Below are 140044 nucleotides of genomic sequence, written 5' to 3' on the forward strand. Positions count from 1 at the left end.
AATAGTTGTTGTTTACCTTCATGCTATGCCTTGTTAATCAAAAATAACTGTGCCTAATTGAAGACAGACGTTAGCAATATCTTCTCTGGATCACAGAATTTCTCATCACACAAACCACAATGCTCGAATAGAATTATTTTTTATACTCGTACTCTGTCTCGATGTATTTTAACTGTATACTTTGATGTCACGTTCACTTCTGTCATTAGGGTTGGAGAAAAGGAACTTGTTTAATGTATATTGTTAAATAAAATAAAGAAAAACAAATTCATAACTTTTATATGTTTTTATTTATTAAAAATAATTAATAATAATCAATTTGTAAACAAGACGAAATGGTAAATTAAATAATAAGCAGCACATAAAAACTAAGAAAACTATCAGCACATACGAATACGAATCAAAATTATAAAATAATGGTTGACATTGTCCAAAAAACATTTTCATTACAATTTAAGGAGATTTTCGTGAAGTTTACTAAATATTCTTAATGCGTTCTGCTGAAATTGAATGAATTTTGCTCTTTGGAATACATTTAAGTTAAATAAAAAAAAATAAAATAAAAGTAGTAAAATGATTACATTTAATGAGGCACATAAAGAAGAATTTAGTTAAATTTAGTCTGAAAAACAGAAAAATGAGCGTAAGAATTTGTTCAAAGAGAAGAAAAAAAATGCTCGTAATACTTGTCATCACAAAACAATGGTGAACTTTCTAAATACAAATTAAATAATCATCAAACTAGTTGTCAACAATAAAAAATTTGTAGCGCCAGATTTTGTATTTATGCATTTTTTCAATAAGCTTGGCAATTCACACAATAAAATCAACCTATACAACAATTAAATTACAAATTTAAATTATATTTATATATTAATTTAATTAAATAATGTATGAAAATATAAGCATTTGATTTATTGTTTAAAACATATTTTGCACTTGTATTTGTTTTGTATTTTGTTATTGTTGTACCTAAGCCAGTATGACATATGATTTGAATTAACTTTAAATCTTGGTATATGTGTCCAACATATTTAATTTTAATTTTAGTTTCTTATATTTTTTTTTGTGTTTTTTTTTTTTTTGTTTTTATTTTTGTTATTTATATAATCCCTTTTTTATTTTTGTTTTGGCAGTGTTTACAATATTTGTTGTTCTCGCTACAAACAAAACAAAAATATGTACACGTATTTTTCTTTACATATATATTTCTCTTTTTATCTGTTTTTGTGCTTCATAAGTTCTTGAATGACGATTGCCTTCTTTGCTCAGTTTTACTCTTTGTTGCTGCACTAAATTAAATTGCTTAGCTTTGGTAAAATTGTACAATATTTGTTTTGTCAATTAATTAAATGCATATGGAAATAAAAGTATGTGTGTGTGTGTGTGGATTACTTAATAATTAAAAGAAAAGCAAACTATTCCAAACATTACAATTAATTGAAAAAAATATGTATAAACAAGGGCAGCAACATGAACCTTCTTATGGATGCATTGCTTGTGCTCTGCTGTGGTGTGATGTATGCATAGTCTCCTCTAAGAGTTAGAGTTTTATACCAGTTAATCGCCCGGTGTTTTGCATATTGCATGTTGCATGTGATGATGGCACACAGTTGATTTTCAGCTCTCTCTCTATCTATACTTTCGATTTAGATCTCATTTCACATATGGCGCTTCATGTGCAGAGCCAAATGATCTGAGCGCGAAAAGCAGCGATCGCAGTTGCGGCACTTGAACGGTTTGGCTCCGGTGTGTTTTCGATAATGTCGAGTCAGTTCATCGCTTCTGGCAAAACGCCACTCGCAGCCTTCCCAAGAGCATTTGTATGGCTTTTCACCTGCAATGAGACAAAGAGAGAGATTGTTATTAATAAAAGTATTCGACTACAGTCAACTGTGAGATATCCACTACTCATTTTAAGTAAAAGCAAAACAGTGCGGTATTATTCTTACTAAATAATATACTTAAAATATACCAAACGCCATATTTGGTATATCATTTGAAACCAAAGCAGCAAAGACTCGAGTACAAATAATTTTCCAAATAGTAATTATTATTAGTTAATATATAACTTTTAAAATTTGTATCCGATCGTTGTCAAATATTCAGGAATCATAAATACTATAGTTATTATTGTCCATACCAAAAATTATAGCTCTATCTCTTATAGTTTCTGAGATCTGGGAGTTCATATGGACAGACGGACAGACAGACAGAAGGACGTTGATCAAGATTATATATACTTTATGGGTGCCTGTAAGATACTTTTTTTGCCCTTTGAAGCGCCTTACAAACTAGTCGAGTAAATAAATATTTATGAAAACAGTTTCGGGGACTTTAAAAAATATTTAACAAATTCTTGCTGAGTATAATTAAACCTTTGCATACAATTGGGATGCGAGAAATATTTCTTTGGAGATTGCTTTATTCATGCTGTACCATTGTTTGCCCAACAAAATATGCATGAACTGAAGCCAGAGTAAACAGAAGAAATACAGTGCACAAGGCTAGGCAAACACACAAACAACGTAAATTGAAAATAATTAAAAATGAAGAACTAAAAACGAAGGCAGGCAGCCGGAGCAGTGGCTAACATCGATGCCAGGGAAAACGATGTGCCAAAACGCGTATTTCTTTTGCCAACATTTTTGGTGCGTGCCAAAAGCCTCAAAGGATGCGGGAAAATCAGCAGCTAAAGCGCAAAAAGCCAACCAGAGATCCAGCTCTCGACCAGACCCAGCAAAAGCAGTTGCTGCCAGGCAGGCAGTCAGGCAGTCAGGCAGGCTGCCTAGTCGAAAAAGGAAAAGGAAATGCAGAAGTTGTAATTTCACACAAAAGTATAAAACCTAAAAGTGCGCAAAAGAATGGAACACAGCACAGCAGAGAACAGCACAGAACAGCACAGCTGTGCCAGCAACGCAAAAAAAGAAAGAGAAAAAATGGCAAAATTATTTGAGTTTAAAAGACAAACAGCAGCCGAGGCAGGAAATTGCCGCGTTGCCGTCGTCGTCGACGTTTGCTACTGTTGGAGCGAAAGCAAAAGCATAGGAAAAATGGAGCCAGATAACCGACAAAGTAGACGACTGCCAAGAAAAATGCATAAAGCTGAGTGGAAAACTTTGTAACGCACACCACAGCAGCTTAACACATATACACACACACACACACACACACACGTACACGCGTAAAGAGAGACACACATTCGCACGGCTTAAGACTTAATGCATGCGGAAATGTGTGATATTTCCGTGCTCAATTTCACATTATGCACTTGCGGCCAACTTGGTGAAACAAACGACCAAGGCAACGGCCCAGCTTCGAGTCCAACGCTAGCCAACGTTAGCGAACGTTAGCCAACGGCCATCAGCCAAGAGCAGCGGCAAACAGTCAACTGTCGACTGGCGTTCTCTTAATTTCCATTTGTTTACTCTTGCTCCATTGCTTAAATGAGAAGCGCTGTCCAGCGGCGTCGGTGCAAGATAGGAACATTTCTATCCTCTGTATGTGTGTGTGTATGTGTGGGAGTAAGTGAGTGAATGTGTGTGTGTGTGTGTGAGTGTCCTGCCACTTGCACTTTGGCATGTTGTCAGAACTGTGAGCGAGAAATCGAAGCAATGGCTATAAATAAAATGGCTGCCCGGAAAATACAAACACTTCTATGTATATATATATGTGTGTGTGCGTGTTTGTATGTTTGTGTGGTTGGCTGGCTGTTAAAATGCTTTGGCTTTGACTTTTGGCATTTTTTCGAACGCCTTTTGGCTCTGGGCTGTGTAAATCAGCGTCAATTGCACAAAGTGCAGGTCGCACAGATACAAATACGACCCAGGAGTCTCGTATTAAAGTGCATTTCAGCAGCACACATACGAGCTCTGCTCTCGTCCTCTCTCTCTCTCACACACTCTTGTGCACATGCGAGATAAAATATCTACAGAAACAGAGAAACCGCTTGGGCTATTTGGCAAGCAAATGCAACTGAATCGAAAACGAATCGCAATCGCAATCGCAAAACGCTGAGCTGATACCCATTTTGGGGTTGGCTTTGCTGGCGGTCGCTATGCAAGAGATTTTAATTGTTTGCCCAGTGCCACTGTGATTGAGTTTGCCCTATAAATAGGTTACAATGTTTGCCAAACCTACAATAAAACGCCATCATGGCGTATACTCATTTCTTTCTTGTTGGCTTCAAGCATACGACCCACTACACATAGAATTCTTAATCAATGCGATCATATTTAAAGCAATAAATTGGATTAAAGTTGGCTGCTTAAAAGACATTTCGTTCCATTGTCTTGCGCTCGCTCTGCCTCTTTCTCTCTATTGTGTTGCAACCGCAGTGTTAATTTATTGAAGGGAATATAGTTAAAATTTAACCCCGGCTATACATCTCAATACCCACACGTACACGCCTTTCTTACGCTGTTGATAGTTTCAGTTGCAGAAGTGTGCTTATAAATTGTTTCAGGCCGAGAGCAGCTAAAACTGCAGCCGATAGCGTCGGGAGTAGCTTCTTAGCACAGAAAGGCAGAGAGAGAGAGAGAGAGAGAGGGAAAGCCAGTTAATATTTTATAAATTTTGCTAGCGTTGGATTTTAATGTAAGCGGCCAATAGAAAAGAATGCTCCGCCGAGACATGCAACGAATGGGGTAGAAGAAACAGCGCTTTGGTATTCCTTTCATTGCATGCTATTCCTTAACTTTTCTTTCTTTTATGCCCTGTGTGCCTGCCTTGGCTTGACTTGGCTTGCGTTGCCTTCTCGGCTTCTCGGCTTCTGCACTCAACACAATTTTTATGGTCTGTTTGCGTCTTTTCACTTGATTGCACTTGTAATCTTTTCTTGGCTGCAACACTTACCTAACCCCCTACTCCCTCTTTCTCTCCAGCCAAGTATCTGTGAAGCTCTCGTCGTATTTTCAGCTGAAACGCTTAACTAATTGAAATCTTTGGCGCACTGTTCGCATTTAATGGCAATGCGAAAAGCCCTATTATCGATACTAAATGGTAATGTAGCATGGCCATCATATCAATCTGGTCTGGCATTAAATCTACAACTGTTTATTGCTTTTAACAAAATGCAAAAAAAAAATACGATTTAATCCCTGGCTCAAAATTACGATCGCTTTTGTGAGTAAGGTAAAAAGCATTTCCATTTCAATAAAAAAAAACGGCACTCATAAATGCACGATTGGTCACGCTAATCCTGTCGTAAAATATTCACACATTTTTGAGTTGGATCGCTTAATTGTTTGACTAACTAAATGCATGCAAATTGAAAATAGCAGACAGCAGCAGCAAAATAAAATACGTTGCAAACGCTTTCGAAAATCCCAAATCAACTTAATGTATACACCCAACACAATCCCAGCCCCGACACAAACCCAGTCCCTAGCTCAAGTCAGCAAGGCATTTGGGTATTTAAATAATAGGTAGTCATTAATTATTCGCATGGTCCCAGCTACCTTTTTAGCGCGACGAAATTAAAGCAGCGGCTCTAATCAAATTTTTCCCTTAATTTGAGAAAAAAAAGTATACGCAATGTATTACATTTTTCTTTAATTTCATTCACCGTATAGTAGTCAGTCTCCATGGCATCATTAAAATAATTACTTTTTTAGGAAGCGCCACCTTTGACAAGCGTATTTAGATTTTTAAGAGTCGTCGGACACTGAGGTTGCCCTGATGCTTTCGGACAATCAAATGGTTTGATCTCTTTTATATTGCCGTTGGAGAAACCTTTTGCTTTTAATATATTTAGTCTGCCGGGGAACACGTGTAATTAATTATGGCATTTTTATCACAAGTAAGTTAGTTGTGCATGCATTTATTTGAGGAGTAAAACCCTCTGATTTTATCCACACTCAAGGAACGTATCGAAAAAGTTGAGTTGGAAACTTTGTCTTAACACAAATTAACACTTTTACGTACCAACGCGGATGCCTGGTTGGTGTAAGAAAGCAGTAAAACAAGCCAATATGGCAAACTCACACAATAACAGAAATAACAATAACTACAAGTTGTAAGTAAACAAGCCAAACAACAGGGTCTCGTAGTCCAATCAGGCAGGCCAAGACCCCTCTCTGCTCCTGCTTATGCTGTGTTTGTTTAAAAGGTTGTTTGGCTTTTTGATTTTTTTTTTGCTTGTTATTTTGACGAATTAACAAAGCAAAAGTTTTGGCTCTCAAAGATAAACTGTAAATTTTGAGAAAAGCCTTTATAGAAAAATTGTTGACTCTAAAGTATTTTTATGAAATCTCAAGTTGCTCTTTGTTGCTGCTACTCGCAAACAGTTTAACAACAAACGGAAATAGCTTTAAGCCCTGATTGTTAAGTGAAATATTTACGCGCAGCACGTTTTCGCCAAGTTAACTGCTATTTGTGGGCTAAAATTGGATTCAAATTAAATTGGGAAACTGACACACAAAGTTTTTTATTACTTACAAAACTTCCTTCACTCTTTGCGTAAATTAAAAAGATCGAGCGCACAGTCTAGTTTTTTTTTTATTGCTCGCGAGGGTATTAAAAATAAGTATGCAACACTATTTCGATGCCTACTTAAAATGGATTTTAATTTGCATTCTAAAACCCGATGAACACATACCAACAAACACACACACAGGGGGAATATGTGTAAAGGTTGCACAAGAGCACAAATCAATAGATGAGTTCCCCTGCGTGTTCCCTCGTCCTCTTGTCCTGCAGCTCTTATCCTTAAATCTGTGACGCTGAATGTGGCAGCAATAAAATTACATTTCATCGTTCGGTTTTATCTACATACGTATGCGGTAAAGTGTGTGAGTGCGCGTGTTACCAATATTTCATTTTTGAATTATGCGATTTTTATTGAAATTTCAAGCCTCGTCTACTGTCATGCGAGGATGTTTTTGGTTGCTCGCCCGTTGCACTTGACTTTCGGTGTATGTGTTTTTTGGACATCGGTCGCTCGGTTGCCTGTAGGGACACTGGGACGCATTGTCAGCCTACAATGCCACGTGTCACTTGTGTTCTACCCTGTCTGTCTCTCTGTCTGTCTGTCTGTCTGTCTGTCTGTCCGTATGATTGTCTGTCTGTCTGTGTGCTTGTGTTCGGCATTCTGACTCGACGCTTTAGTGTTGTTATGTTGTTGTCGCAGCATTCTGATTTATTAAGGGAAACTTCGTTACCCGTTACCCGTTGTATGTTGGTTTTTGGACAGCAAAATTGCTGAAACCATGGTGCCTAATGAATTAACCATAGAGTCATGTAATGAACACCATTCTCACAATTATGCAAAGTTCTATACATGCATGTATTTAAAGTGTTTGTCGAAACGTACCAGTATGAGTTCTTTGATGCGCTTTCAGATGCGAACTCTTCGTATACACCTTCTTGCAGCCCAGGAATTGGCATTTGTGTATCCGACGTTTCGCGTCCGGACTATGATCGCTGTGATGCTGGCGCGGGTGATGATTTTTGGTAGAAGCTGCAGAGTAGAACATTTGATTAGTACGATACACTAGAAAAGAGAAGGATGCTTATTAATACGCACCAGTTGTGGATTTTTCCGCTCTTGATGTTACTACGGCAATGATTTGAGGTGTCGGTTGCTGCTGTTGTTGTTGCACTTGTGCTGTTGTTGTTGTCGATGGCTGTGGCATTGGTGTTGCATTGCCGGCATTAGAGCTGTTGTTGCTGTTGTCCTTGTTAGCTGCTGCACTGAGCACGGCAGCAACATTGGCATTGCCATTGTTTTGCATTTGTATAACACGTGCGAGGCTGATGCCAGCTGCTCCAGGTGTTCCATTAGCGGTCGTAAGCCGTACGATTGTGCTGCGCGGAATGTTGCTATGGTTGCCCGATGCTGAATCAATGCTGTTGCTACTGCTAGAGGAATTGCTGTTGCTGCTGCTTCCACTATTACTGTTGTTATTGCTGCTGTTGCCACTTGGGCTGCTATTGCTGCTGCTAGACAAACTGTTGCTAGTTGTGTTGCTGGCTTTGCTGAGCGCCTGTGGCGATATGCTTAAGTGTTGTACTGCTAACTGTTGCTGCTGCTGCTGCAGCTGCAACGTTGTGGCCTGCGTCAGTGTTGCATTCTTGGCGCTTGGCATTTGGCTGGTGAAGTGCAGTATGGCGGTTGCGGGTGTGGAGTTTGATGTTGCTGCTGCTGTTGTTGAAGCCTGCTGACGTTGTTGTTGCTGCTGCTGCTGCTGCTGTTGATGCTGTTGCTGGCGCTGTTGTTGCTTAATAAGCGCCGCCAATTCACTGGCATCAATTTGCTGGGATCGCTGTTGTTGTTGTTGTTGCTGTGGCTGTGGCTGCTGCTGTTGCTGTTGTTGCTGCTGGGGGAGCTGTGCATAATTGTGGCTGCGCAGGCTGGACTCGGGCGAGGAGGGCGGCGTCAAGGTGGGCAGAACAAAGTCATGACTCTGACCCAAATGATAATGCCGCTGTGTTTTGGCCTGCACCACACGCACCTTAATTGCCGGCGCTGTGCTGCTGCTTGAACTCAATGTGATGGTGTTGCTGCTGCTACTGCTAATGCTCACACTACTGTTGCTCATGTTGCTGCTACAGCTGCTGTTGCTGTTGCTGCTGCTACTGTTGCTGGTGGGCGTCATATTGCCAGCACTGCCGATGCTCGGATTGGGCGAGATGGCCGATGGTGGTGCAGCGAACAGCACGCCCAGCTTCTCATCACAAGCTAATCCATGGGCCGCATCCTCGTCATCCTCGTCGATGCGCTCCTGCTTCACCAGCACAGCGCAACTCAATGCCTGGGAGCCGCTGCTGTCCCACGATATGCGCGAACAGTTGGACGACACCGATGAGGTCGTCGAGATCGTGTCGAGGCTCTCCTTAATCTTCAGCTCTTCGAGCAGGCGTGCCGGCGTCGAGAATATGTCCCAGGCCGTATCCAGATCCGTGTGCATTTTTTTGTAACTCTGCAACTTTGGCTCGTCGCGCAAATAACGCTCCAGTTCGTAGCATGTCTGTAAAACGAAATAAATTGAATTAGAATTTATTTTAGCGCATAAAAAAGGAAATGAAGTAGATACTATTTAAAAAGTCGCTACACAAAGTTCACTTCTTTCATTGCGCGACTGAATGGAGCCCCTGAAAGTTAATGGCTGTGTGCGCCCTCAATTCAATTTGCCATTAAAATTACAGTGGAACATTTTCGATGCAGCTCAAGAATTTTCAAGCACATTAAGCTGATAATTTAGTGGCTTTTGTCGCAGTTACTCTACTTGCCTTTGTTGTTGTTGGTTTCTCTTACTGTTTCGGTTTCTGTTTCTGTTTTTGCTTTTAGTGGGCTCGCGTAGCCCTGACGCTAATGCATATACAGAAACATAAGTTGTAAATTATATTTTATGCTCATGCGCATTTACAGGTAATCATTTTTCTGCAAATTTATGGCATTGCATACTTTTAGGCGGCAAATTAAGTGCACTTACGTCAGCTATTGGATCATTTTTTTCGCTGCTGCGGTTTTCCATTTCATAAAATAAAAGCTTGCATATAATGCGAAGCTATTTACACAAGTTCTCTGATAGTCAAGTGTTTATCGGTTATCACTTTCAACGCATTAGACCCTACAAGATATTAATACCTTATATCTGACCGCAACTTTTCCGCACAAATATCAGCAACATGTTGCTGCTTTCGACCCCTTTTAGCAAGCAATTTGGGTGGAAAAAAAGGTACGCAGACAACCACTTGAAGGTGCCACAAATTTCAACACCCAGACACACACAGTCTTTGGGGTTTTGGGAAACTGGACACCCCTTTAGTTCAGTTAAATAAATCTTATTAAATGCTATGTAAAAGCGAAAAATCAATGAGTTGGAATAAATAACACAGTTGGTGGCTCAAACTGACATTAAAGTGGAAATTACGCATACCACGAACATTTGCTTAGCTTTGCATTTGCTATTTCGTATGCGAAATATACTCGGTAAATCACTTAAAGTGTTATTTCAAGAAAATAATTGCAACACATAAATTTCTTAACCCTTCCAAGTCGCCAAACAAGTTGCGTGTGCGATTTACGAGTGGTGGAGCGGCAGCAACAATAACAACAGCAACAACAGCAACAACAGCAGCAACAGCAGCAAAAACTATAAATGGTTTATGAATCAGCACTATGGCGTTGGCGTCTCAACACGTTCTAAGGGGTTGGACTAGAGGGTTTTATGAGTGTGGGGGACTAGTGAAGGAGTCGCCGAAGCAAGCTCATGATTAATGTGCGGCTGCTGCACTTAGCTTCCATTTCCTGGCTAGCACCATTTCAGTCAGACAATGCAGTGCAATCTTTTTGCTCGAATCTAAATAAAATGTAAAAATGCATGCACGATGTTGGCGCTGCCGCCGCCATGGGGAATTTGATATATTGTTTAAGTATTCGCTGGGAAAACATGCACAAAACACACGCTGCCCACTTGAAGCGAAACGCAAATAGTATCCAACGAGTAGCCAACTCGTGGCTAAAACCAACACTTTCATCCTGCAGGATGCTATCTGAAATGCCATTTTGAGTTATGTGCCACGCCGCCAAAGGCGCGCGGCAAACAAATCACGTGGCCAACGAGAGGAACAGGTCAAAGATTAGGACGCGACTTTCAAATTGCTCTGGCGGCGAGCCAAAAACAAAAAAAACAAAAACAAAAGTGGAATACGAAAGAGGGCAGCAGGTGGCAGGACGCTTTCAGGTGAGCAGCCAAGCATGGATTAGTCAAGCAAAACATTTTGAATTATTGATTGATTGATGCTTATGTCTGATTAGCTTATAATGGCAAGTGGAAGCCTGTCTGTTCGCCTGAATGAATACGTCAATCTCAGCTTCAAATTATTTTATTTTTCATTTTGAACCAGCAGAAAATATTTGAAGCTACTACTAATAATGATTATATAAATGCTCGAAATAAACATCGATAATATTATATTATGTGTTGTTCCAAGTTCATATATTGACAATAACAAACACAAGCCGAAAGAGAAACTTCCGTTTTGGCTGGTAATCAATATGAATACGCCTGGAAAAGTAGTAAATACAAATGAATATCTTGAGAAGGGGAAGGAATTATCTGCCAGGTCTTAAGAGCTGGTGTCAATATATAAGCTCATTCACTGATGTGTGCCGCAAAAACTTTTTGCGTTCGCATAAAAACATTTTTCCGCAGCTCATTCGTATTTAATAGAAATTTATTTACACTGCTGTTGTGTTATTTTGTTATGTGTTGTGTTGTGCTTTCTTTATCCATGTGAGTGTGTGTGAAACACTTTTGCACACTTTTTGCTAAGAATTTATGTATCAAGTGCTCAACATGGCTGGTAAGGGAGCTATGTCAGGCCAAATGGCAAAATCTATTGCGCAAGTTGGCCAAATAAAAAAAAATCTTAATTTCCTTTACGTCCATTTACCGTATGCCCTGCTGTCACCATATTTTTTCCCTCTCTCTATGTGTGTGTGTGTTTCTGTGCTTGTGTCGTTTCTCGGTCTTAAATTGTGGTTTTCATTTCCGTTTTAACTTTTGTTTTGCGCTTAAGACGATGACAGTTGCGTCGCGACTTACGCGCTACATTAAGCAGCTTCGTTTTGTTTATGTCTTGCTTTTGGTTTTAGTTTTAGTTTCTGTCTTAGCCATTTAACTGTTGTGGTTAATTAATTTCGTCAAACGAATTTAAGAGTGGATTGATTTTGCTATATTCTTGAGTTTTAACTTTGTTAAACAAAGTTGTCTTTGTGCTAAGTTTACTTAATTAAAAAGCACATTCAGTATTTAATTTGATTCATTAAATAACAGTTTTAGAAATGATTTAGTATAAAAGCACAATGCTGAGCAAATAAAATTGAATCGACAACATATTTGCACAAATTGGATCTTCAAAATTGCCACTCACCCACACACACACACACACACACACAAGCTTTTTATTTGGCTTTAAACGCTTGGGATGAAATTAAATTGAATTTAGCCTAGGCAAATACAGTTTGCCATATGCAAACATACATTAGGGGAGAGCGATGGAGTCAGAGTCGGAGGCAAGTGGATTGAAAGGCAGAACATAGAACATAGAACATAGAACATAGAACATATGTGTGCTCAACTGTTTTCCATGCTAATGTTGAATAAAAGCATGCGATTAAATTTAATTATCAGCATGTTTATTAAAATCTACAAAATGTGATATAGCTAAGTCTATCGTGCAATTGGGAGAGATTTTGAGTATTTGCTGGCACACACACACACTCTGAGAAAGCCTGACTGTGGGTAATGTTTGCTTAGGCCCCGCGGGACGCCACGCCCACATATAGAGCGAGACAGTGAGTCGAGTGATAAGGACGGGCGCAACATATTTAATTATGTGTGTAATTGAAAAAGACGCAGCGGCAGTTAAGAAACACGTCGAAGACGCCAACTACGCCAAAAAATCTTGTTAAGGCTATTATGCGGCACATGTCCTGGGCGCTGCTCCGGGATTACGTATACGCCACGTATGTGCGAGTATGTGCATATATGTATGTGTTTGTGTTCGTTTTGTGCCTGTATATTAGAAAGATATTAGCCGACGCCAGCCAGCGGCGACATTGCCTGCGGTTTTCATTTGCTACTCCAAGAAGCATCTGCTAACTTGTCGAAAATTATGCTATACGCCAGCATATACACACTCCCCGATTGTATGTGTGTGTGTGGGCTTGTTGTTTTTGGTATTATGTCATTTAATGAGCCATAATTCCAGAGAGCTTCACTTCATAGGCCCCCCAGGATGTGCGCGGCATTTCTTTTTACTTTTATTTTTCCTCCTTTTCTTATTTTTTGTTTTTGGTTTGCGCCCCTTTTGGGGTTTGCCATTTTGAATGTTTTAATGAACGAAATGTAATGAAATTATGCTGACAATTAATGTCGTCAGCATTTGCCAGTGACCATGCCCTGCAAGCTTGAACCATTTATGAAGCTTTTAGACAGACAGCCAGACTAATAGACATAATCATAGTCGTAGAATTAGAGCTTTAAATATATGCTCGGCTATATTACAAAGTTCATGCCATTAAGATAAGAAAGGAGAATAAATAAGACTTTAATTTCGTTATACAAAAAAAAGAACTTAAGGCTATGTAGTGCAAACTTATAATCGAGTACGTTAAATCTTTTTCTTGTACTTCGGATTTTGTGCATTTTTTTGTATATGTATTATAGTATCAGAGTGTCAACTAAGTGATAGCTCAATGCAAGTACAATGGCAGCAATAAACAGCAACAATATCAGCAAGTCACTTGGCTTGCCAATAACAAAAGGACAGAAACAGGCGATAGGCAGCTGGGCGCTGGGAGCTGGCAACAAGCAAGCGAGAGGTAGTAAATGTTGCAGGATAATTGAATTATTGGCATTATCAGAGCTTTGCACACAATCACGTTCTTGCGCTGTATATATATATATGTGTGTATGTATGTATATCCACTTGAAGTCACATCACAAAGTGCAATGAGTTGATTTACTACTCGGCTCGGCTCCCTTCTTGTCTTTAGATAACTATAGCACGAAGCGTTCTTGGCTTCTTCTCTTCTTCCGCCTTCCGCTTTAAGTTGTTATTGTTGTTGTTGTCTCAGTCACTTATTGTTTTTGTTCTGGCTGCTGGCTGTTGGATGTTGGCTGCTGCATTTGTTGTTTGTTTTGGGGGGCGTAAAGTGCACTTAAAGTGCCACAACATCAGCAGCAATAGCAACTGGCACCCAACTCAAGTGTCTGGCACAAAAAGCGTTGCATAATTTCAGGCATTATGCTAATTTAAAAAGTTGCCGACTGCTCAAGCAACAACAGCAGCGGTAACAACCTTTCTCATAAGTAGTTTGAAACAAGGAAACAGCTGCGAGAAAATGTGGGGGACGGTGGGGGAGGAGTAGAGAAATGAAGCGACCGACGTTGATCACTTTCGCCTTGGAACGGAATTTGCTTTTAAGCAATCGAGAAGCACTTCAAAGCGAGACGAGTGTCACAACGGCAGCGCCTAAAAGTATGCTACGTATAAAAAATGTGGAGCAGCAACAAGGGTTGTTGCTTGGGCTTTGGGTGGTTGGATGGTTGGGTGGCTCTCGCCTGACGCAACTAATGCGACGTACGCGCCGTTGAATTTAAATGAGGAATTAATGCGTACATTATTTCTGGTCGCTTCTCTGGCTGGCTGTGTAGTAGAGTAGTGTAGTCGTAGCCGAAGCCGAAGACTCTCGCTGTAACAACCCCAAAAACCACCAATTTCCTCTTCCCCCTCCTCCTCAACATCCACATCCTTGTAAGTTTGTTCGACTGGTCTCGCCTCTTGTTCTGTTTCGTTCCTTTGCTTTCATTGACTATACAAACAGTTCTTCCAGCTTGACGCCGCATTCATTGTGCGTTCACTTTTCGCCACACACACACACACATAGAGCGTTCGATTTGAGGACACCAGACACCCGGCCATTCTGCTGCCTGCTAAGGTCCTGCACAGATCCTGGGATCTGTCAGAACGCCCTTGTTATTAGCTTTGAACTTAGTTGTCATTTGTGTGTGCCATACACAAATTGCGTCGTTCTTCGTCTTCGTCTTGGTCGTGGCCTCCAGTCTCGTTTACGCTTCACTTTCTCATTTTGTGGCATGTTGCCGCCTTGTTTTGGTGGTGATGGTGATGGTGGTGCTGCTCCTACTCCTGCTGCTGCTTCGGCTTTTTGTTTTTCCATACTGACTAAATGACACTTGGCGCAAATTATAACGCTGATAATGATAATAAACAAATTCTATGTTCTCTTTACCAAGCGCCAACAACTGGCGAGCAAACTCTGCGTCAATCCTGTGAACTTTTGTGTGCCCTTTCCGTACAGGATTTAATAAAGGAATTTGTTGACTTGATATTGCTGAAGTAAGTACAACAACTACTACTACTACTACTATTATTATTAAACACGTTATGCTGTTAATTATATTTACTTTACAGATAAATTAAATGTCCTGACGAGCGATAGAGAAGCCTCTGCCTAAACAATATCATAAGTAATGAAAACCCATCCCGTCGTGTGTGTGCCTAACAAACATTAATGGCAAACGCAACAGCATTTGTAAAACATATACATACAAATTGGAAGAAATGCCTAATAACTGAACACACACTTGCCTCGATTCCTCAGCTCCGCCCTCTGTGTGACAATAAAAACTAATTTTTTGGGGTCACATTAAAAGAGGGATACAATGTAAATGACAAAATAAGCACACACCCGTACACACACGTTCGAAAAAAGCTATTCCAGCAGCTTGGAGAAAAACTGTCGAGACGAGAAAATGTAATTGTGCTTTTCACTTTTTATGGCAGACCCCGAAAAATCCTGAATCCAGAATCCTGCATGCAGTATCCTGAAAAACCCGCACAAGGTAGAACATTCACAATGTCTATTACCCGTACACACACACACACACACAGAGGCATCAAAATGGCTTTTGTGACCATCTCCATCTCCCAGCTGCTTGTCACTTTATATCCCCATGTAAGCAGAAATGTTTGTCTAACATTTTGTGGCTTACAACTATCATGGCTTATGATATTGACCCAAAACATGTTTAACAACGCATTTTATCTGAAGGCAAATTGTTGATTTTATGCTTGTATTTCGTGTGCAATGTGCGTAGCTTGCTATTGCTGTTGCTGTTGTTGCCCTGTATCGATTGCCAGTAAAGATAAATACTAGCAAATTTTAACACAATAGATTTCCCTCTGATAGTTTGCAACGATAGCCAAGAGAAATGCCCTTAATGCCATGGGCTTATATTCTCTGTGTGTGTTTGTGTGCAAGTTGCTTTCAATATTTAATACAAATAATAAAATGGAAGACCAATTTAAATAGTCTTACTACTTGGTAGCAGAAATCATATTGTCAATACCAGACAAGCACTAGTATTATTGATCTTAGAAATGGCTAAATTGCTTTTTCATGCCAAAGAAATTCCAACTTGAATAAATAGTACTTTGCACAATTGGTGTTCAATATAAAAAAAGGTAGGTGAATCTTTTTAACTTTTGCGCAGAGGAAAATTTGCATTATCATTTCGAATTCTATTGCACTTCTAGTGGCAGTTGTTGAATGCGCCGTGTGCCATTAGCTGCACTCCATTACACCAAGCCACCATCAGGACGACGTTTATGTTGTGCAGCAGTAGAAGGAGCTGCTCCTTGCTCCATTTTAATCCATTATTCTGACGACATAAAGATTTAATGAAACGTAAAGCTGAGTAATTGCTGAAAAAGTGCTGACAGCTTACAATAACAACACAGCAACAGCAGCAACAGATGGTTACTGACTGGTGAGTGAGCTACCTGTGGTGCCAAGTGCTCTGTGTGTGTGTGCAAAGAGAGTGAGAGATTTACCTGGCGGGCTGACTGGCTGGCTGGCTGGCTGACTGGCCTCAGCCAGAAACTGAACTCAACTCAACTGTGTGGCATGTATTATTGCTGCTGCTGCTGTTGTCGCTACTGTTCTTGTTGTTGTTGTCATTGTTGTTAGTGTGTTAGTGGCAATGGCAACCTGCTTACGAGTGCTTCAAAAGTATCATCTTGCAGTATTTCCAGATTTATTTGCGGCTCCGTCTAGTGATTTAACCAGAGCTTAACTTCCAAGACTACCAAGACGAAGAGGAAGCCATAGAATGTTGCGTGAGCCGATTGTCACACAATAAAAAAAAACTCAACGTCGCTCGTCCAGAAACAGAAGCGCACAAATGCAACTGGTGATAATGAATGTGCAATAAGAATGCAATACCGAACGGTCAATGAACTCACAAGAGCTTCGCTAACGTTAAAAATAGTCTTGGTACATTTTAAAATACAAGAGTGGCTAATTTCTGATAGCGATCTAGCAATAAAAAATGCATGTACAACTCTAGTACAATTGCAAAACATTGGGCAAAATCACCTTTCAACTCTTAAGCTGCCAAAAAGTAACTGCAGCAGAAGCTTTGCAACTACAAAACCATAAATAAATGTGTGCAAATGTGTTGTTGCTTTGTAGTCCGCTCTGTAGTCAAGTGTCTCCGGCTATTCACAAACTGGCCAAGCTTTGCATGCATTTCGCATTCATTTTTGGGCACTGCGACTGGCCCAGCCAGCAAAAACCATTTCACTAAGCCGCTTAGCCCTTAGCTGGCAACTGGAAACTGGACAACAGGGCAACCCTTGACAGGGACGAGCCGAATATTATGGTTTCGTATGCTGCTACTGCATAGCTATTAAAAAGCAATTGCACAGATGAGATTGAGCCTACTTTCTGGGGCTTTGATTCGGCTACATGTCATGTCTCTAGACTCATGCTTTGTTGTTTTGTGTGTTCAAAATTAACGAGAATTTCCAGACATGTGATGCCTGACATCAAGCAATTTTATAATTATTTACAGCTAAATGATTTCACTGTCTATCTCTGCTGTGGAAAAAAATCAAAAGCAATTGACGGAGTGAAATACTGTTTTTTTCAGAGTGTCAAAGATATTTGTTTTAGCCAATAAACATTTGAAAAACAATCTCTTAGTTCCTCAATTTAAAATTGGAATGATTTTTGTTGCCAGTGTAGAAAATAAAAATAAAATGTATATTCTTTACAAATTCGGAATTATGCTCCTATAGTCTAGCTTTCAAAAGCCCTGATGACCCTACTGTTGTGTCTATAATTGAATGTGGAAACAATGCTTCCAGCTTTTTCTGATATCTACTCTCGTACAAAACAAACAAGGCTGCAAAAAAAAAAAGTGAAAACAAGATAGCAAAATAAAAGAAAAAACCGGAACAGAATGGTTGCTGTCAGTTGTTTTTGCCACGTTCATTCGACCAGCAGCAAAGCTTTTAGTTGCTGCTCTTCGGTTGCTTCGGCTCGTTTCACACATTTTCATTGCATACTTTTCAGCAAATAGGACATGGCTTGCACTCTGGCACAGAGGCAGAGGTACTTGATACGCTCCGTGAAATTCTATTGATACATGGAAAACAAGCCAAGTGAACGAAGTACACTGCAATTTACACATGCTTTTTGTGCTCTAGAAAATAGTTCGAAATAAGTTCTAGTGAAGTGTTTTGAATTTAAAAAAACGAAGCTTATTATAAGAAAATAAAAATGAGTAGATATATAATTCATTATTTGCCGGAACTTTTTTCTTGTGGATCAACAACGCAATATTTGTTATTTGTTATGTACGAGTTTGCAGCAACCCAAGCACATAAAAAGTTAATATATATACACGTACATGACTAAAAAAGGCCGTACTGAAAAAAAGGAAAAAACAGCAACAAACAATATATATATATATATATATATATATATATATATATATATATATATATTTGTGAAAAAAAGAGAACGAAATAACGAAAAAACCGGAAGGAATCCCAAAGCCCAAAGCAAAAAGCCAACTGAGGGACCAGAACACAAAACACAGAGCAGAGAAGACAGACCTAACAGTCCGCACACCACAATGTTGAAAAGGAAGTTGCTTAATTAAAAGCGGATATTAGCAATTACAAGCCGCAGAGCGAGAGAAAATTGTACAGAGTCCGAGTGCTAGTCTGTGTCCGAATACGAATACGAGTCTGTGTGAGTGAGTCTCCAGTTTCATGCCAATGAAACGGAAGTTAACGAAATGCCATTCAATGGCAGCACAGCTCTCTCTATCTCTCTCTCTTACACACTTTCTGTCTCTTTTTCAACGACCAAAATTGAAAAGGAAGAAGTGATAAACAGAAAATTAAAAACGCGTATGCATTGGAACAGCATCATTCAGAGACTGTTGTTTTTGCTGTCACAGCAGCAATTGCTGAACTCTCTCTGAACAAGGCCAAATTAATCTTTAATGTCCATTTTAACCGCAATTTTGTAGGGCTACTGCATTATATATATATATATATATATATATATTGCCCGGATTTTGTTTGTTGTTTTATGTTTTCGGGCATCTTTCTCTCTTCGCGTCTGCTTTCTGCTTTGTGTAACTAGGACGGAGCCCCATTGACAAGAGCCAGAACGACATCATCAAAGCGTCTGCGTAAGTTGGACGAACGTTTTTTTTTATATTCACTTGTAATGACAGTTTCAGTATATTGTAATGGCTGCTGCTTCAATGCCAAAAGTAAGCCACGCGACGCGACGGTTGTCCCTAAACAGAAAAAAGAAACCGCCCCAAAAATAAAAAGGAAACAACAACAGCAAAGAAAAAAAGTTGCCAAAGGTGAGCAGCTTAATTAGGTTATCATTTGGGTTTTCATTCTATTTTTTTTCTGCTTTTTTTGCTGTCGTTTGCCTTGAAAAAACACAACAACAGCAACAACAAAAATGGCGGACCGTAACCGTAGTCGTAACCGTAACGTGAACGTAACGCACCGCCTAATTGTTAATGGGCTTTACAACTCTCTCTCTCTCACTCTGTCTCTGTTGTCCCTCTGCCTGTAGTACGAACGAAACGATTCACTTGGGGCTTTGATTTATGCTGTGACAAATCCTAAAATGAACCAGTCGAATGAAGAATGTATAATTACGCGAAAGCATGTCATTTTGATTTCACCTTGACCCTCTCTATATCTAATTTGAAATCTGTAACTTTTTCAAGTTTCATGCTAATTGGGTGCGTTCCTTAGACACATTTGTCATTTCGCGACTGAGATTAACCAGAGCAATTAATTATTTATTGTAATTAGCATAACGAGAGGTTTGGCAGTAGTTGAAAAAGTTATTCACTTTAATACTATTAAATAATTATTCAAATCATTCTTCTAGATTGCTCCAAGTTCTTTTAATTTTGCAAAATATTCTGGCTTCAAGTTAATTGTCGCCTAACAAATACTAAATGTCATCTGCTCATTCTCAAGTGTCTTTAAACGTAATCCCCATCACAACACTCTCAGCAATTGTCAAATGGTTGCAGGTTGCCTTCACCAACAGCGCCACAAAACCGCCGCCAGCATTTGTTGTAATTGTTGTTTGCCATTTTCGCTGTCGTCCTCGTTGCTGTTGTTGTTGTTGTTGTTAGTCGTGCCAAAATTTCCCACTCGCAAAATTACCTTTTTGCGTTGCACCGCTGTCATGCGGTTGTTATTGCCGCTGCTGCTGCTGCTGCTGCAATTGTTGTTGATGTTGCTGTTGCTGCTGTAGTTGTCGCCGCACTTAATTTATATGGCATTCACATTCGCTGCACATGGAAAACACTAGGGTCGCATCGGTTGAAAATTGTACAAATTTTTGGCACTCGCCTGCATGTGAAGTCGTCGCCAACAAACCAACAACAGTAATAGCAACAACAACAGTAACAAGCAGGCAATTCCCGCTGCGGTTTATTTTGCCACAACAGAAACATAAACAGTAGGTGAGCTTCATGCTAACAATGAAATTTTCTCCAATGCCAACATCATGGTAAAAAGGTAATTACCATAAAAGTGTCCGCTGTAGAGTCGCATTCACATTGTGTTGCTGTTGTCATGGTTCTCTCTCTCCCCCTCTTTCCTCTCTCTCTGTCTCTTTCTCTTTCTCTCAATGCCTACGCATTTTTGACCCAGAATTTGAAATTCTTTTTTGTGTCGGAAGCATTTGCACGTACCAAACGAATGACAACTCCAAAATATTCGCTCAATTAGTCTTTTTGACAATTCATTTCAAATTCTACATGCCAGCGAATAGTGGTCAAAACACTCACACATACACAGAAACGAATGTGAAGCACTCTATTATGCCATGTCCGAGTACTGGAAACTCATTGAAAAGGTGCGGCGAGCTTGATAAGTTTTGTTCGCTTTTGTCTATCTCTCACTCACTGCCTCTCACTCTCTCTTTGATGGGGTCGATCTAGAGACTTTAAATGTTGTTTCCTGTGCAGCAGCAGCAGACGTAGAACAAGTTTATTTTCAATTTACGGAATGCCAACCGAGTTTTACCGCAAATCAATTTTGTGTGCAAAAAATTAAAGTGAGTTCGAGCAGTTCACAGAACTTTCACTCAGTTTTGCTAAATGCAATCAGTGAAATGGCAAATTGCTCAGACAATCATAAAACAATAGCCAACCAACACGACAACAACAAATATATGTATGTGTGTGTGCGAACTCTCATACTCTCCGAGTATATAACTCAGTTGCCCTCAGCACATTTTTTGTTGTTGTTGTTGTTGTCGAGTGAGAGAGGAAACAACCACAAAATTGTTGAATTTAATTTTCATTTTGGACGTATTCCAATTTCATCAACTCAAATAAAAGAGCAGGCTGTGTCCAAATTGCTTTCGCTTGCCCGCTTTGCAGCTACCGTTACGTATGCGTGATATTTGTTAACTGCAATTATGACTGTGATACCCAACCAAAAAAACGACGAGTGTACAACTAACATTTGCTGCTGCTGCTGCGACTGTTGGAAAAAAACAAATACAACAAGGACGTTGGACCATTTGTGGGCTATGAGAGTGGATGCCACATCATTTTCGCTGCCCCACATAATCACATGTATGTGGCTCACGTACATACTTTCAGCTGAGAGTTTTAGCCATGTGAATGTAAATTTGTCCCAACATGAGTGCGACATGCTTCGAATTTATGTTGCAAACGTGCATGCCACATAGTACTCATAACACTGGGTCGATCCCTTCGCTTATTTTGTATAGTAGTTGATATATAGTTGCGTTCGTTATAAAACTTATGACGTAAATTAGGTCTACATTTTGTTATGCGATTTTTTGACGTCCCTTACACTGAAAGATGGAGACTGAGACTGAGGTGGGATTTATTTATTGTCTTCAAGGCTGTTGCATGTTAATGATTATCGATGAATTCAATAATTTCTTGTTATCCATCAAAGTTAACTGCCATTTGTTACTGCTGGTACACATTCAGGTAATTTTGGATATTAGGGAGATTCGTTTTGTGTGTCCGCCTGTTGCAGCCGCTTACGTTATACTCAACCAGCTGTGCAGATTGGTTCCCCATTTGTTTTTCCATCTCCTCCACGCATTCTCTTTGTCTTCTTTGTTTTTCAGCAACATTTTTTTCCATATGGCTACCACTTTGCCATTCGTGCTCGAGTGTGAGGAAGGGATTTTGTGTGCGTTGTCGATGTCGGTTACAATATGTCCCTGTAATTTATTCTCGCTGAAGTGCCATGTGCGAATTATTGTAAGCGATTTGTTGTAAATTCAAGGTATTAAAAGGCTTCGAAGTGCAAACAAATATCGATACAGGGGAAAGTTGAATTCTGTACTGTAAAAAGTTGCTTTAACTTTGAGAATTTTATTGAATTTAAGCTGCAAATTATGCAATTTTAATTTCACAGACATTTGCTACTAAATTCAATAGATAATTGGCTAGCAATCGGCAAGTCATGAAACATAAATTTCTGAATGTAATATTGCTCATAGCTTTCAATTGATTAACAAGTGCATGTTACTTTGAGGGCTGCTCTTCAAACGCACCGCCCCCAATGAAATTGTGTCATTTTCCAAATTTTTGCCCATGGAAAATGAAAATAAATTGTTGGCTAAAAATGGAATTGCACACGCAGAACGAAGAACGGAGAACGGAGAACGCAGAACATAGTTGCAATTTTTGGAATTGCCTGCGGCATGCAGACAATTTGCAGCATCGCATCAAATATGCAATAAATCTAGCTGGTAAATCAACAATAAGAATAACTGCAAACCAGTTTCCATACATAAAACAATCTGCTATTGAAATTGTAACTGAGCTTTGCTGCCTCCTGTATGTGTGTGTGTGTGCCTTAGTATGTGTGTGTGTTTGGCATGTACCGAGTCGAGCCCTAATCTGATTTACCATAAAGTACAAAATGCACAACTTGTTTTTATGGGGCGCAAACACCGTTGCATAAGCCAGGGCGTCAGCAACTAACAAAATGTCGAACGAACGTAAGAGAAACTCTTATTTTGTGCACGGCATTTATTTGTTGACATTTTTATTTAGTTCAACATGCATTTTTATTACTTATCTGAATATTGTAACGAGTATTATTTACATATATTGTTGTTGTTACTGCTGTTGCGCCGCTTATGCATGCATAAAACATCATCTGCAGCAGTAAAAGTTAGTTGGTTTTTTGGGAGCTTGCAGTTTATTTAGCTTCGATCTACAAAGTAAACGCACACTGAGATTTTATGTCAATTTGTTTATTTTCTTTGCCTCAATATCTGCTGAATATCATAGGCCAACCATCTAATTGCAAGTTTATTGTTGTTTCAATTTAAATGCATTGTATTTATTTATGTATTTGACAATGTTTACTTATGATGCGGTAGGTAATTATATGTTATATATTTTGCATATACAACAATCACACAATCACAACTAAGTAAGAATAATATTTACAATGACTGACAATCTGGTATATTTTGCACTCTATGATTTTGAATGTAGTATATGAATATAACAAATATAGTCCTTGGAAAGTTTTTCGTATTTATGCGGTAAAATAAATACCGTGCTGTTTTGCTTTCATTAAAAACGTGTAAAGGGTATTTCTAAGTCGAGCACCCTCGACTGTAGCTTTCTTACTTGTTTTTAAATACCTTTAATTCCACCGCTTTAACTTGAGAATCTCAGTGGTCAAGGCTGGCGGAAATATTGAGATAATTTGTAAAAATCTAGTTGGCTGGCAACTCAAAACGAGAAAGATAAGTATTAACCACAGGCCACAGCCGCGTTGAGCCATCATCAGAGCCGCGCCCGCCGCAATAAACATTTCTAAAGGTGCGTTGTCGCACTTTGTAACAAAATTACCACCGTGTCTAATGCTAATTTACTGCGTTTATATGGGCGCTCAGCTGGTTTTCTTTTGTAGAGGCAAAAGGGAAGTCCTTTTACTTAATGGCGCCATCTTTTTCGCCTGCCTACAGTGTTTGCCCCAAAATAAATTGGAAAATTTATACGCTGAGCATTTAAGGTCCGCCTAGAGCATCACCGGGGCAACCCCCAGACACTTAATTTGCGCCCAAAATGAGTTACAAATTTGCAATGCTCACCTTATTTTGTCGGTGAGTTAAATGTGCGCCAATTTGTTTTATGTTGCTGTCTTTATTGTTTTTTGTTGTGCACGCGTGCGTGGCCTATGAATTGCCTAATGCATTGCTGTTGCTGTTGTTGTTCTGGTTGCGATAATTGCGCGTTAAATATTGTTGCCGAAGGAGGAACTCCGCATTGAATTAGCAAGCCAACCGGAAATTAATCAACCAACAGACAACAGCGGAGAACATCCAAAGGCTTCAGCAGCACCCGTTGCCAATCAGCAAAACTTTTTCGCCTTTGAAGTTCTCCAGACTTGTCATTCTAATGCAGTTCAGACACACCAACTTACACACACACTCACTCCTGTTACACGTAACCAACATTGAAATTCCACTTCCCATACTCTCTTCACTCTCTTTCTCTTACTTTTCTCATCTTGTGCTCTGTAACTGACAATGACAATTAATCATGCGATAACAAGATGTAAATGCAATGCATTGAATATTTTTCCAAACCTTAACCCTGCATATTTTTTTTTTCTTCTCTTGCCTTTGAAGAGGGGAGCAGGGAAGGACAGGACAGATGGATGGATGGAGTGGTGAAGTGGCAAAGCCCTTCTGGCGCATTGCAGTTTATTTGAAAATTAAATTTACGCCAAATTTGCGCAGACAGCTGGCTGCGTTTTCTTTCACAACTCTCCCCGGGAACAAGTTTTGCGCTGAAGCAACTTCATGAATTGGATTACAGTGCGGGTTCTTCGTTGCTTCTCTCTCCGCTCGCTCGCTACGTTTACCAGAGACTCAAGCCATGTTTTTAGCCCCCTGGCAAACGACGTTGCATAGTTTTTTAAGTAGCTACGTAAATTTTTGTTCGCTCTGATTTGTGGGTGGGCCCGAAAAATTTCAACAAAAATCGCCGCCAGCCAGCAAAAGCAGAAGCAACCGAAAAATTTAATGCAGCATCGCATCGGGTCTCAAGCTTTACAAGCTCAAGGATGTATATACAGCTAGAGAGAGAGAGATAGAGTGAGGAAGTCCCTTTATGCTTGCTTGCATGTAATGAACAAAACGGTTTAAGGGCTTTCAAAATGTTGACGCTGACTATGAACGCGATGATGATGACGATGATGAAGCTGATGATAACGCAATTGCCATTTTATTATCTATATGTATAGCAGTTGCTATGTAAATTTGCGTGTTAAAAGGTTTGCACAAAGCACTTATATTAGCCAAAATATATTAGATGTTGTTCGAAAAGAAATTTGATAAAATGTTAAACTAATTATTCACATAACGAAATCAGATAGTCGAGTTACTTTATATCATTTATTATAATATAAAGGAATTATGTATTTTATCAGAAACTTGCTACAAAACCATTAATTTGCTATATTTGCTCATCCTTATTTAATATGTTTGAACGTATATAAGACATAAAATCAATAGCTCATGTAATTATCAACAAATAATATTTTTTCTGTCTGTGTCATTCGTGGAAATGTTTTTTAAATATTGTGCGAAAATCCGTGGCGTATGCGTATGTTTTTTAAACATTGGTCAAACACATTCTACCATAATCCGCTTAATAGCCGCGAGACACAAATATAACACACATTCGCTCGCTTTATATGCGACGCAGCTGGAAGCATATAAAGTACACACACACATGCATGTTAGACAAGGGGAAGGAATCGTCCTTGTGCATATTTTATTTGCGGCATTCAAAGCCTATTAGACGGCGCAAAGAAGCAAACACACGGACAGACAGCAAGACAGACAGAGAAGCAGACAGTGAAATCATGGCGCCATATTGAATTTCGCTGGCATTTGTTTATGTATCATTTATCTGTGCGCACATAAGTATGCTATGAAAATCTGAAACTTGAGTTGTACCCTGTGATTTAAGGTAAACCAAACGTTCTCTGACATTGTGTGGTCTGTGCACAGTCGAACTAATTATCATTAGCATGGGAGACACAAAGACTGCCTATAGGCTACGGACATTACTTGGCAACAGCCTTGAAAGGCCAAATGATGAAAACTCGTGGAAACAACTCAGCTTACGCCAAGTATTTTGCTGAAACACTCTCTCTACCCCTCTGTGTGTGTGTGTGTGTGTGAGCTTATCAAAGCGGACTTTTGACAGCTTTTTGGCAGACAGCCTCCAACACAGCTGCGACCTATATCAGAAGTAATCATTGAGCCGCTATCTGTTCTGCTCTGTTCTGTTCTGTTCTGTTTGTGTGTGCTGCGTGGATTTATTTATGTCTGAATTTGTCTGCTTACAAAACTGACATTGGCTGAAGTAATAAATTGTACAAAACCAACTTGAATCGTTTTCATTAAAAAACATGAATGAGAGCAAAACCTTCCCGCTTTCGTTCTTGCTGTTGTTGTTGTTGTCATTGCTGTCTTTTGTTTCACTTGACTTCACAGCTTGATTTTGATTTATTGACCTGACAATCAAGGAGTAGCTAAGGTCTGCATTATTAATGTCAATTTTGTGATTACACACAAAGTCGTTTAAATGCCAATTGCCTTGCGGTAGATCAAACCAAACTAATGAAGATATTTTACAAAATATCTCTGTATCTACCTTTTTCTTTATGGTTTGTCAAGCTTAAATGTTGAAAATTTCACATGAAAATTCAATTGGAATGTAATGTAGACAATGTTATAACTTTTTAATTAGCCCAACACAATTTATGTTTCCATCGAAGTACTAAAAGGCAATGCCACAAAAATACTTTCAGTTACCAAACTGTTTTATTCTATTCGATAGTTACATTTTATGTGTAAATTAACTCATTAAAACACACAATTATTTCAAATACAATTAAATTGGAACTTTTGGCTGTCGTTAGCAGAGCAATTAATTTGAAATTAATTTACAAATATATGAGAGAAACGTAACGGAAATCGAAAAGTGATTCATTCAAGTATAAATGGTCTTGAAATATATTTTACTATTAATTGGTAGAAAACAATTTGGAAATATATTAAAGTAATACGTTTAAACTTGCTACAATGAAAATCGATTATAAAGTATTGCCTGGCGAACAAAAGCCCTCAACAAACAGCCACATCAATTTATAGGCGCCAAAGTTAAAAAGAAGACAAACAACAAAAAGAATAAAGCCCCAAGAAAATAACAATAATAAAAAAGAGAAGAGAAGAAAAAAACACGGAAAGAAAGAAGAAAATAGAAAACAACCCAAAGTAGAGGAAGACGACGTCGACGGCAAGTGACACGAGTCGCGAGTGTCGAATGGTCAAACAAATGGAGAAAAGTGTGGAAATATTTTCACAGCTTGTTACAGACACATAAAAAGATTTCATCTTTGAAAAGTGTCGCTTTTATGTGGTTGTTGTTGCTGTTGTTGGTGCTGTTCTTGGTGTTCTACCACGTAAACAAACCCACTCATAAACTTTAGTTGCCAACAATATTTTGAAGAACAACTTTTTGTGTGCTTCTTCTGTGTTTGCAACTTAAACCATCTCGATAAAGCAAATTGTAAAAATTTCCTTTATTTGTCCAAGTAGTAGTAGAGAATATAAATTTAAGATTAGTTAAATACATATGAACATAAATATTGATTTTATCTTCAGTTTTGTTGTTTAACATCGTGTTTGGTCACGCAGTCCATTTAATTGCAGTACGAGAGTTGCATCTGAAAATATTTGTATTACTTGGCAGAATTGAAAAACTTTTGTACTACGCTCACTTTCATAATCCCATGGAAACTTTTGCACCAACACTAAACTGCTCCAGGGGAAGTTTTTGCGGCAGCCGAAGAAGCAGCAGCTCATCGAACTCGAACTGAGCTTTTGGAATTACCAGGCATTAAAGTGGCCGTCTAATCTGATTAAGGCCACGCTAATAGTTTACTCTGTGACTGACAAATGCACAAGCCTAATACATAAAGATTTCCTTTCTTGTCTTGTCTCTCTGTATCTCTATCTCTGGCTCTGTCGCTGTCGCTGTCTCTGTCTTTGCCTCTGTCTCTGACTTTGGCTCGTCGTATCTCTGGTTCTTCATTCAGAGGCGGCACATGCAGAGCACATGATGATGAATGAGTTTTGGTTGAATGGGCGATGGCGTAGGACTGCAAAAAAGCGCAGCGTAAAAGCTTCAGCACCCTCAACCCCTAAGGCAAATAAAAGAGCATCCCTTATGAGAGATATGCTTTCACTCACTGGATGTGTGTGCTTGTGTGTGTATGTGCCGCCTTTTCTAATGTACATAAATTCCAACATTTGCTCATTTTAATGGGCATATTTTTGTCATTTTACAAAAGTTTTCACAAATGCAAAGAGGAAACATGCCATGCACACTCACTGTGTGAAAGTATGTGTATGTGTGTATGCTGTGTGTGTGTATGTGCGACGTACTTATAAATTTTTTAGAGCGAAGGGATTTGCCATGAACACAAACATGCAGCATGCTGCATGCAGCAGCAGCAACAGCAGCAGAAGCAGCAGCAGCCTGTCGCTGCCGTTACATTTGTATGCTGTGTGCATGGGGTAAAAGAGTACAATGGGGGCTGAGTTGCAGTTGCTATGTGTGTGTGTGTGTGCGCTTCAGAAAACACTGCAAAACTCTTCAAGGCATACGCCTCTGCCACACACACACAAACACACACACACATATGCGCAGCAGACCCCAGACAAACACACTGAGAGACAGTGAGTCAGGATAAAGAGATAGGAGAGCGAAACACAGCGAAAAACAGACTGGGCAGGTAGTTGGTCTAGGCAGTTTTCCACGGCTTTGTCTGCTCTGTGTTCTATATGCGGCTGTGACTGTTGCTGTGACTGCGGCTGCGGCTACGGCTGAGACTGTGGCTGTGGCTGGGGGTGCGACTGCGAATGCCTTTATATCAAAATGTGGTTTTCATTTCTCTGCATTTCACATTTAAAGCGAGTGAGATTGACGCTCTTTAAAGCCACTTTACAAAATTGTAAGTTCTTCATAAGTACGCTGATTGACGGTAATTTAATTAACGACAACATTAATGAAGCTAATTAAAGGCAGCATAGACACAAAGACTTTTCGACTCAAACTCAAGAGGTGTGCAAACAAATGCGATGTAATTGAAATCGATTTTATATATACATATGTATATGCCTGTTGTCAACAGTTGGCTTGCAAGTTATTCGTAAAAAAAGTAATAGATTTTTATAATAATATGTATATGTATGTATGTATATAGATAGATAGAACCATGTGTCCTTATTAAGTAAGCTTTCTGTCCTGTTACTTTCTCTTTCTAAACTTGTATTTTTTTGCATTTGTTGTAATGCTAATTGGTAAACACAATTGTATGCTTTAAAGATAAACCTTAAGCAGCTCTCATCAAACATCATCACACATCAGAATCGCGATAGTAAATAGCGCAGTCGTATGCGTAATGGCGCGGCTGCTTCGCTTTTTTAATATCCTGCGGCAATAAACAATGTGCAGATCGCGGAGCGGAGCGGCAATTGCAGCAAATGCTTTTGGGTGCAATGAACGCACAAACGAGCACAATATAAGAAGCGATGTGACGATGAGCGCGGAGCAGGAGCAACAGAAGGAGGAGGAGGAGAAGGAGGTGGAGTCGTCGTGGTGTGCGACAGAATACAGAACAGAATACAGGCCTCTGCCTCTGTCTCTGCCTCCTGCCCCCTTTTGTCCTGCTCCCCTGCCTCACTCCGTTTGCCACTCTTTAGCAGGCTGCGCGGATCACAGCCGCATGAAGTTTATTTGAAAAGTTGGAACCGCTGCCAGTTGGCAGCTCGTCGACTGTTGATTGTTGTTGTTGTTGCTGCTGCTGCTGCACTAGTTCCCCATTATTGTTGTTGCCACTCGGCTCTGTGTTGTTGCAACTGTATTTGTTGTGGCTGCTGCAGTTGCCGCTTCTGTTGTTGCTGCTTCTGCTGCAGGCAGCCGTAATCATTGTAAAGGCATTACTACAACTTTTCATTCAGTTTGTTGCCTTTGTACATGACTGAGAGGGTAGCTTTTTTCTCGCTCTATATGTGTGTGTTCGTCTGACATCGAATTTTATATTAACAGCAATGGGTGCAAACAAGCAGCGTACTCGTATATAATGTATACGCTACGAGCACCGAGCTACGAGAAAACACACACAACACACAGCACACAGCACACAACACAACACAACAATCACAAGTTAAGTTTCATCGTACTACTGTCTAACAGTGGCCACAACTTTTCTTAATTCCATTCATGCAACGTATCCGTACATTAGCTCGGATACAAGAAAGACAAGAATGGTATTCGGAAAGCACAATATCCTTGCAGTTTGTAACTCTGTGAGAATAAGTGTGAAACAAGTTGCTTGACAACTCGATTTAAGCTGAGAAATCTTTTCAAAACATTTGTATTTATATTTATATTTACTGAATTGTCGTCCATTGTATTTGAAGCATTTATTACCTGAAAATATAAAAGAAAACTCGATTATTATTTTGATTTATTAATGCAAATTCTAAATTACAATGTTGTCAATGCAATTAATTATAGTCAAACATTTTGTAAACATAATTTATCGTCTAGTTGCTGATCCAGAGTATAAAAGCATTGATATTTTGCTTTTTGGAATAACATTTTTGAAGTGCATTTCAATGTATTCGAGTATTTTCTGTTGCGCTGTTGCTGTTGCTGTTGTCTGAAGCTCGCTCCGTTTGAACAATTAAACAAAGCAAACTCGGCAAACAATTGAAAAATACCATCATGCAGCACAGCACAACACAGCACAACACAGCACATGTTGTTGGCTGGGCATGCCATAAAATGCTGTCATAATTGAAAGGCTGGCCATAATTAAAAGCCGCATTCAATACACCCCAATACCCAATAAATATGCAAATCGCATTGTGTACATATCTACATAATTATTTATATAAAATGTTGAAAATGACAAACGTTTGACAATAACACCAATAATAATTCAGCCATCGATGTGGTTGTATTGATGAATTGAAAATGCAAAGAAATGGCCGAAGTTCGTTCAACTTTATTGACTATTTATTCGTATAAAACGCCTACGCATCGAAGAGGAGGAGAGTGACGACTGCGGGGAAAGAGAGGTCTATCTCTAATGCTGCCCCACACACATACACAAACAGACACTAGCTGCTCTCTTGGTACAACAGCAAACATTCAAAGCACTCGGCACTTGACTGCGACTTCACGACGCATTTAAGCATTCCAAACATGATTTCTGGCTCGCGGCAAAGTTGTTCTCAGTCTCAACGGCAGTCGAACTGTCCCTTCGACTCTCTGACAAGTGGCAGCTCCACTGGCTTTATATATATTTATATGTATGTGTATATACATATTGTACATGGAGGTGTAAGCCTCGGTCCAGGCACGTACTTAAGCTGCCATATCGGCTGGCCAACTTCCCTGCTGCTGCTGCTGTTGCTGTTGCTGTTGCCCACACTCTTTCAACGACCTTTAAGCAGTGAACATTTAAATTAAACAGGGGCCAACACAATGCCTCTTCTCTATCTGTGTGCTCATCAAGCTACAAACACACACTACGAATGCATCTGGCTTTGTCTCGTTTCATTTTCTTTCTATATCCCCGACCCTTTTTGCGTAGGCGTTTGGAATTTTAAAATGCCTCCGCTTTAGTGGATTAGTATGAGAATATTTAAAGCCATACTTTTATATACATACAACCACATACATAAGCTGATCAAACATTTAATAAACAAAATACGTTCTTGGTCAGAGGGTAACAGTTTTATAAATAATAAAAATTATACACATACATACGTATAAAAGAGCTCAACTTGTTATTTCCATGGCAACGTTTACTGTTACAATATTTGTGAGTGCTAATGAAAATAATATTTATTATTTATTCACATTTCCGCTCGCTTTGCCTATTATGCCAAATTGCATATATTAATAATGCGTTGTGTTTACAAATGGGATTACAGCGTGCCCACGCAACAAAATAATTACAGTTGGAATATTCAAATGTTAATTATGCAATAGGTACAACAAACAGCTTAAATACTTTAATTCATAAAACACTGCAATGAAATTATAGAACTAGCTTCGAGTGCATTCGAGTCAACGAGCCACAGATCGCAATCGCAAATCGAAAAGCACTTAAGATGCCAACTGAAGTGGAGCGAAGTCTTAAAAGATGAACGAAGGGAATCGGCATGAGCCATCAATCAGGCGAGCGTTGCATCTACCACGAATTGTACACAACAGCTACAGACAGTTACAGATGCAGATGCAGATACAGATACAGTGGCAGACCTAGATATAGATGCAGATACAGATACAGATACCGATAAAGTATGCAAGTTAACGCTGGAGTACTCAACTTTGCTGTGTGTTGATCGATGGCGTCAAAGCGTTTATGGCAATGCTAGCAAAATGCATTCAATGCAATACCATGTCGCGTTTCCATTCAAGTGAATCGATGTGTGTGCGCCCAATGAAAAGCAACAGAACGTAATGGTCGAATGCCAGATACCACACAACAAAATGTATCTCAAAAAGTGAAACAGTTTTAGCCATTCTCCAGCAGCGAGTACAGAGTATAAATATGCGTTTGCGGTGCTCGTCTTATTGCATGACAACCGCCCAACGTAACAAATATGTGTATTTCCAAAACGTATTTGCATTGGGAGCCTTTTACTGTGGCACTCAGAGAGTTGAAATATTTGCGGTGCTGTGCAAACAAATGCAAAAATATATAATGATAAATTGGGTAGACAGCACAGCACAGCACAGCTCAACACAGCATCGTTGTGGGCAAAAATGGAATTTAATATGAAATTTTGTTGCATAAAAACGCAAAATGCAAGCTTGAAAAAACCACTTGGCATTTTAATGAACCACGATATGTAAAATCAACTAAGGGAATAATATGTTAACTTAGTCTGAAAAATATTCATTTAACATATAAATTTAATGGCATATTGACAGCAGTTGATAAATGTTTTGCGATTCTTAATAAGCGCCAAAAAATAAATATAAACTATTAGCACACACACTTGAGACAGTCTGACAATAAATTGAAATTGAAATTGAAAATACTCGTACACGCATGCCATTAAAATGGAATTTTACTGCTTAATAAAGCGAAACGTAATTATGATGTCCGCATACCAATGGCACTAGCTTCAGCTTCATCTTCATCTTCGTATTCGTTGGATCGAAATACTTTATAAATAAGCTGAGGCGAATGAGGCGGATATCCTTCTTAACGACCAAGCAGAGTGATCCAAAGAGATGATGCACTTGAGCTGCAGTAACTTATTAACAACAACGACGAGGCGAGTGGACAGCAGCTGTTGCAGCTTCTGCTGTTGCTGTTGCTGCTGAGACTATTAAAGATGACAAAAGCCCAGCACAATGCAATTACTTATAATAACGCTCAGTCCATCTACAATACGTACTTATTGCGTGCATTCTTTTGCCGCCTTTGCCTTTGCCTGTGCCGGCATTTCAGCAGGTCACACAAGAACTCAACTTAAAGGTGGCAGCAGACAGATACAAAGACCAGAGACCGATGACTGCCAAATGGCCCACACACAACAGAAAGGCGGATGGCTTGCAAATATTTTTGCAATTATCATTTCGATTTCAGTTTCACACACGAGGCCACAGAAACGGAAATTTTAATTTCCCTTAGCTCTCGCGTGCTCATCCAGATTCGCCATTGCAATAGTGAGTTTTCAAGTGCAGCAGATAATAAAAATAATAACGATCATTACGTATATACTTATATATATCTGTAGTTATATGTATGTGGTAAATGATGTTGCTTGCAATTATGAAGCTGCTGCCAAGTTGCAACATGCAATCTGCAATCGCACTTGAAATGGGTTTGTAGGCCATACACTCTCGCAGTCAGCTTCAGCCTCAGCCTCAGGTCTGGAAATGGAAATGGAAGTACTTGAACAGAGCAAGGGGCCCTGCACAGTGTTCCACACAGACATGTGGCACCGTGTTCCACCCACCGCTCCCCACCGCATCTTAATCGAATCAACACACTTGACAATGCGGCGTGAAAAATCTCACGGCTCGCATCAATTTTCATTTTCTGGGTCGCCAGGTGAAGCAGCAGCAGCCACAAAGTGAGCGTCCCGGTCTCCGTTGAGCAAGATGTATTGCTGGCGAGGCATAAAAAATTCAGCAACTAATTTGTGCATGGGGACACGCGACAAGCCAGCGAGTAGAAGGTGTACAGAAAAAATATGTGTGTAGACTAATTTGATGACAAACGATATACAGCGCCACAAGACAGCAGACATGCTGATCACTCCGCTGCTCAGATTGCTCAGCCATGTTCTTCTCCATCTGCCATCTCCTTCAATCAAGTGCGACAGCACCTCGCTGTGTGTCACAACAACACACAGAGGGCACAACAGGACACACAACTCATAATTCTTAACTAGATGCTGTGTGCTATAGAAATAAGATAAATGTACAAATGAGCAGAGGTCCTCTTCTTTTTGCTTCGCTTCTCTCCCTTGCTCTCTCTAACCTGTGTGACATTTGACATGCCTACCGAAGGCACAAATTTACATTTAAATGAAATATTTTTATACTTTTTTAATTTTTAAATATTTCCTCATGCATAAAATTGGCATTTTTGCACTGTTGCGGAGCAACAAAGAACAAAAACCTGAACCTGAGCCTCAACCTGTGTCGTATCAAATGCCAAAAACTCGAAACCCATATTTTCAACCAAAAGAATATATGTATATATAAAAGCTAGTACCGAAAACATATAATACAAACAACCGACAACCGAGAACCAACAACAACAGCAACAACAACAATACTAACGAAAAAACCGAAACGAAACGTAACGAAAGAAAGTCAAAAAATAAAATGTGGGAAATGTATTTTCAACAAATAACCCACAAATTTTACAGCTGCCTTTTTCATGCGGCTTCAATGCCCCAAAAATATGCTTTATTATTTGAAAGTCAAATGAAGAATGGCCCTTACAACAAGTCAAGGACGAGGAAACAAGATGAGCTCGAAAAAATTACCGACCCCTAAGCAACCATCCCGCCCCCTACCCCCTGACACGCCCACACCCTTCCACCTTCCCGCCCCGAAAGCAAACTCCGGCCGCGTCTCAAAACATTCGACTACGGTCTGTTTTTTATCAAAGGGCGTTTATAATACGCTCGGCTGCTTAGGCTGTGGAAAGGGCTGCTTTAGTGGTGTTGCTGTTGGGTGTTTGTGTTGCTGTTGGGGTGTTCGCTGTTGTCGCTGTGGCCAGTCGACCTAAGGTTGTAAGGCTGAAAGAAGAGACCATTTTCGCTAACGATATGCAAAGTTGCCAGTTTCCAGTTGCCAGTTGCCGCACAGCCTGTTCGGCCTATTTAACGCTCTTGTTCTTGTTCTTGCTCTTTCGGTCTTGTTGTTCTTATCATTCAGGACGACTAATTTTTAAAGCATTTCTGAATAGTTAATTAAGTGCGACGCGTACTTGTGAATTGTGAATTTCGGTGAAAAACTATGTAGAGCAGCGAAATTGAACGATGCTCCCCAGACGCCATTTGAAGTGTTCTACATTATGCACAGCATTTAATAGAAGTTTACTAATTTAAATATTAACGAAGCCCAAAAGGGGAAACACCTTGTTAGTTACTTCATTGTATACAATGGTAATGTTATTAATTAAAGTTTAACATATTTTAATTCTATTGCAATTGGTATTGAAACACAGTTCTGAAATTCAAAATAACAGAAATTTGTATTCTTTAACTTTTCTGGTGATCACATACATGTTTCTTATAATTAAAATGTCAATACCTTTTTTTAATATCATTAGGTAATCTTTTAATGTTATAAAAGTTACACTGACATATTTTATCAAGATGATATTTTCTTTAAGTGTTGGAATTTTAAATTCGCAACGGCATATTAATGTTTTTTTTTTTAACTGGTGGTATTTCTAGTTTCCTAGCTTTGTTTGGTATTATATCTGGTGGTATTTATAATAACGCAGGTGTTCAATTAATATTAATGCAATAAATTTACATTTGATAGTATATGAAAATAACAAAGTTAAAGGAATCCGCAGATTTTAAATTTGTTAAGCCATACAACAGCTAACCCCTTTAATCTTGAAATATATTTATTCTCTGCTATCACAATAGACAATCAATAAGCTGCATGGCGCGGTTCAATCGCACCATTTTGTTGAAGTTTAAATAGCGCGACGCGCGAAGCACAGGTAAATGGGCTTTAGAGTGAGAAACCTCAGAACGGCAAGGAAGCATGGCGGAAACTGACGTGAGCTGACATTACATGCATTAGAAGCTATTAGAACGGTACGAAGGGATGCCGATGGATGTTGCCTTCTGCCTGCTTTGCTTTACTTTGGCTTGGCTCCCCATAGTGTGTGCTGTGCTGTGATGTGCTGTGCTCGGTGTGTGGAGTATCAAACGGCACGAAGCCAACACTGATGGCTGCTGTAATCATCGGGGCATAGATAGCAAAGCAGTCAGCAGTGAACGGAAGAAGAGCCGGAGAGCACCAGCCACATGTGGAGAGCTTGTCTGACGGGTTGGAAAAAGTTGCCACGGCGCGCACTTTGCCGTGTCATTGAACGTTGTAATGGCTTTAGCTGGTCCTGTGAGTTGGAGCTCTCAGCCAGGTTACAATATATATACACCGACATATAGAAGTACATACAGCATGGGATGCTGACACATCTGCATGCTGGTGTCTGCTTAATGTAGGAAGGGGCGAATTTAAATAAATTAATACGCTGTATTAGACACATATTAGCACTAAGAGAGCGAGAATGAGAGAGAGCACCGGCGACCACGTTCAAGAAGCACTAAAAATAGGCCAAACGTTAAAGGTGAAAGTTCATGTGTATCACCCAGAGTCCGGAGCGTTAGTTACGCTTGATCGCGCCCTAAAGTGTGCTGCGAAAATTGTGCATTCTAAGTATGTACTACTACAAAAATCAATAATAAATTCGCAGCTGCACATGCTGCCCAAAAGTGGCTTAAAAGCAAAAGTGGAAAGTTACTTAGATTATGATAATTACGATTAACATATTTCATGGAGCAAAACCAATTTGCAAGATGGGGAAAAATGCGAAAATCTAGTTACTTTGAAAGCAAGCTTAAAAATTGGACTAGATTTTAAAAATCAATAGCAAACTATAAAACGCAAACAAAATTGCTTGTAAGGCGAATGATTTGCAAGCACACTAGCACAGCAAATTTCAATTTCTAAAGTTTATTACGCAATATATTAAGGATAAATAGGATGCTTACTTTATTTATATGCAGGGCCGCTGCAATTATGAAACAGCCTCCCTCGCAGAGTTTATTGCCGTGGCATAAACCTGCATAAAGATAAATATGCACGTGGAGCAAACCTATCATCGATAAATTCTGTGTGACAACAAGCTAAGGAGCAGACCAAGCGACAACGAAAAAAAAATCAATTTCCTGTGCCCTCCAACAAAAGGCAGCAAGTGAAGTTCCAACGGCATTGTGATTATCCTGATATATTCTGCCTCTTGTCTTCTTCTTGTAGAAAGCCGTTTTAGCCACGTTCTTTTGCCTCGTTTGGCAAATAAACTTTGCCGAGCCACTCAAGTTTTGCGACAACAAGAAAATATATATATGTATATAGTACTACGACTAGAATATGTTCCTCCATACAATATATTCAAATGTGTGCTTTTCACTTCCTATTACCAAGGTAAACAAAAATTTTATTACCTTTTTATGAGCTGGACGGAGTCACAATGTCGCACAGTCAGTCAGACAGTGAGACAGAGAGAGTCCTGAAGACCCATACAACTCAGACGACTGAGACAACCGAGGGCATAACTATGCAAAGACTATAAAAAAATTGGGTAGTAAAAACGTAAAGTGCAGAGTGTGGTAAAAACAAATCCCTGGGCAACAAGATACAGTTGAATGAATTCCGTTTGAACTGAGTAAATTCAATTTGCTATGACATCATTCCAGAACAGACAATGCACACAAACGCACACGCACACACACGCACACACACACACAACAAAATGCATGAGAGACTCAATTTAACTCAAGAAACTTGCAAAACTCTCTCTATCTCTTTCTTCCCTCCCGCTTTCTCTCTCGCCCATCTTCGTTCCCATGCAGATTAATTATTTGAAATCGTATGCGTGACCTAATCGCTTGTGTAGCAATATTGAAATCGCATACAATCGAATCTACTTAAAGACATAATTTATTTTTTAATCGCACGCTTATCGAATGTCGTATTTTAAGCGATTGATATCAAGAGTGAAATATAGATTAAAATGCTTGTGTCGACTCTTATTTTTTTTTTGCCACTCAAACGAAACAAAACGAAAATAAATCTTTGGACCTAGCAACATGAGATTGTTCAGTTTCCAGTTGAGTGTATATATAAACACATATCGGTTTTGTATAGTTCATGCAAATGTTTTTGGATCATGCGAACTGATTTTTTTTCTTTATAAATAGCTCAACAATTATTTGCTTAGATTCAATAGAGATGCCAATACAACCTTGAACCGTTTATTTTCTAATCGAAAAGAACGGAAAGGGGCAACTAAAATTGAGAACATTTCGCACTTTGGTGGACAATGGAAATTACTATAACATTAACATTCAGTCACCATAAACAGTTGTGCGTCGAACTACATTATTAAGAATTCCCCGTTTTACGCATTACTAATGGTTAGATGCCATCAAAAAAGAAACTCATTCAAGTGCTTTCTTATACGACTAGATGTATAGATGGATGTTTTTTACCATTATCATATTATGACTATGGCACATAAAAGATATACTTTATGTATATATATAAGTAAACGGTCTCCAGAGGCTTGCGTCAGACCGACGAGCATCTTTAATTTGAAAATTATCAAGGCTAAATAAATTTGCACATTTGCTGTATGTTTATACACTTTGCGTTTCTCTATCTCAATAAATGTCTATGCGTGTGTGTGTGCGTATGTGTTTGGTCCAGCAATGTGCAAATAATTTACTTACTATGCGAAATTCAGAAACTACCATCTATCTATCTATCTCACAGTCTATCTCTCTGACCGTTTGAAGAATCAACTATTTAATTTTATAAGCCAGCCAACCCCCAAAAAGAGCTCATGCGGTTAAGTATATGAAGCAGTTTGCGGCTTTATTTAAATGCCAATATGCATATACTATATACATCATTTGTTGTATATGAGCTATTTATTCAGACTGAGGCATTAGTTACTCTTTAGGTTTGGCAAACACTTTGTCTTATATTTGTCTATTTACTTTCGCAGTTAAATAACAACAGTTTCTGTCTTAATTAGGCGCAGACACACAAAAATAATATGCATATTTTTAGAAGTAACTTAAATTATGACAAATTGCCACATGCAAATTAAGGCATCAAGACAATGACAAGCTATCGTAATATTTTCAGTTCAATAAATCGATATTTATATCTTGTCATTGCCTTGAGAAATTGACTAATTAAAACAAAAATCTTTACGGCTCAATGTGCTGTAAATTTTAATGAATTTTGTGCTGTCATGTGTGAGAATTTACATTTGACTGCGATGATAAGAAAATGTTTTACTTATTTATGCATTTTAATGATAACTCTTAAGCGCAATGGAAAGGGGGAAAGAGGTTGCTAAGAATAACGAAATTGTGCTACAACAATAGAGAAGAAAAACACATGTTGCCTAGCTGCAAGAAAATGAAATGAAATGAAATGAAATATAGCCAGAGCTATTCGTATAACAAAACTCTTTTCATGCAAAAGGTCAAATGAATACATTGCCTCTTAGTAGCCAAATGGTGCAACAGAAATAATGCGGCTTCAACGATGACATCAAAAGTGCATTGTATAAAAGTTGCACAGGCCTTGGGCCACAAAAATTCAACGCCATACGTGAACAAAACACAGTCTTGAGGCCAGGCAAATAAACACACAAACAAGTAAAACCACTCTGGCAAAAATATCTCAACTGTGCGGCATAAAGAACGGTCCGAGCGTGTATCTTTCTATCTACTCAGCTGTTGATTCTAATCCAAAAGCAATAACAAAAAAATAAAATAAAATAATATGTTTACTTTTGCAAAGAGGCACATGGAATGCTGACCATAACTAAAAACGATTCTCAACACATCAAGCCTTTTTTTTTTCAAATAGCCACTTTTGGCTGCAACAGATTTCGGATGAAAAAACACAGCTGCTAAACTTAAATGTCAGAATCTAATAAGCACATGTGTACATTAGGTTTTTGCTTCTTTTTATAATAATAATTAATACTAATGTCCACAGAGAAGTAAACATGATTATCGTAGAAATAGTATCTTAAACAGATGGCCAGCTGAGTCAATGTGTAGAATACAATTTTGTTGGAATTTCATTCACAAAACGATGCACAACTGTAAATAAAGACCTGCATATATAGTCATTTAACATAAGAAAGAAAGAATTCTACAAGCTCGTGCCTTAGTCACGCCTTATGGCGACGTCTCGACGCGGCGCCCATTGAATCATCAACTTCATTATCATCATCATTTCCCTCAGCTGTTTTATGGAATGCGTCCGATTTGACTGTCGTAGTTGAAGATGTGGTTGTAGCTGCTGTAGCTGTAGCTGTAGCTTTATAATTGCTGTGTGAACTCAGAATACAATTGATGAGGGCTATTCAATGAATCAGCAGCTATTTACTTGTAGTCACATTCGCATTCTCACGCAAAAAGCTGTTCATACAGCACAGCACACAATACTATATATGCAGTATGTAAATGCAGTCGAGTACTCGTATTCATATATGGCTTATTAAAATACGAGTGTGTCTACTCATAGGTTCAGTATGCAAATTGAATTACTAAGCTTTTTTTTTTTTGTATTGTACTGAAAACCAAACAAACAACCAACGTCAGGATGTCTATGAGTCTATGAGTTGTTATTAACGTTACTCACATATAGTACGCATATAAATTCACTATCTGTTTGGACTTAAACAAGCATTGGCTTTCATTAAACACTGATAGTGGTGGAATGATATCTTTGGCATAGATCACCATGTAGAACAATATCATTTTTAAGCTGAGGAATGCGATAGCTTTGTATCTGCATGACATCATCGACTATAGATAGATGTATTCACACGTATTTATAGACAGTTAAAGCTATTCATACTGATTTAAATTTCAGCTCGACAAAGTTTAACAAAATTATGCATAAGCATTCGAAATTATATAATAATACAAGCAAAGAAGAGAAGAAGCCGCTCCTCCATCTCTATATGATATCAACAGCACCCCAGTCAAAAAAAAAAAAAACCTTTCGCAGTCGTATTAAAATTAGCATATTGTTGTGGCAGGCGAAGTCGGCAAAAGTCTTCTTGTTCAAGTCGTCGTTGACTCGTCGAATTGTCAGCCATCTGACAGTCAGTCAGTCGTTCAGTCAACTGGAGGCAGGTAGTTGAAATTGAAATTCAATTTCGTTTTCTTTTAAAATTAAAATTTGTTTGTCTTGGAATTTGAATATCAAATTATGTCATTTGTTGTGCGACGCGGCGCGACTCACGGCTGACGCAGCTTGTTTATAAGTAAAGAGATAACAAAAGAGCACAACAACAACAAAACAAGCAAAATAAAAACAATAAAAACAACAACAGCAGCGAAAAAAAACTGTTTATAAACAAAAAACTTGTTTCGCTGGGGTGCGCCAAAAGCCGGCAACTATTGCAAGTTGGCTTGGCTTGCTCTAGTGAATTGAATGAATGGGCCACAGATGCTGTAGATGCTACTCTGCGAGGGTGTATCTGTATCTGTATCTGTATCTGTAAATGTGTCTGTAAATGTATCTGTAAGTGTAACCCAGTTTGTTAGTGTGAGAAATTGAATTAACTTTGATAGTGATTTATGCATCACGCTATTTATAACAAGTGACAACACAACACGCAAGGTTCTGCTCGACTAGAACATACTCTAGGCGAATGATCGCTCTGTCATTTGTATCACTTAATTGCTAATTAATGTATATAAATCTAAGCAAACAACTTAATGCTAATATTCTCAATCAGCAGAGCAAATGTGAATCATTAACAACCAGATAAACATTTACAAATAGCAACTTAGAGTCTTGACCATATTTTCCCATTGCACATATTTATAATACCCCACTAGCTGCATACATATGCGGGGTACAAAAATGCGCTTTCAAAAATACCTACATACATCACAACAACACATCAGCGACGACAAACATAACAAAAAACAAACTGAGCAACTGGAACCAAAGTGGAAACCGGTTAGATGCGAATAGCAGCATTGAACAAATTCAGTTCCAACTTAATTTGATGCGCGCTTAGTGTAAACAATGTTTGATTTTTTTTTTCCAAATGGTATAATAGTTATGCAAATGCTGGAATGCAATAGACAGCAGTAGGCAGACATGCATCTACATATTTGTGATGGGCTTCAACAGAAAATATATCATGATCAGTGTTGATTTTAACAGACGAGTGAAAAAGAAAACTTCAAATATGTGTGTGGTATGACCCCAATTATGCACTGGCAAAAATTCAATTAAAAGATTGTTAATCGAAATTGAAAGTTGTGCGCGACAGGGACACTCTATAAATTGGATCTTATGTGATCAGATGCTGCTTGCATAAGGCTCTCCAAGAACTGGTTAACATCAATCAAAGGCAAGCCATGGACATGGTCGGTAACAACAACTTTTGTGTTGTGATCTGCAGCACAGCCAAAGCCAACAAATCATTCTCTGCCATAGGCAAAACACAAAACTGCAAAACTGGTGTCCGCTTTTCATTTTTTTTTTTTTTAGCCAACTTACGTAATCTGAAGTAGCCGGCGACTGCGACCGGCAAATGGTGTCCAATGGCGAATGGCAACAGCAACAGCAGCGAGTGGCAAACTGGCAGTTGGCAGTTGGCAGCACAGCGAAAAACCATTAGAATAAATTATAAGCATGGCTTTAATGAAACTTACTCGCCATGTACAGTATGCGCACACACTCAAACACACACACACACTCACACACACATGAGTCACATGAGGTCATTGTCCCCCTCCGAGACACAAAGTGCTAAATGACTGGCTTCATTGTCAGGTTTTTCATTTCGAATTGCAAACTGCAACTGCAAATGGAAATCGTAACAAAGTGCAGTAGCAGATGTTAGTCGGATTTCTTAGAAATACGAGTAAATAATAAATGCATGACATATGCAACGCTTAAATAAATCTAATTATTTAACAGCAACACAATAAAAAAAAGGTGTCGAGGTAATACTTTTTGTGTTTAAGTTCACATTTACGTTAAAGTCTAAAGCAGCTTAAGCGCTGACTGTTAAAGTATTAGATCTGAATACCCCTTTAACAAAAAACATCTGGAGACAGCCGAAGACGAGAGTCAAAAAAAAAGCAAAGAAAATGGTTTGTTGTGCTTTGGCGACTTATCTTTAAGCAGCTTAAAGTTTTCATGCAAAAACACAATTTGCCACAATAACCTTCAGCGATTATTGCTCTCATTGTTGTTGCTGTTGAGGAAAAGTGCCACAGTTGGCAAACACACACACACAATCCACTAACACACACACACACACATGCATGTATAGACTGTCAGCTGTAAGTTTCGGTTGCATGCAATTTCTCGTGTCAACGAATGTTTTGCGGCCAACAGCAGAAGAGAAAGGGAGAACGAGAACGAGCGAGAGGACTAAAAAAAAAATATCGCTTTTCTTTTGTTTACTTTGGTTGCTGGCGCTGGAAAAGCCTGCGACAACATGCAACGCGACTCCATGCCACGCCTCCTTCCCCTCTGGCCACCACAACGCCCCGTTATCCCGTTGCCTCGTTTGCGTGTTTTTGCTGATATTGCCACTAAACGCTGAGGCATACTTTTAGGCGTCTGGCTGGCGCGCCTATATGACGACACACGCTTCCTGTAATAGCGCAGAAAAACGGCGCACAAAATAATAATAGTAGCCGTAATAATAAGAGCCTGCCGCCTGCCGCCAGCCGCCAGTAAGGGCCAACGGCCGAGGCCAGCGGCGCCGTGTCCGTGTTGCCAACTAGTTTTATGTGTAAAGCAAAAAAACAGAAAAGCAGAAAAAGGGAGCGAAAGCAGAGCGCTCTCTCTGCTTTTGCTTTTGTGTGCTTCCTCCTTCTAGGCAGGTGTCGTTCGGCGCCTGGTTTGGATCAGGACTCTTCCTGCACATGAGTCGTGCTTTTCCCTGCCATTGTGTTTGTGCATTCGACCTTAAAACACTCGCAAATGCCTCGCCGCAGAAACACGGCCGCAGAAGTCATGTGGAGAGTCACTTGCAGACAGACAGACAGACAGACAGACAGACAAACAGAGGAGACCGATGGAGAGACATACGAAGTGCTGCTGTCCAGAAAAACACAAAAACCTTATAATGATCAAAAGCGACCACCCGTTAAAGTTGTTGCTTATTGTTTTTGTGCAACGAGCGAACTTTGTTGTTGTTCTTGTTGTTGCCGTTTTTGTAATTGCTATTGAATTGATGGCTTTAGGTGAATGAGTGTGGCGCCATTTTTGGCCAGCAATTTGCAAATTGTTTTTCGTGGCCAGCAGCAGGCTGAGAACACCCACACACACACACACAGACACCGACACATTTCACACGTGTCCATTAATCCAACCCCAACGCTCTAAGTGTGTGTTGCATGAAATATGCACCATTTTGTGTTGCATAGCCGCAGGCGTTGCGGCATCGCTCAAAACACAAAAAAAAAAAGAAAAGAGTGAGAGAGAAAATACTTTAAATGCAACCTGCTTTATTGTTATTGTCTGCAACTGTCTGGGGCGTCTACACACACACACACACACACACAAACACACAGAGAGTCATACAAATTATAATTCGATTGTTTCGCGAAAAACTCTTTAGAAAATACGCTGCGCTTGGCTTTTGTTTATGACTCAGAAACGAGGTTACCCCGCGGCATTTTTATCTAATGCAGCCAGCCATCGCATCGTAGAAGTGAAAAACCTCAATTAAGCAGCAAACGTTGAAAATACGCTGTTTAAAGCACACTTTGCAAAGACTTTAAAACCAGCGTTCTGAGCAATGTGAAAAGTTTAAACATTATGCTCGCACTTGAGGTAAGTTGCGACTAGACAACAAGTCGTATACTCGACATTCTCAAGTGTTGTTTAAGGCCTCCGTTAGGGGTGAAAAGCGTTCACGTAATTTCGTGTTCTCCCCGGTTTTATTTGCTTAATATTATTTTGATGATTTCATAAGACAATTAAAGTCGCGAAAGACTATTGCACCCGTGGGATACGAACTACTTTTGGGGCCCCAAAAGTCTCATATTTCGCGTTGCTGTTGTCCTGCCCAGTCAACAACAAAACCAGCAGCCTTTTTTTTGCTGCTGCTACTCCGGCTGTTGCCGCCTTTTGCTGATGCATTTCATGACGTCGATTGTTGACTGTCGACAGCAGCAGCAGCGACAGCAACAGCAGCCAGTCACACCCTTGAGTGAAACTGGGCAGTAAACTTTGTTGTTGTTGTTGTTGTTGTTGCTGGTGCTCTTGTTCTAGTTGTCCTCTTGTTGTTTGTGCCTGTGTAAAGTCCTGCGCTGTCTGTCTGGATGAGTGGATGACTGGCTGCCATGATGGCTAGATGACTGGATGCCAGTGATGCCTTGTGGTTGTGTTAGCTCTCGCTGAGGCTGTTTATTGCTGTGTGCTCTGTGGTGTGTTTATTTGCTAGTTCAGCTCAGCCCGTCTCCTATCTATCTCTCCTGTATGTACCTGCTCTTGGATAAAGCCATTTTGTAAGCGCAGCATATGCTGCCTTCTGCTTCACTGTTTACATTCGAGTTTGAGGTTTCGAAGCTAGCCGTTGGCAAACTATCAATAGAGCAATTGCCTAAAAAATTGTGTAACTAACCTGCAGGCAACACAGAGAATAATAGAGAATTGCATTTGTCAAATGCGTAATAATAAAAAGAATGACTTGCGGCTTATTGAATCAACCAAAAACAATAAAAAGGACACTTGTTGTCCTTTCATTACGGAGCGCAAAATCCAAAAACGTAATAATCAACAAAAATAATATCCATCGAATATATTGTGTAATATAAAATTTCTCAAGTAGGACATTGTTTGTGTTTTGATTGCGAGGGCAACAAAAAGCGCAATTCTGTGGGTGAAGCGTCTATTTGGCGAAGACAATCAAGCAAAAATAATAAATGTCTTCTGGCCTTGAAAACAAACAAAACAAAACAAAACGCAACGCAGAAAAAGTCTCCTTTTCCGCCTCCTTCCCCGTCTCTGTGTCCGTCTCCGTCTCCATTTCGCAGCCAAAGTAAATAAAAGCGAAAGCACGATGATTGCCCGGGACATTATCGAGCTGAGTGTGTTGTATTAAACTTGCGTCTTTTTACTTACTTTCTTCTTTAATAAATATTACATTACATCCCTCTGCTCCCTATCTATAAGATATTTAATAGTTGCTGTTGCTGTTGCAACTGCGTCCCTTTTTTTTATTGATTGTGGTCCGCAATAATAAAGTTCTCGGTTTCCGCTTTTTTCTTACTTAATCAACATGGCACAAAAAGAAGAACTGAAGGAAAAACAATGGATAAACTCTGCATTCGAGAATGATATTTTAGTTGAAGGGACACACTTTAATTTTGCGTTTGTCACTTTGTAATAATTAATTCACGTATTCCAATTACTAGCATTGTTCCATACTGTTAGTGAAAAAATAATATTTGTTTGCAATTTTCGCCATTGGCAAAAATATATGTATATATGATAGAATAAATTGAATTTCTTGTGTGCGTCAGAAAAGTCTGCTGTTCGCATAAAACCACAAAGCACACTGACTTTCGCCTGGACGAATGAAAACATTTATTGAATTTGTCTTAACAGCTCACAGTTATCACAAATTGATTGACACTTTTTCAATCAAGTTATGAAAGAACAAATCATAGCAAAAGCTCGAGCTCCCTCAACTCGCCCGATGCCCTTCTGCTTACAATTTTACCACAATTTTTTGTCACATTTTATGTACACAAAAAATTGTACGTTTCTTTCTACTCGCTCTCACTCTTTAGTTTCGCATTTAATTTTTATCCTTGATCTACGCCTTGAGGCGACATTCTCAAGTGTTTAGCAACAAAGCAAAGCACATTTGATGTTGTTAATTGAGTACTTTTGCAACACTTAAACACACACACACCAACACACACTCCCGCACATACAAGGACATACACCAGAAACCCCATACACATATCCACTCGAGGCGATGGCGACGTGTTTGACAGCTGCAAGGAGATAAGCACAGTCAAACACAATGACACTTTAGAGGGCTGTTGACACTTTCATTCTCCACTTTTTTTTTTGCTTTTTTTTTTACTTCTATCTCCGTTGATGCTTAGGAGCAGCATTTACTCATTTCATTGCACTTAATCGTGTCTAACGGCATCTCGCATCTCACATCTCGACTTTTAACTTTAATGAGTTGCACTTTGACGTCACTTGAAGTGTTGCCAAAGTGTTGGAACAACACAAAGTGGCACACACGCAAAAATTGTTGTTGGCAGGGATACGACGAGCATTAAAGGACACATCAAAGCGCATATTAATCGAGACAATTACTCGCATATGAAGCACTTTATGGTGGAAGGAAAACTTTAGCACGAAAACTAAAATTAATTACAAAGCATTGTTGCATAATATTTGGCATTGCACCCTTAATTATATTTGCAGATAACATCAAGTGCTCACATGACAAAAGATTGTTGTCTAATGTTTAGTATTATGCTAGGAATACATTAAACACAAACACAAAACACAAAAGAAACCTCTAAGGTCACCCACAGAGGTGAGCCAACGTTCCCTTTTGCACCCTTTCACAAGTTCAGTTAATTTCGTATGTTTTCACTTAACCATGGAAAAAGTAGTTTGAACATGCAAAAAGCCAACAACAACGTCGAACGTAACGGTAACGGATACATGACTCAGCCACAACTAGAATCTCCATAGGGTGGTGTTACACACACACACGTGCACTAATCCCAAATGTCTCATATACAAAAAAAAGTGAAACACTCAGCTGGACATACTAATAATAAGCCTGCATTTGCTAGAGCGTAATCAACTTGCACACACCCTGTATAAGTAATGAGAATATATATAGAAAGCAACAATTTTTATTCCTACCTTTTTTAGTTATTATATGACTCATGATTTTTTTAATAAATATTCCAAAAATTCATTTTTTAAATAGAATTTAGTTACTACTTTCTTAATGTAATTAGAGTTTTTAGCGAAACAATTTTGGAAAATGTATATTTTGTTATAAAATGCAATTACATAAATTAATATAAAATTATTCTGCTGATTTCAGGGTCAGTATTTTTATTATATCTATTTTGTAAATTTTTTGCAAATAAAATTTAGGAACAATAAATGGAAATTTGTATAAAATACTGCTGTTAGTTTTAGGTCTAATATGTTTATTACATTTGTTTTATATATTTTTATAAAGTACAATTTACATAAATTGCTACCAGTTTAAATTAGTAAATATATTTGACATATAATTGCTGCTGCTTTTAGGTTTAACATTTTTATTATTATTATTATTTTTTTTTTTGGTACATTTTCTATAAAAATTTACATAAATTTGAATTAGTATAAAATACGGCGGTTGGTCTCAGGTTTACTATATTTTTTGATCTATTTTTTATATTTTCTAGAAAAAACAATTTACATACATTAAAAAAGGAAAAAATGTTGGCAAATAATTGCCGCTGCTTTCATGTTTACTATGTTTATTACATTTATTTGATATATATTTTTTATTAAAATGCAATTTACATAAATTGAACAGCGCCCAAATTAGTAAAAAAAAATATTTGGCAAATAACTGGTGCTGCTTTTAGGTTTAATATAAATTTTTGCCAATACCCTTTTTAGGTCGGTACACTTGGCAATTCAATTCGAAGAATACGCACATTTACGATTCGATTTCACGGCCTCCACATTTTATATTATTATAATATTTGGTCCTAAAAGTACGAGCACAAAGCGTAGGCTATGCGAGTACAATATATATGTAAGTATAAGTATTAACCGTAGCAAAAGGTGTAGCACACAGCTGGCACAAGGCGAAACATCGTTTTTAATAAATTTCACTGCGACTGCTGACTGCAAAGGGTGTGAGTTGAGGGAGTGGGAGTAGAGGGAAAAGGAAGAGGCAGAGGTGTGTGTGTTGGGGTGGTGTTTTTCGTGTGGTGCGTGCCTGAAGCTATCCTTACGTCTCAGTGAGTTAACCAAAATTGACGACGACAATGGCGACGACGACTGTTGCATGTTGCTATCGCGCGCCCAGCACAACGGTGGCACAACCCCCGAGAGCGCGGCGGCCGCATTGCTGTATAAAGGATATTTCCACTAAATGCGCGTACCAAGGTGGGGCACACACACACACACACATACATTCGCATACTTTGCAAAGTTGTTGTCTGTTTGCATTAGTATTGTTGCTGCTGCTGTTGCTGTTGCTGCTGGGAGGGAATGAGAAGTTTGGGCGCCACACCTCCAGGCGAGGCAGGAGGCAACTCTCTGCCTATGGCTCGCACACACACAGACACACAGGTAACGCGGTGGCCACAATAAATTTTCATTTGTTTACCGTGTGTAATTAGAAAATTAAAACCCAGTTTATATGCCACCACCAGACACAGCAGCAACACAGCAGCAGCAACACAGCAGCAGCAACACAGCAACAGCAGCGACGCTTTGCAGAAAACATGGCCATTAGCAGGGCAAACAACAACAGTGGCGGCCAACAGTTGAGCAACCAATTGACCTGCAGCTAAAGTTACTATTGGGGTTGCTTTTTGTTTCCACTGAAACTTGTATGCGTTCTGCTGCGACTTTAAATATTATATTAAAGTGGAAAAACTGATGCCACACACACACTCACACACACACGCAGAACAGCAGATGCAAAAAGTCTCATAAAAATATTTCTTTTTTTTTTTGCTCTCTTCGTTTGTGCAAATTTTGTATTCTAGTACAAGTTTTGCACTTTCTTGCATGGCCGCTCAACACAAATTGTAGAGCATAAAAATTTATGGCTCACTCCTTTTTTTTCCACTTTTTCCTCTCTTTTTACACCGGAAAACGAAATCGCAACGTGAAAACCGCGTAAATGTAAATTTTACAACTCACCCTTGTCACAACGAGACGAGGAGAGTGCAGAGAAAATTTATGCATAAACACGTCACTGAAATAACCGCAACACACAAAAGTACTAAACTCTAAATTTTAAAGAAAATTTCTAAAAGGCCTCGAATGCAAAAGTTGATGTAATAAAAATTTCTACAGAGTATCGCTAAGTCGCATTAAGTGCGACAACAACAGACAGAACTTTACTTTCTTTTCTATAGTGCCAAAAGAAAAGAACAAATTGAGCTTGCATAAATGAACATGTGTGTCGCTAAAACCAAAAAAAAAAAAAGAATGAAAATCGCAATTGCCTTGAAGTCGAACTCAAGTCGCAAAAGGCGAGAGAACGAGATTGAAATTGTGAGCCCCCGGACATTGCGTGTCATAAAAGCAAAACTGCAAGTGCGGAGTGGTACTTGCCGTGTGTGTGTGTGTGTGTGTGTGTGTGTATGCGACACCTTTTAGTGTGATTGTGTCAGTGACACGCCCCCGATTCCATTGCCTTTACATTTTAATGCGCAACTTTAGTGTGCAACATTTTCGGCAGCTTCCTCTAGGGAATTTTTTCCGCGAAGTGCGGAAACATTTCTTTGCACTCCCCCTCATTATGTACACACACAATGCGCCAATTCAATTTTCTAAATTTTTTCATGTGGAATGCGTACGTTCCACATATATATATATATATGTTTTTTTATATACATTCGCATACTGTAAGTAAACTTCAATTTTAACCACAAAAATGCGCTGCACTCGGTGAATAAGAACAATCATTAAAGTGGCCAAGCATTGACATCTTTTTTTTTTTGCTTGCTTTTTGTTATTATTCCCCGTCGTCGTTTTATTTGGCACTTTAAATGCTCATAAAACTTGAGGCATGACTCGTAAATGCTGCTGACGACATGAAACTGCAATTTGTCCAACTCCCCACACAGCAAAAGATTTCTGTTTTGCACATTTGCAGCATAATTTTTATATGGTTATAAATCGCATGGCTCATTTATTATTTTTCCATTGCTATTTCCAAATGTCGCAATTAAAATTCCTAATTGTTTTACCATTGCACGAACAATGGCCTAAATAAAGCATACACTTTATTAATATTCGTTTTACAGCTACAACTAAATTCAATCATTCTGCTTCACTTGCAACATTATCTAATAAATTCAGTTAATGGTCAAAAAACGAGGCAATTTACCCAGAATTTGTTCGACGTCTTAGTCAATCAAATTAAATTGCCTCATTAATTTGCTTTCGGCTCATAATTTATGGTGCAAAGTCCAAGAGAATACGTCACTGCGACACATCGTAAATTCCAATGGCTCATTTAATAATAAAAATACATTTTCATTTTCTTTGCTTTGCCTTTTTTTTTTGTTTTGTTTTGTTGCATTGCACAAAGCTCCAATGCCCCAAAAACCGGTTCTCCAGACGGCTTTTTCTTTTCATGTGTCGTAGAAGAGAGCAGAAAAAAAATGCAAATAAAATCATATCGAAGGCAAGTTTTGAATTACCATGCTTCGGAGCTGAGTTCACTGGAGCAGAAATATGACAGAAAAGCCAGAGTCTCTGTGTATGTGTGTGTGAGCGTGACAAAGTGACTACGAGTATATTTATTGCTTGTATCAAGTAAGTTGACGCATCAAAATCAGTCTGAAAATGCCACACAACTCTTTTAAAGAATGCCACACAAAAATGCATACGTAAATTCGATCAACTTAATTAGCCAAAGCAAAGCAAAGTAAATAAACAAAAAGTCTTTTGAAATATGCTTCAAAAGAGAGCAATCATAATTGTCTGACAAAAGATGTCAGAAATTCGAGAAATTCCAGAGACTCTGAATAATGACGACTTATTCTCATAATTGATATGCCAGACCATAAGCCAATCACTTCAGAAATATTGAAACAGAAGCAGACTACAGAGACAGAGTTATGTGAATTCTTCTTTATTTGAAATCTACAATAAAATATAAACCAGATACATGCCATCATACACAAAATTTACATAAGTATTTCGTATAATTATCTACAAATCAATCAAGTGGCGTCTCGCGCAGTTAATAGTTTTCATAATTCCAAATGGAATTCCTAAAGAATTAATGAGCCAGCAAAAAGCGCGTAACATGGCAACTTAATTAGTATAGTTAATAGATATATTTAGTGAAATGAAAAATGTTGCCCTGGTTCCAATTTACTATCGTCGGACATGATAAGTGGAAAATCTAATCAGTCGAGTGTGTTCCAAACATTAATTACAAATCCAAGTACTTGTGTGCTTGCAAATGTATTTGATTCTAGATATAATTATACTATACGTTAGTTAGTATTCTGCTGACAGCGTTTGTACTTTTCGAATTAGGCTGGTTTGAGAAATAAGCTAACGTTTATTGCTACACGGCTCAATTGAAAACAATGCACAAAACATGAGAATTGTGTCAATGAACTTAGAAACCGCAGTAAGTTTTTCTTGTTATTGGCCAAGGTTTATTAACTGCACGTTTTTGGCTTGTCAGCTCTAGCTTGGAAATATGCACAACAACACAATACACAATGCACTAACAGCGACGACATTTGAATGCTGAAGGTTAATTTTGCAATAAATTATATATAAAAATATAAAATAAAACTGCCTGCCTGTGTATCGCTGTGCAGTCAGAATCAGTCTCAGTCTCAGTCTCAGTCTTAGTTTGAGAATCGATTCCTCAACGCTTGATGGCAATGCTCTCGCCACTCCGCTCCACTCCTGCATTAAGAACTCTCTTGGCACGTAGCTGAGACATTCTCAACGATACTGTCGAGCTTCGAAACTACATTCATAAGTTGCTGTTGATGTCAGCCAAGTCGATTGCTTTACACACTTCTGGGCATACAAAGTGACACGCCCACACAAACATATAATCGGATAAATGAAAAGGTGAAGCGAGTATTTATACAAACAACAAGAACAACAACAACGATAATAACAAATTCATTTTCGCATACCAAACGAGTTAGTAATAACTACACAACAGCAACAGCAACAGCAGGTCAGTAGTTTGCAATTAAGCTGTTTAACGATCTGACTTGCCTTTTGCCTTTTGCCTCTTGCCTTGGATTAAATCACTAGGAGTGCTCTAGAGGCAATGCAAACAAAATAAAATCTCTGCATTCCTGTAATAGCTTACGCTACTAAAATGAAGCTATTAAAAGTTTTCAAATGGTGCCAAAAAGTTACTTAAATATTAATTGTTGATTTAATTTTGCGCAGAGTTGCAAAGTGGAAGTGATGAGGAAAGGGGAAAGGGGCAAGAGACGCGGCGCCACTGAGCTGAGAATTTATGCGTAAATGCGTGGAAATCCTTTAACAAATCTGCCAGCACACAACCAAACTGAAGTTGGCGGCACGTGTCGTGGCATAAACGCCGTGGCGCGTCGTGTCGCTTTGCGTCGCGTCGCGTTGCATGCAGCATTATGCCAGTTCACGGTCACGTTAACAAATATTTGTTGCCGCTGCTGCTGCTGCTGGTGTTGCTGCTGTTGTTGTTGCTGCTATTGTTGCTGTTGTTTCTGTTGCTATGTTGTTCTGTTGTTCTTGCTCTTGTTGAAGTGGCAGTGGCACAATCGCTGTTACAAATGCATAAACACTGCACTGAAGCAGAAAACCGATTTATGCTTGGTCTCCTTTTGTGTCGGACTCTTGTGCCTCAAAAAAAAACATTGTCGACTGCAATATGCTACAAAAGAGTTGTATTTTTCGTTGTTTTCTCACTGTTTAATGAGGTCATTAACAATCACAGTAATTACTTATACATAAATCTGAGATTAAACATTTTCCTTAAGACTTTTTGAGACTTTGACGCTAACAACTTTGATTTCGTGTATTTTATATTCTATGGTATACTTTGAATCCATATACTATAACTTTGCTATAGCGTTGACAATTTTATCAATGATATATATCTACGGTATATTTTAACTATAGCAGTATATCGTTATATATCCAAATTTTAAGACATTTGTTATCTCATTAACTGAATTTTATTTCGTTGTTTTTCTGTATGAACTCATTCACAAATACATAAATGATAATCATAAATCAAAAACTACAAATTTCAGTATCTAGCTTTAAGACTCTCCACAAAATATGGTCAAAAGTCGCTCAAAATATTTTAAGCCAATTGATCAGATTATTCTTATAATAAAACTTGTTCTTTGTTCGTTCGGGATTATGAACATGGTTTCACCTTTATGTAAGTGTGGGTTGCAAAAATAAATAGCACAATACTGAATGTTTTGGCGTGCAGAATTCATTGTTTCACAATCACAAAAAACTTTCTACGTGCAGATTTTGTGTAAAAACTTTCAATTAGTTGTTAAAAGTGTAGCTGTGTATGTATGTATGTACATATGGCATGTATTTATAATCCGATGTTTGCTCATATTGCGCATCCGCTGAAAGACTACGAAAATACTCATAAACAAGAGTTGATTGACCAAACCAAAACCAAAAAAAAAAAGCTGAAAACTGTGTCTTCCGCTGCGCAGCGCGAAATGGAAATGAAAACACACAAGAGCAAACAAATTAAACGAGTTAGAATGCTTTCTGTGCTGTTGCTAAATTGAAGCTAACTCATGCGTTTAAGCTGTCCCACATCTATTACTCATTCGCATACAATGTATACTAGATTTTAGCATACATTTTTCATTCCATTAGAAGCTTGTTTTTGATGCCCTGTAGCAAGCTATTAAAAAGTGCTGATAAATGAAACACTTTAAACAAGTGTTTATCTAAGCACATTTCACAATTCTCACCGCAATAATTACAGAATAGCAAAAAAAAAAAACAAATTAAAATTGTAATAATAAAAATAAAACTAATTTAACTATTAAGTACATCATCATTTATATCATCATTTAAATCGTTGGCTGTTAATTTTTTCTATGATGCGAGAGATGAAATGAAAAACGAAAACACAAAATACAAAATACGACAAGCAAATGACGGAGGTAATAAGCATGCAATTATGTTGTTTATTTTTAGTCAGAAAACCGCAATCATTTAACTAGCATGGAAACGGGTTGTGCTCACCGTGCCAAATTGTTTGCAATTGCATGCGAAACCAAAAGCGTCAGTTAAAACAGGTTATTTAAGCTAGAAACCCAAATATGAACTATGATTTGTATGTTGTTGAGTTTCGATTTAATATGCATACGCGACGTAGTACGTACGTACGACGTAAGTCTCGCCGTTACCGGTTTTTTGGGGCTAATTAACAACTGCAGCAAAGCAATTGCTTTTGTCAAGCGTTATGAATTGGAGCAGTAAAATATTTGACGCCAAAACAAATACAATACCAGCGACCGCAGAAGCTGAACAATTTTGTGCGCTAAAATGGGAAAATGGAAAAAAATCAGAAATGCAGTCAAGGCGACTCCAAACACAACTGTACAGAGAACTTTACTCATTGTGCTTTGCACACCCACTTTAACATTTTGTAAGAAATGAGAAAAGCACACATTTCTTTTTTAATACTTCTGCGATAACTACTAATTGCATAAAATTGCAGAACTCTGTTGTGGAAATTATTAAACTTCTCTCGCAGTTGTTGTTTTGTTAGTTACTCTCGCTTTCCGAACCAGAGACTCTTTTGTACACAATAAATATTGCAGTTCCGCTGCGCTGCTTCATTCATACCACAACAAGCAGAGCAGAGTGTACAAAATTCGCACATGCGCGCAACAATTTGTTGTTACAATTTGCCGGCACAGTTCAATGAACGCACAAATGAATGCAGTCAATTGCTGGCGGCTACTGTTGCTGCTGCTGTTGTTGTCGATGCTATTTGCTGTTGCTGTTGCTGTTGCTATTGCTATTGCTAGATATTGCTGCAACTGTTTTTTGCGGTCGCCGCCGTTGTTCTTCTAATGAAAGTTAGATAAAATAGAAAGCAGAATGTTTGTGTGTGTACATTGTGGTTCTCACTCTCTGCATTGCAATTTATTAACTTGTTCACTAGAAAGAGCGAGCGAGAGAACGCTTAATAAAACGGACCGCGAGCTACAGCAATAATGCAATAAATAAAACAATATACTACGAACAGAGTGCACAGTGCAAAGCGCACACAATATTACAACAAATATTTATAGAGTCTCAGAGATCGATCATGAACCTATTTTAATGGAAAGGGTGAACAGTGTCGGTCAAGGGTTAACAATGCCTTCGCTTTATTATCAACAAAGTGTAGCAATGTCTTATGAAAAATTAAAGAATCTCTCTCTCTCTCTCTCTCCCAGACAGACAGACGTTCATTTCACAGTTGAAATCGATAGCCCAGAACAGGTCAGTTTCAAACGATGGCAGCAAAATGCCAGTGGCATTTCTAGTTTAAGTGCTTTACTCATCGAACACAACTCAAAATGAATTCTCAGTCTCTTTTCTCTTGCGCTTAGTCATTCTGATTTGTCAGTCTGGGTTGTGTATACAATTCAATTGGTTTTGCCGCTGCTGCTGCTGATATTTGTTACCATTTTTCCAATTCTGCCGATGGCTTTGTTTTTAATTTCTTTGCGACTTTGCCAGTTGATAGAAGCTATTATTGTTGTGTTGGTCCAACACAGAGCTCGGTTTTGTTGCTGTCGGTTTTCATTTACCTGTATTCCGCCGCCTTCTCTGCCTTTCCATGCCTTTCTCCAACAATTTTCACATAAAAGTTGTCAATTAATTTACTATGTTCTGTGTAATCGAGGTATCTTGGCATTGGCTACGCTCGATGAACAAAGGCCACGACTCAATGCTTTTAGTCCAAACCGAAGTCAATAAGTTTGAGACGCAGCACATAAGAATGCACTTTAGTGAATGCAAAAACGCAAATGCTGCTAAAAAGCAAAAGCAAAGGCAATACGCAAAGCCAAAAGGGGATTCGAATGCCGATGTCGAGCTAGCAAAGTCGATAGACTTGAACATTTTATGAGAAGTGGGCACCGTTACGCCTGTTCTGCATCAAGGCACAACGACAATATTTACGTGCATGCAAAGTCTAGTATATCCATCTTTCTATCGGTATCTTGCTCGGCTCAAATGCAACATGAAACATGGGAATCGCTCTTAGAATGTAGTGATATTAAATTTCAAATGTTTTTGCAATTTCCCAAGCAGTCGAGCAAGAATTGTCTAGATAAGAAATATTTATGGTTAGGGGCAAATATGTATTGTGAAAATGCACTTTGTTTACCACAATGTTCAAGTTTGATTCAGTCAACATGACGTATACTTCATCTTCTTGATTTAAAGCCATTAGTAATTACCTGTAAGCAAAAGAAAATAAATTAATTATTAGTAACTTGATATACATTTTCTTAACATTACTTTTTTTAAATGTTTATTCAATTCTACAAAATTAAAAGTTACCTAAGTACAACAAATTGCAAGGTTACTGACCCTGTTCATCATTGCATATTGATGAGGATTGCAATTGCAATGGCATATTGATGTGGATAACCAATACCGATTCTTCTGCTCTTCATTTTCTTTTCTCATAAACAGAACTCAATCGATTCTATCCATTCGAATTGCAATTTGTATGCTTGATTGCTTAGACATTTCCCCTTGAATTAATTAATTTACACAAATTAAGCGTTTCTCGTGCATTTCGTGATGCGCTCTCCCTCTCTTTCTCTGAAGGGTCATTCATTTGTTTTTGGTTTTAGGGGAACCAAAGAGAGAGCAGAATCGTGTTGCCTTGTCCACTTGATCTGACCCTTTCCTTTCTAGACTGGACTTACATTAATGGCAAATGAAAAATTGCTTGCAATTTCATTAATTCCTCTGGAGTATACTGTAATTACTGTAGTATGCAGTTGCCTTGAGATTTTGTACATAATGCTGTTCAAGTTTAGAATTTCATTGTAATAAATATAGTACAACATATTGTTAATCATATGTACATTATTATATGAATGAATCTATTTATACTATGTGTGTGTGTACTACAATAAAGATACATTCTGTTAGTTAAACGGTTGCCTGAATGAAAACTTGTTGAAATGAATGAATGAGCAGCTTTCAAATTAAATTAGGCCATGATGTGCCACACACACTCACTCACACAATGAGAATTTTGGGCGCACTCTCGCTCTCTCTCTCTCTCTCTATCTCACTCTCTTCCACAGACCCTTAGCAAGTGTTTGTCGCCGGCTCGAAACTAATTGAATTTCTCACTGTCGCTGGCAATTTGCATTATTAAATTTTTAGCAGAGTGTGTCCGTATGTGTGTGAGTGACTGTGTGTGTGTGTGTGTGTGTGTGTAATTGAGTGTGTTCATATTTAGTATAAAGTTTTTGCTCATTCAAACGGAAATGAGATAATGAATGGCCAGCCATACGACTTGCCCAGCTGATCAAGTACATATCTCACAGATAATCGTAGTTGATGAGCAAAAAGTGAGACCCACGCAGTCAATATTCGTACTGTATCTAAAGCGATATGCACGTGTGTTGATCGAAACAAATTGAGCAGATGGGCTGATAGATGAGCCACAAAATAAAGTTCTCAGCTGGAACTTAATTAATATTAACAAAACAATGAAAATATCTAGCCAGGCCTGCAGTTGGAAAATAAAAGAGCAACTCTAAGGTAGGGCAGCAAAACTTGAAATAATTAAAAACCACAAGAGTTGAAGAAATTTGCACAACAGCCTCAAGTCAAGCCACATGAAAAAACCACACAGCACACACTCAAGAGCACAAAAGCTGACAGGAAGCGAGATAAGCACATGTGTGTACTGTGCGCTGTGTATCTGTGTGTGTGCTGTGGTGTATGTGGCTACATGAATAACCCACACCACACCACACCACACCACAGCAGAGCAGAGTAGGGAAAAAGAGTGAAGGCATCCAAACGGCAAGGTAGAAGATACTTACTTGAAAGCAAGTTGGCAACTCTCCCTGTCATGGATTACAAAAGGGGTTAATTAAGGAGCAGGCGAGGTAGGCCTGGCAAGCCAAGCAAACCAAGCGAAGCAGTCAAGCAGGCGCTGTAGTAGGCTGGTAGGCTGACAGGCAAAGGCAGAGGTAGAGGCAGAGACAGAGACAGAAAGGAGCAACAGGACAAAACCCACACACAAGAAAACTGTCGTGTTTATTTATGACACAAGATGCTTTATAATAATCAGCGTCTGACACTTGTAGGGAACTTTGCCAGGCAGTCAACAGTCGGCAGCCAGCAGGGCTAATCGTGGGCTGCTCAAAATTCCTGCATTTCAACGTGTGCAGCACTGCGTATATTCTGTGCAACCTTAATTGAAGTAATACTCAGGCGGCAAAACTGTGCACAGGCCACACATCCTCAGGTTACCCAGCTTTACAGCTCTCGTGGTCCATTCAAAGGATGAGCCCTAAAAAGGCGCACATGCAGAGTCAACCAAGCTTCAAATTAATTAAGTATGTATGTAACTAAGCTTAAGCAGAGCAACCAAAGAAGCAAAAACAAAAAAATTCAAAAACAAAGGACAATAAATACAATCTCACCTCTTGGCAGGTCGTTTTATTGTCTTTTCGCCAGCGAAACGCTCAACAACATAGCAACAACAACAACAACAAAGTTTATCCACACGCTACCCAAAAATAAAAAAGGGTTCATGTGTGTAAAAGTCAGGGGTTTCAGTTTTCAGTGACAGTTCAAGCACCATAAAATATAAAGTTTTATTTAATTATAATATTTTATGAATTTGGATTTGACTTCTTTTATGGCAGTTCGAATTCTTGAGGGACTTAAGTTTTTTGAGATTGAGCACAAGAGATGCTTTCTTAAGACATTAAACAGATTCACTTTTTAAAACTTTTAGTGCTTATTTTTAATTCAAATTTTAATTTCATTATAATATTCGCAACTAGCAGCTTAACTTCGACGCGAAAGAAACAAGTAAGAAAGTTACAGTCGAGTGTGCTCGACTGTGAGATACCCGCTACCTATTTTTAATAAAGGCAAATATTGCGGTATTATTTTCAAAATATACCGAAAATACTAAAAAAATACTAAAATATACCAAATGGTATGTTTGGTATATCGATATAGTACTCCATTCAAAATATACCATAGACGGCACAATGTACCAGATTGTCGGTCAAAGCAACTAAGAGTAGGCGTTTTTGCCCATACAAAAGTATTTCTTTAATAACTTCGACAATTTTTATCTGATCGCAACCAAATTTTCATGAATCATAACTACTATAGTAATTATTGTATATACCAATTCGCAACTCTAGCTTTAAAATTACGCTTGTTATTCGATTTTTTTTTGATTTGCGGGGGCGGAAGTGGGCGTGGTAAAAATTTGAAACAAACTTGATCTGCGTGCAAACATAACAATTGCTGTCGAAAAAAAATTATAGCTCTATCTCTTATAGTCTCTGAGATCCAGTGTTTCATACGTACGGACGGACATACGGACATGGCTAGATCGTCTCGGCTGTTGACGCTGATCAAGAATATATATACTTTATAGGGTCGGAGATGCCTCGTTCTACCTGTTACATACATTTCCTGCCGGCACAAAGTTATAATACCCTTCTACATGTAAATGCATATGGAAGCAATTCCAACCTCGATCAGTAGCAAACGTAATTTTAAAGCTAAAGTGCGATATTTGGGATATAAAAGAGAATTAAAAAAGCTACTGGTTAACAATCTGATAAATTTTCATTAATGTGTGGCACTATATGTAATGAAACTGTATATCGATATACCGAAAATAACCTTTGGTATATTTTAGTATTATGTAGGCATATTTTAAAATTAAAACCGCGCTGCTTTGCTTTTATCGGAAATAAATAGCGGGTATTTCAGCCTTCTTACTTGATTACTTTAGGCAAGCAGAAAACAAAGATTTGTTGAGAAGTATTTTATGTATTTTTGGTAGTAATTACAAGAATGGGAATCGTGAGTATTACCAACAATTTTATCTAAATAAGGTAATGCCTCTTTAAGCACCGTTTGCATGGTCGTGTTTCTTATGTGCCCATTTAGATTTCGTTTTGATTATAAATTGATAGTTTCCCCCAGTTGTGTGGAAAATGTATTTGTGGAGCGTTAGAAGTGGGAGTAGGAGTACTTACCACTTGGCACTTGCCACTTGGCACTGGGGTACTTTAAAAGAGCTTTTACGCAGAAAACAAGATTTGAATTTGAACTTTGTGTGCCAAAAGCCATGTTGAGTATACAAACAAATAATCAATTCAGTGAGCAGCGTGGGATGCGATGGTAACAGAACTCCAACGACGATGTTTCCAACATAACGAACACAAATAAAGCACATCGTTGCGTGAATAAGTGCTATGCGGCACACAGTCATAAAGACAACATATAGTACACGGCACATAAACGAGGAATACCAACAACAACAACAACAACAGCAACAACAAAAAGAAAGAAACGCGAAAGGTTGCGGCATCGGAAGTCATCTTTGCACTGCCGTGATTTGAAAAGAAAAATGTTCACGCCTTTATGGCTGAATACATTTTTATTCATACTTTGGAAGCCTTCAATGCGCGACGCATTGAACACAAGAAATATTTGTGTACAAATTGAGGACATCATCGTGCGCACAAAATCCCAAAATGGAAGCAAGGATAAGAGCCGCAAGTACTTGCTTGCTACGTGGTGTCAAACAAAATTGAAAATGCCTCAAAATGAGAAAAATTATCGGAAAAATCAGCGAGTATTAACAAAACGCTGTCAAATCAAAGCGATGTCAGGATTAAAAGAACTGACAAAATGCAAATTTTGTTTATTTATTTATTTATTTTTTTTTGGAAATTTGAAGAAGCTTTAATCGGATATTAGTTGAAACCGATTAAATATTTTTAGTACATGATAACATCTGGTTTCGATATAAGGACATGATTCAGTTTAAAGCGCACAAGCTCTAACTGTCAACAGGCATTATTTATATTATGACAGGCAAATGAGGATTAGACTTTAAACCTCTCGCAGAGAACATGCATGTTTATCTGTGTGTGTGCGTGTCGTTAATCAACTCTCATATTCGGTTTGCCTCTTTCTGGTTTCCCCAGTTCTCAGTTCTCAATTCTTGCTGTCGACGAAGTATTCTTTGCAGTCAGAATGTGATTAAAGCAGCAGACGCCAAGGAGCTCAATATGTCGTTGAAACTAAGGCTGCAAAACTTCAGAGCAAAAGGAATTGGGGGATTGGGACTGAGACTGAAACTGAGGCTGAGATGGGGACTGAGACTGGGATCATAGCCAGCCAGGAAAATAAAATGCCCTCAAAACATGCCTTTTGACAGCTGCCGAAACTTTTGCATGACATTTATCATTGTCGCATAACAAATGAGCGACAGCAGCAACGAAAACAAAAACAACAGCAACAACAAAAGACATTGGAATCAAGGAGTTATGGCTCGTCGCTCAATGTTTTTGCCACCTACACACACACACACTCGCACACAGATACACACGCACACATACAAAGAAAAGAATACTGAGAAAACTTTAAGACGTCGTTTTGTATCTTAACGTAGGCGTTTGGACTTTGGGCCACATCTGAACTGAACTTCACAATAAGCAAAGAGCGAACTCTCAACATAACTCAAAATAAAATTGTATAAAATGATTGCTTGAAGAAGTTAGGGTGCTAGAAAGCATATATATATAGCATATATGAACATTCAACAATCTACATAGAAAAGAAATAAATCCCATATAATTGGTATATTAAATTGAAAGTCTTTAGCTCACTTCGCTGTCATTTGACATCTCGAAAATGGCAATGTAATTTGGATTATTATCCACTTTAGTTATTCTAATAGGTTGCACTCAATTTGAAAATTTGTAATTGCGCTATGATTGGATGTGTGCCCGTCTGTGTGGATGTTAAACTCCAAAAAAGGAGCACGCCTCATCTGCAGTAAAGCGCAGCATGCGGATGCGGGCAGATAAAGTGGGAATCGCAAAACTGGAAATGGATGACGCCAACGCAAAAACAAAAATCGCAGGGATTGCGATTGGGATTGGGATTGGAAATGCAACTCACGCAAGTACGAGTGTGGAAGACCATGGACAAAAACAACGACTGGCAATTTCAGTTAATCTGCAACGCACACGGGCGCTAATAACGGCAAAAACAAGCAGAACAACTGCGACAGCAGCAACAACAACAACAGCAACAACAATGACAACGCCAATGGGGAAGGGCAGCTGAGAGTGGGTTTGGTCCGTTGCGGTTGAGTTCGTTTGCTGTTTGTCAGTATCTGCGTGTGTGTGTGTGTTTGTGTGGGAGACAATCTTAATTTTGTATTTTGAACCAAATTTCATGTAATGCATAGATTCCCAAAAACAAGCGATGATTACAACAGTCGCCTCCCTCCGACCGAAAAAGCAATTCTCAAGCTTTCACTCGTAAATTAAAATGTAATCGTTTGTTTCTGCTAGAGAAATAAGGTTAATTGAAACAACAACTTTGGTAGTAAATAAGCGACTAACAATATATATATTTGTAGAGTGACTTTTGTTGCTCACGCATTGTGTTTCTCCTGACGAGCGTTACACTTCTTCGTGCCAGATATTAAGCACTTTGTCATTTATGTGTCAAAATCATGTCAGCGTGAAATGGCGAAGCAAAACACAACACACACAAACACACAGAGAACAACAACAACAACTTAGAAAAGTACGAGTCTGATTGACAGACGGGGCACTTTGACAAGCTGACGTTCATGCTTTCAGCAAAGGGATTTGAGAGCCGCTGTTAGAGATGCGTTTAAGCAAAACGCAATGCCGAAAGGCATCACAACAGCAACTATCAACTTTGTGTGCTATTTCTTTACCAAAAAGCATACCTGAGAGATAGGGGGCCCTCAGGTATTTGACAGCAAAAAACAAAATCTTGAAGATGATGTTTGTGTGAAACTGTGATTTTAAATAAAACTCTAACCATATTTGTACGTTTTTGATGTGTGAAGTGTGATAGCCAAATATTGTGTGCTGCATTAAAAGAATTCCTCATTTATTGAAATATTATATTGTAAATATATTTACACATTTCTAATCTCCTGTTCACATATCATCACTTTTTTAAATGTTCTTTTAATACGTTAAAAATTTTGCATTTTTGACAAATATTTGCTTTATTTTACCCCTTATATTTCCACCAAATATTAACTCTTTTCTGTTTGTCTTTTAAATATTATAAAACTTTTCTAATGTCCCATTTCAATATTTGTCATATTTACTTTTTTCTAATGTGATTTTAAATTTACTAAATTTCAAAACTTAACAAATATTTGTTTATGTTGTTTACCTCTTTAACAAATTCGGATATTCCAATTTATATTTTAAATATTGTTGAAATTTAGTAATTTTCTGCTCACATATTATTAATATTTCTCCAAAACTAGTTTGGTTAATATTGAACAAATATTCCTTTAAATTGTTTTGTCTTTGGCTTCAACAAATTTTTGGACTTTCCTGTTTATTTTGGTGCAAATAAAATAAAGCTTAGTAATCGAGCAGTTTCGATGGCAGCGCTCTCATTTACTCTTAGTAGCGAGCGACATTGACCAAGTTACCAAGTTAGTCTACCTTAATTGAATCGAGTGCTTATCGCTGGCCAAGTTCTCTTGCATAAAACACATACATATATGTTTATATATACATACATACATGAAAATATCTTATCAGATGCGTATAAACTTTGTTATGTCAACGCTAAGTTAGTGTGTGCTTTATGTGCTTTTGTTATTGTTATTGTATTCGTTGTCGTTTTCGTTTTTGTTAGTTTCATTTTCATTGTTTATTTTTGGACGTAACGTTAGCGCGGTATTTTTATGTTTGGTCAATAAACTTAACTAATATCAATGAATTAAAAGCGAAAGTACTCCACAATGACACAACTTTGGGGAGAGTACTGAGAGCTTGGCAAAAAGGCTAGGGAGTTGTTCTTGAAACGCGGGGGGGTTGAAGAGAGAAGATTCCAAAGATGATAATATTAAATATTAAATTCCAATGACTTGGGATGCGTATGGCATTAAATATTTAAGCGAGTTTTGCTCAGCTTAGCTTAGCCTCATTTCAAATGCAACCGAAAATTGATGTCGCAGCGTGTCGCATCACATTAGGTAATGGCCAATGTTCTGAACGAAGCGTTTTCTTCACTTCAATGAAAGGGGGGAGACCAACCAGTCAGCGAAGGCACAGCCAAAGCAATTTGCTCATTCCATACTCTCAACACGCGCGCACCCACTCGCAAAATATTCATGTGCTGCAGAGTCACGTCACAACTTCCTTTTATGACGATGTTGCAGCCAAAGATACTTCTCGCACTCACACTCGCAACTCGTTGTAGGCCTCAAAGCATCAGCTAGCTTTTAATCGTTTGCTTCGTTTGTACAACGTTTTTTTTGGCTCCCCTTCGCAGTATAAAACATCATATATGAAAATGGGGATGTGGTAAAACAAAATGTTATGATAACCTTACTCAAATATGTGCCAAAGGGAGAATAAAGTATTTTTCACCGAAAACATCGAGTGAAAGCTCTGATCGACAAGACAATAAAAAAAATGCGAAACATTAAATTTAGTATGTAAGAGTATTCAGACAACACACACACACACACTCACATACAACATCAAATAGTCAAGCGCGCTTGTTTCTTTGTTTTTATTACATCAGCGCATTGAATGTCAATCATCATTTACAACCATTTATTCCCATAAGTAGGCATATTAAACGAGCATTTTTGAACAGACAGCACACAGCGCAAAAAACTAATCCCAAACCGAGTGAGTTTAACAAAAACCAAAACAATTCATCTTCACTTGGTTGTGTCTTCGGCCTTTTCTATCGTCGCGAAATGTTTTTTCAAGTACCTGCTGAAATTGCATTAATTCTTACGCATCAACAAATCTTTCTTTCAACGCAAAGCAAATCACTTTTGAATGACATACTCGTTACTTTGCTACCCGTATCATAATATCCGCTTGAACAAATAAATAATGAAAAATCCTCCCTTTTGAGCACACACAGTGAACACTCGTCGTATAATAAAAGAAAAGTAAAACTAAATTGAGGAATTTTTAAAAGTGCACGACCATTTAACGCTGCTCACTTCTCTCGACGAACGCTACTCGACGTCGCATTTGCCAAATTCCCAATTTCAAATGCCTATCACGTACTTGAATTATTGCCAGCCGGACTGACTAATGCGATAAATATTTAACACATCTTGTTGCGATTAATTTGTATGTGAATATTCAACTATGCACGTAGTATTTTATATGCACGAATTATGGAAAAATTTCTATAAAATTGTTAGATTACAATCGCTTGTTTGTTGTTCGATGATCTCGTTGTACTCTCACTTTTTACATAATACTATTATTGTTTCCCATTTTAACATATGCAAATGCAAAACACTTTGCGTCGATCTATAAACAACATCATTATCTATAAAGTTAAAATGGAATACAGAACTCTGACTGTCTGGGAATGCAATGTAAACTTATCTAAATGCACCAAAAATATATTACCCATTAAGCAAATGTATTTTAAGTCTAGCAGAAAAAGCAGACAAACAAGACTAAAATGGAATCTGTTTTAAAATATAGCATTAATATCGATTGTATTTAAAGGGACAACGAAGGAGCAGAAAAGTTCGTTACAGTCGCCACTTTATTGGTCAACGAATGGAGATGGCAGACCCCGTTTTTTATTGCTCCACATTTGATTATGTAAATGCGCAGCTTCCATTAAACTTGTGGAACAACATTAAGAAGTCATAAAGACGACTTCGATAATTGCAAGCAATTTCGTCTTCTTTTTCCTCTCTGTTTTTTTTTTTTTTTTGTCTTTTTTGTATAGCTTAATTTGCAAAAGCATTGCATTGCATAGCTGGTTATAGGGGGAAAACTTTAATGACACAAATGGGAACAGCCACTGGAAATTATAATAAATAGATGTTCGGAATGTTTTTCTGCGGCATCGTGGACGACAAGTGAAAATGCATCGCTTTCAAAGCAAATACGCAGAGAATACGCATACGGAGTGGTGGCTAACCGTAGTTTATAGGGCCATGTGTTTTCATTAGTCAAACACAAATTGAAACGACACGTTTTCTTTGGTTCAGACTGCAAGATGGATTGAAGCCATGCCATGAAAGACGTCCAACCAGAAACACTTAACATAAACATGAAAAAGGTTATACAAGCAGACATACGAGTGCTCACTAGCTGGCTGCCTGGCTGCTTGGCTGACTGTCGAGTGAGAAAAACTAACAATAACTACTGTTTATACATCGGCGGGCTAAACACGCCGACAGCCAGTTACCACAAATTGTTCCACACATCGCTGGCTGGCCAAGAAAAACAACAACAAAACAAAATTGCATCGCCATTCGAAAAGGGCAGCAAGGGTATAATGATTTTAAAGGGAAAGTACAATTTCAATATTATATATTCAAAGTTAAGTAATATTTAAATTTCTAAATTTTAAAGTGAATAAATGAAATATATTAATAATCAATTTAACTGTCTCTGCTATAAAATAAAATAAAAATTACAAATTACAAATCAAAAAGTACTTGGCTTTGATACTTTAAATTTCAGTTTAAAATTAATAAATAAAAGTTAATAATCAAATGATCTGCCTATATTATTTTCTCAATAGTACGAAAATATAATATAAATTTCATTTTAATTCCAGTATATTATTATTAAATTAGTATATAATTATTTTCCCTTTATAGGGTATCTACATCTGCGACTAAAGCATTCTCACTGCAATTATTGCAGCTGCCTACAATCAAAAAGGGTGTTCCTCAATGACTGTTTAGCTGCCAGTTTCTATTTGAATATAATTTTCACACCCAAGTCACAAAAAACCAAGTAGCCGCTTTTCTATACTACGAAAAAAACTTATCTCGAAAGCAGCACTGAAATTAACGCCTTGAAAAAACTTTTAAAAAGCTGTGAACTTAAGCATTAATTGTTCATAATGTGGCAGGAAAATATCGAAAGGCCGAACAAGCTGCTCATATTGTGTCTATTTGGATTTGCAATTGTCCTGAAGCTTGTCATCCTTGTACTGGAATTCGTATAATCTTACCAGCAAACGCAAACGCACTTGATTAACAAATGGTCAATTTACCTGCAATGGAAGAAAGTATTAAGTAATTAGAATTTTTGTTTTCTTTTGCGATGTGAAAGGTGTGCAATTTTTTATATGATTTCATTAGCAGAAATAAAAGTAAATACCGGCAATTGTGCCTTTTGCCACCTTAACCACTTTGCCGTTGCCTTTGTGATTCTTTTCTGTGTTCTTTGTGTTGTTGTTTTTTTTTTCGCTCCTGCTCGTGCGAAGGTCAAGTATTAAGACTGGTTTCACTCCATTGTCCTGGCTGCACGTGCAGGCTCATTGTGCGTATTCAATTACAAAAGGACGCCTGTTGGTCGTTTTATGTAGTGAATTTCCCCCGTTCCCCGGCCATTGTTTGGCAACCGTTTTTGTGTATTTTTCCTCTCTGGGTACTTTCAAGGCTATTGCTAATATACTATATAGTATATATTTCTTTGCAGCTAGAACGAATCAAAATGATTTGACAATTCATTTTGTGTCGACACGCGACAGGAAGCAGTTAGCATGGTTGAGCTCCGAAGCAAATTAAGGACTAGACGCAGCTTGCTTGCTTTATCCCAAATGCAAATAAAAAGGCAAGCTTTTATTAAAATCCGACAACCGTACAAGAGGTACATGTCTCAAAAATTAAAATGTCATCATTGCTTAATTTAAAATGTTTTCGAAACATTTAATTGGACCACAATGAATGGCATTTTCTTACACTTTTTTCCCTTTTAGATCAGCTGCGACAACCGCTTTGGCACTTTAATACAATACCTCAAGGAAAAAGCATCCTAATTGCTGGACCAACACTTTTTGCCAACACCTAAGTCCATCACCTAAATGACACATAAAAGTCAAATGCACAGATGCTTTTTCTATTTGAAAGAAATGAGCAGATTTGATTAATGAAAAGTTTCTTGCTTCTAGATTGTATTTGTATCTTTAATACTAACACACAAAAAAAAAAAAAAAAGGGAAAAAAGAGTCAAAATGTCTCGAAAGTAAGTGAAACCTACTGTCGGATGAGCAAAAAGTCATTTCCGCTGCTTTGTCTGGCCGGCCGCTAAATGAAAGTTCTCGTTAGTTTGGTCGGTTGTGCAGAATCATTAATTACAAAAACCAATAAACGCAGTGGTCAGCACTTTAGGTCAGACAGTCAGACAGTTGGACCGACCCAAAATAAGTTGTCATCATTAGTTTCAGTTAGAATTAACAAGTTCCGCCTTTAAAACAGAACAGAAATAACGAGCAACGGGCAACGGGCAAAGTGGAAATGTGGCAAGTTAGAAGTGATTACACCAATTTGCCTAATCTTGATGAATATCTAGTAATGAGTTGGCATCGTACACGAAGAATTATTGCGCTCAAACGCGAGGCAACAACAGCAACAAAAAAGTCGATGTCAGTTGATTGAATGGCAATGCAAAAGGCATGAAAGTATTTCAAGTTGTGTTTATATGTATATATAAATAAAGAGAGGCCCTGTATACTATGTATAATAAATAGCATCATTAATCATTATCATATAAACATCAATTGATGTTTAGAGAAAGCAGAATGCAGCAACAAACCGTGGGGAGTCCAAGTCTGAGGTAGAACACCTTGTCTAACTTGAAACACTTTCGAACCCATTCGAAAATATGAAGAAGAAGAAAAAGAAACGCTTAACTTTATAATTCAATTTTGTAGCCATTTTTAACAACATTCTTTTTTTTTATTTCATATTATTTTTTACATGGCGCCCCGTTCACATCTATTTATACGCAAGGCTATGAAAAATATCGCATTTATCATCCGAGCGGAGGAATGGTGTGGGTTGCTCATTAATATTTCATATCATCTTTGTAAAGTATTTTCCTCAATATTGATAAAGCCAACATAAATACAAACTAGTTATCTGAGCTCCTTTGGCAAAAGCATGTTTCGTATTTTATTTTTGTTGCTGTAAAGCATTTTGGCTTCTATCAGCTCATTCTCAATCTCAATCCAATACAAAGGCCTTGCCATATCTTTGGCTTTGCCATTGCCTTTGCCTTTGCCTTTGGCTTTTTCCCCCCTTTTCAAGGGGCAGCCAGCCTCATGCAATCATCAATCATTATCATTGAATGTCGTTGTGCCCATAGCACAGCTTCTTTAACTCAACTCTTGAAGTCGACAATCCGAATTGTATTTATAAATACATATGTACAAGTACTTTGTTTATTTAATTTAGTTGCAATTTCGTTGAAATGCAAGCGGAATGTTGCCACTCCACTTGAACAACAAAAATATACTTGCTTGCATTTAGTTTCGGAAACCCAAATAGATATTAGGTCTGTGCGCACAATTGTCAATTTCAATACAATTTGAGGAGAGTACAAGAGAGACTAGAGACGATAGAGACGATAGACAAGAGGCAAATGCCTGAAAGCGTCAAGGCAATTGATGCACTTAGCCGCAAGGTCTCACACAAACAAGAAGTTCAGGGACAGAGATCACAGCTCTGACAGTGGGGACAGTAATGTGTGTAAATTGATTTTAAGGCTTGCCTTCTCTTTGGGCTTGGGCTTGGGCCTGCACTTCGGGTTGGGGTTGGAGGTGGAGGGAACTCAACTAATAATGATAGGGAGACGAGCCCAAAATACGCTGTGGATACGCAGCGCATTGAAGGGGTGCCACTGTTTTCAGCTTCAATTTCAGCTTCTCAGTGGATGCCAAATGTATTTCCCAGGCCCGAGACCGAAACGATGAACAGAGTTTTGGGATTATGTTATATGAGTCCCAAAATGTTTGAATGGGTGATTAACATATGGCGAGAGGGCAACAACAAACAACAAAACGGCACACAAACACTTATTTTCCAGCTGTCTGTCTGTTTTGTACGAAGTGCTTTGCTTTCAAAATGTTTATACTAAATTGAGTGAGAAGCATAGCACAGCACAAACAAAATAAACAACATTTTTAAATTCATATTCCAAGAGCTCTGCTCTGCTCTGCTCACCCGCCCATCCATGACACATCCATACAACAGAGTGTTTCTGATTCAACTGCTTAAAGAAGGAGTCATCATAATCGCCACTCTTTATCAAAGCTGTGGTGTGTCATATCATATATCAGCCCGTACAGGAAGTAATAATCCTGGACACATACTGGCGCGCCTCTGATAGCACATTTCATGTGGTCCATATCAGGCGTTGAGACCCGCACTGCGAGAGTGAAAATGAATTAAGAAAACAAGAGAAAAATCAAAGAATGTGCCTGGTGCCTTGGTATTGGTATTGGAAAATAGTATCTCAACGCCAGCATGTGCGGCTACTTGGCCGCCATATGGATGCAGCCAGACAACAAAGTTGCCATGGGTCAATAGCTATTGTAGAGCTAGACCAAATGTCTGGATTTTTCTCTGATTATACTCGCTACCCCTATGGGTAGAAAAGGGTATGCTAACTGTGTGAAATGTTTGCAACAGACATGAGAAGATATATTTCGAATGTAGTAGTATATTAATATACGGAATATAGCTTTTGGTATATTATAGTATTTTTTCGAAATAATAATATGGTTTATTTTTACTATAATGCTGCTTTCGTAATGCTTTGCATATTATTTTAGGTATTGTCATATGAAAAATAGTATTTTTTATATTTTAGTATATTTTTGGTATAAGAGTTTGGTATGTAATACTATTTTCAAACTGTTTAGTATATTATTTTTTATATTCTTTTATACTTTTGTTATATTGAAGTATTCTTTCTTAAAGATTTGCTTTTTTTATTATTGTCATATGAAAAACAGTATTTTGTATATTTTAGTATATTTTTGGTATGATAATTTGGTATATAATACTATTTTTTGACTGTTTTGCATATTACTTTTTATATTGTTTTACGAAATATAACCTTTTGGTATATTGAAGTATTTTCGGTATAATAATTTAGTATATTTTATCAATAATACTGAGTAATGGGTATCTCAAAGTCGATCTTGTGCTTTCTAACTTCCTTTCAGTTGTTATTGGTCTTCCCCTAATTCACTAAAATACATATAGAATCTAGTTGAAGCGATTTTCTTGCGAGCCAATTAATCGCTCGTTCGCTTGCTCGAACAGCAGCTTAACATTGTGGCCCAGTTTTCCTCCAGGGCTGGTAATTAAAGAGTTCCACAGGGCGCAGATCTTTTGTGACAACTGTCAACTGCTTTAATATTGAGCCGTTGTCTAGGCCCATCCAAATCACAGATATGAACTGAGTGCCCACTCTCTCTCTCTTCAGCCTGCTTCACAACAGCAGCAACAACAACAGCAACGTCGCCGCCACCTCCTGCACAGCTGACATACATTTAACGACAGAATTTTTCCGTTTTCCCTTTTTTTTTTTTCTTTGCTGTTTTTGTGGCGCGGCACCCTTGCGAATAAGGACATGGCAGGGGGGAGGCAGGCAGCGTACCGCTGTCGCACTGTCGCGACGACTAAACTCGAAAACAACCCTCACAATATCCAATTCCCCGACACACGCCCCGTCACCCACACTCACACCCCCGCTCATACTCATACACACACTCGTACACACTCACATTCACACTCACACTCGCAATACTCAAACTAGGCAACGAGGCTCGTTACTCGTTTAGCATTGCAAGTACGAAGCATTTACTTTTTGATAAATAATTTACGAGATGTATGTTATATACATACATATGTATACATATATGTGTATCTATGATTGTGCGAATGTTTGCCTGTATAACATTTATACTATATACTGATGTCTGTATGTCTGAATGGATGCGTGCCATTTCGGGTTTGTATATTTGATGCAAATTAAACAAAATAGCAAGTGTGCAGAATATGAAATACCAAATTTAAAAATGTTTTTATTCCATTTCTAAAAATTTTTTGTTGACGAGGGAAAAATTTCACACAGAGGGGTTGACGCGTTATATTTCTACATTTCTACTTTTTATATTCATGTTTTTTTTTTTGTTTTTAACATAAACATTTGCAGAAGACGCTTGCACAAATATTGTTTGCCCAGAGAAATGGAAAACGATTTGTATTTATTTACAATTTACATAAAAATAAAACAATAAGTGTGCAATTGGCTGTGCGTTAATGAAATTGTCTATGCTATGTGCTATGAATGTGTGTATCTTTTCGTTTCTTCATCGACTGTATTTCGCGCTCAAATGATTCTCAAATATACAATACACACATCTATCTATCTATCTATGTAGTAGATACAATTTTGTCTGTGAATTTTGGCACATGCCGCCATCAATTGAGCTAAATCGCTACAAATTAGTTCTCGAAGCGTTTCGATAGTAAGGGAATTTACAAGCGGGCACAATTTGAAATTGAGTAACAGTCAGCAATGTATTTTCTATATAAATTCTTAATCAGAAATATGGGTATGTTTATTAAATGAATAATAGCTGGCAAATAAATAAATGTACTATAAATGGAAACACTCTAATCACAAATTAAGTTCCGGCATGTGTCAAACAAAAGCACAAATTTCTCAAAACAAATGCACAACTTTGTGGCCAGATTATAATTAATATTACGATAGAATTAAGGCAATTTCTAAAGAGCTTTTACAAATATTAAATAACGCTTGGTATTACACAATTTAAAAGGGCTTTCGCTTCAGAGTTCAGTTTCAGTTTCTGTTTTACTTAAGTCTGTCAGAAAATGCCAGGTGGAGTGGCGCAATCAACTCGAGTTTTAATCTATCATCTGTCGCTAGAAACTATGTGTGTGGGGTAGTAAGTAGCTTTAGTGGAGTGTATAGAGCACATTATATGCACATAACTCATATTTTAGCATTTAATATTATGAATATACTCACTCGTATGAGTACACTCAGCCTCACAGCCTCACAACATCTCTCGCATTAAGCAGCCACGTTCCCAATAACTGCTAGGGCAGCTTCACAACAAATGTAAAGGACATGACGCACACACACACAGAAAACTTGCACACGTACAGAGTACTGTGTGTGTGTGTGTAGTCTCGCACATTTGATGATTAATTGCAGCCAAGATGATAAATGATTGAGGGTAATAGGAGTAGCAACGGCAAACGCCAGTCAGAGTAGTGCAAAGAAGGCAGCCCAGCTATATTCGCATGCGAGTTTAGGTTTATTTTCAACGCAGGCAGGCAGGCAGGAGTTAGGAGTTAGACCTCTGCTGGTTCCGAGGGTTGTGTCGCGCACTTTTTGGGGGTCTCGAGTCGAGTCGAGTCGAGTCGAGTCTCTAGCTGCTGCTTTGGATATGGCAAGTATTTAAGGCACACAGACGCATGGCCCGCACGTTTTGGGCCACGTCGAGCATATTTTCAGCAATTGCACGTATTTCGGATTGCTTTTTCTTTCTTCTTCTAGTTACTGTTGTTGTTGCCACTGCTGCCGCTGCTGCTGCTGCCTTTGCTATTTTTCAAAAAAACCGAAAAAAGAAGAAATTCTGCGTCGTTTTCGCCGGGAGGCCAAGGACTACCAGAAGGAATTCATTGGCGACGTGTTAGTCAATGAAGTGGGTGCTGTATACTTGTTGTTGTTGTCGTTGTCGCATTTGGCTTATTATCTATCCTTGTGTAGATGCGTATGTGTGACTAAGGATATGCACATGTGTGTGCGTGTGCGTGTATCTGTCTTCATGAATTCGCCAATTTTTTGTGTTCACTTTTCCTATTTTTTCGACATTTTCTTCTTTGCAAACCGTACGTGTTTTCTTTTTGGGTTTGTTACGTTCTAAGGGTGTTAAACGTTAACTGCTGATTACATATTGTCTGTAAGGGAGGTTAGACCGAGGAGGGGGCGGGGGTTAGAACTCAACATCTCACAGTCTGATTTCGCCACTTGTCTGTGCACAATTCGAAAGCATAATTTCAATTTCATACATTACTGCCCTTGGCTTTGCCTTTGCCAATAACAGTTACGTATGTAAATAACAATATAGCAAAATGTAGCTTAAAAAAAAATAAATAAAAATAAATGTTTTCCCCACCATCTGTTGTCTTTTCTCATTTAACAAAAATAACAAATTCAATTCATGATTTAATTATAAGCTGGCCAACTTTTTTACTACCATATAATTTGTCAGTTTAAGCCCACTTAGTTCGCACAAAAGGCTAGCAAAAAAAAACTGTAATTAATAACTGAGAGAAAAAAAAAGATGTTGAGTGGCGGATAAATTCTAGCATTTTGCGTGATTATAACGTAGTTAAAAGCGACAAATTAAAATGTAGCAAATATGAATGAACAGCCAACCAAATAAAGTATCTATTCCAGCGTAATTATCGCCACATTTACTGCACACACACACACAGATACATACAGATGCATGGGACATAATTTACAGCGCATACAAAAGGCTAAAAATAGTTGCGACATCTTTAGCACAATGACAGCTGTCCCCGAATGGGAGACAAGTGTCTCTGTGTGTCCAAATTACACATAATACAAACACCCAAAAACAATGAGAAGATAGAGAGCAACAGTTTCATTGAAACAACAATAAGGAGCAAGCAAGTGAAGCAACCGGAAGTTGAACAGGAAATTAGCAAAACATCCGAAGTAATATATATATATTAATTACAAAAGCGTTGCTTTGGGGCGCATTATTTCCTATGAATATAGTAGTGTATATTTTCGGGTTTATCTGCACTTAAAGCGTGCTCATTAATTCACACCTTTTGGCCACAACTCGTATATAATAAATTCCAGGGTTTCATTTCAGTGTTCGATATTTTTTCGGTGCTCACGAAATTCTTCAAAATATTTCAAATTAGCTGGCAGGTAATTGAAAATAGTGTAAATAAATAAGCAATATGTTATAATAAAACACGCGATATTAATAAACAAAATTGCATAAACGGAATGTGTGCGTAAATAGCAAACAAAATGTAAACAGCTAAGATAATGTCTTCACTTAGAGATACTTCTTCTGCGGGCAAGTGAGTGTGTGTGTGTGTGTGTATCTGTGTGTGTGTGTGCTTGGGGGTGATGAGGGGCAACAAACAGTGGCCACGTTATCTCTTTTGCATGCCAGTGAATTACGACTTTGGTTCGAGATGGCCGAAAGCTGGGCAAACACAAACACAAACACACACAATCAACGCTCTCTGTATGCGTCACATGATAATAAAGCAGTCGTCTCAGCATTTTGTTGTTTTTGTTCTTTTACTTATTAAATGGAAACAAGTAATAAAACAAAAACAAAACGAACTGACAAATCAGCTGGTGTGGCTGATAAGCTCGCTGTGTTTGGCTTTTATCACACACAAGCGAAGCGAACCAAAATAAAACACAGAAATGAAATTCGCACATAAACATGATTATATGCAAGTATGTACGCCTATAAATTTATACATACAAACACTCGCTTAATGTTTGCCAAAATGCTGTTCGAAAAAAAATAATAATACTAACACACAAATATACACATTGTGCGATTAATACATATCTACAAATGCGTATCTGTGTGTGTGTTTACTCAGATGATAACCGACAGCGACGGCGACTGCTAATTTATGGCCACATCTATATTTTATTTGTATATATTTTGTTTTTCTTTTTTTTTTGTGCAAATTTTAGAAAAAATATTTATAAACAAAGTACTTTTTTATATAGCATACACAGATATACATATATATTCATATATTTATATGTTATGCGGCCGCAACATGCGGCTTTTTATACCATTTGCGTATTGAAATAAGCTCAAAAGACTCTGATAAATTCTATTCAAATTGAAAAAGGCAGCAAAAGCATGGCCATGTTTATAGTAAGTATATTTGTGTGTATTTGTGTGTGTGTACTTGATCAGCATCAAAAGCCTAGTCGAATCAGCCAATTCCCCTTGTCATGTTGTGTCTGTCAGTGCGATGATCATGTCGATCTTTTGCAGCTAAATACACCAAACTTGGAATGTACAATGTACAATACAACACAAAACATAAAATAAACATGTAAATTTCCGTAAACTAATCGCAGTGAAAGACTATGATTCAGCATATGAAATGCGTGATGAGTGCGAGTGTGAATTTCAATTTGAATACGGCTTTTTAATGTGGTATGCTTAAGTATCTGTGCATAGTTCTGTACTTCTTCATTTTCATTTCTTCATTTCAGGGCCTTGGCAACCAAGTATGTACATAGGAATGCTACAACAAATAGGAATGCTCAATAAACGTACTTATTAGCAAACATTTATGAAATTATACTAACGTAAAGTATAGTATATTTGGAATGTAGTAGTATATTTATATATTACACAACAAAGCATGATGGTCAATAAACGTACTTATTAGCAAACATTTATGAAAATATACTAACATAAAGTATAGTATATTTGGAATATAGTGGTATGTATGATGAGTGCGAGTGTGAATTTCAATTTGAATACCGCTTTTTAATGTGGTATGCTTAAGTATCTGTGCATAGTTCTGTACTTCTTCATTTAGTTTCAGGGCCTTGGCAACCAAATATGTATGTAGGAATGCTACAACAAATAGGATTGCTCAATAAACGTACTTATTAGCAAACATTTATGAAATTATACTAACATAAAGTATACATAGTATATTTGGTATGTAGTAGTATATTTATATATTACAAAACAAAGCACGCTCGTCAATAAACGTACTTATTAGCAAACATTTATGAAATTATACTAACATAAGTATACATAGTATATTTGGTATGTAGTAGTATATTCATATATTACACAACAAAGCATGCTCGTCAATAAATGTACTTATTAACACAAATTTATGAAATTATACTAACGTAAAGTATAGTATATTTGGAATATAGTGGTATGTGTATATTTTAGTACAAATTAACAAAATTATTCTAAAGGAACGCATGGTATATTTTGAGTGTAGTAGTATATGTAGATTTTACCATTGTTTAGCATTTTTGTAGTATTTTATCTTAACATATTTTACAGATAATACCGCACAGAATTGTTTATATTGAAATTGTGTGGCTGATATCTAGTATCTTTCTTTCTTGTTTTTAAAATATAAGATAGCCGCCTCCTCTTTTACTTTCATTCCCCACTAAGTCACAATGCTCCGTTTATAATTTTTTAATGACTGCTCTGATAATATATATTATGAAGCAGAAAGAGAAAGCACTAACTTTTCGGTTATCATTATCATATGGCTTTATAATATTTATTTTCTACTGCATACGGACACAAATTTTTTGTTTTCCTACAGTTGCGTAACAAAAAAATTGTTGTGAACGCATAACTCAAAGTCACTGTCCAATAAACCTTTAAAGCCAAAGATAAAACAGCGCCACCTAAGACTATTGATTCAGGTATATTAATAGTAGACTAAACATGTAGAACACTGACGTCAAGTTGCCACACATACATATATACAAGTATTAATTACAAATGTACTAACAAATATCCACTTTGTTAATAATAGAGTATGGCGAAGTTTTCTGATAAAAAGTGCTTGACAACTGTCACAGAAATATTTACGAAATTTGGTAATTAATTATATACAAATATGCTGAACGCACCTGTTGCCATTGATCCTCAATCGATGGCTGCGATGAAAAGTAGCCAGTATTGCAAATGCGCTCCAATTCGTTGAATATATTTCCGCTCGGTAATATATCCATCTCGAGATCGTCGTCCTCAGTGGGAAAAAATTCTAAAGACTCCGTGATGAGGCCGTCCTGTTTCCGTTTATGTTAAAAATTAATTATATTATTTTGTTGTTTCTCTTTGTTTGGATATATTTTGTCGACACTTATAAGCGATGACGACAAAATGCTTTGTTTTCTTATTTCTTTTTTTGATACACACTCAGTATAATTGGTATATATTTTAAATTATTTTTGATTATATATTTTATTTATACTATATGTGATTTGATTAGAGATTATACGACACGCCATTTGACTTGGCTTGTTGGACTTGAGCATCTAATTTCATTTCACTGGACACCATCGTAACGAACACACGCGCATTTATACACAGATACAGATACAGATACAAATATAGATGCAGCTATAAAAACTTGCTTGCACTGACTACTTATGGTATATTATTATAATTATTGAAATTTCTGTATTTTGATTTTGTGTTAAAACATTATTGAATATGTATATTTATTTGCAACTTTTTTCCAACTGTACTCCTTTTATTTATATTTATAAATTTGTATTTTGCAGTTACGTTTCTTGTTGTTGTTGTGGTTGTGGTTGTTTTTGTTGATTTGAGCTGCAATCAAAAGAAAGAAAAAAATGCAAGAATAATCATTAATATAAATGTTTATGATTGATATGAAATAACAGAAGCCAGATAATCGGAAAAGAAAATGAGACCAACCCAATTTATTTTGCTATTCGTGCTCTATTTGCATGGACTACAATACCATAAAATATTATGCAAATTCATCAAGTTTGATGGCTTTTTCACAACAAATGAATTTCATATTAATTCTACAAAAGCAATTAATAAATAACTGACAAACAACCGATTAGTTCGACGATGTTTTACTCTTTAAATAGACAAAAACAAAAGGTTTAACAAACATTTCACTTAAATGAATGTCTAAAGCGTATTTCGCTGTCGAGCACGCTAGGCTGTAAAATTGATAAAGCTTTTTAATGGTCTCGAAAAGGTTCGAAGTCCAATTGGTATTTTCTATTGAATCAATTAATTATCATATCACTTTGGATATTAAAATTCTGTTTTCTTTCTATTTTTTTTTATAGAAGTAAATGTGAGACATGCTCAATACTTTTCACTATCAAAACAAAGTTTTAGGTCAGTAACCCGAGAGAGTGACTTGAGCACACAATACACTATCTACACTACCATACTATAGAGGCAATAAGTTGGCTAGGCAGACAGTCAGTTGACTGTTTGGACTGTTTTGTTGCGGCTCAAATTTTCAGGTCTGTCGTCAACGGCACGGAACTGACACCGAGCACCGCTCGCAAACCCTGATAGCTATCTGTTTGTTGTTGTTGTTGTCGTTTGGTGTTGCTATTGTTGTTGTATTAGCCTGGATTGAGTGAAGTGAAGTCGAGTCGAATCGAGTCGAGTTGTTTCGGGTTTGGTTTCGGGTTCGAGTTCGAGCTCGGTCTGCAGCTCGGTCGTTTGTTTCAATGTGTGTTGTATTTTTCTTTAATTTCCAAGCTCTTTGTTGTTCGTCCCTCTCTCACTGACTGTGTGTGCTAAGCAACAAAATGCGGCAACGTTGTCGATTTTTACTACCTGTTTTCGTTAGCTCTTTTACAACATATTTCTCTGTGTTTTTCTCGTGTTAACTGAAAAAGAACCAACCAACCAACCGACCAACCGACCAACCAACGAACCAACCAACCCGCAGTTAAAGCGGCCAACGACCGTGCGCTTTAGAATTGAATTTTGTACAGTTTTTTGTGAGTGTTGTTGTTTTCGTTGTTGTTGTCGGTTTTTATCCGGTTTTTGTTTTGAGTTGCATCACAACATCGAATGGGTCTAGGCCCGATCTTTGGCTTTCAATGCGGCTCTTTAGAATGTGCGCAGCGCGTTTGCGTTTGCCTTCAAAATTGGAATACCGAAATAAATATTGTTTTTTAAAACGAAAATTTACCAAGATGTCGTAGATGGCTTCAATTGTTTAGTAAACAAAAGTTGTCTATTTTAAAACAGAGTTTTAAAGTTTAAGCTTCAGAAGCGGAATTCGAAAATGAATATTTTGTTATGAAAAAGTTTAGTGTATATGGGGAAAGCGAAGCTTAAAGTTTTTTGTTCAAGTTTCCTATACAAAAATTGAATATTTCAAATAAATACTGAATGTTTTGGCTTTGAGTATAAATATTATTTGTACAACAAGCTGGTAAAAGCTTAGTCATTCAAATGATTATATTTTAAATAGAATTTGAAAATTTTAGCATTAAGAAGTAATATTTTTTAGGTAAAATGTATTAAAATATGGATCAAATTAAGAAATAAAATTTATCAAAACTCTTCCAAACTGTTTATAGGAAATTTAATTTGAAGAAATAAATACTAAAGCGCATTTTGTTAATTTTGTCAAAATATACTATAAGAATACAGTACAACTGAGTATTGATAGTTTTAGAATATTGGAATATCAAAAAAAAAATTTAAAATATGTATATAAATCGATGAATAAAATTAAGCTTCGTTTTGCCGACAAAAGTTTACATTACAAAAACAGTATTTTAAAATTTTCAAAAAACAGTTCTCATTAACCGGCGACCCAATTGGGTTTTCACTTAACGAAAACCACGAGTAAGTGTCGATCGCAGCTGTTCATTAACTTTCCGAATATAAAGTTTCAAAATGGAACAATCACATCCACAAAAAAACTTAACAAAACATCCAACACTTCCCACACGCTGCCGTCAAAGTCTAGCCTACACACACACACACACACAGATACAGACACATGCATGTTGAAAACTTGAGAAAGACTTTTACAAAGAGTTTTCCAATGCGCTTACAGCATGCGGCTGCTTGCATGTGTGTGTGTGTGTATGCACGTACACACTCGACAAAGCAGCGAGCTTGCGAGAGCGCGACTACAATGCAATTGAATTGTATCTATTTTTAAGCATGTATTGTATTGAATAAAAAACATACACACATACACACACACACACATGCAGACTCAAATACCCTTCAATTAACAACTTAACGCAAAGAGGCTACGCGACGTAAAGTAAAAGAGCGAACGAGCGAGCGAGAGAGAGAGGGAGAGTGAAGCATGCTCACGTCTGCTGCTTGCCGCCTACGTGAATTTTAATTTATTTCTTCTCTTCTTCTCTGTTGTCGCTACTCTTCTTCCGTTGCCGCATCGTGAGCCCCGGCTTTTCAATTCTTTTTCGCTTCTTTTTTTTGCAAGCTTGACTTGCGACTGTGTGTGTGTGTATGTGTGTGTGTGTGGGTATTTAATCAGCAAGAACTGTTTCATTTATTTTAGTTGCCGCCTCCATATGGCAGACTTTATAAATTTATACATTACTGTGTGGCTGCCACAGCATCACTCGTATTTATAGACGATAACAACAACTGCGATAATTCGTAACTTAGTAAAGGGTATTTCCCAGTTGAGCATTCTCGACGCTTGCATGCAACAATAATAACGACAACAGCGCATGGAATTCGTTCCCTGAACTTGATTTGAATGCTATTCTTCCACTTCCATTTCCACTGCATGTGTTTGAGTTTGTATTTGTGTTTGTGTTTGTGTTTTTGTGTTTGCTTGCCGTCTCTCTCTCTCGCACTCTCACTTGATCTCTCTCCTACGCAACTCTTTCACAGAAAGTTGCCCCGCTGCGTAATATTTCCTGCTTTGCCCATTTTGAGCCCTGGACCCTGCGGCATCCCTCTGCTCGCTCTTCATCCTCTGCTTTCTGCTCTCTGCTCGGTGCTCACTCATCCCCAAAGCCATCAGACATATCAACACTTTGTTAATTTCACACGTGAATTGCTTAAAATAAAAGCGAATACAAGGAGCATTTTTCCTTGCTGTCTATTTTTGTAGGTCGATTGCTGTTGTTGTTGTTGTTGTTGTACTACATGTTTGCTATGTGTTGCTATGTTCCCTGACTGACTGACTGACTGCCTGCTGCTTGTTTGTATTTCATTTCGAGTGGCGTTTTCTCTTTAAAACAAAAAAAAAAAACAAAGAACAAACATTACCATCGCACGACATTACATCTGCACACATCAAGACAAACAACAACAACAGCAGCAGCAACCAAAAACACAACAAAAAAAATAAAACCGTCACATTTCAAAGCCGCTGCGGTTTCACAGCGATTAGCATCAAATTAACGTAAAATCTGTAACAACACAACAACATATGGCATTGCAATGCATTCTATGATGATCTCTTTAATCCCCTAAATTAGTATTTTGATACAAATGTATCTGATTCAAAGCTCTCTCTTACTTATAACACCCTCCCATGCCGGGTATCAAATTATTAAAATATTTAAAGAATGTTTCAACTTGAATGGGAATGAGAAATTCGTTTATTGTGGAATGTTTTGCATTTGCAAAGAAATATTTTCAACACCATTTGGAGGTGCATTAAGTGCATAGTTTCTTTCCACAGTGGTGAGTAATTGTATCTACAAGTGCAAATAAAAAAATTAAACACAAATTGATATCAGTTTATCGTAAGTATGTACTCCGTGCCAGGAACCTTTGATTATACTTTTGCTGCTATTTACTTTTGATAGAATGTAAAAAGAGACCGTCTGTAACTAGAAACCATTCGATACGATTCGATTCAATTCGTTTTAATCATAAATTCAAACGCAACACTTGTTTTCTCAGATATTCCACAAAAGTTCTATATGACTGTATACAATAGCGATACATAATATTTAATATAAAGCGGCGACGACCGCAAACAAAATATTTTAAAATCTACTGGACTTTATGAATCATTCGACTTTAATACTTTGCTACGTGATTTTATATTAGCTAACTGAGTAGTGCATGCAAAGTCGTAATGTTTTCAATTTATATACAAATGCGAGCTTCAGAATTTTTGTTTTTGTTTTAGTTATTGCGATGATGATTAAACACTTGGTGGTCTGTGTTGTTCTCGTCGTATTTTTAGCGTGAATTTCGCGGTTATTGTTATTGAGTCATCTCTAACGGGATGGTAGGGAAGGAAGAGAGGAAGAGAGGGGAGAAAGAGAGATGGCGACTGTGGCGTTAGAGTTGTAAACATGGAAATGCATGCTTGGCAATTTTTAGTTGTTACACTGAGCTTCAAAACTTGTGCACTCATTTCGATTTTCTTTCAAAACTACCTCTTAAAGTTGTTGTTGTTTTCGTCGTTGCTGCTGCTGAAGCCGCTGCTGTTGCTGTTGCTGCCACAACACTTGTTACTTTGACGCACTTTTGCGCAAAACTTGTTTACAAATACACACACACTCACGCACACGTATACGTACGCATACAGCTAAATTCATATATAGAAGACGATGACTTGACACAGTAGTGAATGCCGGACAAACAACAACAAACAAGCGAAAAGCGATTCTCTGACTTTTTTTTATGTATTACAATAATTAATCTTGTTGGAATTTGGAAGCGATCTAATCGTTAAATCTATTGTCACAAAATGCGTGTGATGCTTTGTTTTGTATTTACTTTGTACAGGTGTTGTTCTGCTTCAACTTCAGCGTCAGCTTCTGCTTCTTCTTCTTCAACTTATTGTAGTTGCACTAACTGTTGTTTAACTTGATGTTTATCAAACCATTGTGGGCCACTGTTTCGTTTCTTATCAGACCATTGTTTACACCAAGCACACACACTCACACACACTCTTATACTATTTAAATAGGGTGATAAACATAAATAGCCATACACTAGCAAATTCCCGATCTTTTCGCACAAGCTTTCAAGCTGCACGAGTGCATTTCGATTTTATATTCGCTTTCTGGGATGCTGCTTTCTGTTTGGTGGAAGAACACACGCTGATACTACTGTCAGAGAAAAGTAGTAGTAGTTGTAGAGTAGTAGTAATGCTTTGACTGCTATCGTTTTGTGATAACTGCGACGCGACTGCGACTCCGACAACGACAACTACTCCGACTGCGACGCACGTTGAACCGTTAACGTAACCGGTAAAAACAAGACTGTTGCTGATGTTACTCTCTGAGAGTCACAAGTGCAAGTTAAACGATGTTTAACAGCGCCATGTTAAGCGCACAGAGCGCGTCTGTCTGTTTTTGTATGAAGCAGACAAACATTGCCTGTTATGCTTGCGCTCTCAGAGAGCAAACAAATGTTCTCGCCTCTCGCTCTCTCTCTTTGCTGTGGTGTGTATGGTGTGAGCAGGCGGCATGCAAACAACTCACCACAGCCAAATGTGGACGTTAACGAATTGGTGAGCACTACTAACAGTAATTTAAAATTTAACAGTCACCATAATGTTACATTTGATGTTGGTGAATGCTTAATAGTTGTATGGCAAGTATTAATTTTAATTTCAAATGTTTAGCTTTAAAAATAATTAATGTTTAATTAACTGTTTGCATTTGCAACAATTGTACAATTTATTATGGCAATTGTTGTTTACCAATTATTATGAACATGAATATAATCAATATGAATATAATTTATTTGAAATTAATGATAATTGTACTTTAAATTGTAATTTGTAATACTATTTAAATTTGAAAATCCAATTAAATATGTTGTATTGTACTTTGCATTGAAATTTGTTAATATTTAATATAGAAATTAATTATCAATTTATATTGCATAAATCTGTTTTAATTCCCAAATTATTGTGGCTAACAACATAAATAAGCTTTATTCGAAACTGATTGTATATAGAGTTTATTAAGTTCACTCAAATGAAAGCAGTGCGTGAATTAAGCCAAGAGCAGCAAACAACCGGGCTAGTTAAATAATTGAGAAACATTACTTAAATATATACTACACAACAACAACAACAACAACAAAGCATACGGAATCGACTTGAACTTTTGTGCCAAACGAGCGCACGTTCTCCATCCGAAAGTTATGACAAACATAATGTAGCCTCGGTGGCAGCCAACTGAGTGGAAAGAGGAAGCAGTAGAGGGGGAAAGGTGAGAGGAGAGCAGGCAACTCGCAGTTGGCATAATTGCACATAAAGCAGCAACAACGTCTCTACACACATGCATGTTGACAATTTGACATCTTGTTGCTGTTGCTGAGCCCCCGTCGTACATCCCAATTACCCGTCACGGCGGAAGTCGCACAAATCCGTAAATGGCACAAATTATGCCACGCCAAAGAGCCGCAGTCGCAGTCCCCTCTCCTCCCCCTCCAACTCCATGTAAGGAGCAAACATCGTCGCGTCGAATTGCCCATTATCGGGAGTCGGGAGTCCGGGAGTCGTGCAGTCAAGTACCTTAAACTTATTGCAGTATTACGAGGGTGGTTTTTTTAAATAGTACTATTTGCCATTGCCATTCGGTTCTCTTTTATTTGTATTAAACATTTAAACAGCAGCAACAGCAACAATAATATGATTTCATAATTTCAGTCTTTATATTTACGAATTTTAAAATGTTCAATATTTGTGTTGTTGTTTTAATTGCGGTGCAGAGAAATTATTTAATGTATTCATGGAAACATTTGCTGCATGTTAAGTATCGGAAAGAAAGAAGGAAAAACAAAAATACAATGGGGGAGAGAACTTTACGGCTATGGCCATTCAATTTATTAATAATTTACGTGGTAATATTTGTGGTCGACAAAAATCAAGCAAAGGCCAAAAACAGAATAGATAAAACAAGAAGAAGAAGAAGAAGAAGAAGAAGATGGTATAATGCGGCAGACGCATATGAATTGGAAACTAATCGTGGTATATGAGACAAGTATGATTATTATGCACATCACACTAATCATTATCTTTATGAGCGCAAAAAGTGAGTGCGAGAGGGACAGAGAGAAGGACAAAGAAAGAGACAATCTTGTTGGCAACACTTGCAAGCGAGTAGAGTATGTAAAAGTGTAAGAAGAGTGCGTAAATCTAGTCGAGATTTCTAAATACCCTGTAAAAGTCACTTCTTAATACTTTTAGTATTTCTACTCTTCATGCCTTCTCATCAGACTACGCCACCAAGAAGTCTCTCTCTTGATGGTGCAGGGTATGGAAAGTCTATTGATATTCATGATATGTCGCTTGTTGTCTTATTCGCTTTCCTCTCCGGCGTCTTGTTTTTCGGAATATCTTTAGGGCTTTAAGCATACTTTGCTGATTTCTTGAGTGCACGTTAATAGGCTATCGAAAATATTCGAAATCATCATCATCCCTTTGATAACCCCCACAAAACAAATCCTTGTGAATACCTTGTTCTCCTTTATTGATTGCATCACACCACTGAATTATTTAAATCGAATCGAATTCACATAATGAGAGGAGGATGGAGACAACGTATGTGTGTGTGTGTGTGTGTGTGACTGGTCTCAATTGAATTAGTAATAATTAATTATTGATAATTAGAGACCATGAACATAAAGCCCAAATACTTTTAATTAATAATTTCAATTTACAAATACAAAATTCCAATTTGATTATTGCAAACAATTTGTTAAGCTGTCAAATGGATTTCCCCTATTTGAGAAAAGTGCAAAAAAAATGGAAAATATATGAAAATAAACCGGGATTAACGCAGCATCGAGCAACTGATGCATTTTATATATACATATTTTTGTATGGATGAAATTACATGAATGGAGCTTTTTCAGCTGCTAAAAAGCGTAAAATAATATTGCATATTTTTTTACATGCCGTTGGCTGTCTTTTTAATAACGAAAGCGTTTTTTTTTTTTTTGTTGCACGTCAATTGCTTGACTTACGAAATTAATTTTAAATTAAAACATTTTAAATATTTGTCAATAATTAACAATTGGGAGCCGTCAGCTGCAGTCAGAGACTTTAATAAAAGAAGATTTTTTTAATGTGAGTAAAATAAAATATTTAATAATAATCTGAGATTTCGCCTTTAATTTGGTTTAATGCAAATAAATGTAGTAATATTAAATGAATGGAAGATGCCGCAGTTCAGCCATGAAAAATAAATATGGTTGGTCGTAGATATTGTCACAGGTTCGGGTTTAAATCACTTGCAACAAGTTAAAATGTTTTCTGCACATGGAGGTTTTATTCAATTAGCTCCCTTTGGACTCCTCTCGATACTGTTCGCTGTTCGATGTTGCAGCATGCAGCAGGAGGAGGCATGCCACACATGCCACACAGTTTCTCACACACTGCGTATTTACGCATAATTTAAAACCTTTTGCACTTTTGTAAATGGCCATTAATTTATTGCATTGCCAGCACCCACGTAAAATGCAGTGTTCGTTAGTGTTGCATTTACTGCATACTGATTTTTTATTTCTCTTCTTCTTTGTTGATTGTTGATTGTAATAGGGTATGCTCAACTTCTGTCACTTAGGCACTTTGGCACTTTCGAAACTTCACGCACTTCAACACTGTAATTCAATTTTAATCACTAAATTGCAGCAAAATAAATTGCATAGCAAAGAAGTGGAGTGTGGAGTATGCTCGACTAGTAGATACCCTAATGGTCACAACAAAAAATATTCACACGTTTATCAAGTTAATTTATGCGAGTTTTGTAAACAACTAATTTGCATTTATACACATTTTTTTTATTATTATTCCATGAGCATTATTTATTGGTGTTTGCTTTAAAACTTGTCATTACTTTACAAATTACTTTGCTTATTATTTACAATTTACAATCGTACATATTTAATTAGATAGCATCATCATCAAACAGTTAGCACAAATGTATATAGTTTATTTTAATCTGAATCGGATGACTGCACTAAGCTAGGCAACCTGAAAATAACTGGTTTTGTAGCTCATTAAAAACCAAATATTATCACTTTCAGTGCAAATTTATGTAGAAAACGATCCCCTTATTATCCGCTGACTAATGCAAAAAAAAAATAAAATATATATACATACGACTTATCAATGAATTGAAGCCGAGTTATTTTTTGAATCATGCAAACAAAAGCGGTTGCAGTGAATGACATTTAAACGATACGATACGATACGATATGAGAGTGCTGTAAGAAGACAACGTACCAGTTATTGAGAAATTCTATAGCAAGTGAAATGGCCCCTCTTCGTAATTCAACCGGCACTTGAACTTCTTCTTCTTATTTTGGTGGGCTCTCTTTCTCAATATTGTATATACTATATCTATATATACTATATACTAGTAATTTGTTAAGCGGCGCAGGCGAAGTATCGAAAAGAGAGAGACAAGGAGAGCGAGAGCGAGAGAGTATTTCACACACACAAGAGAGTTTCACTAAAAGCCGGTAAAAATAGTAAAAAGAATGCGAAAAATGCTCAAACTAAAAATTGTGAATCGCTTGGAGAAAAAAACGTAGCTCTGCTTCTTTAATTGCTACAACTTGGCACTGATTTTGAATACATGAATAATATGCGCCTAAAAGTATACTTTAGAGTTTAATTCGTCACTTCACGCGCGTTAATCGAATGCGATTTGCACTTGGCTTTGTATTCGCATTATGTCTACAGTAAGTATATCGGCTTTTGTTGTTTTGTGGGGGAGCGAACTTCAACAATATTAAGTGCAACGCAATGACCCGACCCGACCGACGTATTTGAACGTTGACTCGTTTCTGTTTCTGTTTAGTGCGAAATTTTATCGCAACCTGATGACGACAAAAAAAACACACACACAAATATAAGATAGAAACGCGAGACGAGGCCATGGAACGAATATCCTTTAGCAGAGGCGACTCGTTAATATTATGTTGCCTCGTGTTGCATTCGCATCGCATTCGCATTCGCTTTCGTATTCGTATATTCGCTTTTGCAATTCGCATTCGCTCTTTCGCTCGCACAAAATTTGCGGAAACTTCAATTCACCGCAAAATGTTCGAAATGAGCAGCCAAATTGCGAGTTCCTTCCTTAATTGCAATGTCCCTGCCAGAGCAGAGCAGAGCACCTAACAACCCTTGCTTGCTTGCTTGCCTGCTTGCTGGTGAACGTGTTTCACTTGCTGTTGCTATTTCGAATTAGGCGCTCGAGTTCGAGTGCTCTTCAGCAATGCAAACCTTCCTGTAGTATAACAGTCTGTGCTTCCCGATTCGATTCTCTTCTGCTTTCGACGCGCGCTCTCCCTCTCTTAAATTTCGCATTCGCATACGTACGTAATTTTTTGTATGGTATACATAATGCGTGAGTATGACGTCACCTGTCGTTGTTGACGGCGCACGCCGGTAATGTAAACAAAACATAAATACGAATACATAGCGAGTATATTCGAGTACACTGACACAATCTACCTACCTACATACATACATACACACATGAGGTAGTGAGTGAATTGTATTGGATGTATGGACAGCAGCACAACAAAAAACTTCGTGTGTGTGTGAGTTTGGCGCTTGATGAATGAAAAGTCTGTCGTTGGCTTTTGATCTTGTTTAGAGAATACCCTGCTGATGCTCAATTAGTGGCAAGCATTTATAATCTTGTTCGCTTTTTTTTGTTGTAGTTGTTGTTGTTGTGTGATAGTTTTATTTTGAAATGTGTTTTTTTTTTGGGAGTTTTGCAATTGACAGCCATGTCAGTTAACATTTTTGGGGGCTGCGCAAAATTTCTTTCGAAAATACTTCAACTTTCATTTTGAGGCCAAAGAATCTGCTTGAAGAATTTCTATTTTCGAATTTGTCAAGTCGTTGTCCGAGTCTATAAAATATTTTGCAAGAGCCAAAGGGGCAAAGAAGCAAGGGGGAAGGGGGATAAGGGCAAATATGCGAAAGCTAAACGTCAGAGGAAAAACCCTTTTTTGGGTGTAAAGTTTTCAGCGCTTATCTAAAGTTGCGTTGACAAGCAGCAAGGCAAAAAGGAAGCACACACAGAGAGAGGAAAGTACAAGTTGAATATGATACTAAGCCAAGCCTCCTGGTCAACTCAAACACTAAGAAGCGACTCGGGCAAAACGTCAAGTGAATGGCCATAGAAATTACACCAACGGGTAAGGATAGGAGGGGTAAGAAAGAAGAGGAAAAAAATGGAATGAAAGGACATGTTCGACTCGACTCTTTCCTTGGCACATTGGGTGACAGTGAGTGATTTGAGCAAACCCTCATTTGCGTGCAACCAGCAGAAGGAACGGGGAGTAGGAATGGGTGCAGGACAGGGACAAGGAACGGGAGCTCGGACTGCGTACCAGCACTCAATGGATTAATGTGCAAGGATGCGATTGGACTGGCCGACTGGCAGCAAGACATCCGGCAAAATTACGTCAACTACTACGCACTCTGGGGCGCAGGCATGAAAGAAGAATCCATCAGAAAGAGAAAGGGGTGAAAGACACACAGAGAGAGATAGAGAGAGGGGGATAGGGAGGGGGATGGAGAGGGGAGTTAGCTCATTTACGCGCTGCACTCGAGTTACACACAGCACTCAAAAACAGAGCAAAGAACTTTCCTGAGCTATTTTCTACGCCCAAATGACAGCGAAATGTAATAATGAAAAACTTTTTCCTTGTCAACTTGATGAGCATAACATTTTTCAACAAAAACAAAAAAAAATAAAATAAAATAAAACGAATAAGAATATAAGAAGACAAAGCGCATCACAGTTGGGTCTATGAGTGTGCGAGTGTGTGTGTGTGTGTGTGTGTGTTAGATAGAAATACGAAGCGTCTAAGGGTTGTAAAAGATAAGTTATGTTCATTCGCACGGACAGACAGAGAGATGGACAGAGAGCAGCAGCAGCAGCAGCAGCAGTAGCAGCAGACGTGGCTAAGTCCACTCGCCAGCTGAAACTGACCAGCAGCATTTTGAATGGTTTGAGTGAAATTCAAATATGAAAATCACAAAATGATCTTCAAAGCAAAAGCCAGTTACTACACTTTGTTCACAGAGCTTTAAGATTATTTCTTGGCTACTCAAAAGAAAGGTATTACAACTTTGTGACTGAAAATGATTCGATAGGGGCATGAAACAATAAATTACATTTATTTATATATTTGTTATATACATTTATTTCTCATATAGTAAATGTAAAGTAAAACAACTATAAAAATATGTATTCATGTCAAAATCACAAAAATCAACTTTGTTCCTTTTTTAAATTGTCTAAGATTAAAGTTATTCAATTCAGTTTTCGTAGATCCATATTATTTAAAGACAAATGTATGGTATATACTCCCATATATTTTCATCTTCAGATCATTTACTATTTTACATAGATTTTAAATTAAATATGTTATTGTGAAATAAAAATTAAATTAATTAGAACCAGCAAGTTTCAACTGGGGTCAAAACAAAATACCGTTTCTTTCCCTTTGACACTAGAGGCTCTTATGCTCTTATGTACTCCGCAAATTGTCTAACTGTCCGTCCATATGTATAAATATCTCGATCCAAGTGATTCTGAAAGTTAGAGCAACCAAATTTTGTGACAATAATCCTCAACATCCATATTATTAAAAAAAAAAAAGAATGCTATATAATAATTAATATAAATATATTTAATATAAATATTGTGATGGAAATAATTTTACATATTGAATGCAGCAGAGCCTTAATTTAACAAAAAAATATTAAATGAATCTATATTTGTTAATCATATAGAAAAATTAACAACGTACAAGCTTCACCTTGGTTCAAAACAAAATACCGTTTCATTCCTTTCAAATACCTTTGACACCAGAAGCATGCTCTTATGTATTTCTCGTTCTGTCTGTCTGTCTGTCCGCATTTATAAATATCTCGATCTCAGTGATTATAAAAGTTAGGGGAACCAAATTTTATGACAATATTTCAACGCATATAAAACATATTTTCGAAGCAAGCAAAGTGATATTTTACCACAATTATTGTATCTTCTGCCTGTCTGTCCGTCTGTAAAAATATCTCGATCTCAGTGATTAAAAAAGTTATAGCAACCAAATTTGGTGACAATATTCCTGAAGTTACAACGCATATAAAGTATATTTTCAAAGCAAGCAAAATAATATTTTACCACAATTATTGTATCTGTCTGCCTGTCTGTCCGTCTGTATAAATATCTCGATCTCAGTTATTATAAAAGCTAGAGCAACCAAATTTGGTGACAATATTCCTGAAGTTCAAACGCATTTAAAGTTTATTTGCTAAGCAAGCTAAATAATAATTTACCATAATTATTGTAGCTTTAATATCAGCACGAAGCAGCAAATCACATATTCAGAATTTTCACTTTGTGCTAAATATGAAAGAGAAGTGAAGCTGCGAGCACCGAGCACCGAGTACATCTGTGAAACTCGTGCTGCACAATTGTGGAATTCATAAGCTATGTGCGTTACGCCGCCAACGCCGCCGCCGCCGTTAAGGTCTTTGTGTAAAAAGCATTTTTGCTGTGGCAAAGACGATCTCAAACAGCGGTCGCTACTGTTGCTGCTGTTGTTGTTGTTGTTGTTGTTTTTAGCTACCACCTTGCAACAAAGCGACTGGGAAGCCTGACATGCCATTAACCCACTCGCAAAAAGTGAAAAATTATTGTTACAAGCTGCCAGGCCAACCGTTTGAGCGTTTGCCGCCGCGCTTTGCTCTGCTTTGCTCTGCTCTGCGATGCGTTGCTGTTGCCGTCGTCCTCGCTTTGCTTTGCTTTGCTTTGCTTTGAGTACTAGTTAGCATAACTCCACCAGCCGCAAGCCAAAATGTCTGCGAGCTTCTCTCTACACTCTCTCTCTAGAGTTTAGGTGTGTGAGTGTGTGTGTGTGTGTTTTTGCTAGCACATGAATGTGTGGGCGGGCGGCATTTAGAAATATTTAAAGCTTTCCTCTCTGGCATCATCACTGCCAGCTGCCTATGTATGCGAAAGCTCAACAATGAACGGAGTATGTTATGTGTCCTTGTCAACCGCAGTTCTCATAACGGATTTGCCTTTGCATTCTTATGAAATTAATTACTTACTCTATTCGAAATACTCTCACACACACACACACTTAACATACGTATTTGCACACATACATATACTACAAATAAAGTTGAGATTATTCTAGGTTACTTCATTCGAGTTTAGTATCAATTACCTATTCAATTCAATACATATTTTATGTGGTAAACCTCACAATTGCATATTTACAATTGCTTTCATTTTTGTATTTGCAGCCTTTAGCTTTTTAAATGATATCAATTTACTACAGACAGAATAAACATTTGCTACAAGCTTCAATGCATTTTTTTTTTAATTTTTAGCACATTTATCACATGAACAATAAAAATTAAAGAAAATCTTACACAAATCAATAATATGATATTCTTGGGCATTATGTAAATTTAATATTGTTGTATTATTTACTATTTGTAATATTTAGTATTTTATTTAAATATAGCTTTATCTTATATATTTATCAAATTATAATTTTATATGCCATTTTATACTCATTTTCTACGATCGTAAAAGTTCTTGGCTTTATTTGTTGCCTTTTGCATAGAAAAAAGGTTCTTCTTAATATTTGTATTATTTAAGAATTTGAATTTATCTGAAGTTAATTTACAGTAACATCTTAGTATTTTTGATATCTTGGATTTTATTAAAACTTAGATTTCTTGTGTTATTTTGTGTAATTTTAGTTATATTTCTAACTCTATGGTTATAGTAATACGTTGTTGCCACTGTCCGGCAATATGAATATGGTACATAGATCCCTAAAGGCTATAGAAGATAGCGGAATAATGATTTTTAGAACACTTGTTTTTATGTATACCAAATATAAATTTCTGCATATTTCAGTATATTAATTAGGTATATTTAAATACCGCACTACTGCGCTTTTGCTCTTGCTTAACGAATATACCAAATACACATTCAAGTATTTCTCAGTATTTCTTTGGTATATTAACTAGGACTATTTTAAAGCAGCACTATGTTCTAAATACAATGTAAGTGGGTTTTATCTTTCTTATTTGTGTTTTCCACCTCTCACATATGTTTATTACCATATATTACATACTATATATTGTATTAACAAAATTTACAACAAATTTGTTAATTCCCCAGCTTAGTATTTATAAGATTCAACATTATAACTTGTCTTTATCTTATTTTGATTTAATTTTAATGTTATTTGCTATAAAGTCATAACTCTTTCAGCTAAAGCATCTTTCTCTAAATACAATCGTAAATGTGCTCGGCTTTTTCTTAGCTATGTGCATAATCAGCTCAAGTGTGGCAGGGAAGCAAGCCCAGTTATACTCAAGTGTCAGCAGCATTTGCCACAACCGTCTACAATAACAAAGCGGCGGGTGCTTCAATAAAGAAAACGAGTCCAGCCTCAGTCTCAGCCTCAGTTTTAGTCTCAGTCTCAGTCTAAGCATTCAGGAGGGAAGAGGCAATCAAGCAGTGCTAGAAGCCCAGCATTCTGTCTGTCTGTCTGTCCGTCTGTCTGTGTGGCAGCCTAATACTGTTCATCTTCATCTGCAGCTGACATAGATGTAACTTCAGCGACTTTCAACTCTCGACTACTACTATGATATATACGATATATGTATATATATCTATGTGTGTGTGTTGTACCTGTTACACACTTTTAGCTGCTCATTTTTGCCCATCTTGTGCTGGCATTTTCTCAACGACACCGACACACAAAACAGAGACACACACGGGTTTTGTTTCTGCGCCAAGAGAGAGGTTTTTAAATTTCGACTCGAGTATGCTTGAAGTTGCTTTCAGAAAGTGCCTGCCACCTGTACTCGCCTCGTTGCATGCATCCCTTCGTGCCACACTACGAGACACTATTTCAAGTGCTACGCCGTATTCGTATTCGTATTCTCGCATAGCCAAAACATTTTAACCGCAGACATGAAAAAGCTAGAACTGATGCAGCTTCCAACAGCTTCCATCTAGCATACGAGCTGAGCTACACACAGTTGCCTTGTTTATGGTAATCACTTCACAAATCTTGCAAGTTTTTAATTAACTTTATTCGCTGCAAAATGCAGCGCCTGTTTGTAGGCAACATTTGTCACACACTCACACACACATTCGCACATAGAGAGAGAGTCTTGCAACAGCTTGTTGCAGGTTTTTGCTTGTTGTTTACTCTGTGGCATGTAGCTATGACTTTGCCACTAGATGGATTAAGATTAATAACACACAACTTCAAATTGATGTGGGAAATGCTACGAAATTTGATCTCACAAGCAAAGTAATTGAATTGCTGCAGCTGCAATTGCAACTGCAACTGCAACTGCAACTTGAAATGCAACTGCAACTAATTTCCAGCATTCAAAACAGTCTTTTGTATGTACAGTTGAGTTTCATGATATGATCATAATTACATTTTTTGGCAACTAAGATGTACTTTTTATTGCAACTTTTAGTAGCTTTTGAAATTGGACATTTTATTACTCTTATTCGTATTATCTCTGAGTTTAAGATGATAAAATATGGAGGCAGATATTTAATAGGATTATAACTCAAATTCAGTTGTCAGTATTATTTCATTACATATATACAAAAATTAGCTCTAATTTGTGATTTTTTTCTATACTTTGCATATTATCTTTTAAAGTTCTTTTGTATTTGCCCAATTTTACAATTTTTTATTTGATATAAGGCAAACAATTATTTTATGTACACCTTAAGAAAGCTGAATATATTTATACAATAAAACACAATTAAATATTTAGTAAGATATTCTTTGATTTCTTAATAATTCCAATGTTTAATGAAAGGCAATTTATATATTTCAAACATAAAATCGAACAAACCCTAGAAAAAGATTTCTATAATTTATTAATTGTATTTTGTATATCGGCAAACATTATTTATTAATGCACTTTGATTTTTGGTTATAAAACTTAATTAGATTGTATTTTTATATACTTTTTTAAATGCATTTTTTTTATTCAATACAATAATTTATATTTAAGGCGCTTTGGATATCAGTTATAGTTTCAAATAACACATAGATAATTTCCTCTATAATTATGTTGAAAATTTTTATTTTTTTTGCAGATATTGCCAAGCCCAGAAAGACGTTTTTTTAATTAATTTATTTATTTTTATTTTTTTTGTTTTCGGCAACCAAACTTAGTTTTGAATTTTAGTTATTAGTCATGAAAGATAAATAAATTTTTTTTTTTTTAATAAAAATAGTTTTTTTTTTTTGTATTTCTTTAATTGTATTATATTATTCTTGAAAGCGACGATCTATAATTTCATATCTTTGAATGTCTATTATAGTTATATTATTTAATGCGAATGAATTTTAACCAAACATGTATCTTTTTGTGTAGCATTTTTGATTGTTTCTAAATTATTTTATAACACATGTAATCAACGGGGAAAGAAAATTTCTTAAATGGAGATACCACTATTTCTTTTATTTCAATTATGTATTATATTATTCTATTTCTACGACTTGAATATATATTTAGTTTCAAATAAACTTCCATCTAAGGCCACCATTGAAGCCATAGAAAAAGGTGAAGAGCCTTGATAAGAGGCGTCGTTAATTGCCGTGAGGACATGTGTGGTTAACGCTATTGCTTGTCATGTTAACTGCTTGACCAACTAACGGGCCACTCTCTCCCCCTCTCTCTTTCTCTCTCTAGCCTTGTGCTGCGGTTGCCAGCCATCAAATGCAAAGCCGCAGACTACAGCAACAACAACAGCAAGAGCAACAGCACACATTGTCAAAATCTGTCACTTTTGCAGTGAATCTCACACACGCAAGCCAAACACAAAGTGTGAGGGAGAGATGGAGAAAGGGAGATGGAGGGAGGGAGAGAGAGAGTAAAGTGAAAAGCGCTCACTTTTAGCCTTGTGCCCCGGGACAAGCATCTCAGGATCCAACACCTCGTCCTATTTGCTGTCAACAGCAGCATCAGCAGCAGAAGCAACAACAAGAAGAGCAACAACAGTGGACCAAAGTAACCGCAAGATTATACAGACATTTTGGACAACTCAACTAGGACACGTTTGGGGATATATTTTCGTAAGCGGAAAGCAGTTGCAGTTGCAGTTGTAGTTGCTGTTGCGTATGCGAGACCACAAAGCACAGGATGCAGGATGCAGGATACCTGGCAAAGTAATACGCTTGAAATTGTGATGGAAATATATTTCCATCAGATTAATGCAGATGATTTCATGTTGGAAACAAATTACCAAAAAAAGAAAAGAACGAATAACAAACACATTCATTACCCACATAACTGACACATTAGTCAGACTCTCGCACTTTGATGTTAATTCAATTTTAATAAATTCTGACGCTCGGTCGCAGCTATTGAAGTCGCTCTCTCTCTCTCTCTCTCTCTCAATCCCGTATAAGTCTTGCTTACAATTATGCTTTTGATGACCGTATGACCAGAACTCATTAATTTTTAATTTGTTGAAATTATTATTGCTTAGGCAGCAACCCCACACACTCACACCACTAACACACGCTAAGCTGATGTCTGCCGACTGTTCCATTTGAAGCATTAACTTTAACACCCCAGAGACATGACTAAGTCCTGACACAACACACAAATTTGACCTCTTCAATTGACCAGGCGATTGTGTAAAAACATCTGAATGGGTGTGGGTACACTCATGCCATACGCATGAGTGTCTGTTCGAGTACTCGCACTCGCACTCGCATTCGCATTCGTGCTGACCTTCAGAGAAGCCAATTAAATGAGCCAGCAAGCCAAACATTCATATGTATTTTATGTTATTCACTCAAAAGGGAGCTCTCACTGTGTTTAGTCTCCACTCTTTGGCTACATTTTTATTGTATTTTAATGCGAGCATCAAGAATGTAAATTATGTCATCTAAGTTGGCATAATTACTTCAAACTCAAGAACAAGTTATAAAAATACTTTAATTGAAATATTCCTTAAGAAACATTTACATAGGTAAACATAAAATTTAACTTGCTTAAAATCTAGTCAAAAAATAATTGATTTATTCACTCCTAATGGTACAAAACTTTTAAAATTGTTTAACTGAAATATTTCAAAATAAACATTTAAGTAAATAAGACTAAAAAAAAAATATATAAAATTCTTAAGCATATATTATAAATATATTCTATTTAGTCTCCACTCTTTGGCTACATTTTTATTGCATTTTAAACAAGCATTCACAATGTAAATTGTGTCATCTAAGTTGGCATAATTACTTCAAACTTAAGAACAAATAATAAAAACAATTTAATTGAAATATTCCTTTACATAGGTCAACATAAAAAAAATTCATCTTGCTAAATATCTAATCAAAAAATAATATATTTATTCCCTCCTAATGATACAAAACTATTAAATGTGTTTAACTGAAATATTCCTAAATAAACATTTAAATAAATAAGACTAAAAAATATATAAGCTTCTTTAAAATAGATTATAAATATATCATATTCTATCTAGTCTACACTTTTTGGCTACATTTTTATAACATTTTAATTCGAGCTTCACTATTGTTGAAAAAATACATTAATTGAAATATTTCCAAATAAACATTTAAATATAAAAAAAAATAAAAACAAGATATAAACTTACTTAAATTTAATTCGAAATATATTCAATTTAGCCTTTGAACATACAATAAAAACTGCAGTATTATATGTTTCGATTTGGTTGCAATCAGATAAAAATTGTATAAGTTATTTAACAAATTCTTTTGTATAGCAGAAATTACCTACTGGAAACGGGTTTTAGTTGCTTTATATACTATATGAAATATATTGTACTCTTTGGTATATTTGTAATGTAGTATTATACCAATATACCAAGTGTAGATACATTTTGTTGCATTTTTGTACATATTCTTCCACAGTCAAGCACACTTGGCACACTTTCTTTGTTTTCAAAATTTATAAGCTTATCAAAAGCCAAATAAACGTTTCAATAAATGAGACTAACAAAGGATTTAAATAAATTCAAAATATATTCTATTTAGTCTTAACATAACTCTTTGACTATATTTCTATTGCCTGCTCGCATTAAGAATACAAATTGTGTCATCTAAGTTAACACAAATGCTTTAAGCTCAATAACAAATTATTGACCCATAAGAATATTTTTAATTTTAACAAAGTTCCATTGAAATATTCGTAAGTAAACATTTAAATAAAAGCGATAAATACAGACATAAACTTATTTAAAATCTATTCAAAATACATTCCACTTGGTTGACCTTTTTCCTTGCTCTAATTACACTGAGTTTATTGATGTGTTTTTTTTTTTTTTGTGCGTCTGTTGTTCAATTAGCAGAAGATGACACATAACTAAGCAAAGCATTACTCACATTTATTGTGCATAATTTAAGCAATGAATCAGAACTCACAACTTGCATGTCAAACGCACAAGTTTATTAATTATTTAATTGTTTTTTGTTTTGCAGACTTTTATAGAAATTTTGTAACAGTTATTATAAGTATATTAATATCACGTTACATTGTTGTTCAATCGATGGCAGCTCTGGCAATAATGTTGTGCCAAGGGCCAAAGGGGGGAAGACAATTTAATTAATTAACAACACAATTTCACTTTTCAACACAGAAATGAGGGCTGACTCTGAGTCTCTCCGAGTCTCAGTTTGATTCTGAGCCCGAGGAGTGTCCCAATAAATGCAAACACATGTGACCCTTCTCCCATCGCGCCCTCTCCGCCCCTTTTGTGCCCCTTGGCCTCTTTTGCTTATTATTCATTAACCAAAAAGCCACAAACTTTATGAAGCTGCTGCTGGCTGCTGGTTGCTGGTTGCTCTTGTTGCTGTTGCTGTTGTTGTTGTTGTTGCTGCAGCGCGTCTTCAAGTGCTGCTTGATTGATGCCTGGTTTCATCAATCAAGAGCCAATGAAGGGTTCACCCCTAACCCATTGAACTCGCTTTCAGTTTTACTTAACTTTTTGGTTGCGCTGCCTAATTGCATTATTTCTTTAATAAAAGTCAAATTAATTGGCAGCAATGGCTCGCTCAAGATCTCTACTTCTCTCCCTCACTCCTCTCCTCTCCTCTCCACTCCACTCCACTCTACTCCACTTCAGTTTACTCTTCTCTTCGCTCTCAGTTCAGACTTCAGTCTCCTTACTACTTGACGACCAAATTATTTGCTATTTGAAATGCAAGAACTGGTAAATGTTTAATGGCCGTTTTTACTTTGATGTTTTTTTGGGCCGTTCGTTCATGTTTAAAGCAATTTACATTTATGTACAACATTTTTGCCAAATGAGTATCAAATAGAGTTATTGCGAGTTATAACATCAAGTGGTGGCCGTTCCTACTACTACGAAACAACAACAACAACAACAAAAATGAAATAAAATAAAATAAAATAAATTTCACTGAATGTCGACAAAAAATTCTATTTCATAAACGTTCGTTGCATGCTTCAAATTTTACAGCAAATAAACATTCCGCATGGCCGCATCTTTTTGCTCTCACTCTCTCTCTCACTCTCTCTCTCTCTCGCTCGCTCTCTCAAGAGTTGCTCTTTGTTTTTTGCACAATATTTTCATAGTTTTTCACAGTTTGTTTGACATAAATTACAGCGACAGGCAACAGCCACAGCAACAACAACAGCAACAACTATACCAAACTTCAGTTTACTCATATTTTGCCACGAGTTTTTTTTTTGCTCTCTCCCCCCCAATTTCAGTCATGCTTTCAGACTTTTGGTAAATTCGCATTCTCAGCTCAACTCGTCGTCGTATGTGGCATTTTTCCTCCTAGCACTATCTCAGCTCTAGAACAACAACAACAACTAAAACTGCAAATGTATTACGAGAAAGTATTTCCTGGCTCGTTGCGACTCTTGCCAATTTTACACTTTCAACACTTGCACGCATATTTCGAGAGAGGGGGTGGAGCGGAAGGGGGAAAGTGAATGTTTTGTGTCTGTTTCGCATTCTTATTGAGTTGCTCCAGAAGCCAGAAATTAGTTATGTGTCAGGTATGTCTGTCTGTCAACTCCTCTTGACTCAACGTGTTACGTGTCCTTTATGCATATTTTCATTTCGACAGTTTCAACAACAATACGCATCCTTTTTAATTGGCAGCAAACTCAGCTTAACAAACCATAAAATCATTTTTCTCCCCTATCCATCAAACTAAACTGAAGTAGTTTTATAGTTTTAGTTAATTTTCAAGTGTTTGCAACAGTTGATAAATAAACGTAATAAATAAGTATAAATGGGTTGTAAAAATCATTAGTTATATGTCCAACAATTGGCAGCAAAGTAAGGCAAACAAACTATATAACTATGTATTTTTCCCCTTATTCATGAAACGAAACTGGAAGAATTCATAAGTACATAAGTAAATATTATATTAGGTATACGTATTTGAAAATAATGCCCAAAATATTTTTCATCTAATAGAAATAGAAAGGGTTAAGAATAATAAATAAATTAGTTATTTATATCCAATTTTAATTGGACAATAAATTGGGATTTTTCTTTTAAATGGCATCAAAATAATTTTAACATATGGGCATTTCCACAGAAAGGTCCACCGCGACCAAAAAATTAAAAGTTCTTGAAAATGATTTTTTCCAACATGGTTACATAAAGAAATATTCAAATTTAATAAACTTGAAAGAATTTTGAATTTATCATTTATAGATTTCAAAATATTCGAATGCAAAGTCCCGCAAACGCACCTGTTGTGATTATGATGTTTGTAGAGCATATTTTGTTTTGATAACAACTTCTAAAATAAATGCATTATGCTTTGTCTTTTGCTTTGTAAAATCATTTGGAGATTGCAAGAAACGAAAGAGAACGCAAAAAGTAACATGCGATCACCAATAACGGTAAAAATTTTGATTTGTTTTATCACTTATTTTAATGTCCCGTGCGCGACCGAAAAACAACATTTCTTATCAGTAAATCCAAATCACTTGCTCGAATTTCATCAATTTTTTTTTGCAAACAGAGTTTATGCGCGCAGTAAATATAAAAAAAAAATTTGGAGAAAAAAAAAATATTTGTATATTTGGTGATCATTTAAAGTTTGTCCCGTGCGCGACTGTAAGTACACAACATAAGTACCAACTTATTCCTCTCTCTTATTTACACAATATGAATGATGGAATAAGTTGGCAGCATTGCCGCAAAATTAACAAGTAAGAAAGCTACAGTCGAGTGTACTCGACTGTGAGATACCCGGTATCTATTTTGAAAAAAAGCAATATATTTTGCGGTATTATTCTCAAAATATACCAAATATACTGCAAAAATACTAAAAATATATACCAACTGGTATATATGGTATATCGATATAGTACCGCATTCAAAATATACCATAGACAGCACAATATACCAGATTGTCGGAAAAAGCAACTCAGACCCCTAGTAAGTAGGTGTATTTGCCCATACAAAAGTATTTCTTTAATAACTTTCACAATTTTAGTCTGATCGCAACCAAATTTTTAGGAATCATAACCATTATAGTTATTATTCTATATACCAAAATACGCAACTCTAGCTATAAAATTACGATTGTTATTTGATTTTTTTGATTTGCGGGGGCGGAAGTGGGCGTGGCAAAAATTTGAAACAAACGTGATCTGCGTGTGAACATAACAAATGTCGAAAAAAAAATGATAGCTCTATCTCTTATAGTCTCTGAGATCTAGGTGTTCATACGGACAGACACACAGACACACAGACGAACAGACGGACATGGCTAGATCGTCTCGGCTGTTGACGCTGATCATGAATATATATACTTTATGGGGTCGGAGATGCCTCGTTCTACCTGTTACATACATTTCCTGTCGGCACAAAGTTATAATACCCTTCTACCCTATGGGTAGCGGGTATAAAATAGTGGCGGTAAAAATGTCCCGTGCGCGATGTCCGTGCGAATTTACTTCAAATTGAATTAAAAAAAAAATACAAGTCGTTTTTGAAAAAAATTATAACCTTCTTAAAGAGGCATCAATGCACAAAAATTTAAAATTAGTTGCATTAAAATATTGCCTCTGGATTCGCTGAAATTTGCGTTTGAATTGGTTGACCTCTTAAACCACTTCCGTTTTGTGTCCCGTGCGAATCACTTGACTTCTGCAATTATCTTCTGAATGAAAAAATACCCAACATCAATCTTTGCACCAATGAAAGAGCTAATAAAATGCTATACATTAAGCGTTTCAGTTAAAAAAAAAAACGTTTCCTTTTCACCGTGATTTTACTTTGAACGCGTACGAATGTCCCGTGCGCGATTTTGGAAATGCCCATATCCTAAAACTTTTTTTTCCCCTTACAAAAAACGTAACTTTAAAATGTTTTATTTCTTTAGTTAATTTTATGATTGATATTTACTTAAGTAAATATTTTATTAAGTATACGTATTTAGGCAGTATTAATAAACCATATTGCGCATTATTGTTAAACAACAAAACTATTATCCATGTAAAAAAACAAGTTCATTAAAAAGCATAAATTCTATTAATAATTCTACAACTACTATATAAAGAAACCTTATTGTAATTGGCATCAACATCATTTTAACAAATGTATTATATGTTAATAATTTCTTATCGAAGGAATTAAAAGATTCAACAACGTTTTCCTTGTTGGTTTCAACGTTTTGATGACCGAAATAATTCTTTTAAAAAATGTCATACAAAAATGGAATATACGCATTCAACAACCTAGAAAGTAAGCAGAGAGAAAAATCGGATTTGTTTTGGCAAATTCAGGCTGATTTTGATGTATGTATGTGTTGTAGCATTAATTTGCAGCTGCCCCTATGCCACTGTTCTTACTGTTATTCTCCCTCGCATCTCCCATCTTCCATTTTCCATCTCTTCCATGTGACGAGTGAATTACTGGCGCTTGGCAGAGCTGGCATACATGGTGACCACTTGCACTTCCACCCCCCCTGCGTTGGACTGATCTACCGCTGCTTTGAGTGTAAGTCGCAACTTTATGACCTCTAGCCGACCAAATGTGCGTCTGAATTGTTGCCCTGCACATAGTGCTGTAAACGGCTGAAGAATGTCGTCTGTCGTTTGTCGCCTGTCGTCGAGTGGCGCGTCCGAGTGTAAATCATATTTACAGTGGTACAATAATTGAATTAGGCGGCCCCAAGCACCAGCAGCTCTCTTCTAGCTCCCAGAGATTATTTTCCATTCTCAACAGCTGCCGTAGGCTCTGCAATAACAAATGAAATTTAATTAGACACAAATGGCCCTTTGACCTTTTGTGTGCTTCACATTATTTGGGCTTTTGATGCTTCTTCGCCGTATTTATGTATTGATTAACCAACCAAACTAATTTTAAGCAAAGTATCTTGCGATAAAAGCAGCTCTTTACATAATGGCAAGAATAACTTATCGCTTTAAAATATGATAATCAAAAGTTGTTGGAGTTTATTTTTAAAAATGCCAAAAACGGTTACATTCAACCAAAATTCAAATTGTCAACGGAATTTAGCGTTGTACAGTAACTTAACAGTGTCATATGAGCACAACATAAAAATTTGCACAAATCTAACCTGTCTAATTTATTCGATTTACTTTTTTTTCTTTTTCGGACACACAAGAAAAATAACATAACATTTCCTTCTAGTTTATTAAACCAACAAATCAATTGTTTATGAAAACGTCACAGTGCCATACGAGCATAACAGAACCATTTTGAGCGCAACATTCTGCATCAACGCTTTTATGGGATATTTTTACATACCTAACATCTTCCGTCATCTGGGAAATTTAATTTCCTAAATATACCAAATTACAGAATGGTTTGCGATCTAGATACGTATTCCCCAATAAAGGTTTATGAATCGGATAAAAGGAACATTTGGTAGCTGACCTAGCTAAAGAGAATTCCATAGCAGGCAGCTTACATTTGCGAATGTTCGCCACCAAACTAACTGCTGCAGTCCAATTGGAATTTTATTGAGGTGGATTTCGTTGGAACTCATGGAGTGGATTTTATTGCAGGAGATTGTTTATATCCGCCAGCTTACGATTGCTAAGCTGCCCTGTGATTGAAAGCTAATGGCTATAAATGTGAGAGCGCCATCTTGCGGTCATTGTAGCCAAAGTGGATTCTATGGGAATGTATTCCATCATATGCGGTAAATTTGATTAAGGCGCAATGAGCGTTTACTGACTCCCTGACGCCACATTAACCCTTGAAACGCATTTAGCGTGTGCACATTAAACTGTTTTTCGCGACTGGCGAATTAAAATTTTAATAATTAAGTTGTAGGAAAATTACCATTTCAGGTTTAGCTATTATAAATGTTTAATTATTCAGATGCGCGACTTATGATCTAGAATATATGAACTTCTGATTCTACTGTGTGATATTTGCAATGGCTAATTGTAGCCTGTTCACTCAATTTATGTCGTATGTGAATACATATGATGAGCACGTGCCCCTTTTCATCAAACATCATGATAAGTAGAGTGCAAACAATTTGACAATTTAATGTAGCGGCATCAGAAGCAACAACCACAAAACTGACCGCGAGACGTGGCAAGGTGAGAGACGAGGGAAAACGGTACTCGAGAGTTCGCTGACAACATTAGCCAGGACAAAACAGCGAGTGAGGGAGCGAAGTCTATAATTATAATTCCATTACCATTACCAAGGCGAAGGAGGCGCGAATGTGCAACCAGCATCGGCGCAGGACACATGAAAAAAAGACAACGAAACAACAAAAAACAAAACAGAGAGCCAACGAAAATTAACAAAGTGCGATTTGAAAGGTGCAGCAGGAGAAACGTTGCGTATCCTGCAGATCCTGCAGTCATGTCAAAGACAATTCGAGTGGCGTAATTGCTGAAGGAGCGAACAAGCTAATGATGGGCACTTGAGCACTTGTGCCACGACAACCAAGACAACCAAGACAGCCAGGACACCAAGGACAATGCAGGCAGCAAGCAGCAGTTGATGCCTGCACTCCGCAGCTAATGTGAGCGCGCGCGACAAGTGAACCCAGGAACCTGAGCAGGTGAATCAGTTTGCTTGCCCCTCCACTCGGATGCGGAAGTATGCATTTTTCGTTTGATTTTTGACGAATTACTCACTGGCAGTAGTCGTTGTCCCCCCTCTCCTCTGACTCTTATCTATACATATTCTTTATGCTCTCATTCGTCCTACTTTCAACTAGAAGCACGCCCCGCAGCTGCAATCAGCTTGAAATCGATTTGCATTGGTTAAACCCCCATCATCAAATAGGTTGCTTCATTATAAAAAGTATTTAAATTCCTGGAATAACATCCTATCGAAAAACAAATAGAAACACACTCTTTTTAATTTGCTAAGCTACAGATAGTAAACTACAGAGGGTAAAAAAATATAACAAAGTTTTTACTTTCCTTTAATCGTATTTTCCTTAAATATATGAATTATTTAAATTATTTATTTATTAGTTGAGTTTGTGAAATAGTATTCTAATGAAAAACATATTGAGTACGTATTTTTTTTTATATTTAAATAATGTAATATATGGATCTAAAGATAGTCAACAAAATTGCAACGGATTTTGTACTTTTTTTAATCGCATTTTACTTAAATTTATTATGTCCTTATATTCTATAGTAGTAATACATAATTCTGAATGGGAACACTCGGTAAAAAAAATAAAAAGGATCTCGCTGATTTTATTATCTGAATTAAACTTGTTATTTGTCGTCAAAAAGTATTAAAAATGTAAAAATCAAATTAATTGATCACGGACCATTAAAATAATCTCAATTAATTTAATTAAGAAAAATGAGCAGACTCAAGAAATTTATTGATCATTCATAATTTATAATATCAATTACTTAAAGCTTGTAAAAGAGCATTCAAACAAAAATAAAAATTTAATGAGCGTCTGTCAAAAAAAATAAAATGAATTTGGTAGCTGATGATGATTTAAGTAAACGCGTATTTTTATAAAATAAAACAAGAAATAATATTTATAATTAACAGTTAAATATTTTATAGTAGAAAGAAATTAAAGATGGGGAAAAACAAAAATTTTAATTAAAATAAATACGAACATGAAGATCAAATTTATTATAATTTTCACATGAAAAAGTTGAATTCCATATTAAAAAGTAAAAACTAATTTTTATCTAATTTCAACAAATTGATTGAAGCTTAAAATTAAATAATAAAATAAAAATAAGAGAATAAAGTAAAGCAGAATAAAAATAAAAGAAAGATAATGAAACACTTAAAACTTAAATGATATTTTAAGAACTTTTACTTCCTCGAATTCAGTGGAACCAATAACATCGAAACGAATCAAAGTGCTGAGTGAGCTGGCGCTACGTAAAGAACAAGTAAATTTATCATGGCTATAAGAATGCAATCCCCAATCCCGAGCCCGAATCCGAATCTGAATCCGACACAGAAGAAGCACCCAAAAGTCGTCAACTCAATGGGCAGCTGATCAAAGTGCTCAGCACAGCGATATCAATGTCCATGTCGAAGAAGGCACACACACTACACACACAGCACAGCACAACATGAGTGAGTAAGTGCAACACAACAATACTCATCGTGTGCCGTGTGGCGTTGACTGTTGTTGTAAAGTTGTTAACTGTTTTTATTGCCACACAGTCGCCTACTGACTTTGATTATATGCCAGGTCATTCACTTGACGTTCAATGCAGACTCAGTCTCCCAACATCAGTCTCATCTCAGCAGCGTTTGAAATTTTATTTATGTTATGTTACTACTTCTTTTTAGTTTTGGCAGATTTAAAGGAAATTCACAAATGAATTTCGAATGAGTTTCCGCCGATCGATCAACTCGCAACTCACACTCGAATTTGTATTTGAATTTGTTGTGATTGTGGAACTCATGGGAGCGATGATCACAGGCAACAACAATAAAACCTAATTATGTAAATGTCACAGTTGGACAATATTTTGGGGATTGCTACTGTTTTGTGATTTGTTGTCTCTTGGCTCGTTCAATTCCCCATTATGCGATCGATTCATCGATGCGACGATTCACAGTTTTAGGTTTTTAATGTTGTCCGATGCCCAACAGAGCTACCGACCGACCGATCGACCTGTGGAAAGCAGGAAAACATTTTAATTTTTATTGCTCTCTCAACCTGTTGTCGAGCGTTTTAAATGAGAACATAACTGCTTCTGTTGCCGGTTCTCGGTTGTCGATTGTCGGTTTGCCGGTTGCCTTTTGCCTTTTGCCGGTCCGGGTTGTTAGGTTCTCAATTCTCGGTTCTCTTGGCTGTCAGGCTGGCTGCTCACTTACTCCGGCGACTGCTAATTAACCCTTTTCTCCCGCTTGTTGGCTTCGTCGCTTTTTACGGTTTAATTGTGAGCACAACGGTCGGCGTTAGCCGCAAGAAACACAAACACAAACACAAACACACACGCAACACTAAACACAAAACAGAGAAATCAATCTCGATGCTGTATGTTGACAACTCATCGCAAAAGGTCCCATGATCACGAGTTCAAGTCCGGTCGGATGCATTAAGTCTGTGTAGTCTTTAAGAAATTGACCATAAAAAATTGCTTTATTTTACAAGGGCAGCGCGCTGCATAAAAAATTAAGTAGACACAAACAACATCTTTACTCCACTCCAGATTGCCACAGAGAAAATGTCACCCGAAATGTCAAAAGGTAAGAAGAGAAAATCCAAGAAAAGTCACTTAGTGCATTGGGCCAACGTGTCACGCCTTCGAAAGCGGAAGTCAACAAGTCTATTAAGTGTGCTCTATTACCAAATTAACTTTTTAACAAGTGCAGTAAAAAGTAAAAGATATGTTATATGAATTCTATGGTTAAAATTTCAATAATGTATATATTTTGTTGTAATATATTAAATTTTGTATTTAATACTACGTTTAATATAAAATAGAGTACTGACTGCTGGCTCCTTCAACTCCGTTTACATATTTATGTTTTCTTTATTTAGTTTAGGTAACCTTATAGTTATCTAAGTAAATTTAATACTATTGTTGACTTAATAAAACACAATTAATTGAACCAAATTAACTGTGAGATAATTAACTGCTACCATATTATTTTGGTTATAAAAGCAGTCAGACATTATTTATGAGTTGCGAATTTCAATCGATGTTCTTCAACTATTTAAATTTTGAATTGAAGCACAATATATGCCCATCACTTTATGTTATTCCCATCACAATTGCTGTTATTATCTTATAAATATCAAATGGAAATGCTGTAAACATTCTCTTTTCTCTCAATTAAAATACAAACAAATTGAAAATCTTCATTCAACATTTCAAAACATTTTTATTAAATAATTTTGTTTGCAATCCAAATTAAAACCATAAAAATGTAGTATTAAGTCACATTAAAAGATGCAACTCCTTTATTTATTTATTAGGTGGCACTACAACCCATTTCGGGTTTTGGCCGACCTCAGCGTCTCCCTCCAGGCGCCTCTGCTCTTCGCGCGCCTCCTCCAATTGGAAATTCCCAGCAGATTAAGGTCCTGCTCTACTTGGTCCTTCCAACGAAGATTTGGTCGTCCCCTTCGTCGTCGCCCGTAGTCGACTCTCGCTTCGAATACCTTCTGAGCTGGAGATTCTTCATCCATACGCACAACGTGTCCGAGCCAGCGCAGACGTTGTATCGTGATGCGCCGGACCACGTCCACGTCGTCGTACAACTCGTACAGCTCGTGGTTCATCCGAATGCGAAAGTCGTCCCCAATCCGAACGGGACCGAAGATCTTGCGAAGAATTTTCCTCTCGAACACTCCAAGCGCTGCTGCATCTGTCATTGACACTACCCATGCTTCTGCGCCATATAAGAGCACGGGTAGTATGAGTGTCTTGTAGAGTGCTAATTTTGTTCGGCGAGAGAGGTCTCTATTGCACATTTGCCTACTCAGACCAAAGTAGCACCTATTGGCAAGTGTGATTCTTCGCTTGATCTCCAGGCTGACGTCATTTTTGGTGTTGATGGCAGTGCCAAGGTATGTGAACTCCTTGACCACTTCGAACATATAGTTGTCTGCTACCACCTGGGAGTCTAGTCGCCGCGCCTCCTGCTTGTCGACAGCATATACTTCGTCTTGCCCTCGTTTACCGCCAAACCCACTTTTGCTGACTCTTTTCGATAGCGGAAAATGCAGCAGTGACATCACGCTTGCTGCGGCCAATGATGTCAATATCATCCGCGTAAGCAAGGAGCTGGACACTTTTATAAAATATAGTGCCAGCACGATGCACACCGGCTTTCCGCAAGACCCCTTCCATCACAAAGTTGAAGAGGTTGCACGACAGGGGGTCGCCTTGTCTGAAACCTCGAACGGTATTGAAAGGTTCGGAGAGGTTCGTTCCTACCTTGACAGAGCTGATGGTGCTGCTCAATGTCATCCTGCAAAGACGTATCAGCTTTGCAGGAATACCGAACTCAGACATGGTGGCATATAGGCGTTCTCGTGTCGGACTATCGAATGCAGCTTTGTAATCGACAAAGAGATGATGTGTGTCAATTCCATTTTCGTGGGTTTTCTCCAGGATTTGGCGCAATGTGAAGATCTGGTCTATGGTGGATTTGCCAGGTCTGAAGCCGCACTGATAAGGTCCGATCAGTGTGCTGGTATACGGCTTCAGTCGTTCACATATTACGCTCGATAGGACCTTATATGAGATGGCAATCAGGCTAATTCCCCGGTAGTTGGTGCATATCGTCGGGTCGCCTTTCTTCAGCACAGGACAAAGGACGCTGAGATTCCAATCGTTGGGCATGCTTTCCTCTAGCCATATTCTGCAGAAGAGCTGATGCATGCACCTTATCAGCTCTTCGCCGCCGGCCTTAAACAACTCTGCAGGCAGTCCATCAGCACCGGCTGCTTTGTTGTTTTTGAGTCGCATAATAGCAACTCGGACCTCGTCATGGCTAGGTAGTGGTATATCCACATTGTCGTTGATTGGTGGTATCGGGTTGCTTCCTCCAATGGCGGGATTGGTGCCGTCATCGCCTGCTAGCAGCTTGGAGAAATGCGCCCTCCATAACCTCAGCGTGCACTGCGTATCTGTAACCAGAATCCGTTTTCATCTCGACAGTTAGATGCTCCGGTCTTGAAACCATGTGTCAGACGGTTGACTTGTTGGTAAAATTTTCGAGCATCATTTCTGTCCTGCAACACCTCGAGTTCCTCGCACTCTCGCTTTTCTTTCTCCCGTTTTTTCCGTCTAAAAGCCGCCTCTCTTCCTTCCTTTTCTCCCTGTAACGTTCACACGTAGCTCGCGTTGCGCCAGACTGCAGCGTTCTTCTGTAGGCGGCGTTTTTTGCCGCAGCTGCGACGCGACACTCCTCGTCATACCATTGGTTCCGTGTGGGTGGGCGCTTGAACCCAATGGCTGTTTCAGCGGCAGCTCGCATGGAGTGGGATATGTGCGCCCAGAGTCCGCCGGCGTCAACAGGAAGAGGGGTTGGTTGGTGGAGCAGTTCCGAGAGGTGAGTGGAGTAGGCTGTTGCTGTCCGTTGCGATCGCAGCCTAGTGACGTCAAGCTTTCGTTGCGTGATGGGGCGTACGTTTTTCGCTCGGCTTAGCCGCATGCGTATCTTGGCTGCGACAAGATAGTGGTCCGAGTCTATGTTGACTCCACGGAACGTACGCACGTCCATCACGCTTGAGGCATGCCTTCCGTCTATCACAACATGATCAATCTGGTTGCGCGTTTTCTGATCAGGGGACAGCCATGTTGCCTTGTGGATGTCGAGGTGCCGAAATCTGGTGCTACTCACTACCATGTTTCGCGCCGCGGCGAAGTCAATCAGCCTGAAACCGTTGTTCGAGGTGGTCTCGTGGAGGCTGAATTTACCGACGGTGCGGTCAAAGATGCGTTCGCGCCCAACCTTTGCGTTGAAGTCCCCGAGGATGATCTTCACGTCGTGGTTTGGGCAGCGGTCGTATGTGTCCTCGAGTCTCGCGTAGAATGCATCCTTAGCAGCATCATCCTTCTCCTCCGTCGGGGCGTGCGCGCAAATTATGCTAAGATTAAAAAATCTAGCTTTGACGCGGATTGTAGCCAGCCGTTCACTCACTGGGGTGAAATTGTAGACGTGGTGGCGAAGTCTCCGGCTTACTACAAATCCGCATCCAAATTCGCGCCTCTCCGCATGGCAGCTGTAATAAATATCACAGTTTGCTCGCTTGGAACAACCTTGTCCTGTCCATCTCATTTCCTGGATGGCGGTAATGTCAGCCTTTAATTTCTCGAGGGCATCCGCCAGTTGGATAGAGGCACCTTCCCAATTAAGGGTTCGGACATTCCAGGTGCATATCCTTAAATCGTAGTCCTTTTTCATTTTGCGGTGGTCGTCAACATAAGGGGGGATCCTTTCCGAGGCTTTCGCTTTGGTTTTCCTTGGGCTTCTTTTTTCCGAGGCGGGTTCCAAACCCTGCGCTCAACCATTTACCGTCCGGATGACTCGCTGCACACATTAGCTCGCTATCTAGCGGATGCTAAGATAGCTACCCAGGAGGTGCCACGAGGAGGCTGTGTGTCAACTTGCAATCATTCGTAGACAGAGATCGCACTGGCGGCCACCAAGTTGACCGCAATCAGAAACTTTACTCTGTACGAATGAAAGCCATCCCATGCAACTCCTACAATTAATATTTTTGTGCTGGAATATTTTACAGAATAACTGACAGCACATGTCGAAATGTACAATTAACTCTTAATTGATTTGGATTACATTATTGGCAAATGAGAATCACAGAATCGTCGTTGGGCAACGATTGATTGAATTCCGCGGTTTAAATGTGCATTGTCAAACATTTCGATCTGCTAATCGCGTAAAACATAACACCATTACCGCCATAAAATAAATTTTCTGCCATAATATCTGTCGCATCGCATTGCGGCCAAACGATGCTCCACAACGATGCACTGCAAGAAATGTTTTGCGAAGGGAAAGGGAAGGGATCTGTGGATCTGTGCACAATTCGCTGCTCAGCGCATCTTGTCCGATGTCCAACAAGATTTTGATTTATGCCAAAAACGCGTTGAGGCCGCGGACGCAAAAACCAAAACACAAATCAAACGCAAACAGCGCGACGGAACATTGCAAACAGTCCAATCGCTGGTGAGAGCAAGCTCAGCTCCTTTCCATCTAAAGCAGCAGCATCATCTGTATCTGTATCTCTCTACATGTATCTGTATCTGCAGCTGTAGCTGTATCTGTATCTGCTGTTGAGCGTTATAAAAACCTCAAAACGAGCGCGAAATCCAAATGCTCAGCAACGTGCAAGCGTTGCTTTTTTGTCGCGCAAAATCTTCTGCCAAGGCGTTGCAAAAAACGCCTTCGATCGGAAATCGCAGCGGAGATCGAATTGCGAAGATCGGGACGGATCCTGGACCCGATCGCGCACTGTCTGTCTCGACTATGCCCAGCTCATTGATATTTCGAACGCGAGCGTATAAAAATATTCTGTTGTCCCGATGTGGCCTGGCCCAAAAGTGTCGCCCCCAAAGCTTATGATCGAAGACGATCGCAGCGATCGCAACGATCGCAACGATTGCGACGATCTTTCGTTCAGCATTCAACGTTCAACAACATTATGTGCGCAATCAGTAACCGCCCAAAGCAGCAACTTTTTGCCAAAGCATCCAGCCTGTCAGTCATAGTCATGCCTGGACATTCCTGGCACTGGCCACGATCCGGCTCTTGACTCTGCTCTACTCTACTGCTCTACTCCTGCTCCTTCTCCTTCTCTATCCCTCTACCACAATTGCTGGTTGGAAAGCCTTCACACTGTACGGCATTCCTGATCAGCATCAGCCACAGAAACATCAACAGCAAAGACAGAAGTTTTCTTGTGCGCATCTTCAACGCCTTTTAGCTTTGTTTATGAAGTGCAATGTCCCTTACGGCTCCACACTCCGCACGTGATACAATTATGGCAGCTTTTTTACTAATTTTCAGCTTCCTATTTCGACAGTAAACGTCTCTCTCTTTTTTTGTTGCCCCACTTGAGCTGCGAATTGTACGTTTTTCGCATATATTTCGCATTTGAGTTTTTGGCACGGTTCGTGCCTTGATTTGCTCTTTTATATTTAGAGAGCTTGCTCAAAAGTTTCTTTAATCAAATTCATTTTACTGTTTTAGCTATAGATTGTATTTATGATTCTATCAAAATAATGACTAATTCTTTTATTTTCATAAATGGAATTCAATATTATGACAAGAAATAAATCATGAAATAAATATCTAAGAATAATTCTAAACATCATTAAATGAAATTATTAATAACTATGATGAATTGACTTTATATTGCCATTGTTTTAAATCTGCATTTGCAGCATTATAATCTACATAAATTCTCATTCATTTCAAGCACTACTTACTTTACTTTTAAGCAAACTCACTACGCAGTTAATTGCTTTTCCTTGAACACAGTTAAGCCAACGAAAACAAAAAACGCTGCTAGAGTTATCTAAGACACACTGATTTATTGCCATCATATTTAGAGTAGTCAAGAAAGCTGTCCATCCTGAGAAAGTTAACTTCTGGCTCCTCCTGTCGGTGTCGCTATCGATGTCGATTCAAATGGTGGCAATTCACAAACTCAGCACTCGTTGAGGTGTCTGCACACTCGTCCCTGGCGGCAAGCCCGTGATCTGTCCGCTCTTCTCTGTTTATGAATTCTGTGCACATTGCTGCCACACCAAATCACACCACACCACATCACACAACACCACAGCAAGACGCGTCAATTCCAATTCCAATAGCAATTCCATTGCCATTGTCGCCTTGACTTGTTTGCAACGCCAATGCAACGCATAGTGGGTCGAAATGGAGTTTTATTGCACAAAATTTGATTACCTTATGCTCAACACTTCATCAATATTTAGTGTTTGTTCGAAAATTAAATTCATAGATTTCATTTCACTCAGGTATTGAAAATAAGTAATTATAAGAAGTAATTAAAATTATATGAATTTATGTGAATACTTTTAAAGTTGCATTGTAAGTTGTTTGATTTGAATCATTATCTTTGAATTGCATATAATAGAAATAATTACTATGTTCATAAAATGGCTGCCATGAAGCCTTAAATTTGATTCAATGTTGATGTGTTGTCGTAAACAAAAAACGAGTTTCTTTGCTATATAGTTAAAATAAATAAATAATAAAACAATTTTGCTTAAAGACAATATTTGAAAATAAAGAACTGCATTTAACTGTTAGATGATACGTATAATGTATAAAAATAATTTATGTACGATGTTAGCTTTACTTGCTCTACTTTGAATCCCCAAAGTGAAAGGAAGCTATATGATTTAGTTATCAAATAAAATAATAATCAAAATTGTTAAAATACAAATTCATCAAAACTACTAAATTACATCGAATTGTCCAATTTATTTTAAAGAAGTTTAATATAACGCTAATTAATGTATATATTTTATAATTTTGTAAGCATTAAGTATACGCAACGTAGTCCGGCATTAAAATATTTGTACTGCATTAAGTGCTAAAGTACAAATTGTTGAATTCCATAATTGATGCATTCAAAATTGCGCGACAATTGACTGCTGGACCACAGTGTCGGACAATCCACAGATGGGAGATGGAAAATGGAGGAGCTGAAGGTGAAGTCAAGGGAGGAGGGGAAGCGGTCGGCTGCCACCGCGGGCGATCGATAGTTATGGTCGTGTCAGACATCCTGTAATTTTGCACTTTGCAGCGCATTGTTGCAGCCAATTGCTGTTGCTGGCAACTTGTTGACACTTCATTGGCGTGCAAGTTAATTAAAGAGCGCCTCCAACTGCCACAGCAACAGCAACAGCAATTGCAACTGCAACTGCAACTGAAAGACAAAACAGGTCGGGGACCACACGAAGACCAGTTAACACACAGCCAGACAAAATAACAACCAGAAAAAGGAGTACGAGTACTTATGCGCACTTTATTTAAAATATTCAAGTACGATACGATATAATTAAAACAGCATTTACTTATATTATTTACATGCTTGCATACAATTGCGACTACTTTGTTGAATAAATGTTTATAGTAAACTTATAATTACTTATGTAGCTGCTTGACAATGAAATACATTTTGTAAGTAAAGTAATAGCTTCTCAAATGATGCAAGTAAAGAGTTTACATATTTCTAACTAGCATTATTCTTTTTTTTTTGTTTACGAATAGTTATCACGATTATATGGGGACAAAGCTAAGGAAGGGGAGAGAGAGAGACAAAGAGTGACTTAAGTTAATTAACTACCTCCACACTGCAATCCTCCTCGATGTCCACAACATTCAGCTGCGGCTTTGCGTCGCTACTCAAAGCATTGGCCGCATCCTCCGAGCTGTTCGAGCTGCTGTTGCTGCTGTTGCTGTGACTCTCACACGAACTGGAACTGGAACTCGAACTTATGCTATCCAGATTATCACGCTTGGCTGTGGCTCCCTCAAGACTCGCCTCGCTGCTCAGACGCAGCCGCTTATCGGGCTTCTTCAACAGCTCCTCAATGGAATACGGATTCCTCTTGCGACTATTGTTGTTGTTGTTGTTGTTAGTGTTGTTGTTATTGTTGGTGGTGTTGCTCAAAGTGTCGTTGATGCTGGCGCTAGTCGAGATCAATGACAACGCTGTCGGCGACGATTTGCCCGAATCGCAATCACTCAACGGATCGCCCATTGCGCATGGTTTGGTCAAATCAATGGAACTCTCCGATTTGGTGAAACCGCCGCCACTCATCGAATGATTGCCCGCTGCTGCCGCTGCCACTGCCGCAATGTTGGCTGCCCCATGTGGCAAATAGTTGCCGGCATAAGGCAAGAACTGACCCCCTGTGGCAGCCGCTGCCTGGGCAGCCTGCATGTGTGCCTGGGTGTAATAGAGGAGGGAGGGATTCCACAGCCAGTGCTTGTGCAGTGCCGAGTAGCTGAGATCCAAGCCACCCAGTTGGCTGGACACAGCGCCAGTCAGCGCATGACTGTGACCAGCATTCCCGTGACTAGGTAAGAGCTTCGGTCCCGCTGCTGCTGCTGCTGCTGCCGAGGATGATGATGATGAAGGCGATGCCGGTGGTTTGCTGTAGCGTGAGGCTGATCCGGCCAACGACGATGTGGACGACGTTGTGGCTGATGTGGGCGTTGCTCGTTGCATTGCACCTGCCACCGCATTGCCACCACCGCCTGCCGCATAGAGTTGCGACGGTGTGGCATAATCACTGTGATGAGCTGCTGCCGCTGCCGCCGCCGCTGCTGCTGCCGCTGCTGCAGCGTTCTGTTGGCTGGAAGTCATCTCATCGGTCCACAGGCCACTGTTGCGCAATATGCGATTGATAGAGCTAATCGAGGGCACGGAGCTCTGATCACAAACGCGTTGCTGCTGCAGCTGCTCGCGTATTTCCCAGGCAAACATGCTGCTGTTCTCCTCCTTCAGACGTATGATCTTCTTCACCACCGTGGGCGTGGCCACTTGCTGCAAGTAAAAAAAAGCGAAATTGTGTTGTTGCATTCTCTGGATTTTATAGACATTAATTGCCGTGAAATTCAATTGCGAAACGCAGACAAAAAAAACTACATAAAAATTTATTACAGAATTTTAGCAAGGGTCTCTAAAGTCACGCCCACTGCGCCAGTGCTTTATAGCAACCGATTTCTATCGAGCGATTTTTGAGCAATATGTTAATTTACACAGCGATTTCCCTTGCTCCCCTCACTCAGATGCCGTGTCCTGCCTGCTCCACGTGTGCTCACGTGTGACGTGTGACGCGGCAATTCATTAAAAATTCATAAATACTTGTACGTATGTTTCATAGTCGAGGAGGCGGGGCGAGGCGGGAAGTGTGGAAGGAGAGCGCGTTCAAGTCCGCATTTACATCACAGATCTTATCGCGCCATCTACACGAACGCGCTTTGTCCGCCAGCCAACAACTAACCCCTGCTTTGCCCACTGTAACTGTTACCCCCAGTCTATGGACTACTCTCCCCACCACTCACCCGAGCACTCACCACTCGACGTCCCCAGAGCGGCGGCACTTCTACACATATTAGTGTATATATATTGACCCGGCGTAGGTGTTAAATGCACGTTTTGTTTGAGCAAGTGCAGGCAGTTATTGAATCACCCCGACATAAAAAAATAAAAAAACAACAACAACAAAAAAAGAGGAGGCGACTCTGAGGTGGAGTAATCACTGCTACACTGGGTGGGCCCAGCAAAGAGCAGACGCGACGGCAAACAATGCACCTGAATTTGTACATCAACTACGAGTGCACACCGAGAAAAATAATCAATCGATTTAATCGATTCGTTGTCAAAGAAAATACTTAACATTGGCACAAATGATATTGATCAAAGTATTAATAAGCTAAATGTTCAATCTATTTGATTTGAATACAAATTTTTGTTGATAAATAAAATTGATAAATTTATTTTGATATTGTGATTTTTTTGTGTTGATACCAAAAATCTTGTTTAAAGTGATATAAAATTTGTTCAACAACAAAAATCTTGACTGTACTTTATTGTAATTCAAGTTCGACTTAATTATATCAACAAATAAACTTGCTTTGATCTTCCTAATTATATATTGTTTATCTATAATTGATTTAAATTTTGAAACGATGCATTTTTTATGGTAAAAAGTAAAATTAGAACATTTGATATATTTTTGCATTATTTTTTTGTGAGGCACATGGATGGGAAATAAATTTGTAAATTAAAAATCCTATTTATTGTATTTAAGATTCCAATTTTTTAGTGCTCAATGCAGGCATTAATCTTACTTTGTTCCTAAATCAAAATTTCTTAGCGAGTTATTCTCATATGTTTAAAGAACAAGAATTTCATTGAAAAATTTTTCTATTGTGAAGTTTTGGCAAACACATTCCCCTTACAAACTGCATATTATGTTTTCTACATTGTTTTATGTTTCGTTAAGTACATCTTGTACACTTGTGTTTATTTCATTTTTAAATAAAATGTAAATCAATTACCAAAAAGAGAAGCTTCCCTTTCGAACATATTTTTTTCTCTGTGTATCAGCACTAGTATTTACGGCTACTCACACCACTGTGCACCGTGATTCGCGCTTATCCTGCCAACAACTACTGTGTTATACTACACAATTACTATCGCAATCTTTACTGACGCGCTCGCATATTGTCGTCACTATCAGATTTGAATGGCCTCAAACTGCACGGTAAAGTCAACTATCAACCAGTAGCCAGTAGCTGATTGAGCGTGCGAAACTCTTCAGCTGACTAGAAATAAAACTATAGACGAGTTTTCCATCCATAAGAGACGTCAGGCAGCCGTGGTAACAGCAACAGCAACAGAAGCGTGCTGGCTTATCAACGGCAGTAAATGAGATTGATTTGTTGCGCTCTGCCCACGCCAATGTGTCTCCTCCACCTCCACCTCCACCTCCATCTCCACCTCCATCACCTTCTCTTCCTCCTTCGAAAACCTGTCATCCCAAAAGCACAAAACATAAAAAATATGTAAACTAGCTACTCTTTATCTTTGATACTTTATGGATTTACTGCTGTGCGTTTGATTTTTATACATATAATCGTTTGTTGATTTCACGGCGCACACACATATGCCCAAATCCCACGAAGCCCAATCAAAATCCCACTTCCACATCCTACATAGACTCTACTTTATATTGCACTCACCTTGGTCTTGCTGCCACCAATCGATCCCGGTCTTATGGAGCCCGTCTCGTAAAATCGCGTCAGAATTTTCGAAACGCAGCCTAGTCAAGAGTGGAGAAAGCAGAAAAGCCTTTCAAATAAATTCAATTCAATTTACAGTGCTTTTTTAGTTGACTTACCATGGGAGACCAGCAATTGACGCGATATATCGCAAGGCCTGACTCCGCACAGAGCCAAGTCAACGATGCGACGCCTCACACAGTCCGGCAGAGGACGCCCATTGACAAAGACTCCGCCCAACTGGTTGACACCCGCCTGACCTGCAACACAGAAGACAACATCGTATTAGATTCCAAATATTTCTTATTTAAATTCAGTTATTCGCAGTCGATGCGGGAATAGTCTCAAATTGTTATTTATAATTACTATTAATGTTGAACATGATGCACATTATATATTATATTATTCAATTTCATTTGGCTCTTTAGTCTCTCTTTGTTCTTTTAAATCAAAAAAATGGTTAACAAACATTTATTTTATAAATTTGGATCCCTACTTGTAAATCAAATATAAAAGTCAGTTTTGTAAGTTATGGAAAAGAATTTTTTTTTGCATGATAGTAATTAAATTGTAACACTTCTCTTGTGTTGCCGACAAAATGTAGAAACTTTTTATTTGAGCTTAGAAAGCAAATGTGGTGTTGAGTTCAATAAAAATATTGTGATAGAATAAAGTTTTAATTATAATCAAAGACATTCCTAAGATGTGCTAATCATTAGGCTTTTTTACACAATATATGTAGTAGCTTAATCAATAGCAAAAGCTGTCGGACAGGTGGAAAGACATGGATCTCATTTTATAAGTCTGTCTCGCATTTTTCAGGATATAATTCTAAATAGAATAAAATAAATATAATAACACGCAACATTCCTAACTATAATCATTATTGTAAAATCGTTGAGAAATGAATGTGTAAACGCAATAAGTTCTGTCTAAAGATGATTCTTAGTGGAACGCTTTCTACGCTAAAAGAAATACTATGGTATATTCAATTAGCACAACTCCTGCTTATGCCAATTCGTTTTCGTTTTGCCATAAAATTGGGAAGGAGTCTTTCAATACGCTCGATTAGTGTGTGTGAAACACTCATGCACTAATATTGCCTGGGACTACTAGTCGTATTATTAATAACCGCAATAACTTGTGCACACTCTTAAACTACTGCCGAGGGCATCTCTTGCAGTCGAATGAGTACGAATTTAATGAAGTGCGAATTTTATGTTCAGTTGTTTCTCTTTGCTGCTCGGGGAGCGGGGGGAAAGAGCATAGCGCCTAAAGGCCGAAAGGGCTGTGATTAGTTTTTAGAGACGGATCGCGATTATCACCAGTTAAATGAGTTTAGTTTTTGTTTTTGGTTTTTTTTTCGGTTTTTCTATTTGTCCATTTGTTTGAGTGGTGTGGCGATCGCATCGAAGTCGCGCGCACACTTTCAGCTCATTAGCTGACCCAAAACTCACCTGTATGTGGCATGGCTTGAAATCCGACAGCAAAGTGAATCGCCTGCGTAAACTATGTGATATTGGTTTTGGTTTAAAGTTTTGCTTAATCGTCGAATTTTAATCAAATTTGAAGAACGCCATAAAACCACGCGAGTCGTTGTTGCCTGCTGTTGCTGCTGCTGCTGTTGTTGATGTTGATGTTGATGTTGACGTTGATGTTGATGTTAATGTTGCTGCTGTTCGTTGTTGCTGCTGTTGATGTTTGCTGTTACTGCAGTTGATGGATTGTATGTGTTTGTGGATGCCAAGATGCCAAGAGACGTTCTCTCCCGTCCGAGTTGGTAGCTGGGGAGATGGTTTTGGTCTTTTTTACGGCTTCCACGAAATCTCTGCGCACGCTCTTCAAGCCGGGGAATCAGATCGGTAAAAAAAACCTAGTAAGGAAAATACATAAAACTTAATTATTTCATAAAACTAGCAAGGCACCAGCAGCAGCAGCAGCCACTAAAGACAATGCTTATATTGGTTGTACGATGTAGTACTACTAGTTTCAAGATATTTGGCGTTCAAGGTTTTTTAATGTTCAGTGGTTTATGTGCGCAGAGCTGAGCTGAGCTGAGCTGAGCTGGGCCCAAATGTCCCGTGTGTGCCTCGGTTATTGTTGTTGTATCTCAAATTAGCTGCTTATCAGGCACATTCTTGGCGCAGCGTGAACTGGCCCATTATCACAGCACTGGAATAGGGACCACAACTTAAGCATTGCCCGTTGCATGTTGAAGTGAGCGAAGTCAAGCCAACAAAATATGCAAATGCCTAAACTGGGCGAGCAATTAAAATAAATTTTGGCCAATTGGTCATTTGGTTAAAAACATACCAAAAATATGCAAATGCTTAAGCTCGAGTCAACGCGACGACAGCAGCTAGAGCGCACCCCCAGCTACGGTTTCCGTTTCCTGTCATTAGAATGAATGGGCCGGCAGTTTAACAGGTACTCCTTTGTAAACCTGTCGCCGGCCTGTCAAAGGCATGAAAACGCGCACCGAAGCACCGTATAAATCAAGGAAAAAAAACCCTTATTGCGTAGCTCTAAAGTCACTCTCACTCTCTCTCTCTCCTCTCTCCAGCTCTATGCACTTTGTCATGGCCATGTTATTATGGAATTCTCATTAGATTTAATTACCCCGAGTCCTTAGGATTTGACTTTTCGGTTAGTTTTCAGCTCGTAAAATCCCAAAAAACAAAAAAAATAAATAAATAAATACGCGTGTGGAGTGCAGCGCTGCTTTTCCAAGGCACGAAATTAAGTTGTTTTTTGTATTTTTTGCTCTGCTTTGTTTTTATTTGGGATTTGAATTTAGTTGTGGGGCAACTCGTGGCAGCCGTTAAGGTCATTAAGTGCCACTGACTTATACCCACATTAAGCAGCGATAAAATTTGTTAGCTAAACTCTTTCTTCTTTTTTTCGGAGAGGGAAAACGAGAGAGATTTTTCATTTGCGGCTTCGGCCAACGAAGGGGTTAAAGCCATATTATTCATATGTTTGGCGTGTTTTCATTTACTTAACTTTACAAATTAACTCAATTAAGTAACATACTTTGTGTTCTTAAGCAGCAGTTCAGTCGAATTTCGCATTGTTCATCATTTCTTATTTGAATTAAGGCAAATAATCGAATTTTCAGCTGTTTCATTTTTATAAATTCGTTAATAGAGTTAATAAATTGAAGCTACGCTTTAAATACATTAAAAGGTTTCTTTTTCATGCTGCTTTTACAATAAAGTGAATATAAATTTGTTGTTAATCTCTCAATATCAGTAAACTACAAATTTCATTGAGAGATTTAAACTCTACTTTTGAAGCACCTATTTTAGGCATATAGTGAATAAAAATTTGTTGATAATCCCACTAATTCAGTGAACTACAAATTTCATTGAGAGATTTTAAGTTAGATATGTTAAATAGGTAAGAAAATTTACATTTATTCATATTACATACATTTATTCATCATGCAAACTAAATAAGAATCCAAAGAAATTTAATATTCATCTTTTAATCTAAATGAGAATCAAAAATGTAAAAAGAAAATCATACAAAATTTAACACACATTTATTCGCCATTCAAATAAGAGTCAAAGACATTTTAATATACACTTAGTTGTCAATTAAGTTAACAAAAAACATAGTAAATTATATTGATTTGCCATTCGAACTAAATAAGAATCAACGAAAATGTAAATCCCTTTCCAACTAAGCGAAATTCATAGATAATTGAAAATTTGTAATTCAAACTAAATAAGAAGACATTTTAATATACATTTAGTTTTCATTTAAGTGAAACGAAAACATAGAAACTTGAACACACATTTATTTGTCATTCAAAACTCTAATGTCATAATCATCGCTGACCGAATTATTATTATCAACTCTTCGCATTTCTCTAATGAATTAGAAAAGAAGCAACCTGAAAGGTCGTCCCACTTAATTGTTGCGCTCTGCCTACAATTTGATCAATACAAAATGTAGATATACACTTGTCAAGCACAACACACATAAAAATCAATAGAAATTAGTTAAACATACAATAATTTAAATGCGTACGATTGCCGAAAGTGGAACCGACAGGTTCGCTGAGCTTCTGTTTCAGAAGCAACAACAAGAACGAGAAAAAAAAAGTAGAAAAAAGGCAACCCGTAGCGCTGATGAGTATTAAGACTCAAAAGAGACAAATTAAAATAAGAAAAATTAAAATAAAAACGTACGTATTTGAATATGATTATAGGCTAATGCTTTTTTTTAGTGCAGCAACAAAAGCAACACCAAAACAGCAGCCGCATAAGAGTTTCTGATATGAAACTCAGTCAGAATGAATATAACGATCAATATCGATTTGGGTCTTAGACTGAGTCTGTGACTCTGTCTGCGACTTTGTCTGGGTTTGGTCGAACTGGCCACGCTTAAATAAGTTAAATAAGTTGTTAAGCGGCTTGTTTGGTAGAAAGCTTTCAAAATCAATAGAGCTATAATGGCTGACGGCATGACAAAGAATTAATTAGCATACAATTTTCAAATTTTGTCGTTCGTTCGATTCGTGGGAAAAAGCGGTAGCTCCCATTTATGAGTTATCATGGGGCCGCCGGAAACTCAATTTCTATGTGACTTTTCGCAAAGCTTTGCAATGCAAATTTCGTTCGGAGCTCATGAAATTAAAGCAATATCTGTTCGTTTCGTTCGTTAATTTGTATTTAACCAAAATCCGATATATTTGCATAAATTTTGAAGCCGTTAAATTGTCGTTCATCAGGTGAATAAGCCTAAGCGCAAAGCATTGATTGAAAAAAAAAAGAAATAAATATAAGCAGCTATTTTAAAAGTCGTCGCTATCTTATCAAAAGGCAAGAGAATGATTTTATTTCATACGGCAAATTAGATGCGAACAATTCTTCATTATCTTTATTATTGCCGCTTCAAGTTGTGTAAAAACTTATTTATTTTTGTAAATCCTTTAAATGCTTTTCTTTTTCACATCTCACCTTTTGTAGTTTTCGTTTATTGATACAATTATTTGAAATCAATAATTATTCACTTGCACAATTATTTATTTTTCTATAAACACAAATTTTTTTGCCTGCGGCAATATCCTGCATGGACTTTAGTTTTCCGTATCGTTTCGCGTTCCGTATACGCAGCGTAAACTTCTTGATGGTAATAGATTTTCTTTTTTTCTTTTTTTTAGGGATCGCGTCGCGGTTCAACTTGTCACTCGACCGTCAAAAATTTAACTAATGCCTGCGAATCGCACTGGCAACGCACAACGCATCGATGATGAACTGATAGCCGACATATACTAAACACATATAGTACTATAAGTATTCGTACTCGCGCACTCGTGTTCTTTTGCTCAGCTCAGCTCAGTGTCCGCTGCCCTACCGCGGTACCGTCAAGCCAACTCTGGACTGCCACCAGAAACAAAAAAAAACCTACTGACAAATCTTCACGGCTTCTCAACGCTAACGGGGCGGACGAAACGTTTTTCTGGTGTAACCGGTTTTACGGCAAAGCAGCAAAGCAGCAAACAGCAAAACAGTCCGCGAACAATAATAATAACAACAACAACCGCAGACGCAGCAGCAGCGACAGCCCCTGTTAAACGGGCCATCAGCCAATCATCGTTGGCCTCACAGTGCGCATGTGTTGTGCTGAAGTCAGCGGGTCTTCTCATTGGTCGAATGCGTGGCTGGATCATCTGCTATGCTCTGCCAGAGGTCTTGGGCAGCCGCACTGTGGAGCGTGTCCTTTGCACAGCGTGTCCTTTAATTAAGATTAGAATATAATAAGATGCGTGTTTTTGTTGCGGATTATAAATTTAAGAATCAACCAAATTGTTGTGGAAAATATCGTTTAGTGTGTTAGAATTTAAATATAGAAAATTTACAATAATGAATAATTCATTATATTTATTTCATTTACTTTTATTTATTTCTGTTCATATATTAAAAACAACTTCTTAATTATAAAATAAATTTAGAATTGTACTAATACAGATTAGTAATAAAAATGTTTACGCATTTACAATTTAAAAGCCTGCCACAAAGAGCAAAAATTGTAGAATATTTTAAGTAAAATAAAATGTTTCTATAAGGAATGAATGAATTCCTAAAATTACTATTTGGATCTTTTGCATCTCAATAATAAGTAAATTGACGAGTTTTTCAATATCTACATATGAAATAAAGAAAAATAAAAAACAATTCAAGAAAAAAGGAAATAAACCTATTTATAAATATCAACCTGCATTAGTGAATGGAATACTTGCAAATATAACTTACACAATCATTTTTTCTCCATAAAGTACAGAGCGTTGACCACTGTGCCCTGATATTGAAGCGTTGCGTTGCGGCAGCCGTATCCGTAGCCGTTGCCGTTGCAGTCGCGTTCCGGCCAATCGGTAGCGTCAACGCAGCACGCAAACGTTTCTCTATACCCACCACAATGTGGCAGAGGCATTACACTATCCATGGATGTGTGTGTGCCTGACTGAGTGAGTGAGTGTGTATGAATGTGTGTGCCTGGCGTAGCCGTTACCCTGGGCGAAACAGCGACGGCTACGGGCGTGCGCCGCTCCCAGTCCCGAATACCGAGCCCCGACCCGGTTGCCTCTCACTCTCCTTCCCGCTCCGACTATAGACTGTGGCTAAATTGCGTTTTTTGGGTGGCGGGGCATTAAATAACGCTTTGATGGCGTAAGCGTTAATTGAATATGACAATTGTCGCCTGGCATTTCAATTGAGAATGAATTCAAATTGGGTGACAGCTGGCAGCGAAAGATAAAACTCCAACCACAGCTTTGCAGTGCGGACAGCAACGAGAATATGGTAGAATATTGGAAATGACAGGACATAGTGTCCAATAGCATGACTAGTAAATCGATTCAGCTCATTTGAGTTTGGCCAAGTGATTAACCCTTAGCCGCGTAGCTGCTGCAAAGCTACCTGACGCCACAAAATACAAAATACAAATACAAAAACAAGTCACCCAAAAGATGCAAAACTCTTGAAGCAGCTTACAAGTGAAAATCAGAAACTGGGCTACATGGGGTGGCACAGTACACACGGAGAGCTGCGACATTAAAAACCCGTCACCGAAACTGCTGCAAGGCAGAGATAAAACTGTCAAAAGAGCACGAGGCCCAAGTTGAGTGGCTCACACTCACACAATCCCGCACAATGGTCCTTTTCCAATGTTATAGCTGCTCATCCTGATTTTCAGTCAACACCAACAGCAAAAGCAACAGCCAGCAGCCAACAGCCAACACGAAGCACCAGCAGCAGCTGCTGCCCTGTCTTTTCTCATTCAACCAAGCGCGAGGTAATAAGATCAAATGAGTCAGCCGTGCGAATAGAAGCGACGCCCAACACACACACCCAGTGAATATAGTCAAACCTCAGCCCAGGACACTTTGCTTGTTCTGCTATCCAGACTGTCCGCCTGTCTGTCTCTCCGGCACACTCTGACGCTCTGACGCTCTCTGACAACAATGCGATTATGTGACCAAGGACTTTTCAAGTGGCTCATCGCAGTAGTAGTAATAGTAGCTGCAATTACTCACACTCTGCCCAAAAAACACGCCCCAATTAAGGTCAAACACTCAAATCTGTGTGGGAAGTTCATTTTGTAATCCCTTTCACTCCACAAAAAATGAGCAACCGGAAGTGGAAGTTTGCTCGTTGCGCACTCTAGCCAGAACGCCTTCCCGCCCATCACAAAAAGAGGGCGGTAAATCGGCTTAACTTCTTCCGATTGACTTGCTTTCCCAGCATATTGCTGCCTGTCGCGATGTCTATCTCCAAAATTACAATCGCTTATATTGTAATTGAATTGAAAGCTGTTGGCAGGCGACCTCAAAGTACTCGTAAATCGTGCCAACACTTATAAAGATAATCGACGCTGTCTACGATTTATTTAATTTTTTCGTAATTTCTGTAAGCGCTTCTTTATTGTTTTGCGTGTTATCAGCTCATTGCAAATAAATATCAACAAAGTTTTAAATATAAACAGTATGTAAACGTGTTTAACAGGAGTTTATTTTTTAGTCTTATTTAACTACTTCTGTAGTTAAAATATTGATCGTTATTGATTGCAATTATTACACATTTTCTATAAATAATCATAGGTTACATGCACTAAAGACAACAGTCAATTTTACTTATTTAATTATGAATAGCTATAAATATAGTCGACTAATATGACTACATATACTTTAATATAAATTACAAATTTTAATAGAACTGCAAAACAAATTTGTATTATATGAAGATGGAAGTTTTAACTAGAACTCAAATGTTGTTTTATTGAATAGAATTTAAGATACATAAGATAGGGATTAGAGAGTATATAGCATTTAAAATATAAATAATCAATATTTGCCTTGCAGTTATTCTTTAAAAATCTTACAGATTAAAGTGTGTCTTAATAGTACACTGTTTATATATACGAAATGTACTTTATATAAAAATAAATCCTTTATAAACGTTGGCAAAACCATGTAACATACTACATACATGTATAATAAATAACTGAAAGAGATACACGCCACATTATAATATATTAAGACAGAAATGTTGACTGGAACATTAAAGGGTTTTTTATTTAATAGAATTTAATATACATAAGTTATAAATTAGAGTGTGATAAGAAATATATTATTGCATTTTTTTCACAAAAATTGTAAATATTAGAATATATCTAAAATATTTTAAATAATATACTTCACAGTTCTTCTATAAAATAACAGTTAATAAAATGAAAGAGGTGCAAGCCAAATTATAAAACTCATAAGGAAGCCTCACTATATATTCATCTTTGCTTTTTAAGGACTACATCTTAATAACTGTCGATGGCGTATTTAATATTTTGACTTGGCGTGATTATATCGTATGTTCTCGCTTCATTATTTCTTTATGCAATTAGGCAAACTCCAAGCTCGTGCCCGCGGACAGTCTGCCAAAATGACTGGAAGGCAGATTTCATGGTCATTAATAAGAAACTGCGTCTGCCGTTGCCAATTCTCTGTTGCCAATGCCAATGCTGTGTTCGTTGGCCGCGATACAGCGCCAGAGGCTAAAGACATCAGCTACTGTTGAAGAATTTGCAAATTGGCTGCTTTCGACTAAGAAGCAAAAAGTTGGCGTTTATTTTGTGTGGGTGCTTGAGAGCACTGCACTCTCTCAGAGTAGACGAAATTAACGATTTTTGTTGATGCGATCGATGGTCAGCAGATATGGCCAAACATTCTACATGTATATTTTCAAATTGCAGGGGCGGTCTAATTGACGGTTCGGCTACCAAGTTAGGTATACTTTTGTGCGGCATTGCAATCACCAGATGCCACAGCGAACACAACATTTTTTTTGTGTCTTTTAGTTTTCGTTATAAAAAAAGACGACGATTTTTTTTCTTTGAGAGAGAAAGAGAGTAAATTGGCGCAGGTTACACATGTGCCCAAATCATGAGCATTGATGTAGACTCTCCCTTTTGCAGTAATAATAATTTCCACTCAACGTTCTGCGTTGATGGATGCAGCACGGACAGCGTGCCAGACAGGACAAGTTGCAGCAGGCTCTGGCATGCACCTTGCGTCAGGGATGCGTCTGAAGTCAGAGACACGCGCCCAAAAAAAACAAAAACCAAAAACAACAAAAACCAGCAGCAGCAACACCTTACTATACACGAGGCAAGCAGGCAGGCAGGCAAACAATCGATTGGACAATTAGGCAATCCTGCAAAACAGTTGCCGACAATAAGACGGATAAGATAAAGGCGGCTGGACTTGCGTATTTTTCCCAAAAATTGTTTTCAATTTTTTACTGCCATTCGTTGTCCGCCTACACGCGATTCGATTTCGATTCCTCGACTCCAGTATCATAAAAACATTGCTGTCGGAGTCGCAGACAAAAACAGTCAAAGATGTGTCCTCGTTGTAGACTGTCTCCATTACAGTCTTTGCTCTCAAATAGCCAATTAATAAATACGGCTAGCAGCTCGTAAGTTCGAAAGCAAAAGACTGGGGACACCTGCCCAGAAGTGGGACGGATTGGCCGGCAAATCTAGATAAGGGAAATGAACAATTACAACGGACTTTGACAGCAGGCGGCGGCGAAATTGTAACATTTTCTCACATTAAAGGACGAGCCAGGACAACGACGAGAACGGGGACGGGGACGGGGACGAGAACGAGGGCAAGGACTAGGCGCTCCACTGGGCACACAAAATGGTCGTCGAATTTTATATTTAGGGGTGAGAGAGGCTGCTTGTTAAGACAAACTTTACACGCAAAGGGACTCGCAACTCACGATAAATTAAATGGCTGACATAATTATGTCTAAATTGAATAAAGGAAAAACGACAGCAAGAGACTGAAAACAAAACCACGTTTATGGCCAATAAAAACCATAAATTTATTTTATTCACACAAAAAAAACAGTTTATAGTTGAAGCGAACATGAAACTAAGCAAAAGCTTCGGTCTGTGATGCCTCCAATAATGAAGTGTTTAGTAAATTTCCTGTTAATACTGAATTGCAATCGAATGAATAATTTAATAAAACAGAATCATAAAAGTGTGCAATCAGTTCAAAGCTGAAGCAAAGGAATGCCGCCATCAATTGTTGTTGATTTTCAACCATCCGTTTGCCGAAATTGATTTTGAATGCAACGGCTGTGTAACTCATCCAGTGCATCATAGAAACGAATTCGATTTAACGCTTGTCTATGGCCAGGCAACCACAAAGCAGCCACTGAATGCCGCACCACTTGAAGTGGCTCAGCTCAAGTCCAAGTCTTTGAGATGTGCTTCATCCTCATCAAAGTGTTAAAATAATCATAAAAAATTTGCGCCTTTGGGTCAGCATCATAAAGTATCCGTATCTTGGGCTAAATGCAATATTTTTATGAGCAACAGCCGCGGCGTTAAAATGCGGCAAACGACCAAGCTCACTCCACTTTGCCACTTCGTTGGCTTCGTTTGGCGGCAGCAAAGCAACTGAGTCAAATACAGTAGCTCGACTAATTGAAAAATTAAAGTTCAACGACGACTTAGGCAGTCGGACTCACACTTCAATGATTCATTCTGAGAGAAGAGGCTGCGTTCTGAAGCTGCTGACTTCAGGACTGATCGACAGGCGGAGTTACTACAAGTATATTTCCTCTTTTCATTTTTACTACGCGCATATTTCCTCTTTTTTGCATTTTTATATGCTGCATACATAAAATGCTTGAAAACTGTATAATAAAGATTGCACATAACTGGCAGGTAAGGTAATTCATTCAGATTCAGTTTCCCATCTAAGTTGATGATTTAGATTGAACAAAGACCCAGAAAAATTAAATAAAAATTAAGTATGTAACAATATTTCTGCATATATTTATGGTTATGGTTTTCTAAAATAAATTTTATTTAATTAGACCTTAGACAGAAATTAAAAAAAAAATGGTTTGTATTTATTTATTTAATTGAAAGCAAAACCAAAAAAAATTGTCAATATGGTTCAGAAAGAATGTATTTTATTTAATTTCTAAATAACAATTGAAATCTAAGACTTAGAATTGAAATCTAGACTCTAGAGTATTCATTAATAATTGCAAATTAAAATATTTATAGATTTTGATTGTTTTAGAAGGATTGAACAATAAGAGACAAAGTTTTAAATATATCACAGTTTACTTGCACAAGTTTGACATTTCAATTACAAAAATTTCACAAATAAATTATGAATTCATATATTCCTTAAAAAAAGATGCAAAAAAAAGTTAAGTTGTTTTATATTTTTCAAGTTTATCGATCCTTCCAATATATATTTTAGGTAGCAAGTGACATATACTTGCATTTTTGTTGCATAAGACTTATCAGCCATCAGATTACAAACGTGTTGAAATAAACTTACGATTACACACATTTGTTTTAAACGATTGCGATTGCTTATTACAACTGTTGTAAGTGGCTTTTATGTGCTCACAAGTGCTAAGTAAGTACTTGTGGGGCAGTTGCTTGGGTAGCCGTCATTTAACGCTGTCTGCCCTCGGATTCATTGCATCAAAAGTTCGCGTTGTGTGTGCATTGCACTAATGAGCCCGTCTGGACACCTTTGGCAGACACATTAAAGAGACGTGCCCAACAAACACCAACAAAAAAGAAACAACAATGAAAGGCACAAAAAACTCCTTAAAGCCGGGAACGCAGATAATCGAATTGGAGTAAACACAGGTTGGCAGCAAAAGTTGAATTTGAGTAACGCTGAAAATCACTTCTGGTTTTTTGTATCGTGATCATGCTGGATAGTCGACTGGATCGATGGATCGACTGTATCGACGGATCGATGGATCACTTGCTGGCAGCTTTGACACACGCGTTCGACGTGCGCAGCTGCAGTGAAGTGCTCTCGTAATTTGCCGTCGATCAGCGAAAAGTTGGGTGAAGCTTTTCAAGGTGTGTAATCAACCAACAGAGATCAGATATATTCTTTTGCGAGAATTTGTTTTTTGGCAACTTGCGCCTTTGGGGTGCAAAAGGTTGTGTTGAGTTGTGGATTTTTATCTGAAGCAAGTACATAAAATGCGCTAGCTTGAGGTGAGCCAAGGAGATGCATTTAGAAATGCTGTTGTTATCCCGTGTCGCCAGGCAATAAATTATCTGTTTAAATGACCCACAACTCATTGTCAACACACACAGACAGACACAAAAGAGTGATGTCAAAAATGCAATGTATTGGCTTATAAACATAATCAAAATCGCATCAAAACAAAAGCGAAAACATGCACGACATGCTGCGTCGTTGATGATGACAGCAGGACAACGGGAGATCGGGAATATCATCCCTAACACAGGACTACTCTGAGGTTTACGCTTGGCTGCCCACAAAAGGTGTTCGAAACAGAGTCAGAAGATAGGCACAGATTGGCATTATTAGAATGCGCATATGTTGTGTCAACATCTCCCCCTGAATTCGAATTCATTCGAATTCAATTGTTTCGTGGTTCGCCAACGTTACGTGCCATTAATTTGACTGTGGTCCAGGTTGCACAACTATTGTCACAGACACTGACATTTCAATTTTCGACTGTAATTGATGCGCTCAAGTATACAATTTACTTCGTTTTTTTTTGCGACAGGTGTCAAACTGCAAACAGTGGAAATTGCCAAATCACGATTATAAGTACGCGTACTCACAGAACCCAAACAGAACAGAACGATGCTGGGAGGCATTCATAAACAGCAGCGGAAACCTTAATGTTCACACATTTACAGCTCATCAATTTTGTGTTTATCCTTTTCCAGTGGGTTCATTCAACTTGATGCTGCATCATGGTCTGGTCCTTGTTTAGCGCCGTGTTGTTGCTTGTTTGTTGTTCGGTAATCGCGATCAATTTGTTTTTGAGCCAACTTATACTCGGACAACAGTGTATGGCCTAAACGCTTGTCGCGTAAACCATATGAAACTGATGTTGAGCTGATGCTGATGCTGCTGCTGTTGTTCTCGATATATTGTCGACAACGACGACTCGCCCCGTCTACCACATTATTAAGCCATAAAATTGAAAACTTTATATAATTACATAAACGATGCTTTCAACGCCCAAAGCACATTTTCGGGCATGCTGCCAACTGACAACTGCCAACCAATTTTTCGGGGCACACACGTTGTGATATTTTACGTAGCAGCCTTGTAACATTTAATGACCAGAGCAAAATGTGGTTCTTGATTTTTTTTTCGGGATGTGGATGTGGAGCTGTCCTGTCCATGAGCTTGACCAGCCCATGGCGCAATGTGCACATAATGAGAGGGTCTGCCGGACATGCTGCAGCATCCACCTTTTCATATTACCAGCATCGTCATTAACATTAGCTTTAGCATTACCATTACTCAAATTTTGCATGCAACTAAATTGCAGAAGCATGAACAATAATGCTAAAAGGCAGCACAAACTTGCTGGTCAATTTTTTTCTTCTTTTTTTGACAACATGCAAAATGTGAATTTTATTTTAATATTAAATGACTTTTAGTTTCAAAATTCTTTCAAAATCGATATTGCTATAATATTATTATGTTTTAAAGTGAATAAATGCTTTCTTATTAATAATCATATTTTCAAATATTTCAAATAGACAAATTTTTCAAGACTCCCATCGGAGTCAAGCCATTTTTTTTCTACGAGCTTTTTTTTGTAATCAAATAATTTGCAATATGCATTTATAATAATTTCATTCCATAGCAATTCATTTTATACAAATAATGTTTATTTATACGTTTCATAATTTAAATATTGTAAATACTTGGTTAAACTTTTATTTTCGTCTTTTATTTTTTTTTTTTTTTGTAATTGTATATTTTGTTATATGTCAATTGGAGTTGGCTCTAAATAAATTAAATTGCAATTTGTTTGGCTAAAAATCGGAAATATATAAATGCAAATAAGAGTAGCGTAATTTACGATATTAACGTAATTGTTTATATTCAATTTATAGTATGGTAACTATATAAGATATTTTCTACTCGTATCACAGCACTAATTTCTAGCATTTTATAATTTGTTCTACTCATTTTCCCCTAAATCGCTCAATGTACCAGGACATTTTGCATTTCCACTTCAGTTGGCCTCTTGCACGACTTTCCAGTACGGAATTGTTCCTCGATTTCAAGGAGAGTGCGACGCCGAGTCTCCGGCAATGTCCAGTAAATGAAAATCATGGCTCCAAATGACATGATGCTGAAGAACACACACGAATTGTAGATGCCAATTTGGTTCTTTACCCCCGGGTACGTTTTGATGCACAGGAAGGCAAAGAACATGCCAACGGCAACAGTTAATCCTGAGGCCGGACCTCGCACCTTTTGAGGGAACAACTCCGAGATCATAAAGAACGGCAACGTGTATAATCCAAGGGTGCTCAATACGATGAAGCCAACAAGCGCAATAACCGGCAGATAGGGTATGCTGCGGATGAACTCAAACCAACCGTAGCAGGCCAATAGCAACATGGAGACGCACATGCCCAGTGTGGAGATGATGCCAGCACGACGACGTCCCCATTTTTCCAGTACAATGCCCATGGGACAGGTTGTCACCACACGAGCAACGCCAATGAAAACGGCACACATGAATGGATCGATGGAGACACCCGCCTCGATTGAGATTTGCACAGCATAGACAATGACCACGAAAATGCCCGAGAGCTGCTGGAAGGCAAAGAGGCCCATCAATATGAGCAGCGGCTTATAGACCTCCGGTAAACGCAAACAGCTCGTGAACGAAGGTTTCTTTTCACCTTCGCGCAGCTGTAGCGATTTTTGCAGCACATTAAACTCCTCCAATACCTCGGGATGTGTGATGTGTGCTACGGTTAAAAGAGATGGTATTGTAATTATTAAAAAAACAACTATTAATTCATAGAGAATTTACACTTACGCGACTTGTCAAGTCCTCGGAAATAGTTGAGTGACTTCTTAGCCTCCTCCACACGCTTCTTCGACAACAGCCAACTATGCGTCTCCGGCAACGGAATCACACATAGAAGAGCAGTTATCTGATAGCCACAACAAATCAGCGCAATCAATCGAAAGTCATCCCTTATAAAGTAGCCGATGCTATACAGTATGGTAATACCCAATGCCACAGATATGGAAGTTCCGAGGATGAGGCGACCGCGGAGCTTGGGCAGACTTATTTCCGCGGCATAAACCCCTGACGGTGCGCTGGCCAACCCCATGACGATGCCTGCAGAGAAAATATTCAATTAAATCAACAGTTATTATTATTTATTAACGACCAGAAGGGTGGAAGGATTTAAAAGTGTAAATAAAAATACGCCATCGTAATCTGCACAAAATAGTTGTTCTACTTTCAACTAACTAAATGTTCATTGAATTAAATGTCTAGCTATCGGAAAGTAGAAGAGTCATAATTAAAAAAAATGTTCATAAATTTATCTATCAATCAATCTACATGATTATTAGGGAATTTTTGTTCAACTCTGAAGTGTTAATAACAATTGTCTACGAAATTTTTATATTTAATATAGTTCACTTGGTTTTTTTTTAAACTTTTTTCTGTGACCTATCAAGGTTGAAACTTTTTTGTAGCTGCACATACAACTGTCGGGTATTTCAATGTTGATCACTCTGTCTATCTTCAAATGCGAACAAATATAAATATAGTATACAGATTATGCATATATTGGAATTAAAAAACACATGGCAAAAAGCGGCAACTTGTTGACACAAAGAACTAAAGTTGTCTTATTTTGTATGCATGTCCATTTCTACTAAACCAGTTTTCCAAATCAAAAATATCTATTTCTTTAAGCCGGCAAGCTGTGCTGCGAGTTGTTGCTACTGAACTTACTCAACAGCAACTTGTTTGCTTAGATTTTCACTCGTATATAAAAATGAGTGCAAAATACGTTTAGTCTACCTGTGAGTATCTTTATCTGTCATAGCAAAGCATTCCAGAGTGCATCATTTGTTTGATAACTCTGTCTTCATAAACATTTTATTTGCCAAATACTCGTATATCACGGCTGTGGTAAATGAGTAATTTATTTGTATTAAACAAACACTTGTCTAGGTTTGTCTGCTAATCTTAGGCAATCTAGTATACTATAAATGCAGGTCAATGTTAATTCAAAATATTAAAACATGCACTTACCAATAATAAAACGTGAGACCAGCAACTGCGTACTAAAAGATTCCGAACTTGTTCCACTCGCTGTGGCCAGCAGAGCCCATGAAGCAATACCCAAAACATTTAGCACATAGAGCGTACGCTTGCGTCCTATTTTATCCAGCAATACACCCGACAATAAACCACCTAAGGGGCATGATAGTGTGTTGATCGATGCAAACCACGTAGCTTGTGTGTCAGTCAAATGCACCGGCTCCGTGACATCTTTTAGCTGATGCATCGCAACTGTGGGAATGGCCAGGCAAAAGCCAGTTGATAATACTCCCATATTAGCCAGGATAACCATGAGGGACTGGCGATGCACAGCTCGGGATTGTTCACCGAGTGGCTTCGTTTTCAATGGATTATTCAATCCGGCAACAATTTGAGGAGTTGGTCGCTCCCTCTGCTTGCCATTGCTGCTGTTGTTCAGCTGCTGCAGCTGCTCCACATCGGAAGCATCGGCCATACTAAAAATATATAGAAAAGATGTTGCATACTTATTTAATCGAGGATCAAAGCTATCTATAAGTTATACAAATTTATATCTGGTATGTTTATTTGTAGTTTATAAAAAACTAACTTAGTAACAATTTATTTAGAAATTTATTCAATTATATTATTACAAATTATCTTCTGTCTCAAGAATATTATTCAAGCAATTCTTTGATTAGTTTCAAAAGTTAAAATTCAACTCCCGAAATTAGACCATTTTATTTTTATTAACATCTGTTGTATTATCAACTTTGTCACGAAGACTAACGAAATCAAAGCTAGAGAATCACGTGAACTTTGGATGAAGTTCTATGTTAGTTGAACATTTATTTAGTATACACGCGAATAGCACAAAAACAAACCGATAATACTATATAAGAGTGTTGTACCCATTCTATTATTCCACTATTCAAGTACGTGAAAGACACACCTCAACTAATCGCCACTCAAATATGCCAGAGTGTATATTCATGTATGTATGCATAGTACGAGTATGTTTAATTATCTACTGATTACATATGATTTGATTTCGCTCTTACGAGTTAATTTAGACGCCGCACTGGCTAGTCACTCACTCTAGTTAAGTCAATGGGATTAAGTATTCATTGATAACAAATTAAAAAATAATAGTTTACATTCACTGCATAAAAGATAACGCCACTTTGAACGATAATTTTAGCACCCAAAACAAAGCTAATGTGTTGAATGCGAAATACTCAATATTTATATTGGAGATCTCAATTAAGCACGACACTCGACCCATCAAATATTGACTCAAATATCTATGTAAATACACATATGCGTAAAAGCAATTTAAAGTCCGTTGTTAACCACGTGCTCAAACAATATTTGACAACAACTGCCGAAAAGAAGCCAGAACAGGTTCTACTTGTTAGATACAGAAAACCAGAGAATCAGCTCCCCATAGAGTAAATTGACGTCACGATTACACAGGCCACCGCACAAGTCACTCAAAAGAAACGCTCAAAACTTCCAAAAATATGCTTGCCTGTTTCTCTTATTTAATTGTTGGCGCAGGCGCAAACGTTAAGCGTATACGAGAGATCGACGATCACGCCGAGCAAAAGACTTGACAATCCACAAGCGACGAGACTCTCCGGACAACTAAAAATCGCTTGCCACGTTCAACGCATCGCAAGCTTCAACAGGAAAGAGTGGTCGACTCGTTGCGAGTGCTTGACCATGAGATACCCTACCATAATAACAATAAAAGTTTTACTTTTTTATATAAACTAATACGACCAAGCATTTATACATCTGGCATCTGTACATCTGGCCCTCTTACGGTTTATATTCTATTATGTAAAGTAAATACATTTATGGCAAGTCCATAAAAAATACAGTTTAAAATGTAATTAAACAATTTAGATAGGTTAGCCTTATATCACGGAATAGATTCCAGTTTCCATTTATAGTTATAAGCAACTTTTATCAGTTAAGGTACTATATTAGATAGGCTCAGATAACATATTTATTTGATGGCTCACTACAACACTTCTGTGTCACGCCACCTCTTTGATTTAACTCAAAATACAGGGTATACCACTAATCGAATTTATATTAAGCGTTCGTTCAATCTCTCTCCGCGTATCTCACTACCATATATGTAGGACGCTTGTCGGCGATAAAGCACTGACATCGTCATGAGCCAATAGATTTTTTATGTCATGATCGTTTTAATCGGCGATAGAACGTTTTTTTATCAGAATCGAAAGTTCAATCAACATCTGTAATAAATTCTAATGTTCAGCTTTAAGCTGACCCTAGTAAATTCGAAAAACAAAATATAAATATTTTGAGAACTATATGAGTATTAGTTACTAGCTTGCGGCTTATCAGCTGACCTTCAGAAACAATTCAAATGATATGCTTATAAATATTAAATAGACACAATAGCACAACTCAACTACATGTGTTCGTAAAGTCATTCTCCTTATCTGTTTAATGTTAGTTTCACACTTGTTTTCCAACATTTATCAGCAATCAGCTTGTAAATACATATACTTATTACACGTCTTCTTATTTTTGCCAGTGGAAAGCAAATGAAAGTAAACACAGACAGGCAAGCAATTTAGTCAAGCCCTTTTTATCTTCCAGGAATTGTGCATTAAAGTTAATGTACACAAAAATGCGAATTAACAAGGCATGGCTTCGTAAATTATCCATTGGTATTTGTGAGATAAGATAAAAGAGATGATTACAAGTTGTTGATTTAAAAAACCGTTACCAGCAAAACTTTTATAGCAGTCAGCAATTGTTTGACTTCATTATAAAGAGCTGCGCACAAAATTATCGACAAAAACTCTGCACATATCGATATTTCCGTTGCTACTAGAAACGGTCGTTTGGTATTTATTTTATTATTTTCAAAATGTTGTAGCTATTAAGAAAACAAACGAAAGACCTTCTGATTAGGCTTTATGAA

At 37.7% G+C, this 140044-nt stretch overlaps 6 protein-coding genes across 8 annotated transcripts; 1 reads left to right on the forward strand and 5 right to left on the reverse strand.

The window, feature by feature from the left end:
• Positions 1–1012: 1012 nt before the first annotated feature.
• LOC133841509 (Krueppel-like factor luna) lies at positions 1013–84942 on the reverse strand. 3 transcript variants are annotated; one of them, XM_062274046.1, is made up of 5 exons: positions 84664–84942; positions 78830–79535; positions 7526–8969; positions 7313–7459; positions 1013–1837 (listed from the first exon to the last, which is right to left on the reverse strand). In XM_062274046.1, the coding sequence occupies exons 2-5, from the start codon at positions 78929–78931 to the stop codon at positions 1662–1664; spliced, it is 1869 nt and encodes a 622-aa protein (XP_062130030.1). In that variant the 5' UTR covers positions 78932–79535; positions 84664–84942; the 3' UTR covers positions 1013–1661. The 3 variants fall into 3 exon arrangements, with proteins under 3 accessions (XP_062130030.1, XP_062130029.1, XP_062130031.1); XM_062274045.1 differs by having other exon boundaries at positions 84447–84942; XM_062274047.1 differs by lacking the exon at positions 84664–84942 and adding an exon at positions 84104–84410.
• On the forward strand, positions 68087–68481 carry LOC133844050 (uncharacterized). The gene has a single exon (XM_062277877.1). It carries the CDS (start codon positions 68190–68192, stop codon positions 68292–68294), a length of 105 nt encoding a protein of 34 aa, XP_062133861.1. The 5' UTR covers positions 68087–68189; the 3' UTR covers positions 68295–68481.
• Positions 84943–110134: 25192 nt separating the features above from the next.
• Positions 110135–110791, reverse strand: LOC133844230 (uncharacterized). The gene is made up of 2 exons (XM_062278143.1): positions 110400–110791; positions 110135–110258 (listed from the first exon to the last, which is right to left on the reverse strand). Exons 1-2 carry the CDS (start codon positions 110757–110759, stop codon positions 110142–110144), a joined length of 477 nt encoding a protein of 158 aa, XP_062134127.1. The 5' UTR covers positions 110760–110791; the 3' UTR covers positions 110135–110141.
• Positions 110792–110838: 47 nt separating this feature from the next.
• On the reverse strand, positions 110839–113074 carry LOC133839972 (uncharacterized). The gene is made up of 2 exons (XM_062271625.1): positions 112000–113074; positions 110839–111794 (listed from the first exon to the last, which is right to left on the reverse strand). The coding sequence occupies exons 1-2, from the start codon at positions 113072–113074 to the stop codon at positions 110839–110841; spliced, it is 2031 nt and encodes a 676-aa protein (XP_062127609.1).
• A 3597-nt stretch (positions 113075–116671) lies between these two features.
• Positions 116672–122320, reverse strand: LOC133844702 (paired box pox-neuro protein). Its single transcript, XM_062278802.1, has 4 exons — positions 121912–122320; positions 120574–120714; positions 120416–120495; positions 116672–118211 (listed from the first exon to the last, which is right to left on the reverse strand). Exons 1-4 carry the CDS (start codon positions 121922–121924, stop codon positions 116994–116996), a joined length of 1452 nt encoding a protein of 483 aa, XP_062134786.1. The 5' UTR covers positions 121925–122320; the 3' UTR covers positions 116672–116993.
• Positions 122321–134763: 12443 nt separating this feature from the next.
• Positions 134764–138730, reverse strand: LOC133841671 (facilitated trehalose transporter Tret1). The gene is made up of 4 exons (XM_062274311.1): positions 138608–138730; positions 137089–137573; positions 135850–136158; positions 134764–135778 (listed from the first exon to the last, which is right to left on the reverse strand). The coding sequence occupies exons 2-4, from the start codon at positions 137570–137572 to the stop codon at positions 135000–135002; spliced, it is 1572 nt and encodes a 523-aa protein (XP_062130295.1). The 5' UTR covers position 137573; positions 138608–138730; the 3' UTR covers positions 134764–134999.
• Between the last annotated feature and the right edge of the window lie 1314 nt (positions 138731–140044).

The sequence above is a fragment of the Drosophila sulfurigaster genome, chromosome 3 (assembly GCF_023558435.1).
Source record: "Drosophila sulfurigaster albostrigata strain 15112-1811.04 chromosome 3, ASM2355843v2, whole genome shotgun sequence".
Lineage (NCBI taxonomy): Eukaryota > Metazoa > Arthropoda > Insecta > Diptera > Drosophilidae > Drosophila > Drosophila sulfurigaster.

Coding starts and splice junctions, on each gene's coding strand:
- LOC133844050 (XM_062277877.1), top strand. CDS start 68,190: ATGTGGCAGGAAAATATCGAAAGGCCGAACAAGCTGCTCATATTGTGT.
- LOC133841509 (XM_062274046.1), bottom strand. CDS start 78,931: ATGGATATATTACCGAGCGGAAATATATTCAACGAATTGGAGCGCATT. Junction 8,970..78,829: donor TTGAGGATCAATGGCAACAG/GTGCGTTCAGCA, acceptor TTCGTTTTACAG/ACATGCTACGAACTGGAGCG. Junction 7,460..7,525: donor AGCGGAAAAATCCACAACTG/GTGCGTATTAAT, acceptor TCTACTCTGCAG/CTTCTACCAAAAATCATCAC.
- LOC133844230 (XM_062278143.1), bottom strand. CDS start 110,759: ATGTTCGAAGTGGTCAAGGAGTTCACATACCTTGGCACTGCCATCAAC. Junction 110,259..110,399: donor TGTACGACGACGTGGACGTG/GTCCGGCGCATC, acceptor CTTCGTTGGAAG/GACCAAGTAGAGCAGGACCT.
- LOC133839972 (XM_062271625.1), bottom strand. CDS start 113,074: ATGAAAAAGGACTACGATTTAAGGATATGCACCTGGAATGTCCGAACC. Junction 111,795..111,999: donor TGGCGCAACGCGAGCTACGT/GTGAACGTTACA, acceptor TTCTGGTTACAG/ATACGCAGTGCACGCTGAGG.
- LOC133844702 (XM_062278802.1), bottom strand. Junction 120,496..120,573: donor TCAATTGCTGGTCTCCCATG/GTAAGTCAACTA, acceptor ACTCTTGACTAG/GCTGCGTTTCGAAAATTCTG. Junction 118,212..120,415: donor TTGGTGGCAGCAAGACCAAG/GTGAGTGCAATA, acceptor TTTTACTTGCAG/CAAGTGGCCACGCCCACGGT.
- LOC133841671 (XM_062274311.1), bottom strand. CDS start 137,572: ATGGCCGATGCTTCCGATGTGGAGCAGCTGCAGCAGCTGAACAACAGC. Junction 136,159..137,088: donor GGTCTCACGTTTTATTATTG/GTAAGTGCATGT, acceptor TTTTCTCTGCAG/GCATCGTCATGGGGTTGGCC. Junction 135,779..135,849: donor CCGAGGACTTGACAAGTCGC/GTAAGTGTAAAT, acceptor TTTTAACCGTAG/CACACATCACACATCCCGAG.